Genomic DNA, 144,179 nt, shown 5'->3' with positions numbered 1-144,179 from the left:
TATCCTGGCATTGTCAGACACCTCGCATCGTTATGTTACGTGCCAGGAGAGCGGAAAATTACAACTCAGTTATTCAAGGCTGTAGTAAATCTAGTTAATACCTCATACCTCTGACACATCTGTCAGTGTGGTATCGTAATTATTTACCTTGGCACTGTCAGCTCCAGGCAGGAAGTCCAGCTGGTGAGCACTGCATCCCCAAGGTGCCGGCGTGTGCTTGCGGGCCCTGCTGCCACCGGCACAGCTGGCAGCCCTGCTTACCAAACCAGGGAGTTTGTGTGAGCAGAGGTTTGCGGGATCAGGACATCAGTTTGCAACAGGAAATTGCTCTTCCAAAGGTGAGTGTGTGAAAGGGATCAGCGAGTCCTGACAGCTTGTACCAAAGTTGGAGGTTATTGCCTGCCAAGTTGAGTGTTTTGATTTTATTTTAAAACAAGAGGCTGCAGCAGTAAGTCTGGTGTTCTTATTACCCCAAGCTCCTTTCACACACTTTTTAGCTTTGTCTGGGAATAAGTAAACACCTAAAATAATCTCTGGTTTTGTCATCTCTTTGGTAGCGTGGTTGCTTCCTGTATTATGAAAGTTATCATTAGATTAGCTGTATTTAAGCTTCCTGTCTCACCAGGGTTTTTTCCAATATTTTTACAATCTCTTTCAGGAGGTACCAGTATCATGTTTCTATAATAAAGGTTTCACTTAAATTATGTGTTGAGTGGGGTTTTTTCCTGTTGTGTTTTTTAATTTTTTCTCTGTCCACTTTCCTTACTTTGTCTGAAGTATCTTTTCAACTCTGATACTTAACTAGGTTTTCTTTTTTTTTAAAAAAAATAATGGCAGATGATATTGTAATAACATGCAGGCCAAGAAAGCATAATGACAACTTCTGTCTGCAATTGGTATGCTTATATAAATGGCAAAAAAAGCTCAACAACCTGTTTAGCTGTATTGCTACTTAGTCTTGGTCTTGTGGGGAAAGTGCTGCTGTTAAACAGGTAACCCTGCAATTGTGAACTCTGGCTGAGAAAATAAATGGCTGAGAAAATAAATGACTGAAATGCACAGTGTCATGTTTGGCTCATCTAGGGTAGAAATTGAATACGTAAGTCTGGAAATACATAATCTTTAGTATATTCTCTTACCATTAAGCATGAAAATTGTGGCTACTGAAAATAATAGAGTTTCGGGATTTTACATGTGCTCATTTATTTATCAAACCAAAAGGTAAACCTAGACCTGAGGTTTTAAAGCAAAAAGTGGAGCTGAATTTTCAGAACAGTGAGGTGGAACTCCTTCAGGTCTGTCCAACGTTAGTTAAATCATGGGCAGACTTTTACCATTGCTGTGTATTCTGCTCGACCTTCTGCGTGTCCCTTATGTTTAAGTCTCATTTCCCACTAATAGATGTCATTTGTTTGCTAGAGTGTATGTTTATGTTGGAGATTGCCCTTCTGAGTGTAAGTGAAGACTGGATGTGAAGGTCTTGAGGCTTCTCTTTAGGTTTTACCCTTTTGATTAACCTTTCTTTGGCTTCACAAATGCAGGTACTGTCTTGCCAATTGATGTTTCTTTGTGGATTTCATATCAAGTCTTGTGTTACTGCTATAGAATATACACTAGATCCTTTTGTGTTCTTTTATTTTCTGTTGTATTATTGATTTGAGAAGTTACCAGGATAATATTTAGATTTTATGTCATATTTAATTTTGGGGATGTCAACTACTTTCTTGATTCATTGCAAGTTAATTGATACCTAAAATGTTCTGTGGCAGTTTCTTTCTATGTTCATTGATTCATTTATTGTATCCTCTAAGCTGTTGCCAAATATGTACCTGTAGTGCATTTGGGAGAGTTTTGCCCAATTTGATACCAGCATTCACATTAATCCTCTAACTAAAGTCTCTTTTTTGCTACGTTTAGCAGCAGTGCTGTGGTATAAAATCTTGATCTTGCTTCATAATGATGCTTCTTTAGATACTGCAGATAGTACCTATCTGTAATTTAATTTATTTACTTCTAAAAGCTATGTATTATTGTAGTAAATAACATGCTTATATTCTGAATTTCTAGCCTATGACCGCAGTAATGAGTAGCACTTTCCTTTCTCCTGAAAGATAATTTCAGGCTCATCCTAATTGATTGCCTTCACTCATTTGCTGATGTTGTGCTCTTCATTTGAGCATCATTGTCTTGGTGGCAATTAAACAAAAGCCCAATTAAGTCTCCCGCTCTACTGGGGAGCAGCTTGCCAGAATTTGACAGTACAACAAAGGACATTTCACTGACCAGTTTCTTCAGAAGGAAATGTCTCAGTGGAGGTCTGTAAAGCAGCTCATGTGATTTCAGACACTTTCCAGCTATCATTTTTAAATTATTTTAAATCTGTGACTGAGCCTTCTGCTCTGTTCCAAAGATGCGACTCAGAACACTACTTGTGTTGGAGAGCTAATTTCCATCCACTGACAGTGTGAAAGCCCTCTTGAAACATCGTATTTCCAAAGCTAGCAAAGTGAGAGTAAGTAACCTCTTAGCTTCTTGCAGTATTTTTCAACACAGGGCTTATGCTAAAAAAAGACAGGATTAAAAATTTTCTTTGTTTATCCAAAATATAAGCCTGTAAATCCCACTTAACTGAAGCCATTGTAGTTATTACTCTTCATATTTTTGCTTCAGAAGCTGTAAATTGGAAGAGCCACTTCAGAACTGGAAAAAGAAGAATGAATTAGAACAATGTTTTTTCCAAACTGAGCCATGCATGGCTGTTGGCATTAATTCTGCTGAGTAAAGTGGCTTGAAAAAGGGGAGGGAACACACAAGATGAAGAGAAAAATGACCCAGAAGAGCCTGCTTTGACAGGACTCTTTCAAGATAGTCACAGGACCACTGCCTTACTGCATGAAAACTTGAAAAATGTATGAAATGAGAATTTCCATTGGGTCCCCAGGTCTCCCTCTCTCTTTTACCGTTAATTTTTATTTGAATGCCACAGCTCTGTATCACTGTATATCAAGACCAAGACAATAATTGTCAACAGTTCCAAGTACGTGTGTACATTATTATGTTTGATTTCAACCGAGCCATAAACACTCTTTGTCCTTTGCCTTTTACTAGCTGTTGGCTTGGCTATTCCTTGTGGACAGGAAAGCTGTGTTTAATGCTTTTTAAAGTGGCCATCAGTTCCTTGCTTTTATCTCTATTCAGCATAAATTATTTTCAGCAAGGCCACAGAAACATTCTGGCCAAGATTTTGCAGGTGCCCCTTGTGGAGAGCTATTTCAGGATAAAGGCTTAATCTTGCTGTGTCTTTCCTCCCCTTCCCTCATTTTTTCTCTCCTTGAAGAATAGTAATCCTGAATGATAGGAGCCCATGGCTGGTCTCCTCCCTCCTCCATGGCTCACTTCTGTTGTTGGGTTTTGTTTGTCATTTTCAGAATTAACCCTCAACTGGATAGGCTGAAGCATATTCTTTTACCCTTAAGCTTGAAAACTTTGTGTGCTTTGCCATTGCAATATTTCTAAGGGGAAATTCACCCCCTAATTATCAAATTAGATGCACATTCTGGTTCTTTGGCATGACTTTACTTCTGCCCATCTGTTAGGTTGGCACTTTGCCTTCTCAGAAAGTAGCTGACCAGTTTCAGCTGAGCAGAGGAGCCAACCAAAGATGGGTTAAGAGAGACAGCCCGCAGAACACTTTATGTTCGAGTCCTCTTGCCAAAAGCTCTTCCTGTTTGCAAACAATGTCAGCTTAAGCCCATATGCTCCATTACATGGGATGACATCTGTGGAGACAGATGCAGGGATGGCAATACAAATGACATTTGATAAGGAAGGGCATATGTTATGAAACCAGACACCACTATGAGTTTAAGACCCTGTCTGTACTGCACGTGCATACAGAAAAATGGATTGCTTCTCTATTTCGGTGTGTGAGTGCATTCATCAGCCCCAGGGTTGGGCTTTTGAAGTGCATCATTGTTCAAGATTTGTGCTAGGTGTACTGCAGTTTTGTGATTTGGTTGTTGCACATTATTAGCTGAGGTTAACATTTTGCTTCAGTACTCTTTGAATGGTGATGTGCATTAAGGGTCCAGTAGTTTGCACCATGTAAAGAAACTGGATAATGCCAGTGTAAGAGGAGTCTATTGGAGCAGAGGGTTCTGCTGTGAAGTGTCTTTTTGAAGGATTTCAGTCTTACCTTCCAAAAATTTAGTTCAGCATTTAAAATGAATTATTTGTGTGAGACTTTTACGCGTCTGGGTAGAAGAGATGTAAAAACCTCTTCCTTTGGCACAGTGTCTTTGCCTCTGCTAGATTTTGCTTTCTCACTAAAGGTCACCTTTGTATCTAAAGCTACTCTTCCTCAAGCATCTCTGCTTTTAACACCTTTTTCTTGTTCTTCATATTGCTAAGGCTGATGGAAAAAGTAGCAATTTTTATTAAATCTACTTTGCATATAATCCATTTTAACAATTTGAAGATATACATTGAGGAAATAAATCCTATTGGTTCAGAGCACAAGCAAAAATAAAAGAGTGCAGTATTTGAAATATATGCCTTATCAGCCATAATTGAAGACCATATTTTAGTATTGGGGTGAATGGAAAACACACTTTTCAAAGAAGATGAATGGATACTGGTAAAGGTAACTCTTCCATTAAAAAAAAAAAAGTAACTTGTGCATAAGTGTGTTTTTCATATCCTTTTAATGGAGTTAATATTGTTGTTTACAAACATGAGAAGGTTTTTTGGTGCCTTGTCTGGCTTTTTGTTGAAAAACACTTATCCAAGTGACATAATGTAATTGATTATTCAGATAATGTAGGACTGTAATAAATAGTTGTAGGTTACTTCTAATTTTTCATTCATTGAGATTTATTTTTGGAGCATTTCCTGGAATGGTGACACTCTTTCCTTGGTAGCTTAAGGGCAATGTTATATTTGCTGGCTGAAAGACCTCCTAAAACATATATAGCTGTTAAAGAATTGGACCAAATGTGGCTTGTTGAATTTGTAGTGTTGTGGTGGGGAAACCCATCTGGAGGAAGAGGATTTCCTTAATCATAGTTATACAGTCACTTTCTCTGCACAGCTTTTTTCCTGCACTTCCAAAAGGATAATTTCACTTCTAGATTGTATTAAACAAAGGAATTCTCCAAAGCATTGAGGAGTGTTGGTTTCTCTGGTTGGGCTCATTAAGAAACTTAAGCAGCTATTTTCTTATACCTCTTGGTTGTTTTATCTGTAATAGAGGGTTAATAATAATGATGATGATTATATCTGGTTTTTATTCTGTCCCCTGAATTCTGCAAAGTATTTTTTTCTCCAAGGTATTACTCAAATGACACTTGTTAAGTCTTTCCTTGAAGTGTCGCTCCCCAAAAGATGAAAACTAATGATTCCCTTTTTCCTTTCTAAATTGGTTTAGTAGCTGCAAAATGTGATTCCTAATAACTGTACATAGCAGATGAAGATTCAGTGCAAATAAAAAGGATAAATTGTACAAACTGAGATGTGTACTGGCATTTCTTTCTCTCTGTATTAAACTGCTAAAAATGTAGCTTTTTTTTGTAAAAGGAGCATTTTTATATTAAATTGCCTGGATTTTGCAGAAACACAATGCTTCTGGTGCATTCAGTGTCAGTGTTTTTTATATAATTTGCAGAAAAATTGGTGTTACTTTCCAAGAGGTTGAGGATATCCTTATAATTCCCTTGTAAAATGTTTTTTGGCACAAAAAGTCTGACTTTAGTCTGCAGCACTTCGTTATGAATGAACCTCTCCACAAGTACATCTACATGTACTTTTTCTTATCGAAGGATCGAAAAAACTGTTTTATTTATTTGCTTACATGATGAATTGCATTAACTTATTGCCTATGCAGAGAAGCCAGTGGAAATGGCCTCAGGCTGGACCAGGGAAAGCTCAGGTTGAACATCATGAAAAATTTCTTCACTGAAAGGTTGGGTAAGCATTGGGATGGGCAGGCCAGGGAAGTGGTGGAGTCACGATCCCTGGAAGTGGAAAACATCTTGATATGGCACTTCCTTACCTGACATGGTAGTGTACAGTCAAAGATTGTATTTGATGATCCTGGAGGTCTTTTCCAACCTTAATGATTCTGTGGCTCTCAGAGGTCTGCTGGGCACATGAGGCAGTGCACAAGCTGCTCTAGTAATCAGAATCTTCTCTTCTAATAGGAATTGCTCTTCCTCCCTCCTTGTGTTGCTTGCAAGTGTTTTCAGTGTGTTGATTTTTTCATGCAAGCTCTGACATTTTGCTAGCCATAGGATCAGCCTCTCCAGTCCAGGCCAACCCTGACGGCTGTTTGTTGCAGTTTTAGGATCAGCAGTCAGAGATTTATGGGGAAATCTGGTCACCTGGTGCTACCAGCCCAGCACCTGCATGAGACTTCAAAGCTCTAGCCTGCCACATGGAGAAAGAGTTTTGATTTACAGAAACTCTCCTGTTGGTGCTTATCAGAGAGTTTAGATGTTGTGAACTTTGTTAGATAGACCATCTCCAGTAGTGGTGGCTTGCTTTGAAAAGCCTGTTTGCTTGGCCCTCTGGAACAATAGTGGCAGCTATCTTGAAAGGAGGAGTTGGACAATTCTGAGATACCAGCTAGGCCAACTTGGGGATCAAAACAATTCTCTTTTAGAGAAACACTGAAAGGAATTCCAAAACTTGAAGGCAGCAACATCTTGCTAACCAGATGCTCTATAGGTGCTGAATACATTGACACCTGCCAGTAAGGGAAAAACGAGGTGTATGACTTGGTACTGTTTTGAAATGTGCTAAATTAAAATGCCAGGTCTACTCCAAACAAGTAGCACCATTAAATTTATGTTTATTTAAAGGAATAAAGTAACAATGGCGCCTGCATTGTAGTGGCTGAAGATTTGGGAAGTAGAGCACTATCAGAAAAAAGCAGTTTTCAGAGAATCTTGGAAATTCTATTCCCTTAATTACTTTCTTTACAGAGACAACTTGCAGCTTATCTCATTTGTTACAAGATTCAGAGTGGTCATGGCATTGCATATCTCTCCTAATGATATTAATCCTAACCTTGATAACTAATGATATTAATCCTGTGATGCAAGTTTCCCACTACTGTGATCATTTGTGCACAGTGCTTTGGGGGCAAGGGAGAATAAAAATATCAGCAGCTGTATGTTACTTGGGGAACATGCAAGTTAAACACCTGACATCTGGTGAGTCACCTTCCAAGTATGTGTGATTGAACGATGGTTAACTGATTGCCGCAGTTAACCAAGACCAAATGTGTCTGAAACGTGAAACACTTTATTTTTGAAGGTAGTAAGAAGTGCACTGTAAACACCCAGAGTTTACAGACCTTGCTACGATATAACTGTCTGCAACCCACTCCCCAGTTGTCCTCAGGAACAGGTTTGAGCGTTGTTTGTTGTTGCCAAGCAAGTATTTCTAATGTTTTTAATGCCCTTTGTAAACGTTGTTGTTAATTGTTTTCTAAGGCTCGAGGGGAATTGCTACACCTGGTTGTTTTCTGCTTGATTCTTTTCTAATGAAGTGACTTGCCCATTTAGAAGTTTCTGTGCTATCTTGACATAAAACTGTGTCCAGGAGCAAAATGCAAACGTTGAACCAAAATTTTTTTGTGGTCCACATGCTCACCATGACAAAGAAAGATTCAGTCTTCCAGTGCAGGCAGTAAGCAAGTACAGACCATTTATGCTCTGTAAAATACAAGTGTTGGGAGCACACAGGGTAGGGAATGGAGAAGCTTTGACCATCTGATGCAATAGCTAAAGGCACAGGTTGTTGTTCATCACAAAGATTCATTTAGCTCTATTGGATTCTCAGGGAGAACAGAATATCATCTAGCAAGCTTCAAACAACATTGTAAATAATGAATCATTTCAAAATGTGATTATGGTTGTAATGATGCAGGATGCAGGTTGGGCCTGAGCACTGACAAACAGGCTTGCTGGAGGGGCAGGGTGCCACCTCGCCTTCTGCAGATGTGTGGTCACTGGCCATTAGTTGTACAAGCAGCTGGTTATTCAAGTGCTTAAATATAGATTGAGGAGCTTAATAGTAAATAGCTATTTGAATGGTTGGAGTTCCTAGTTCAATACTTAAGCCATGATTTACTGTTGCAGAAGTTGTCTGGGCAAGCAGTAATGATACTATGGCTTAGAAAAAAAAAATCAGTGAAAATATAAATAGTGAAATTTTGTGTTGGATCGACTGGCAGAAACTCATTGCTGGAATGCAAAACAGGAGTCCAAAATTAGTTAAATGTTTATAGACGGATTATTGAAATGATGAAGCTGTTTGGAATGTCGGGTTTTGAAACAACTAATCCAGGGCAGTGCTTATGTTTTGATAGTTTTGTGGATGCTTTTGTATCTTTGGAAGGAGTTATGACCATTGTTTCTGGTATTGTACATACTTAGTGCACAAGCTTTTAGTAAATTACCATTGTTAAACTTGCATCTTGTTAAACAAACATAGATTGAAACAGATTCCGTGCTGTAAAAACAACCACTTGCAAGCCAACTTCTTGGTGCATGTGGGTTATGTATCATTTCCCCTCAGGAATTAACAGCATACCTTGAACTTCACTTTTTAAATTGATTGAAAGCGAGAGCCTTGCACAGAGAAGTATAAAAACTCTTGGACTCTAATCTCTTAATCTCCATAAAATGCTTGAATGTTTAGCTTTGATAATATATGAAATAAATCTGGTGGTCTGTAAGATTTGTGATGTGCATTTCTTTTTTTGCAGAAAAAAAAAAAAGAAATCAAAGCAGATATAAAACAATGTATGACAGATGGGTTAGTGTTGGTGAGAGTTAGCCCTCAAGCATGAAGAAATTCCATACCCCTAACTCTCCCTAGCTCTCCCATGTAATATGCTAGTGCAAACTCATTATGATGGCCTAGTAATTCCTTTGCCAATGTTAGTTTTCTTGCCAGTGGGATCACCACACAATCTTTGAACTTGAGTATTAGGCTTTTTGGTGCTAGAGAAGAAACTGTTGAGGAGTAATATCAAGGAATGGAACTTTTTAGCTCACAACTTTTTGTACCTGGAGGCTGCTGAAAAATATATGAAGCCTTTCTCATGCTTGGGATCAGGTTGAAATTCAAAATGGGATAACTGTGATGAGAAGGTGCACATAGCAGGCCCAGCTCTAGCGCAGCTTTTCCAGCCAAAGAAACAGCTTTACAGAATTAGTATATGCAAGGGAGAGGAAGCTTTTTCAATCTGTTTTCTTATATACATTTTTTTTTTCAAGGGGAGATAGTTCTTGTATCTTGGTCTTGCAGTATCCCAATTGGAACTTACTTCCCTCCCACCTTTCTCCAGGGGAGCAGGAGAGAACTGAGCCCTGGTTTTGGCACATACACACAGGTGAGGTGATCTCCAAACATGTTGTAACTATTCTGCTATAATTAGTCCTAATGCAAGGAGGTTCATCTTCTGGTTTTTAAGTCTCTAGGGCTGGAAGAATGTTTTGTTGTTGTTGTTGTTGATGATTGGGGTTTTTTCAGTAGGTGCAGTGGTTTCATCTTTCCATTGTATCTCATACAACTAGCATGTTGTGGTTGTCTAAATGTAGGCAAAATATACATGTTTTAGAAGTGCTTATAGGTCTTAAAGTAGACATCTGCCCTTTGTATTGAACCACTTGGCCCTTGAGTTTTTCCCACCTTTGGGATCTTACACTGGGATTTTAAAAAACCCTCATGCTTCAGAGGAGTATTATCTGTCTGAAAAGTCTGCTCCAGAAATGCTTGCAGGACCTAATCAGAATAAGAAACAAAGAAAACACTGGCACTACACGATGTGTGGATTAGATTGGCAGGAAACTGGACCATAGTTAACTTCACTCATGTGTACTGAAAACACACCAAACCCCACACCCACGTTGTTGGTCTTAGTCTTTAAAGTTTTGTTGGCAAAGCTCTTCCTTTTATGAGTGGGAAAACAACTCATACCCACAGCAGACACAGTTATGCTGGCAAAAAGCTCAGTGCAGTCTCTGCCAGTTGAATGAAATCCTCTGACGTATGTATTTTATTCCATTCGAGGAAGAGTCTTGGCTACCTCTTCCCTACCCCCTCATTCTTTTTTTTTTCCCAGCCCAGAAGAAGCTGCTTCTCATCTAGTGGGAATTGCAGAGATAACACTGCCTGGTGCAGTCCCTTTAAGTGTTGGTAAGCCATTAGAAGCAGCTGCTGTCATCTTGGATCTTAATTTGTTTCAGTAGGTAAACAGGAGAATGCTATCAGAGGAGACAGAGAGATCACTTGGAGGCAGAAATTGCATGAGAAAAGTACTATCAGGAGTGCCAGAGCATCTGATGAGGTTCTTTGGGACTTGTCAACCTTAGTGCACCATCTTCACTTTCTCAGTGATGTGGTTTTGCCTGGAGGCAGCAGTAAACCATCAGTATCCTGGTGTGACGGGAAAACATCTTGGGGATCTAGGTCTCCAAGGCTGTCAACTGGCTGTTGCAAGCTATCACCAAGTGGAAGCTACAGTTTTGGAGTGATTTTTTAATTGTTAGTTTGTTTTCTTTTTCTGAGAAGGAAAAGTTGCACTTTTTTTTTTTTTTTTTTTTTTTTTTTTTTTTTTTTTTTTTTTTTTTTTTTTTGCACACCACCAGCTGCTCGTGGAAGATAAGAAATTGCAGCAGCCAAAGCTTTAGATTTATTGCTGTGGCCAATTTCCTGTTATTTTTAATAGGATACGGCCCCTCCACTTCTAAACTCATGAGCTGTATCAAAGGGACTGTATCGTGTTTCAAACCACTCTGTCAGGTCCTGAACACACCAACAGGGTTCTGGCTTCCTATGCAATGTCATAGCTGGCTTAGGTATTGTTTGTCTGTGTGTGCATCCATGGACAAGTTTCAACTCCCTGTTATGGGGGATTTTTAGGAACCTTTGCTTGGTTTGTTTTCAAGTCATATTGTTTGAAAAGAAGGATTTGTGTTGAGGTTTGCTCAGCACAGGGAGTGGGAAGCAAGGAGTACCTGGTTGTCAGGGCACCTCTGGCTCAGCATGGGTCACTGCTTGGGTCGGAAATTAGGGAATTCCTGGCTGGCTGCTGTGAGAGAGATTCAGCCTCTTCACAGTGCCTGAGTGGCTGGAGCAGGGGGGAGGAAGTCTGGCTGGTAAACCTTTAGCAGATAAAGTTTGGGGTAAAAAACAAGGTTTTAAAAGAGGGAAATATGTTGTGTATCACTGTTTTCTCTTGATTAATTTTATTTGGATTTTTTTGGTATTTTTAATTCAAAAACATTTTGAACACTGTAAGTAGTCTAAATATCCCAGTGTTCTCATGTGTGATAAAAATAAAGAAACAGAAAATTGAGTCAGGCACTAACAAAGAACCACACAGGGAGTTAAAGGAGGGAGATCAGTTGGTCTGTATTTTAAAAGGACTTTAGTAGGGCTTTGAGATGGGAGTGCTAGTGCCCTGCGTGGGATCCAGCATAACTTACTGGATTTATGCAATGCAATGGTAATTTGGCAAGCTAAATTTGTAACTGTAATTGTTCACTGTCTATTTCTAGACTTTATAGTAAATTTCAAAACTGCCCTTTAAAAAATGCCTTGGGATTTTTTTTCTGGCCTTTTGTTTTTCTGTTGGCCTTGGGTGGTTACTTTGTTGTCCTTAGACCATCTACGTAAAGTTTAGTATTAATGAACAATGAGGTTAATTTTAGTTGTGTGTATTTTAATGTTTGTTTTTTTAAACCAAGATAATTGAATTGCAAATTGCATTAAACAGGAGGTGCATTTCTGGACAATATTTTATTGAGTTTAAGGCCACAGAGATATATTTCTTAGGATTTAGCATTATCAATGTCTCAATTTGAGCAATGAATTTTTTGTTTTCATCTTTAGAAAGTCACAAGCCCTGTCATACTTTTTGACATCATGATAATTCAATTATTTTTTCCTTCTCTGTCCTTCCGGATAGTATTCTTTTTTATTCTGTTAATGATATTGTTAACAAACAAAACCAAGCATTTAGGATCATCCCAAGGTTTGCAAATTTGATTTCTGATTGGTACAATCATGCAGGGAGTTTCTACGGGCAAGAGCTGGGGAGAGAAAACAAATGCAATTTTTAAGCTCAGATGACCTGGAAAGTTTAAATAGGATTTAGTATGCCTTGAGGACTGGTAAACTCCTGTCCAATAATTCTCGACAAAAAATCAGAAATGGAAGGCCAGCTTCAATTCTGAAGGTGAAATAGCAATATTTATTTTCATGGATCCTAGTTAACAGTATATTTAAAGAATGAAAGTGTTTTATAAATTGCATAACACAACCTGAAGGTATATCTGAATTACAGTGCTTGTTCATAATTGAAACTAGCTAGCTAACTCAGTTGCTAATTAGACAGTTTATAATTCTGAGGAATAAATTTTTCTGGTACTGGAAACTAGTGAGTTTTATCTTGGAGACTGCTGCTACCTTTAGCAGCTACCTAAGGTAAATACTTTGCCATATCTCAGTTTTAGCATGAATTTTCCAGCACTGGCACCTCATTTTTAAGATTAGTCTGGCCTTTTGCTCCAGAACCCATAACATCTAGGGGGGTTACCCATTTTCTCTTTTTAGATGCTTGCCTTTGTTGTTTTGCCTCCTCATTAAGGCACACTGATTCTGTTTGAAAAGAAATATCTTTATTTATATTTCTTTACATTTCACATACTGGCTTTTACTGTTTTGTAGTAGCACAAACTATAGTATGTGATGAATATGTGCTTGCCTGCAACAGAACTATCTATGTCTCCGTCTCTATCTACTTCAGATTGTAGGAAGAAAAATTGCCCTGTTGAGTTTCTGAAGAGTGCTAATTCTGAAGAGGCTAAATTCTGTAAGCCAAAACCACTTTGGAAAAAAAAGTGTACAAATTGCAAGCAGATATTAGAGTTGCTTTTATGGAACCATCATAATGCCAATCTCTGTGCTTGCTAACGTGACACAGGGCTTGACAATGGCCACAAAACTCTAAAGGCATCAACCTTCCCAAAGCTTTTCCACTGGAGAAAAAGTAGTATATCAAGCTGGCAGTAAGATGTGATAACTGTGGCCTGTCCATTTTAGATGCAGAACCCACAAAAGCTTTGTTTTCCTCATGGGCACTTGCCCAACTCAGTCCTTACTCTGTTCTGTGTACGTCATGTATTGTCGTAGCTCCTTTCTGTAAGACTTGTAATAGCTATTTCTTTCTTACCATTTTTCCCCCCTGGTGCTGGAGCAGGAGAATTGTTTGTCTTTCTAAAATTAGATATCCATGGATACATATAATATTTTTCTCTGTTTAAACTTGCCAGTTTGAATTGCACATGGAAAAGAAAAGTGTGTTCCACTACAGGAAGTTTGCAGGTTGTATCCTTCATTTACAGGAGAATAAAATGTCATATGGGGTATTTCATTCTTAGTTCTGTAGAAGGAAAACAATACTTATAAAAGCACTTTTATACTGATGTCTGTACCCAGACTTTTCCTCTGTTTTCCTTGTGTGGTATTCAGGGTACCACTCTGTGAAGGGAAGCTAACTATATATGGGATACAGCTAAGGCACATCATTTTTATATCACTTGAGAGCTTTTATATAGTTCCTGCCTTCTTTCTCCAGCTGAAAGAAGGTGTTGAAACCTCCTCAGCTGTGTGGACCATTATTCAATTTAGGTGTTCTTGCTTCAACATCTCCCTTCTTTTCTCAAGATCACAGATAAACTTGTCTCATTGGCAAGTTCTTCAGATTCCACAGGTAGCTTAGTAGTGGAAGAAAATAATGTAGTACATTATTACTTTTCTTTTCTATGAAAATAGTTAATTTTGTTTTTTAAAACCCCTTAAGATGCTCAAAGACTGTTCTGAGGAAAAGCAAGGTGAGAAACTGGGAGGCTATTTGATGTCTAGAGTGCAGGCAGGCTTGATTCTAGAATGGGATAATTCGTCTTTCTGACTTTTTGAAACTGCTGTAATACTTGTGTACAGATGAGAAAAATGCATAATTCTCACATCTCTGAGGTACAAGATGATAGCAATATGCAAATGTGAACTTATTTTCATGGAATGGTTTAATTGCTTTCATCTGTTGTCTTGACTAATAATGCACATAAAAGGATGAACCTGACGCTTGAGAATGGGTGGTGAGTAGTTGTGTTGGACCTCTCTACTGAAGGAGTTAAAACATAAATTAGGATTGAGGTGGTTTCTAGGTTTCTTTTTGATCAGTTATATGAAACCCAGATTTTTGTGCATTTTTTTATGTTTAGAACACAAGTTAGATGAGTTAGAGTTGCTTTTTACTGGCTCTCTGAAAAAATAAAAAAATTATGAACTTTGCAGTGGGAAAAAGTGCAGCCTGAATAGGCAGAGGAGTTTAGAAGAATGGTCTTCTGAATAATGTATGTTATATGAAATTCATGCCACTCAGTTTTACTTCTTCAGAACACTTTTAAAAATTACATAATTTGGCCAACAGCTAGAAAGTTTTTTTCCCTTTTCTATCTGCACTGAAAAAATGTTTTCTCTATGTTCTTTACTTATCTTTGCTAATCTTTTTTCTTTTTCTCCCTTCTCTCTCCACTTTATGCCAAAGTTTTTTCCCCTCCTCTGCAAATGAAATTCTCACTAAATAGTGTCTGGTTTTTTTCCTAGTGTCAGGCTGAATATTTTCATAAGTCATAGTAGTGAGGGGGTGCTATTTGAGTCTTACTTCTATAGCCCAGTGACCTAAAGAAGGTTCCAGCAATATGAACTTGGTCTTTTGGCTCTACTGGTTTATTTTTTGAATTTCCCTTGTGAAAACATGGTAGTAGATCTGGTGCTGTCCTTGTCACTGTCAGAAGACATATATCTGCCAGTACATACATCCTACTGCCAGTTAAAATGTTTGGTTTACTGGAGTGTTTAGAGATAGAAACAAAGGATTTTGAAATTTGTCCATCACGAGTAGTAGGTTAGCTTTTCTTCAAAATGACACTTTTTTTGCTTACTCTTTCTTGATATAATGCTTATGCTTAGATATTTTGCAGCGTTCATTTTCTAATTGAATTCTAGCCTTTGTGATTCTAATAGCTTCATATTATTTTTGGCATGAACTGTAATATTAAGGGTCAGCTATTTTTTACTTTGACAAGTTTATACATTAAAGCTTAGGAAAAACATTGAAAAAATCTAGCAGCTTCATTTAGGGTATGTAATTAATGGTTGCCAATGAAAACTGATGTTATGAAATACCATAAGGATAGGATCATATTCCATCAAATCTTCTTGGCTTGTGTCCAAAGAAAAACATGAAGGTGTATGAGAATTAATTAAGCACAGTTAATGTTCCTTGTTTCCAGAAACTTTATAAAAATAGCCAGGTATAATAAAAATAAATTCATTTTTCTTTGGAGGATATCCGGAATTTGACATGCCAGTATATGACTTTGAACTCTAGCCCTGCTGAAAAATGGAGATTGTTTTGAAGACAGCTCTTCAGAAGGATTCTCCTATTTATGCTCTGTGAATGCCTGTGTTATATTTAGGCACTGAAAATGCTTCTGGACTGAGTGTCCTGTATTCTGCAGTGGGGGAGTGGCTGGGTAAGATATGAGCTGTTCTGTCTTCCGCAAGGATTCTTAAAACTCTTTTCCAGTGATCCTGTTCCCTCTTAGAGAGTCATGGCTGAACTGTGCTGCCTCCAGTCACCCTACCAGAAGAGCAGGTTGTAAACCCTCGTTATGCTGAAGGCAGTGGTTTGTACTGCAACCACAGCTTTTATTTAGCTGAAAGGGAACATTTCATTTCTGTCACAATTGGGCTGGTTACCTTCCAAACCAAAGCAAGGCAACATCACTTCTTCATGATGTCTATCTGCTCTGTAGTGGGCTTGATTTCATTTTTTTTTTACCTTCTTGAATAGATCCAGTATGAAGTTGGAAATGGAGAATTAAAGGTCTTGAGTCAGTACAGTCTATCACTATAAAGAGGAAAGAGCAGAGCTGGTGCTATCTCTGAATCACACTTCACAGTGATAGACAATAAATTGCAGGAATTTCTCATCCTTACTCTGCATGATCTTTGTAATGTCTTTATCTGTCACTTCATCCCTGGCATTCGTTCTGTAAATAATTACCCTGTGACCCTTTGGTCTTAGTAATTCTTTCAAAAGCACAGCTAATCATTTTATAAAAAAGGCAGGCCAGTTAGTTCTTGGCAAGTTTGACCCAGAACTTCACATCTGCAAATGGGAACGCTGAACTTTAGCAGCAATAAATAAATAGCTTGGGTGGAATTGCAGAGCTGTGGCCACTTGGTGGGGAGCACTTCCCTTTCCCTTTCCACTGACAGTGGTGTCTCTTGTGCAGTAGCTGTTGCTGTGAGACAGCATCTGACGTGCTTTGGTCTGCTCCGTTTTTTTTTGAAACTGCATGAAAATTTCTATTCCATGGTTATAGGAACTTGTGTTAGCATGGGCTTGTCTTTGTGGTAAATAGTTGAATGAAACACACACTGGTGTCACATTTGCTATTTAATTTCTGTTCAGCCTGTTGCCATTCTGCACTGGTTTTAGAAGGGCTGAAGTTGGAGACTTGTCTCACTCCCACACTGTGTTGGTACAGGTTGTTTGATTTCCCAGGAAGGGTGGCCACACTTAACAGCACTTCAGGAGGTTTCAGTGTCTTCACAACTGCCAAGGACAGATTTTACTCACTTTTGGTAAAGGCAATCACTACATCCACACAGCATTGCCTACTTTGCAACAGAACTAGGAATTAAGAAATGTAATTTCCTTTTTCTTCAAAGTGGATGGGAATATAAGATTTCTTGCTGTCCCTCTTGCAGTTTGTGGGCTTGCTGTGCTAAATCATTTAGCTCCTTTAAGACATGAGTGCAATCTGTAGTCCATGTCCACATTAAGCCACAGAGGAATGTGAATATCAGGCTTCAAGTCAGAGAAATGAAATGCTTCCAACTTGCTAACCAGGGACGGGATTACAGGGAGGGCTGTACCATGTGGGCTTTCTCCACTTTTTATTTTTGTTCCTTCTCTTTCTTCTCTTGTTCCTTCTCTGTGTTGCACTTAAACTGAGTGTAAGTCTTAGGGATACCTCATCATCTTAGACTTCTGCAAGTCCGGTTATGTGGTAACAAATAAGATAACCTGATGCATACAGAGAAGTTATTTTACTCCACCTTCTTCTCCTTTAGTGTTTAGGTTTTGGGCTTAGAAGAAAACAAACTTACATAACCTATATATGGTATTTTTCTTCGCCTGCAGAACTTCAGTGGCCACTGCAGTGGATCCAGTGGATCAAAGGCCTATTTGTGCCACTTTGATATGAACATGCAATAAATACACCCACCTGTGGTTGCATAGAAGGTGTTTTGATTTTGTGCAAGTTGTGCTTAGATCCAGGCTATTTTAATAAATTGTGCAATTTAAATTTCAAGTAACCTTGCTGCTTTTCATTTGAGAAATAAAAGTCAGACAAACTCCTGTGTTTCAAAGCTGAGTTGCTTGTAAAGAACAGCAAAAAATGTTAATGTTCTGTTTTGATGGATTTTGTCTCTCCCCATTTTAATATACAAAGTCTTCATTTTAATATATGAAGTCTACTACAGGAGCTACAAAGGGTCACAAGCTTATGCAAGTCAATTTTGACCTTTATTGCTCCAATCATATGCTAAAATGTTAACACAAAAATGGATTAATCTGAGGAAAATTATAGAGATGGTTCATTTTAAAGAAGAATTTCTTTTCAGCTCATGACAAAGTAAAATTTTCTGCAAAGAAGTTTTTCACTCTGAAGTGTTACAAAGCAACTACTTTCTCTAACAGGGTTGGTTAACAAGAATCAGGCTATAATCTCATTAAAAGCTGATAACCTCAGATATGATTCCAAATAAAGCTATCACCATATGTTAAAGGGTGAGTATTTTGTGCAGACTTAAGGTGAAAGGTTGTAAAGTGATTATCAAAATACTCTTTAGAAAAGTGAGCAAAGAATGGCATGCCACAATTTTCAGAATTTATTACAGTGGCTTTGTGTATAAAGCTGCAGCGTGTATTTTGCATTCCAAAACTAATGCAGTTTTACTAGCCTTCAGCACAAAGCTGTTCTCTTGAGTAGAATTAATGACAAATGATACGTTAGAGAAAATAAGCAGCCAGTCTAAACCAATCTATTATAGCACTGCTGCAACTAAAAAAGGAAAATTTTACTTTTGTGCAATGAAAGAATATGGGGTTCCAGTTGGTACAATTTCTTCCTCTATCAGTGTGATTAGCAACACTTTTTGGAATGCTGTGGAATTAAACTCCTAACTTCTTCTCAAGCTCATTTGAAACCTTTTGAAAAACATAGTAGTGCTGAAGGATTGATGTTGATGGCTGAAGTAGTGTTTGAGGTATATGAGTTTTTCTGTTAAAAACTATTAGAAAATAAAAAGACATTTGTTGTTCATAGCATCTCAGTTACTAGGTGCTATCCAGTGCTGTGATTCCCAGGTAATTGTTTTCAAATCTTGTTTATCAATGTGATCTGCCACAGAGATGAAGGAAGAATGCAGGGGGCTGCTCACAGAGAGGGGTTCTTTTGTAGCCTTGTAGTTCTGAGACACCGGTCAAAGAAGTCAATCACTTCAAAGAAGGTTCCCCCCTAGCCTCCCCCTTTTTAGCCATAAATCTTACTTCTAAGTATTTTGACTGTTTCAGTCTAGTGTTTAAGCCCACACAGTGGGCACTGGAAAATAATCCTTTAATACAGAAAGAAAAGTACCATTAGCTCATTTCCGGGAGCTATTCTCTTCAGATGAGGTGTTTTGCTGTTGAAACAAATGCAGTTATTCACAGGCTGTGGCTGTGTGATTTACATCAGGGCCTATATTCAGTAAAGATAACAGATTTGCCTTCTTCATGCATGTGCCCACAATATAATTCTCCTTTGAAACAACTTGAAGGAATTTTTTCAGCATTTTGTAGTGTCGCTGTTTTAATGCATTAAGTAGCGGAGAAGCTTTTTTCTGTGCAAGTTCAAAAGTTCATGTTATGATCTTGTGTGAAGTATCTATTTGTGCAACCAAATGTGCCTGGTTGTGGTTTGGGATTGACAGCGTGCATGCCTTTTTAACTTTATTTTTCTTCTCTCTTTGCCCCCCCCCTTTTTTTTTTTTTTTTTTTCCTTCACCCTGTCACTCTTGGCTCTCATTGCTTACCTGCAGCCGCTTCTCCATTGTAGTATCTCCATTCTTTATCTAATACTGAATGGGACTAATTGAGCTTCTCCAGGAGAGTAGAGCATTGCTCTAAACTTCAGGAAACTGAACAAAGTTTTATTGTTACAGCAAGTCTGCAGGCATGGGTCTTGCTTCACTTGGTGCCAGTCTTGTTACTGACATCAGTGGGAGCAGGACAGGAGTTTGTTCCTGTAGGGAGAAGGGCAGGTTGGCAGTTTAGAGTGGCCACCACATTGTTAACATTTGAGATGTTGCAAATTCAGTGCTTCTTGTTGATCTTTTCCCTCTCCCCCAGTTGTACATAATAAGAAAACACTTTCTTTCCTCTTGGGCCAAGAAATCCACGTATGTTGCAAACTCCTTATGTGAAACAAATACCTTTTTGACTTTTGCAAGAGTTGGAGGTAATGTGATACATATTGGAAATCCATAATGTATCCATAATGTAATCCATAATCTGTGTTATAACCTAGGTTTTCCCAGTTTCTGTTTATTTGAAAGACTTTGCAATCTTCCATATATAGACAGAGATTTTTAAAAATGAAGAATGGAAGGTACACAAGCATTACCACTAATCAGAAAATATAAAAATTCACTTGTATAAGCCATTTTAAAATCAGAAGAAAGGCAGGAGCAGAAATATCATACCTTAAATAAATGCATAAGACCATATTTTGCTGCAGTAACACATCTTAGCAGGATCTCAGCTGAGAGCAGCATTGTGTGAGTCCAGGTAGGCAGCTTTCAGTCTCCATCTGACACCAGAGCCGTGTAATGAGCTGCAGGTAGATCTTTCAGTCTCATGAGCAGTATGGCTATTTGCTTCCTAATCTCCAAGTGCTCTCTTGTAACTGTTCCATTGCAAAATCCCAGTACAGAAGTGAAACTGCAGCCACCTCTTGAGGATAGATATTTTTCCATTAAAGCAGGATAGGTGATGTTTGAACTTTTGTATCTTTCTTTTTAATTAAGTTTTTATTGCATTATTTAAAATTATACACCAACTGGCACCAGTTTGTGTAGTGGATGTTTAACTAGTGAGAATGCTCTGGGGTATATAATTTTACCCCTTGTCTAATACTTGGATCTGTTGGAGCTATTGATTCTGCTCTTCACGTTATCCTGTGTTTAGAACTTCTTAGTTCTACTTATGTCTTTCTTTGTAACATGAGAAAATAATGAAACATGCTGTAAGAAGTTTTTCTGTGGTTTTTACTAAGCATATCATTCATTGTTTTTATAATGTTTTTGCATGCCCATCAATCACATTTAGCAGGAAATGTAACCTCTTAATAATCACTGTAGTTCCAGTAAGTCTGAAGGAGTCAAAAACCTTTAGAAAGCTGACTGACTAGGAGGAAAAGTAAATGGCACCAATACTGTGTTGCTACTGCTTGTAGCCAGTAGGGGTAAAATAGGGACAAAAAGTGAAGAATCCTGTCAAATATTCTCAGACATTTTTAAGTCACCTGATTATAATGGATTTTAAATAGTTGACCCTTACAATAATAGTTAGGCTTCCCTGATCTTTGATTGCTAGGAACTGCTCAGTGAAAATTTAGGCTGTAGGATCTTGTGCCTTTTCTGAAGGGTGGCACTTACAGACCAGTTGTTGTGCCAGGTCTAAAAGAAAGGTGTGCTAAAATACCAGAATGCTGGTCTTGGTCTTGCTTCTCCTCTTCTGAGTGGCTTTTCCCATGCAGAAAACATAACACATAGAGATGTTGCAATATTAACTCCTCTTACAGGCATTCAATTACAGAATGCTGTATTTTGGAGGAGAGGGGGACAAAAAAAAAATGCAATTTCAATCAACTAGTTATTTCAGGTAAAGCAACTTTGATTCCAATATAGCTTTGTAATACAGGAATACTGGGGATGTGTTCTGGGGAGCCCTGCTGCTTCTGAGACCAGGAGTGTTCCTTGGGCTGTGATTTCACAAACTGCTCTCCAAACCTGACCAACTGCTGTCAATTAAGGTAGAATTCCTCTTATTTTTCCTTCTCTGAGCTGTGTAGTTCTTTTATTCCCTTGAAGATGAGCTATTTTCTTCCCTTGCCAGAGGAGCTATTCACTCTGAGTTCTGCTGTGAGCTATCTAAACTCACTAACCATGCTGAAAAGGATCATATTTTCTTACTAAGTTAGGGAGGTGAAGTGGCTAAACCAGGAGGAGGTTCCAGCAGATTCTCAGAGCTGGCACAAGGCAAGTTGTAATGTGCTCTGGAATTAAGGGAGGGAGAAGAGATCAGGACCTCTCTCCATTCCTGGCAGAAGTGAGCTCTTAAATGAGATTGCCTCAGGTACAAAACTGCATCCTTGGACAGGTGCCATCCAGGCTCTTGGCTATGTCTAATTTGAGGTCTTGCAATAACATAGCCAAGGTGTGAGAGGGTTGTAAATGGTTACCTGCTGTACCCTGCAGACCTAAACCCTGCCATGACAGAGAGGTGGAGCTGCTGCAGACACCTGGCTTGGACAGGCAGTACTTTCCCTTTTTGGAAGGGAAAAGTACTGGAGTCTGGCATTTTGATTTGGTAGGTTGTTTTTGTTTTATTTTTTAACTTTAGAACACAAAGTTCTACAAAGGGAGTGGTAACTCCACCTTCATTACTGATATGATGTGAATTAAAACTGATCACAATGGCAATGCAAGCATCATGTAGGTAATTCACTTTATGCAGATGTTATTCCTAACTTGAATGCTTAGACTACCTCAAAAAGAGCTCTCCATCAATAGTTGCTTAGAAGGACCTGGGTTGAATTGCTCTGGGTATTCTGGAGTGATAAGTAATGGATAAAGGGCTAATTTGCAGTTTGGGCAGTTCACATCTCATCTGGGATGGAAACTTTGTTGGACACAGACTTACTAGAACCTATAGAAATACTTGGTGCCTGTGGACCTTGTCACAGAGGAGGAACTAGGTGCTGCCTGACAGATTTGTACCCACAAAACTGCAGAGTTCTGTGGATGCACGAAAAAGGGTGTGTTTACATTAAGTGTGGTACTTTAGCAGGGGAGACAAGGAGGGAATAACAAGTGGTGCATGTACTAATCTCTATGTGCCTCAGAACTATTGAGTATGCATTCTCTTGGGTACTGCCACAAAGTAGAGAAAAGGGCAGAATTAATTAAAGTTGTTATTTTGACTTTATTTAAACCTCTCTAGATGTTTTATTTGGACTGCTGAAACCAGAAGCTGACCCAAGTTGGATACAGTGAACACACACAACAATTTAGATCAAAAAAGATCTGTTACAGCAGAGGTGGATCTGATGGAGAATGCAAGTTTTCCTGGAAAAGGAAAAGCTGTGACTGGACTGGGAAAGCAGAAATGCTAACTGGGATGGTTTTTTGATGTTTGGCCGCTGAGTATTGTCTGATGACTCACAGTAGTAGTAACAGTAGCAGTTCTCTTGAGTTCAGTGTCCTAGAGAAGCCTTGGCATCTGTTCGTGCACATAGGTATGGGATCTCCAGATGCTTACAGACTCTAAAAGTTCTGCATAGAGTATTAGTTACAAAAATTAAATCAAATTGTAATTTGACTCCTTTTCCAGAATGTAGAGGTGAGAGTGTTAATAGTTTTATTACTGTTTGAATTAGGGAAATATTTAAATTCCTGCCTGCAAGAATTTTTAAGGAGATTTAAATGCCTGAAGATGAGGACTCTTGTCTCACTAGAGACTGTATAAACGAGTAGTTGAAGACAGTGGCCTTGCAGCAGATTTGTTATTATGTAAGTGTTAAAAATCTGCTTTCATATATCCAGAGATGAATTTGACTCCTGAGAGTTTATCAGGTTTTATGAGCCTTCCACCCATGACTGGGCGGGATACAGACACCTTGTCAGGCACAGAAATGTTCCTTGCTGTGCTCTACCTGCATGAAACTCTCCCATGAGAGCACTCAAGGGAGAGAAAGCTGTTTCACAGGGAGAGAGATCTCCTCCTCTGGACACAGCTAGATGGAGATGGAATGTTTCAGACCTTGTCTCCCCTGCACTGTTATTTTTACTCTTCCCTAAAACTGCAGGCCAGCACACACTTGCAGCTGCCGTGCCGTGCTGCGGTCCCTGCCCAGCCCAGGGTTACATACTTCCCTTAGGTGTGCTGCTGCTCCTGCAGTGCCAGGAATGCTGGAGTGCTGCCAGGTGCTGTTGGTAAACACAGGCTGCAGTTTGACATAATTGCTTTCTTCCTGGAGTTTCAGAAATTGCACAAAAAAGCAAGTGAAGTGAAGGAAACCGTTCTGCTTTAAGTGCATTTCGGATCGGATGATATTTATTCTTTTTTTGTGCTCCTTTGAATGTGGTACACTCTGTACCTGTTGTCTGTAATAGAGAAGAGAGTCACCTTCTTGAAAATGTCCTGAGTTATATCAGCCTTAATTATTTATAGGCTTTTCTTCACTTCTGGCCTTCAAATAAATTTAAGAAAGTGAAGGAATGCCCAGTGAGCAGTGCCCTTCACCTCACAAAGCAGCTTCTGCTCTATGGCCTTTTCCTCATGAAATACCAAGAAGCTCGGCTTCCCTTGATCCCTTCAGTCCATCTTTTAAAATTACTAACAAACAAAAATCAGCTGATTTTGGGAGAACTAAGGAAGAATTTTTTTTGTATTTCCAGCTTCTTTTGGTTTTAGGATTGGAAAATGTGTAAAGCATTACTTCATTTGCTTTTTGTGTAGTAGTGGTTTGACCTGGTTTCACTGTAATGGCTCATAAAAACCCCAAAATGACAAGAAGAAAATTACTGTTTTGGAAAAGCACAATTTTCTATCTGCATCAGGTAATTTAAACTCACAGGGAGAGTTTCTATTTTATGCAGAAACTAACAAAGTTTTCTTAAAATAAGAAACAATTCTATGCTGCATATCACAGTGTGAATCTGATCTAGTTCTTCATGCAGGACTGGCCCGTGCAGAAGGATAGTTGCTAATGTCACTAAGAGGTAGCACTAATGGATTAACCTTTGCCTCCCTAAATCATTATAACTCTATCATCATGAAGATGTTTGTTTGGTCCCCAGCATATTTCAAACAAGAATATCTTGTTTGAAAGATATTCTTGGTTGTATGAGCTATGCCTTTTTTTTTTCCCCTCCCTCCCTTTTGGTATATGAACAGCAGTATCCTATGATTCAACAGTGGGGGAAGGTTTTTTTGCAAGAATAACCAAGGACTCCTTCTCACCCCCCTTGCAAGATGCAGTGGTGCTGTGGAGGAATCAAATACTGTTAGAGAGATGCATACCTCTGTGTTTGCTGCCTTTGCACCGACTGTGCTGGTGAGGCTTGCAGGCAAATAGAGATGTTTCTCTTCAGTCACACAAAGAGAAAGAGATAAGTAAGAGTGTCTTGAGCTGAGACATATATGGTTTTCTTTAAGCTTTTTGCTGGTGAAGGCTCTTAGGAGAACTTGTGTTGTGCTTAGCATGAGATCGTGGATTAAAGGTTTAATTTTATTCTGTGTGAAATTTGTTTTCATTCTTTATTCCGATTTCCCATTTTTGGTCTTCCCCATTCCACATTATCCTTATGTTTTTTTTAAGTAAATACCATAAAAAGTCTGATTCCAATGTCTGTAATAGCAAAGGAGCTGTCTTGTTCAGTTTCACTTGGTCTGATGAAGTAAGGAAATACCAAGTTTTACCAAGAATCCACAGATATTGTATCTCTGTGTCTTCCTACTGATGAAACTGCATTTAGGATACATTTTTTTTTTTTTTTTGGTAGCTGTTTTCTGAGAAATGGTTGAAGGACTTTAAGATTTTGTGTGTTTTGTAGACCTACAGAGAATGTACTTTAAACATAAGGAATTTCCAGTCAGTAGAATGTTTAAATTCCAAAGCTTACACTTTAATTAAGAACCCTGTTTAATTCAGCATACTTCTTAGAATGAGCATAATTTGCAGAGAGTCACTGATAAACAGAAAAGAAAAAAGTACCCAAAGGAGCCCAGTGTAATTTCTCTTCAGAAAAATAAATTCTTAAAAGAAAATATCAGAAAACATCAGTTTATAAGATGATATATCTCCCTTTCACACCTGAAATACTCTCAACAGAAATCCTTTGTTAACATTAGAACAAGTTCATGGTTATCTGATAAGCTGTTTATAGGCTTGCATTAGTTTCACTGGTTTGGTTGTGTTTTAAGTGGAAGTGTGGGTTTGAGGAGGGGAATGTTGTGAATGCCTGCACAGTTGGGATTACTTTGTTAGGGACATTGCTTTTCCCAGGCAACCTCTAAATGGGGAAAGGAGATCCTGTAATGGAATAATCCTTCATTTGGAAGACCAAAACATTTCTGTCTCCCAATGGCATCTTTTTTTTTCAGTCATCTACAAAATAAGCATGAGGAAAAATGAATGCTCCTGATGGTTTGAAGATGATGGAAACCTTGAAGAACCTAGTTTACATTTAGGTGCCTGGTCTTTCAGATTTTACTTAGTAACCTTAACAGAAAACCCAATGAAAAGTTGGTCAGATATCCAGAGTATGTGTAAACAAAAAACTGAGACACCTGCATTGATTTGAGAATTAATGGTTTTTACAAGCTGGGCCAATCTGAGCTGGTTTTAAGTGTTTCCAGCATTGCCATCCCATTTAATTCTTTAACTGGAAACTACTTTAGGTGTGACCTTTCATGTGAGAGAGATGTCATTGGGCATTCATATATATATTTAAGTTAAAAAGTAAACCAAGTCGGTATGATACAAAATGCATCCATTAACCCATTTGTACATCTGCACCTTGAGAACATGGTGCTGGCTGATTTGCCCTCAGCAGAATTAAGGGAAAACTGTTCCTTTTCTGCCTTTCTAAAGGGCAGGAAATACTGGCCTTGTTTACCTGAGTGTGTGATACAACTTAGAGCGATTGATGTCCAATCCATGTTGACATTTCTGGTATACAGGAGCTGATGTGTTCATTCCAAATAGTGTGTTTGCACACACACCTTCTGGGGTGGCTTGTCCAGCTGTAGGTGTACCTGGACAGCAAGGCAAAACACTTGGGAGTTTTTAACTAACGTTGATTTCATCCTTAGGCTACTGCTAACTGTACAATTACTGTACAGAGAATGGCTCATGCTCTGCAAGGAAATGTATGCAACTAACAGTAATGAAAATAAATGTCATTTTTGAAATTGAACTGGCTAGCTAAAATTCAGCATGTGTCCAGCTTAAAATAATCTGCAAAGCCAGAGACTGAACAAAAATGCTGCTTTTGATAAGATGTAGTCCTCCACACCCTTCCCTCTCTGTAATTTCCTTTCATTCTCCCCACTTTTCAGATTCAGGCAGCAGTTCCAGATAGGTTGGTCAGCAAGGTAGTTGGCAAGTAGTTGGCCAGGGGTTAAAGCAGTAGCCTGTCCTGCATGGTTTAGTATGAGCTCTGCAGCCATTCTCCTGAGCACTGTTGGACAAGCTGGTGAATGTTTGTTCCAATTCCTTTTCTGTGTCTTGGGTAACCTGTCCCTGCCTCATCAGATTGTTGTGAGGATGTGTTTATATGTCTTTGATGGCTTCTGATGTTAGAGCGATGTAAGGTACAACAGTTCTCTCTTGCAATTATGTGAAAACAATACATTATGTCTGTACCCATGAAAGCTAAAAATGGGAGATTAAACCACAGCAGCTAATTTGATAGGTTTGTTTGCATTTCAGTCAAGTAGAAGTGCTCCTTCTCAGTCTCTAGGCTTTTCTCTGGTGATACTGGTAGACTACTAGGCTAGTCATGCACACCTAACCAGTGGTTTTCTCTTTGTATGGGTTTTTTTTGTTTGTTTGTTTTGTTTGTGTTGCTCTAACTCCTTAATAAATGTCAATTTATACTGGCTTTGGAAAATAAAAATATGATAGTTATATTTCTAGTGTAATGATAACCACTGTAGTCAATTGGGCAGCTTTTAATAATCTCTATAGCAACTAAATTCAGTAAAAAGTAAAAATAACTGATTCATGCAGTTCTGTGCCAAGGGATATGTGTGGGCAATGTACTGTCTGTTTGAAATGTCACACTCAGCTGATGCATTCAAGTGATGCATACTCTGCTGGCACTGTATGTTGCTTCACTTGAGAAGTAAGGAACTGGGATCTAATTTTTAATTCGCAGTTCTATTGGTTGAGAGGAATGGACTTTTAAATGCCACCATTACTGTTCCTCTATTTTTTTGCTCCAGAACATTCAAACAAAACCAGAAAGATCTGGTAGCAAGTCATTTGTGATTTGCCTCATTCCTCTCAGCACACAGAAAGGTGGCATTTTAGAGCTGGTTATGTCAATGCAAATGCTTTGTTTTAGTTTACCTTGAACCTGCTCTTAACTAAACTTTTTTGGTTTGTTTCACTTTAAAAGAAATGGTTCTTGCAGGTGAGGATCATAACTTCTTAAATATCATTACTTCTGTATCTCTAGTTCTTCTATCTACTTTGTGATTTGGTTCAGCAGTTGCATATGTCATGATAAATTTTAGGAGTACTAGTTAGAAACAGTATCTAGAATGTGTGTTCTCTTCCTCCCACTCGGTGTTGCCCTGGTCTCTGGCAGCCACCACGTTCCTGCCATTACTCACTCCCCCCAGAAGGGCGAATTGCAGACTGGCTTTGGAGCTGGGAGCCAGCAAAACGCGAGGGGTTGCCTCAGAGGAGGCTCCTCTCAAATGGCTCGGATGCTTCTTGCTTTTCACATGCATATTTTAGGTTTGATTTTTTTTTTTTTTTCCGGAGGTGCTGAGTGCCTGCATTTCCTGCGGACTGCAGCCAGCCTTTCTTCTTTCAAGATCGCACCTCTTTTCAGTGCCTCTATTCCTTAGCTTTTTAAACTTTTTCAAACTTGGCCCGAGGGCATGAAAACTGGGAGATTATGTTATAGACCCCTGTGGTGGAGGTAATGGTGGGAGAGTTAGCACCTCTGGAGGAGTGCCCTGTAGAGTTGCTGTTTGTGCTGAGCCTCTCAAAGAACGGCTTTGCAATTAAATCCGCGCTTTAAATTCAGCGCCTAAACAGTATTTTGGAAGATTTGTTGTATAAGGTATTCATTTGGGATAGGTACTAAGTGCCTGGCAGTCCTGCCTGTGGAGGTGTTTATTTTATAGTTTTAAATGTGACGTTTAAACTTTTTTTCTTTCCCGCTGAACTTCAGCAACACCTTGTTTGGCACTTCAGCCTACTTACCCACCTGTGTTTTGCAGGAATCCCTCGGAGCTTGCCCCAGGAATGGACAGGTACCTCCATTTCTGGAGGAGAGTAGTGCCAGCCGGAGGAGCCCCGGAGGCGAGCGGACAGGCGTGCTGATCTCGGCGGGGAGAGCCCGGGGAAGGGGCTGCAGAGCCCCTGCAGCCTCCAGCCTCCAGCCATGCCTTTCGGGCTCAAACTGCGGCGGACCCGGCGCTACAACGTCCTCAGCAAGAACTGCTTCGTGACCAGGATCCGTCTGCTGGACAGCAACGTGATCGAGTGCACCCTGTCCGTGGAGAGCACGGGGCAGGAGTGCCTGGAGGCTGTGGCTCAGAGGCTGGAGTTACGCGAGGTAAGGGTAGCCCGGGACAGGCCATCTGTCACTGGGTAATTGGGCACGTTTTTAGCTCAGGCCGTCTGTGCCTTTGAGTCGTGTTGTTCTCGGGGCTGGCCAGATATGATCAGCAGCTGGAGCTTGGACAAACACACTGTGATTGCATGAGAAGTGACGGCGGAGCGGCGCTCGGGGCTTTGGGCGGCCGCTCATCCATCACAGCTTTGAGAGCTCTTTGTAACGTGAAGTTCCTTTTCTTAGAAAGCCGTGAGTGGTAATTTTTTTGCCAAAGGACAAGTTACAGTAACTTTTTTCTGACTGTAACCCTGGTTTCACCCGCACTGATGGGCTGAATTATGCAAGCGGGAAGGCGACTACCGGCTTTTAAACATCCTCCTTCATATAAATACTCTTCTTAATATAAAACTGAAGTAGGCAACGGTAGCAACCAATAGTTGTGTTTTACTAGGAACAGCTGGAGGATGGTGGCTTTTTTCTTCCCTTTTTTTGTTTAATATTTCACATCTCAAATCCTGAAAGGCTTCTTTTACATTGCCAATGCTTCTGGAAAGGTTGAAGAAACCAGTCTTTATTCAAGATTGAAATCCATTATTGTCTATTTCTCGCTGTAGAGTTTGGTGTTTAAGTGTTGAATCCTTTAAAGAAATACCTCTCCAATATGCATCGCACAAATGAACTGACTTTTCTTACCTCCTGTGTGTTCCCTATGTGTATCCTACATGCTTCTAGACTTTTGCAAATCCTAAGTGGAAAACCATTGGCAGGAAGTTGCTGTGTTATCATCTGGCTGTCCTGGCTGATACTTTCTGTAAGCACAACTGGGAAATTAAAATTTTTGCAGTGTCTTGTCCCATGGTAGTAGGGGGCAGCTGGAGAGTAGCATACAAATAACTAAAATATCTGAAAACTAAACAAAAATTCTTTTTTTTTTTATAATGAGAAAGAATGGGAAAATAATCCCACTCTATGTGTGTGTGTCCAGAATAGGCTGGAGACTGTGCAGGCAGAGGGAATATTGTGTAGTGTTTTTCATACTTGGGTGGGGTTGGGTTTTTTTGGTTGTTTTTGTTTTGTGGTTTTGATGCTGGGGTGTTTTTTTTTTTTGAATATGAATTTTAGTAGAATCATATCCCCCTGTTTCTTATAGAGATGAAGATTTATCAATAAATAATTTTCCCTTCTTTTTCCATTCTATTGGTGATGCCTTAGGGTGTCCTTAGGGAAGAACCTAACTTCTCTATTTCCTTCCAATGCAGGAAGTAGTGAAATGAATGAAGTGATTCTCCTCATGTTCCTTGTGAGCTTATCTAGTTGGTGCAGCAAAAGTCTGGGGCCTCCTGATTCTCTCTGGAGGTCCACCTGCATTTGCAAACAATAGCTCTGTCAGTGGGTTAGTGTTCTTGTCCACAAAGCATTTTGTGATTTCAGAATGTGTTTTGTTCCACTTGGGAACAAAGCTTGAAGTTCCAAAATTTTCCAGAGAAATTAAATTAGACAGTAGAGTAGCAAAGGAAGCTATTTTGGTCAGTGTTCAGTTCTATGGGGATTTTCTATTGCTTTGGGTTTTTTAATTTTCAAAATTGTTTCTGTCATGCAAAAAGAAATATGTCAGCACAAAAAGTTTGTATTTCAAGATAAAAAAATATTTTAACAACATAGAAGAGAATGCTTTGATGTTGTTGGAACGCATTCCCCTTCTTTCATCACCCTCCCTGCTTTTTTTTTCTAAACAAGGTTTTGGCAACATTGAACTGGTTTTGTAAAGTTCAGATTTCAACAGTGCAGCATTTTTTGACAGAAGTGGGTGTTTTGGGTTTTTTTAAGGAGAGAATTACCTACCTCTTTCAACTCTGAGAGGGTCTCCCTGTATCCTCTTTTGCTCCTTGGATGAGGAATAATTGGAGCTAGCAAGCTTGGAGGTACCTGGTGCTGTTCTTTCTTTCAGACCCCAAGTGCAATTCTTCTTCTGCCTCTGTAGTCTTCCCACCACTGTTTGTGAGGATTATGAAGTAAATTGATGACTGTCCCCTGTCCTCTTTAGGTTTACCATAGTTTTTGAACTCACTGTCCAGACAAATTCTACAGAAGGGTCAAAAATATTTTGACAAAGCTGAAATTTCTACAAGATTTGTGCAACTTGGATAGCTGAGTAGAGAAGCCTGTTAAGTATACTGAGACAAAAATCCTTGCAAGCATTCATATCAGAGAGAGACTTTTAAAATTCCCTGAATGCAGCAAAAACTGCAGATGGCATGTGTGTTTTCTTAGAAATCCTGATTTACAAACTGTGATGTACAAGTAAGGATAAGCCAACCTTAATTAAATCCCATGCTAGCAAAACAGTGCTGAAATCCTGTTTGTCTCCTCCATGCAGTCTCAGGTAATACCTGTTTGGCCTTATGTTCAGATAAATCCCAGGTGTACCACAACTTTTACCTTCAAGTTAGGAATGCATCCACGTCTCACTCAATCCAAATTCTTAGAAATAAATAAATAAATAACTGTCCAAACCCTTCCTGCTAAAAAGCAAAACTCTTTGAGATTATGCCTTGTTGTGAGGGACTGTCGATCATACCACACATGACTGAAAAACAGTATCTAATGGATTATGCATATTTCTATTTGATCTCTGGGGAATGCAACTCCCTGCCTGACTGACTCAGGGTTCAGGAATAGGTCAGTAGAAAGTGGAGCCATGTAACTACTGTAAAATCTGGTTTTATCCTTTTCAGCAAAGCTCTTGACAAAGCATCAGGTCTTCTACTTGAACAGTTACCGGTTCCAGTAAAATGAGCTCTTTTTCCAGCATTATGTAAAAGGTAAAGGTGAGAAGAGGGGAGGAAGGGAGAAGAAAGACAAGGTCAAAAAAAGCCATTTTGCAATCTTGTGTGTATGTGCACAGATTGTAAAAAGAATTTCTTCCCCAATATAATGGCATTTTTCCATTCCACTTCTAGACTAAGTGAACCTGCTTGAAGTAGCAGAGTAATCTGTACAAATCTCTTGAGAGTTTTCATGTTTCCTTCTCCTTTTAAATTCACTTTCTAAAATGCTAAAACGCATAGAGGTGGTATGCTCTGATGTATTGTAAGTGGGGGAGAGGGCAAGAAGGTTCCTTCCAACCAAAACTATTCTTGTGAGCTAAATTTCACAATGGTATGTCCATCACTGTGGTCCTATAAGCCCCAAACCAAAGCAGGAAGTTGGTGAGCTGAGCACCACAGGCAGATGCCTGTGCAGAGGTGGCCTTTTACTGCAGTTCTGACCTTTACTTTAGTGCCCCAGAAGGTGCCTCTTTCTCTTAGGGCACAGCTGAAACCTGAGGTTTTGCAGCCAGGTTGCCTCCGAGTGTGGCTTGGTTTGCCAGCAAAATCGAGATGGGGTTCAGGCAGTGTTTGGACAAAAGACCTTCTATGAATAATTGGCTGCTGTAAATGGCACCTTCTCCTCTGTTCAGGGATAGCAGGGCTTAATGTTTTTTGCCTGGAGAAGCTGGAACTCTGTCTCTTTCTCAAGGAAAAATATTTAGTTGGCTGCTTAACCAGATGCTCTAACAAACACTGAGCTAGGCTTGATGTATCTTTTAGAAGGACATTTGCTGGTTTAGTAATTTTCTGTCGTCTCCTGAAGTTGGCAATTCTACTTGTTTGGCCCAACGTAAAGGCAGGGGTAGTTCTGGACTTGGGAGGATGGCTAAAGCCAAGTCCAAAACAAATGTGTTGCCTTCTGAACTGGCAGCTATAATGTCACCTATTTGAGGACTTCCCAGTGCGGTTTTGTATGCCCTGTGTCCTGACTCACCGTATTTTGAGACTCACCTTTTCATTAGGGCACCCAAGTGCTCTGGTTCTTGTTTGCTGCTTTAGCAGAGGACCACAGCTCCTGGAGGAGTGTAAACCAATTTCCTTCTACCACGTATGAAGTCATGTGTGATAGGTAAGGCAAATTTTAAGACCTCAGGGGCAATATGTGTTACTTCAGAGGCTGACAGATCTGACAGCAGATATTGATTCCAGGGAAATCAGAGTTAAGTCAGTGGTTCACTTTGTGTAGATGGACAAACAGACCAGTTTTTGGAATCAACCTAGTTTTCAATCAGCTGCTTCTAGATAGAAGATCCTGTGTTTTTATAACCTCAACTAATTTTTTGGGGTGATTTGTGGACTGGAGGGCATGGCATGAGTTGGCTTCTGGAGAGCCAAATGCCTTCTCATAGCCTGCTGAACTTGATGGTCCAGCCATTTCCAGTCCCACATTCTTCTGTCCCTTTTTAGGGATTACTGATATTCCTTGGGGGAGAGTCTCTTCAGGCATGTACGGTAGTGGCTACAGAAGTCCTCCACTGTGGGTTCTTAAAAAACATTATGTTTTCAACAAGTAAAGTTGCTGGTAACAGGGAGCTGATGTTCACATAACTGTGTGGGCTGTCTCTCCAAAGTGCATGAATCTGTGACATGAGCTCTGCTCTGCAATCAGTTCCTGTGCTTCAGCTTGATCCTCTCCAGGCTGCTTTCCAGGAAAATTGTCTTTTAGTTGTGCAAAATGCATGCTGACATGTTTGCTCCACAGTACCTACTGTAATCTAGAAGCTTCAACTCTATATTTCATTTACTTCTTGTTCCTTGGAATTGCTTCTGGATTTGTTACTTGAAGAGCCTTTCTACTGTGGCAAATTTAAACTTGTGCTGTCTCCCAGCTCCCACTCAAAGGGGAGGGACTGTGCTCATTCGAGCTGTTTATTGCAATATCTTAATTCCACAAATAACTGTTTTAGGCTTCAGACTCCGAATCTTCTTTGTTGCTAGATGATTTACAAGTACTTCACACTTCCAATTTGGGTTCTAGGTGTTTTTAATGTTTACTTTTTCAAGTTGTATGGAAGCTCTGTTTTTTGCATCTCCACGCTGTTTCTTGCTGAGACTGAGCTGCTCTGCAGATTTCCAATTGTGTTAAAGGGTTTCCCTTAAGAGGTGGTAAAATCACTGCTTTTTTCTGCCTTCACATTAATTCCTTTTCTCTGCTGCCTCCACTGTCCCTCCCACCTTCATTTTAATCTAATTACTACCATGGTGAACTCATCAGAAAGAACTTTTTATCCACTGGTGACTACAAAGGGAGAGTAGAAATATGTCAGGGACCATGTGTGAGGTTAGTTTTGTTTGAAGTTTATCCTGTGGGAGATGGTGACTTCTTGATTTATTTGTGCCCTAGATAGATTGATTGACTTAGTTATTGAAGATACCTTTAATTTCTATGAGGAAATACAACAAAAGAAAAAGTTTGCTTCACTGTACCAGTCTTAGCAGTGCTCAAGCTGTTTGTCAGGCTTAATTGATGAATCAAGTTGAATTAGTTATCACCTTAGTTAAATGCTAGTCTGGATGTTGTCCCAAGTTGAAAATACGTATGTAATGAGACTCTAAAGTAAGTACACCTGTGCTCCCATTCAAAGTTTTGCATGATTGTCTCTTGCATGCCCTCAGCTATAAAGTAGTTGGAGTGTTTCCCCTGCTGGTTTGTTGCTATTTGTAAACATTTAAAATTTCTGGTATTGTATTACTTGTCCTTGTGTTGTGTGCTAAGTCATGTTGTGTGCAATGGTTTTTATAGAAACATCCGTACCAGCATAAAACAGGCTGTTCATGCTGGATTTTGTGAAGTTTAACATCTGCAACTTGTCTGCTACAATGTTTTTCACTTTTTCTTCAGATCTGTGGTCATAGTACTTGATGTTTAAGTGCTTTTCAATAAAATCCTTCAAGATGGATTGGCTATTCCTTCAGCTGCTTTATTGTCACTTTGTAGCTCTAGTTCTGAGTTCTGTTCTGTCTTAATTCCTCTTCACCAGCAGCAGTCCCATGTGGCTCACACAGTAGCTGCTACAGCCGTCGAGATTTGCACTGGGCCGGAAACAGCTGAGGTTTCCAACCTGGCATTTCTCTAGAGCCTAGAGCAAACAACTTGTGTGTGATATGCATATTCTAAGTGTATACTTGGCCATCATAAAACCTTGTGTGTGCATTAAAAAAAAGAAGAGTAAACAACTCTTTGTTGGGAAAATGGTTCTGGTATTGGTAGATACATTTTGACATATGCATATGGGTTTGCATTCTTTTTTTTTTTTTTAGTTGGAAGAGTCCTTGTCATTTGTGTACAGTGGGTCTGATCCAAAGTCTCATGGAGCTTTTGCACTTTAATTCACACTTAGTGTTTGCTGTCTGTTCACAAAGCGCAGGTGTCACTCAAGGAAACAAAGACTCAGACACTTTCTGTAAATCATTTATGTCACCTGTGCCACCATGTCAGGTAGAGCTCTTCAATATGCATTTGGGAGAGATGGTAGGAGGCAGAAAGTGTTCTGTGAAGTATATTGCAATATTAATTTGTCATTGTCTTCAAAATGTCCTACAGAAAAGGGCAGTAAAAAAGAAATTACTCTGATTTTGCATGTGGGAAAATGTACACAATGCCATCTGTTCTTACCTGCATTTATGACACTGTGTGAGTGATCTAGCTGGCAAAGGTAAACTGACACCTGTGTGTTTCTTTATCTAGACTCACTACTTTGGCCTCTGGTTTCTCACCAAGAGCCAGCAAGACCGCTGGGTTGAACTGGAAAAGCCTCTGAAGAAGCAGCTGGACAAATTTGCCAATGAGCCTTTGCTTTTCTTTGGGGTAATGTTCTATGTGCCCAGCGTTTCCCGACTGCAGCAGGAGGTGACAAGGTATGTGCTTCCCCCTGTTCACAGTACTGTGATAGAGCTGGGAGAGAATGGGGCTGGGATAGAGCATCTCAGATAAACAGTTGCTCTGTTTCTAGCATTCAGTATTTGCTCAGGTTATTTCCTTTCCTGATGATTGCCCAGATGGGAAAAAAAGGGAGAAGTCACCACTCGATTATGTCTGCTTAGGAAGACATAAAGAAGAAAAAGAAGTAAAAAAAAAAAAAAAAAAAAAAAAAAAAAAAAAAAAAAAAGCCGTCTCACTGAATGGTTGTGTATGACCAACTGCAGGGAAAAAATGGGAGTAATTGTTATATGATTAAAAATCTGACATGAATTTTAAAAAGGACCATGGTGACCATGGTTTTTCTTCTGTAACTTTCCACTGATGAAAAAGAAGCCACATACAAAGGAACTCTATGTAAGAGTTTTAGCTTATTATTCTTAAGCCTACGTGTGCTTTAGTGAAAGTGAACTTTGGCATTTTTTTCCCCAGGTCTTGCTCATCCCACTCTTGATTTTCCCTTATGCTTCACAAAAACATTAAAACTGTTAAAGAGGGCATTAGTCCTTTAATTACGATCAGGGCGTACCTTTGCAAACAACTTCAGTGGGAATTACTCTTTTATTCAGAGCCCTGTGCTGCAGTTGTAACAATCCAACTGTTTTGGGGGGCTATTTTTGTAAACCACATCACTGTGTGGTTTTTGCACATCTGTGCTGCATTGAAATTTAATAATACAAAAAAGAGAGTGAGGAGAAAAAAGCCCACCTCACCTAAAAAGGGGTGGAATTGTTTTCTTTTTAACCAAAATAATCTTATTTATCTAGTCTGAGCTAAGTTGTATCAGCACAGCTAAAGGTAAAGCCTGCAATAAGTGGGTGAAGGCTTCAGATGGCAAAAGCTTTGCCACTGAAAAAAACCTGCTGTTGCTGAAAACTTGGAATTCATCACATGGTCATAGGAAAAAAATATATCTATATATAAAAATATATACATTAATATATATATAAATATATATATATAAATAGTGAAGAAAAAATGGCCTGAATTCCAGAAGGCATGCCAGATATCAAGCAATATTTTATATTGCGGATTGTGTATTTTAAAGGATCTTTATTTGACAGTGAACAGGAGAGCTGGTGTTGGTAGAATGTGAAAAAGTTGCATCTTGAAATGGCAGCTGTCAAGCCATCCCTTGACTACTGTGTGTGCTGAATTCTTGCCAAAGAGTGGGATAAAAGCATCGTAAAACTTCAGTTTCTCTGAGAACAGACCAAACACTGATGCTTGTCTGTATCTGTGTGTTCCTGCTTTGTACATGCTGGGAGAGGGAAGCCTCAGCACCTTTTCCTTCAGAATTATTTTAACATGCAGACGGAATGTCTGAAGTGTTGTGTTGCTCAATTTGTCAGCCCAATCCTGGCTGGCTGTGTGCAAGGAAGCATTGTAGCTACTTGGATGCTATAATCTCTTCAAGCTGCAGCCTGCAGTGCTGATTGCTCATTCATAGCTCACCTGCAGAGGTATATTTGCTCATTCTGCCCAGGTTGGTAATAACAAAGCATTTCAGTGACAATTGAACTTCACAGCACTCTCAATTGGAGTGGCTGCTGAATTGTTTTTCTTTCTGAAGTGATTGATAGCATAAGCTGCAGAGTCTTATGAGAGCCTTTTATGTTTCTTTAAAGGTGTGTAGCAAAGCCAGCAGTTTACTAGAGGGTTTCAGACATAGAATAGTCTGCTAATATTTGTTAGCTTGTTTCATGGAGTGGAATTGCTGCACTGTGGATGGTGTGATGGCGGCAAACCTTCAACTGTGCAATAGGTAGATTTGTGTTTCAGGCAACTATGGGGACCTGCAGGATTCTTCTGAAACAACTGGTAGAGAAAGGCTTAGTTTAAAATCTGATTAGACGCACCGATGGATTTGGGCTTATAGGGTTTTTTTTTGGCTCTTGGTAAACTGATTCAACATTTGTTTTCATTTTGATACTGGCTGCTTCTAGGATTAGACTTGATCATGACATGATTACATGTGATGGTGAGGTAGGCACTGGACTCACCCACTCAGTGCCTATGTATTTGACTTATATTTAGGTACAAATGACAAATCTGCCTGAAATGCAGAACTTGTGATGAGACACTTCATCCCCTTCTGGGAGGCTGCAGAACCACCACAAACAAACCCAACCCCAACACCAAAGGCCGAAGATGGAGAGGTGGTGACAGTACTTCCAGCAGTGAACCTGTCACCTTTGTAACCTTCTCTAAATGGAAACACCTCCAGCCCTGAGCTTACCTGGCTGTGTTTGGAGTTGGAGGTGAAACCCATCTCTCAGCAGCAAGCTTTTAGTTAATTGCAGACTCCAGGGTTGATTAATATTCCTTGAAGATGATGAAGTCTTCTGAGAATGCTTCAGCAAACACTGACATAATGTACAAGTATTCAAAAACTGGGGAGTTGGTTTCCTGAGCTGGTTTACTCTGCCTCTGATCTGTAGGATTATGGACTTGATAGCTGGTTTTGAGAAATTTGTCACCCAACTGAATATTCCTTCCTGTTTCCAGTGACTTCAACCTCCTGTGTCTGACATACTGTCATTGCAAAGAGGGAAATGATGCAAGTCTTTTAGGCTCTTAGTTGAGAGGAGCATTACTTAGGGTGTTGGTCACTGGCTCTGAGGTAGTGTTCCTTAATAATTTTATTTGAAAGATCATCTGAAAAATCTCTTCAAAACAACACATGAACCATTTTGTCTTTGGCTGTTGTTTGGTGGTTGGGACCAACAGGAAGAATCCTGATACCAACAGGACAGTATTTATAAGATTATAACTCCTTTACATCTTATCATTACTGCTGGAAGTATAAAATGCTAATTATGTCTCCAGGCCCCTGGATTTTAACTGCCTGCAGGTGTTGGTAGTGGTCAGGAGCTCTTCCTGGTTTCTCTGGTAACTCCTGTATTGACAAGCCAAGTGTGGAGGCAGAAGTGAGGGTGAGTAACACTGCTCTGAGCACTGCGTGTCCCAGTGCTGGACAGACTTGATGGAAACCTGTCCACATGTGATATGCTGGGAGTGGAATAGCAGTGCAGTGAGAAGTCAGTGCTGTCCCTCACAGGGTGCCACAGTGTGGGAAGGTCAGATGATTCACTGAAGTGAAATGCAAGCAGCAGTTGCAGAATGGTTGAGGTTGTAAGGTAGCTCTGGAGATTGTCTGCTCAGAGCAAGGTCAACTAGAGGAGATTGCTCTAGGACCATTTCCCATTGGGTATGGAATATATTAATGGAAGGAGAGATTCCACTCTTACTCTGAGAAATCTGTTCAGTCATCCTTGCAATAAAGAAGGGGGTTTATGTTTAGAAGGCATGACATGTATTTCAGTTTGTGCCCAAATGACCCCATAATTTCAAACTGTGGATTGATGCTGAGTGGGTGAATTGGGCTGGCCATGTAAATGGTTGTTTAGGACCTGTAGAGCTGCAGGCACCTATCATATAAACACAAGTACTGCCATGTCTTCATGTGGGATGCCTGTAGTTAATTTCTAAGAGGTGTTTCTAATAATATGACAGCCCGTGGTAAGGAAAATGAAAAGACAAGACCATCAGAAGAGTTTATTTAAGCTCTTTGAAGCCAACCTCTGAGACCTGCAAGAAAGGATAAGGTGAAGAGTACTCTGGGGAGCACATTAATTGTAGGTCAGATCTGACTCTGACTTGCTGTTCTTTCCTTCTTAGCTACAAAATTAACACTTGCTTAAAAATGAAAATATTAGTGTTTTGGGTTTGTTTTTTTTTGTTTTTTTTTTTTTTTCTCTTTGGATGAAGTTAATCACTGGGACAGGGAAAGAAGCACCTGCAGGACATTGTCAGTTTGTTCAATTCGTGGTTTTGAATGCAAATGCTGGGGCTGCTCAGGGTAGTCAAGTTTCCTGGCCTGTGATGAGTGCTTCTCAAGGATGTCCCAGGGAAACATACAGAAAGCAGGTACCAGTTGTAGAGTACTTTTTTTTTTTTTTTTTTTTTTTTTTTTTTTTTTTTTTTTTTTTTTTCTGGTAGTGGCCATGGCACAAATATTGTTGCTATGCCTTACTTTCAGTGCAATAGCAATGTACTCTTGGCATAAAGCCTTCTCTTAGGAAAGCTATTTCCTACCCTCTAGACCTCTTATTTTCCTACCTCTTCTACTCTGTTTCTTTTCTCTTGAATTGAGGCTCCCACCTGTATATATTCCCTGATCTTAATCCTGTCTCTTCCAAGATCACAGTGACTCCATCATCTCCCTGGCCACTGGTCATGGCATTCTACTGGTCCCCAATCCCACAGATATTTTCCATTTTCACAGATTAATTAGAACCCCATGATAATTCCTTTAAGTTGACAGTAGGAGTTTTCACCATGTCATTATTTCTACAATTTGAAAATTTCTAGAAGAATTTCTGATAAACAGAATTTAAAAACCAAAACAAACAAACAACAACAACAACAAAAATACCCTCTTCAAACTCAATAGCAGTTATAGCAGGAGTAATTTGGGTGGGAGTATGGGGATTGGCACATTTGCAAAAAGCATATTTCATGGAAGGCTACTTAGACAACCTCTTTTTAGTCATCCAGCTGTTCTCAGTGAGCAGCCATTGCAGATGGAGATGCTGTGCTTGCTTTTGGCATATTTAAAGCACCTGGGATCTGCATACTGTCTGATATAAAGCAGTCTTTGTGATGCCCTGTAGAGTAGATATTTGCATAGATTAGACATATAAATCTGCCTTTTATTTTCTGCTAACTCCTCAGAGAAGAGGCATCCTTTCAAGCATTTATTTAAAAAAAAGAAAAGTCTTTGTACAGTGTCTAAAGTAAACAAGCTTTCTTTCACTGTGCTCTTGTTCCAAAAACAGAGAACCCACACACTCTTGTGGCTTTCTGAAAATGTGGGTGCAATGCTGCTTTCTGCACAATTATTAAACAATCCAGGGCCTTTTTCCTTTCTCCCCTTCCCACAGTTCTAAGGGAAAACTGAAGTCACATTTTGCTCCCCACAGTATCTCTTTCTTAGCGTGTGACACTGCTGTGCCTCCTGTGAAGGAATAAAGGTGTGCTTTGGTCTGGTTTTCTTTTTTCTTTCCTGGAAGAAGTTTTCAGTATCTTGCTAGGTGCTCTGTACTCAGCAGTATCCAGTGGCTTTTCTGCTATTGCAGACTGGGATATAATCCTGGGAAGTGAGAGCAGTTCCTAGTATGGGTGTCCCCATGGAGCTGGGTCCCCCTGGTGCTCTGCATGGTGGGTCTGGCATGCACAACTCTGTAGGGGGGGACGTGTTCCAGCATCTGCCGTGTGCTGCACTGGGCTTCTGCCCCAAGTTCAGCTGTCAGCTCTGCATTTCCCCAGAAGAACATGCTGTGCAGCTTTCCTGTGAAAGGAAACAGTGTTTGGAATGGGATGGCTGCACCTGCAAAGTGTGGGAATGAATGTGCTCGCAGGTGGAAAATTAGAGCCTGTGGCTCCCAGGCTTCTTTTCTGGACAGTCTGTGAAAATTCAGCCTCAAACTTACCTTCTTTTAACTAAGGGAATATTTCTTTTCCCTGATATTTTGCTGCCATAACCTTTTCTTCACCATTCTTGTAGCTGTTTTTTTGTTTATCTTTTAAGGAAATATTTCTTCATCACTGTTCCCAGCCTTTCCCTTTCTTTGTTTTTTCTACAAGTGTTAGGTGAAGATCTTTTAAGCAGAAGTTCTTCTAAAGCATAAAGAGGTACAGACTCTTAGGACTATATGATTTTTTTAAATTACGTGAGAATAAAGTAGAGGGGAAAAACTAGTGTTCGGGTGTTTCATATTTACAGGGAAAAAGGTTTTTGCAAATCTGTTTTAACAAATACTGGATTTTTTGCCTTCCCCTCAAAAAAGTCCTTGTTAGATGCCTTGCCTACTTGAGCTTATCTTTGCTTTTAGTCTGCTGTGCTTTTCTTTTTTTTTTTTTTTTTACTTTAAAGCTAAAGTTTCACATCCTCCTGTGTAGCTAGCTTTTAATACAAGTCCAGTCAGCTGCAGATTTCTACCAGCCACTGCTGTCTTTTCTGCTAGTCAGTGCTCCTTACACTGTGCTTTTAATTTCTGTGTTAAGGCTGGATATCACATATCCTCCTGTGCTAGCCTGGTTTTGTGGCAAGCTCAGTGAAGTGGAACTCTTTTGGCTGTTAAGGATGTAACATTTACATGTGACAAGTACATGAAGCTGCTTTGCTTTTCATGGTTGGTCACACCTGCAGCTTGTGGCTGCAGAAGTCTCTGTGTGTACTTTTGAGCTCATGGTAGTTGGTTTGGCTTCATTGTCCAAAATAATTATTTTGAATATCACACTGTGCTGGAAAAAACAGCACGATGTGTACAATCAGATTTGTTCCAGACATCCTGGACTGTGCTTGCCTGAAGCAAGGACTGTGACCGATTATGTGACCGTGCTTGTTACTACAGCACAGATACACCTAGAGGATTTTTTTTAATGCCAATGGTTCTGAAAAATGTACTGACACTAAACAAATTTTCTATGAAATTACAGAAGAATAGCATGCAGGATGGGAGAAGAGAGATGCATGTTTTAGTTGAGTGGGTGGGTAAATGAGAGAGAACTGAGTGATACATGGCAAATGGGAAGGTGGGGTGTTTAAAACAAAAAAAATCTAGAGTTTGGTCTCTTACACTTGGATATTTAAGTCAGAATTTAACTCTTCAGTGCTACTGGCATGTAACAGAGTGGAAAAAAGTTTAGTTTTCAGGCAGCAGAAGTCTCACTGCCTGGTCCGAATTTGTCTCCTCCTAGGAGCCTTTGTCAGTTTGTGTTTACGGTGTACTCACCAGCACATGTTTTAGGAGCATGCCTGCTGTCTTGGAAAGATCTTATCTGGAGGCAGGCTATGTAGTTTCCAGAAAAATGATTGCACTAATTGCCTGCTTTTCTGGGAAATATCATGGCTGCAGTGCTCGTGCTGATCAGCTCTACTCACAGCACACAGGAAAGGCCCTGACACACAGCCCTCCCTCTTGGCACCAGACACAGCTGTGTGGCTTGCCCAGCTGGAAAGATGATGCACCTCCTCTTCACTAAGGAGCAACAGTGTTCTCTCCAACATAAATATGGTACTAATGGTCAGAAGAGTACTGTGCTTTTAACTATTTCCAGTTAAAAAGTTTGTCCGTTCCCTTTATTTCTTAAATTGAGTTGGACCCTTGCATAGCATAAAGCTGTGTAACTTCTTTCTTATTCTAGAATATTTCCAACTTTATAATTATATATATTATATATATATATATATATATAATATTTCTATTTTATGGAGAGCTTTGGGTCAATGGATTGTTAAATGATTAATTAATTAAATGTTAAATGATTCACACGATTTAAAACTATTGCTGCTATACATGGAAGCTGTATCAAGTGTATCAAGTGAACAGAAAAGAACAGGGTGTTGTGTAAGGATGACAGACCTTAGAAATGGAAAGTAATTTAATCCCATGAATCCTATCAAAACTTTTGTTCTCAGCTAAATGATTTGGGTAGTCAAATTACTGGCTAAGTTTTTACTGAGAAATGGTGTGAAACAGCAGGGAAAGGGCATGAGGTGCCAACTGCCCCATATGTGGTGGTACTGTTTCTTTCCTGTTTAATTAGAAGAACTAACAGAGGGTGCTGTAGGTATGTGCTAAGTATTGAAACACAGCAAAAGAAGAGCTGAGAAAGTACTAATATAAGTGTCTTATTTATGAGAGTGTTTGTGGGATATCATGGTGAGATCTCCCAGAGGAAGCAGTAGGAACTCTGGAGCTGAAATTTTGTAAATTGACATGAGACAAATAAATTTCTGCTGGAACAGATTTCCCGTGGTTTTAGATGGCTGTTGACAGCCTGCATGACCATACAGGCCCCAGTCCTGCTCAGGGTCCTCAAGTTCATCACTTTACAACTGGAACTGCACTACATCTCCCAAAGCTGGAAAAAAGGCAAGCTCTGGGATTCTTTGCTAACTGGAGCCAGGGAGTCCTGAGTCCTGAGGGATCCCAGCCCTCTTCTGTTGGACAAGATTGTGGGTGGGTCATTAAGTAACATGGAAATGTTGGCCTTTTATTTTTTCCCCCCTTTTTTTTTCCTTTTCTTTTCCCTTCCTTCTAGCTGCAGGAATTTGGGCTCATGTTGTCCAAGCATGGGAGCAGCTCTGGAACTGCATGCAAGCAGGATGAGTCCTAAGAGCCCTGGGTGGCCACCCAGGCTTAGACAGTCTGGGATATTTGTGTTTTGGTGCTCCTTTGATGGCTTTATTGTTTTGTTTTAATTATTAGATTTTTTAATAGTAGTGGCTACTGCAGCATACAGCACACACATTAGGCTTGTACCTGCCTTGTTGTGAACACCCTGATACTTAATTAACTTTCATGTTGTATTTAGAGGGCAGCAACAACAAATAAAGTGCAGCATTTGTCTGGGTCTTGTTGTGTCCATATTATTGCAGCGTATGTGTTGTTTCGCTTTTCAGTAATATTTTCCAGTTGGTTCTTTTTTGGTTGTGTATTTTAGTGGATGTTTAAACTTTGACTTAAAAGTAAGAACTCCTTCAAGGCAGACCTAAGATTCAACATTAATTCCCTGTTTATAAAATATTTGCTGAGGAGGGCAAACCCTTCTCCCAGCTGACTTTCTTCAGTGAATGGGAAGCTTGTTCTCTGTGTGTTGGTTATTGAAAGCTGAGCTCTTTGTGCCAGATATTTTAAGAAACTGTTGACACTTAGATCTAATCTATTACATTATACTGTGCTTTTAGACCAGAAAGTGAATGTGTTTTCATGTGTGTGGTTGGGCAGTACATATGTAGCAACTCTAAAAAGTAGTGTTGCATAACTATAAATACAGTGTAGGATACTTTCAGCCTACATTCTGGCTTTACTGTGTTTTGAAGGCAGTGGCTGTGATGGTTAGAAATGTTGCAACAGGAATATCTTGGCATTGGGCAGATTCACATTTATATCTGATCGTAAGGAAATAATACTAATTTTATGCTCTGGGGCTTAGTCACGTGGGCTAACATATTGCTTTCCTCATGGGAACTGTTTCTACATTCAATTTTAGTAGAACAAATACTTTTGAAGTTATCAATGCTTTTTTTATTGGGCCCTTTTAAATGGAAGCAAAGATTACATTCTGAGGTTCTGTTCTTCTTGTATAGTAATGATATATCATTTACACAAGGTGAGGGAGCTTCCTCTCTGGTCTTAGATAGTCCAGGTTGAATTCTTCCATGCAGTGGAGGTAGTGGAGGCAATTGCACTTGGGAAAAAATACTTTGAATCTCCTTTTCTTGTTCACCTGGGCATGTGTGCTGTTGGAGACACTGGCAGAGCCTGTATGTTGGATAAGCAATGTGGATGGCTTTTGCCATGAATGACTGCCATAAGTGATTCAGATTTTTAAAAAAACAATTCTGCAGCTGGGTACAATGTAGCAATTTTATTGTCCATGCTTGTTATTTTTAGTATGTTAGGGTTTTCCCTAAAATTTGAAGATCTTGGAATGAGGTAATGATATGAATTTCAGTCTGAGATTTTTTTACACATTCAGAACAAAACTCAGACTGGATTAGTAAAGAGCAAGTAAAGAAGGGCATGAAAGGTATGATTCCAAATATTTATAGCTCTCAAAAATCAGAAGGAAAAAGAATACCTAGCATTACCAAACAAAGAAATATCATTCTTCAATAGTAGTATGGCTTTGAGGGGGTTTGATGTGAGGCCTGTGAAACTTCAATGACAACAGTACATTAATCATGTATCCTTTTCCAAAGTGTATAAGGAACCAGATGGATAGAAAATGTGGATATGTGCAGCAGGACGGAAGGGGATTCACTGAATCTCAAAATCTCTCAAATTGGACCCATAACAATCACTGAGCCCAACCCTCTGCTCCTGGCAGGACTGCCTAAAACTAAATCATAGGATTTAAAGCATCATTCAGATGCTCCTTGAACACCATCAGGCTGGTACTGTAGTCACTTCCCTGCAGAGCTTGTTCTAGTGACTGACCACCCTGTAGGTGAAGAATCTTTTCCTCATATCTAATTTGGACTTGGAATCAAAGGAGAATCATAGAATTCTAGTAGTTTGGGTTAGAAGTGACCTCTAGAGATCATATTTAGTCCAACCCACCTTCAATGAGTAGGGACAAGGTGAGGGTGCCCAGAGCTCCATCCAACATGATCTAAAATGTTTCCAGGGATTGGACAGCCATCATCTCTCTGAGCAACCTCCTCCAGGGCTTCACCACTCTCACTGTAAATAATTTCTTCATTATGTCTAGACTAAACCTACCCTTCTTTACTGTAAAAACATTGCCTCTTGTCTTATCCTAACAGACCCTGCTTTGTCCCTGTTTTACAATCCCACTGCATGTACTTCCCCTAAGGCATCTTCATCCCATTTCCTCATGTCCTATTCCTCATCACCAGAGGAAGTGACTGTTTATGATTAGGACACAGCTGCAAATGACTGTGTTAAAAATGTGTCTTGATTACATAGACTGCCAGGATTGAACCTTAATTCTGGAAAGAAGAGCTGAGGGTCTTTGAGACTGAACCTAGTACTTGAGACATTTTATAATATTAAAGAGAAGGAAATACATTAAGCATTTTGAAACTTGCTTTGAAGGTCTAACCAGCTTCTGTTGCAGGAAAAGAAGTTCTTCTGCCTTTCTGCATGGAAACAAAAATAATTTGAACGGCCTGTGTGTTTATTTTGTGATATCGACAGTAGAAATGGTGCTGAGGCTAGAAATCTGGGCTTCTGCTTTCATCAGTGAAGAGCTTGCTTTGTGTATGGACATGTGTTTGGATGAGTCACACTGACTGCTTTTTGTTTCTCAGCCTCTGAGGAAGCTGTCCTCACTGCTGCTTGGTGATAAGCACTTGTGTTAGGTGGATAACTCTGATAACCTGGAGTTATCTTCTATTTAAATCCAGTTTTTCTTGCTCCTTGGCTTTCTCCTGTTAGATTTCCCAGTGCCACACAGACGTGTGGTTGCATATCTGTGGCTGTACTGCTAGCAGTACCCATTCCCTGTGTGTGTGCATTTATGGAAAATCTGTTGAAGGTCTACTTGTATGATCTGAACATGTCCCTTTTTCTTTTTTTGTGTTAGTAGCCAGTTATCTTAAATAGTGCTGAAAGGGGATTTTAGATCTTGCTGTAACTAGTAGTAGAACCTCATGAAAACTGTGACTTAACCTACTTTTTGGAATGGAGAATTGTGTCCTGCTGTCTTTGAACTGCAATATCTTAAGTCAAGAGGATGAGTGTATGGATAGTAATCCTCCAGCTGATGTGTTGAAAGTTGTATTCAACAAAATGGCCTTTCTAGATCTACTTACACTTGTAAACTCTACAGGAAACCTTCACCTAGGTATTTACTCTTGAGGACTGTGTCAGGCCTAAGACAGGATGCAAAGATACAAAATGCAGACAAAGAACGGACTTTGTTTCATAATAGTTTTATTTTAAAATAGAAATATTATTCTGTAGGCTGGAAATTCAAATCTGATGTTTCCTGGCTGGTGGGAGCATGCTGCCATCACCATGATGGACAGGGAGTTCCCATCCACAAATTGAGAGGTTTCTGTAGAATCAGTCAAAAAGTCCCTGCTGCTGGAATGATTCTCAATAGAATCAGTTATGATAGATTTTGCTCCCTGAAGCTTCTTAGTGCATTGTTGTCTCTTGAAACCTGACAGATGCCACTAAAAGCAAAGAGAGGGATTTAGAAAAAAAAGGAATTTTTCAGTGTTTTGGTTTAAAGGAAAAAGGATTTTAAAAAGCGGAAAAAGAGAGCACACTTGTCATCCCTATCTGCTTGAGTCACAGAAGTGCCCATCAGCATTTTTGCATCTCTTCTAATGAAGATGAAAAGGATTATTCTTCCTCTAGATAAGCAATTGAGCTGCTCACTGCCTCTGTCATTTAGACTGCTGCAAGCTGGCTGCCCCTTTTTTCTCCTCCAGGTGTAGCAGCAGCATGTGTCACTGCAGAGGGAGGTTTCCCACTTCCTAAGGAGTGCTGTGCACAGGGTGGTTGTTCTAGTGCACCTCACACACCAGCATGAGCTTTGGACTTGTCTCCCAGGGTAGTTTAAGGTCCTGGTTTGGACAGATGACTGCATTACCTAGGCTGGGGTTCATACTCTCCTGTTTGTCTTCCCATATGATGCAGTAAGAGGGACTTAGCAGTTTCTCCTCAGGGAAGTGCAGACTGCTAGGGGATGTACTCCTTAAACTCTTCATGGCGCACGCTGATCCTGCCTCAGTCATGTTGCTACTCCTGATGAAGCCCGAAAGAGTGAAGGTTGCTTTAGACTTCCTGTGTAATCAGTGAGAAGAAATGGGCATTTCCACAGCATGATTCAGGGTTCCTCTGTTGTGCATCACTTTCTGCAGGTGATTCATTCTCTCTTTCCTACTGTGTGTTTTGAAAAGGGAACTGTGGGTCATTGGTCTTCTAAATAGAAGTCCCAGATAGATGTCCAAAATTTTTCTACGGCATCAGGAAGAGGGTCAAGCCATTAGCAGCAGCAGCATGTGAGCAAACAGATTTTGACTGATATTTCTATTAGCTTTTTAAATCTTCAGAATGCAATAGGTAGTGGAAATCTTGGTTATGGTAGCACTGCCAGTCTTCAATTAAATTTATTTAATGTTGAAGTTTGTACTACAGGCTGGAGCAAACTTTCCCTTCTCTTATAGCTGAGACACAGATCATGAAAACTTAGTTCTAAACTTACCTTTTTCAGTGACCTGAATACCTTTAATTTTTTTTGCCTTGCTGGCAGAGTATAACACTAAAGGATCTGCAATTGGATGTCAGTACAACCCTGAAGTCTCCAAATGTGTTTAAAAGAAGCATTTGTGTGGAGGCCTTTATGCAGCTGAGAATCTCAACAAGAATTTGGCAGAAATCTCAGTGTCGGAAGATGGCAGATTCCTGTGCAGTGAGATGTTTACTGGTTCACTGTTTTATCTTTGGCAGCTGCTTTTGCACTTGATATCTTCAGCTGTTTTCGAAGCTTTTACAAAGAATAATTATTCATTTCATGAAATGGATCTATTTTACCCACCCAACAGGGCACTGATTCACATATTTCCCTGGCAACATCCCGTCGTTATCAGAGCTGTGTTCACTTTTGCAGGGTTGCATTCATTGGGATGTTACAACTTCCTGGGCTGTGGTTTTGTTGCATGGTTTACTGAGGTGTGGGGTGACTGTTTTCAATTATTCCTTTGGAAACACTGGGGTCACTGGGGTCTCTGGGAGATGGAGGCAACCTGAGTTTTTCTGTTTCCTGCTGGCAGCGATGCTAATGTAGGTGTTCCAACAGTCTTTTCACAGGAATATAAGGTGTTGTACTGACGACCTATAGATAGGCAGCAACTTCATTGTGTCACATTTCAAGCAGTGTTTTCTTATTGCCAGGACAGGTTACTGTAAAAGGCAGTAGCCAATGGACTGGATTTTAACTCCTGGCCAGGTAAAATTCCACTAAATCAATGGAGCTTTCTCAGACATTGATTATGTGAAGTTGGGATAGTACACGAAGGTTTCACTGACAGGGTTTTGTAAATGAGCTCTATAAATTCATGAACAAGGTTTCACTGCAAGCTCACCAGAACTTTTTGTTTTGTTTTGTTTTGTTTTCATAAGTTCAGGCTAAGGAGACATTCTTCTGTAAGTTTGAACGTGTTCACTTGCTCTTTGAATAAAGTAACACCTGAGCACACTTGCATGCTGCTCTGCACCCACAAAGCAATTATTTTATGATGTGCTTCTGGATGCTTACATATGCATGCCAGTTGTTCACTGGTATATGTGCTCACTCAGTTCAGCTTTTGCATCAGTGCACAGCAGAACACACTACAGTTAGCCTGAAAAACATGGTGGACTTGAGTAATTTCAGAGTTTATAGCTGTATGAAAGGAGAATATTTAAAATATATATTGAAAAATGAAATGGGGGCTATGAGGTGCATACATTATATTTTGTTATTATGACTGACACAATGAGGGGAAGAGAATGGAGCAATGAGAACTCTTCATGTTTGTTTTGGGTCCAAAGAATAGTTATATCTGTACTTAAGAGCCATTAAAAAAAGGGGGAAAAAAAGGTTATCTATTTATTTTCAGTATTGCATAGTACGAGCTTGAGTATACATTTGTTCTAGTTAACTCACCACATTTTTTTAGCATGATATTCCAACCTGCTTGGCCATTAACCTGGCTGGCTACCAGGAGAATTTTCAAACTGTTGACTCATATTGCTTCCATATGTAGCTTAAACCACCTTTTCCCACAGTTGATACAGCTTGAAGGTTAGCTGCCTTGTTTTTCAGGGCAGGGAGCAGCATATTTTGAACTGAGTCAACACATATGAATACAGGAAGTAAATATAAGCTATTATTAACTTTTTGGGGTCTAATCTCATTTTTGCTGAAATCTAATTCCAATTCAGGAAAGACTAACTGGGGTTTTTTGTGCTCCTCTTTCCTGGGATGTTAAGCAGTCATCAGCATACATAACCATGGCTTATCTTTGCACTTTTGCATCTTTGTGAGGATGGATCTTTACAGCTGCCATTTCAGGGGATATTTTTTGTTTATTTTATTCCATCTGAAGCTCTGGGGGCATGAGTTGCTCTCTGTGTGTGGGCCCTGCTGTTGTGAGGATGTGACTAACCAAGTGGGCAGTGACACACAGGCTGCATGCCAGGGCACCTTAGTGAGCACCTGTAGATGGGGTCTATATGTGGTTGTAGCTCCTGTTCTTGGTTGGAGCCCATGTTGTGTGTCAGGCACTAAAGGACAGGTGCTGGCTGGGTTTATTATCCAAAATCCTGCATCAGGGCAGTAGCTGCCTCTGGGACACACAGTTCAGGGCAAGGAGAAAGAGCCCTGGGACCCTATATGGGAATGCAGAAGACTGTGTTTGGAGGAAGGTGAAGGTGGAGGCAGCAGTTGTGGGAGATATTGTGGGTTTGCACTCAAAAAACCCCAACCATGTTGTGAAAAGCAATATGTGACATTGCTGTAATTCACCTACCAGACTCAGTCCTACCTTTTTTTTCTTTTTGTGATCAAAATAGAACTTGAAGCTGAAAAGGAAAAATAGTTTCCTCAGCTGTAACCTCTGGATCTCTGTAGCCAAATGCAAGTGTTCTGCTCAGTTCAGGAGATATGAGCGCATAGCTGAGCATGTTTCAAGCCTAGGCTGAACAATAGACTGAACAACAGCACTTTTAGCATGTGTTTAAAACCCAAACCAAATGGATACATGGCTTTTTTCAAAGGTGTGGATAATAAACTCTTTGCTCCCGAAGTTTTTATTCCAGGATTTCTGTATAATATTTATGCTTGCATTGAACATTGTTTTTTCAGTTAGAAATGCTAAAATACAGATTTTTTTTTTTTTTGCATTATATGATTTTGTTTTGCTTTACTTTTGCAATCCTACTCCAGCTTTATAAAGATGAATTCTATGGTGGTGTCACAAGGGTTTGCTGGACTCCATTTGACTCCAATTTGCAAAGACCAAATGTAGCCTTTTCTAAGTGAAAGGGTTCAAAAGACAAGAGAATATGGCTTCCCCCGTTTGTTTTTTTTTTTTACTCTAAAAGGCATGTTGAAGTTTTGTGCTGTATAATTCTTTAGGTATTTGGATTACCTCTGATAAAATTATAGGTGGTAGTAAGGGAGTTTATTGTGCTTATAAATTGTAGTGGGGCTCCCTGTAATTTGTTATAATTAATTCAATAGTTCAAGAGCAGAAAATCAAGATCAGGTTGTGGCATGCCTTCCTTTCTTGCAAAAGCATGCCATTACTGGCCTTTTTATTTAAAGTTTCACTTTGTGCTTGTGGCTTTATTTGAACTTGGAGTATGCAAAATGCTTAATACACTCTTAAAAAAACCCATACAAGTACAGAGGATGGACCTGTTGTGGTTGGGGGGGTTCTGTTTAAATATAGAGAAATTGGTGGATACTGTGGAGCTGCAGCTGGTGGCCAAGCCTTGCGTCGAAGGAGTGCGTGTTTTGGAAGGCTTGTGTCATGTCTGCAGGCTGCAGCAGGGCCTGGGTGCATGTCTGTGCTTGTGGCCCATCAGAAACGGCAGGAAAAGAAAACCACTGGCAGAGCACTTCTTTCCTCTGCAAGCTCCCTCTTTTGCTGCCAGTGAGAATGTCGAGTGTGACGCTCTTGTCTCCCGGCTCATTGCTGAGGGCTTCGCTGGCCATCCTTGGACTCTGGGCAGCAAAGAGCCACAGCACCTGGAGATCAGGCTACACTGGGAGCATGTACTGCTTATATGGGAGAGGTTATAGAGTCTGTGTTACTTTCCTAAACAGTCAATGTCCATCTGTAATACAAACACACTTTTCTTCAAGTGCTCTATTTTTCTGAAGAAATTTGGCATTATTGACTAATTCATGCCAGAATAAAAACTTGATTGCTCTTAAAATACTTTGCATTTACTTCTGAAATCATGTGCCAGCTGTGTAAAGAACTGGAGCAGGTGGAGATCTGGAATTTTAATTGTCTTTTGGGGAATGCACACAAATGAGCAACCTTTCCGTAGTCAACTGTTGAAATGGAGGTGGTAAACAACAACTAAGCGGTGCCCAATTCTCATCATGCTGTCTTTCGCTGTGCAAAGGTTTTCCTATTCTAGTATCCTTAGCCAGGAGCTGACTGTGGAGCTGGCCCTTAACCTTTGGAAGGCATTGGCCTTTGATAGGAACCTCACTGGTCAGCTGTGGTAGCTGGCCTTTCACTGTGTGCCTCACTGCAGCTCACCAAGCAACCCAGGCATCCAGGCTCTGCATCATTTGTCCTTATCTCACAACCTGCACATCAAAATAAATGGAAAGTGACCATCACTGTGAAGTTAGTCTGTTGTAGCCAAATCCCCTCTTTTCCCCTTCGATTTGTTGATTTTAAAGAGAGAGATTGAGTGGTCTGGAAGTAGGTGATAGGAACTGTGTTTTGGACTGTTCTCCTTTTTTTCAGTCAAATGTGGGAATCTGATGTTATCCCAGCATTGTTCTATCTCATTAGGAAGGGCAATGACACAAATCTTTCCATGTATTTATTTTGTTTTTAGTGTCAGTCGTGTTTTCCGTCCAGCTGCCGGAGGAAACCAGGATGTAGGCAGTTGGATGCTGCTTTTGGACAGAGTCATTTCTCAGTTACCTGAAGCTAGCTTTGACCTACCCTCTAAGGTTGTTATGATCAAAGAGCTCTTACCCTGGAAGACGTTATGACTGTGTTTTTACTGTTGGCATTGACAGTTTGAGCTTCTGAAGGAAATTCCTCCTGCATGTGTGACAAAGGCTTTTTCGTCTCCTTCGCTCTTTTTTCTGGCAAGTCTACTGATCTTCCTGAAGGTCTGTGACAGGGTGTGGTAGACTCATTCTCAATAATACCCTTCCAAAAATATTACCCTTCTATTAGTGGAAACACTGTCATTGCTTTTTATATTCTAACGTAAATCCCATATAAATGGCTGTTGTCTAGTACTGTGAAACACCAGACTTTGCTGGGAGAGAAGTTGATGAAATTCCAAAGGAGTGAACTAGAGATGTTCTGTTTATCAACACCATCTAAGTTTTTTAAGTGGCAAAGACGAGGCATTAGCTCTGTGTTACTGACAATGACATCATGGATCTATGTATCTCTCTTTTTTTTTTTTTTTTAAGTTCCTTTAGATTAAGATGTGCTGATTGAATCCTTGCCTCCAAAATGTGTTTCAGCATGTTCAGGCTCAGAAATCATAACACCATCTTTGCCAATATACTGATGTTGCATTTGAAAAGACCAGTCTTGTCTGCCTGTCTACCTTCCTTACCATATAAAATCCAGTCCAAGTTTGCAAGTCAGATTTGTTGCAGTATATAGAGTGATCCACATAAAATAAGCAGCATCCAGTAAGTAGTACTGGATTGAGACTTGGGAACAAAACCTAGATCTCCCAGATCTGCTTTGGATTCCTGCCCAGCTTCACCAACCTCAGGTATTCATGATCATTAATACATTAAAGCATGTTTTTCTCAGAAAAGCTACCAGTGAGAGTTAAGTAGTAATACAATTGTCTTAAATATGTAATAAATAAATAGAAATCACTTTTCAGTCAGTATCAGTGAGTTCCTTTGGTTGCCCTGAATAGCCAAGTCATTGGCTCTTCTACCTCAAAGGCTGAGAAAATATGTTCTCAAAATAAAATATGGGCTTCTATTTCAAATGTAGCATGTAGGTATCTATGTAACCCTGTTGCTAAATTGTATAAAAGCCAAAATTATGGCAGGTTTTAAGGTGTCAGGTGAACAATAGACACATCAATATCAAAGCTGGTGCTTAAAATAATTTTAGTAAATGATAAAAGACCTCTTTTCTGGAGCAACCTCTTCCCCTGTGGGCACATTATTGCATAAATGTACATTGCAGCGTCTCTCCTCAGAAATACATTACCATACTGAGATAATCTCAAATGAGCTGAGTCAACTCGGACTGTTGTTGTGACTCAATGAGACTTTTATTGTGTTCCTAATTTTAGAAGATCATATTATACTCTAATTGCAATTTTTTTTTGAAGTTGGAAGAGTGCTGAAGTTCTTGAGCTGAACCACTGGTGGACCAGTCTGTTTCTCCTTTGAGTCTTAAAGGTTTCTTCTTTTGGAGGTCTGAAATGGTAAAGCCGTTCTCTTTTCCTCCAGAGAAGTTAAATTACATAGCTATGAAGTTATCCAATAGATAGGCTTGGTGCCAAAATGGTACCTAATGAGTTATAAAAAAGTTAGTCATGCCAGTAATTGCATCATTAGAAATGATTGTAAAGGAGTTGTACCTCTTAGGTAACTCATACATGTTTTTTAGTGCTTTGTTTATTTTCAGATACACTAAAGGTAAATATTTATTGGTACTGAAACTGTGATGTATTTATACTGCTGGCTTGAAATTCCTAAATAAAACAAACTGATTAAAACAAAACCAAAAAATCCCAAACTTTTTTTTTTTTTTTTTTTTTTTGCATGGTATTCTAACCTGCTTGGCCATTAACCTGGTTGGCTACCAGGAGAATTTTCAAACCCTTCCTGATGTACAGAGAAGGAAAGTAAAACCAGGGAAAAAATAACAGAAATCCAGACAGGTCACATTGCAGTATTCAAAGAGTATTAGACCTTATTAACTCAATACTGTCACCTTTTTGTATAAAATATACATTTAGATTGTAAATCCCTGGGACAGAAAGAATTTTCTGTTCTGTTCCTTTACATTTCCTCGCAGAGTTTGATTCTGTTTGATTACTAAGGCTAGTGGATCTGATAATACTGAGTACTTATTCAGATAAGAAAGGATTTGCCTTGTGTTTCTTCGTGGAAGTCACTAGTAAGAAAATCCTGAAGATCCTGTGCAATTACTCTGCAAATCTAACCATATTCTTACTTTTGTGCACCATCCTTTAATTTCTCTACAAAAACCTCACTTCTTGTGTTGGTCAGGCTAAGTTTTGTGTGGCTTGTGATATCTGAAACATTGGTTGCTGAAGGGAATGGAAATCAGTGAAATTGAGTTCTTTTCTGTGTGTATCAGATAGCAACAGGGATTTTAGATCAGATAAGCAGTGGTGATGGAAGGGTGCAATGAATTCAGTGACACTATACAAACACCCACACTCTTTTTTGAAGTGACAGGAGAACAAATGTGAACCATGGTCTTAGGGGAGGTCTGTGCAGAATTGTTTGAGCAAATGGAATTTCCCTACATTTATGCAGCTGTAGCAGAGTTTGAATCTGGGTGTTGCAATTAAATTTTAAAATAGTACCCTTATCTTCTGCTTACTAATACTATTGGGTTTTGGTGGACTTTTTTTTCCTTTTATAGTATGGATTGTCAAAATACAGATGTTTGTTCTGAAGTTGAGATGATGTGTCATAATCATCAAGTTGCAGTTTCTTTACTCTATAAAAATGTGTTTTTTGATGCAGTACATACAAATATACTTCCAATGTTTTGTGTGTTGGCTAAATAGAGTTGTGGGAAATGATATCCTTATAATGATGGCTTTGTTCAGACTTGTTGTCCACTCCCATTCCCCTTGGAATTAGCTACAGGCTGGCAAACTGCAGTAGCCTTTATTATATTAAATACACAATGGCTCTGGTCATAATGTTTAACCCAAAGTGAGCAATGAAGATGAGAGATTTCAGCACTAGGCTGACTGCTGTGGTGGTGTCTTTGCTGCCCTGCTCTCCTCTGGTATGCCTGAATGCCTTTGTGATTAAAGCTTTGTAAATCTTAATTTTGAATTTTTTGTCTTTTATTTTTTGGAGGTGCAGATTGCAAACTTCTCTTTCATTCACTTTCCATATGCTTTCCCAACTAAACCACTTAATAGAAGGCTTATGAAATGCATGTTTTTATCTGCTGTCCTGGAACAGCTTTCCTCAGTGAATCTATAGCAAAACATTTTTTGAATGTTTGATTTCCCTCAAATTACAGATCTACTTTTGCAATCCAAGCAAACAAGGAGCAGTCCCAGTTAGCATAGTGGTATAATAACAGCATTTAATTTAATTTCAGATGGAGGAGCCTCAGATCCCTGACAGAATGTGGGCCAGTTGCTCCTCTCCGTTGGCTGGGCAGGGAGCCTGACCACAGTTTTGCAGCATGGCTGAGCCATGAATCTGTGGCTGCTGGAGTTACTAGAGCCTTCTAGCGGAGCTTCCTCCAGGGCATCCTCCTCCTCTGCCTTGAGACTGGAATTGGCCACCCCAGTCCATGCCTGGGGACAAAGGTCCCAGTTCATGCTTTATTTGGACACCATGAAAAGACAATTAGGGGACTCTTTAGGTGGATGTCACTTGTCACTGTCAGTTCAGGGGTAAAGGGGAAGTGCCAGCCACAGGTTTCTGCCTCAATCTTCTTCAGATTATCTTGGTGATTCCACTGAAACAGGTGCCAGAGCCACAGTGGGTGATTACATTTCAGTAAGTTTGCCTGTGGGAAGAGACAGCTTTTTCCATGAGATTTTTTCCTGACAGATACACTAATTAATGTCAGAGCACTAATTATGTGTATCCTTTAAACTCTTACTGCATGTCAATCTACAATATATAATAAATATAAATATAAATTATTATAATAAATAATAAACTCACTAGATCTTTAAGGTCCTTTCCAACCCAACCCATTCTATGATTCCATAATGTTATAAAATGTTCCTAATAAGATTTTTAAATGTGACCCCCTCCTGACGATCAAGTGAAACATCTGTAAATAGACATCTTTCCCAGATTGTGGGTGCTGTCTGCTTTTTGTGAATGTGTAACTGTGTGAGTGTGTGTGTAACTGACTGTGAGTTTGTAACAGTGTGTGTGAGTCTGTGTGCTCTTTATTTGCCCTAAAATTCCTGGGATCTTACCTGGTTTTGTTTTTTTTTTTTTTTAATTTTGCCAGCTATAGTTCAAAGACAGTGTTGGGGGGAAATCGTGGAGACAGCTCTTGAGGATTCCACATTGTCCAAGGCAGACGTTAAGCAATATTTTCTTCCTTGCTTATACTGTATTCTGATAGCAAGTCAAATGGTAACTCAAACCCCACACAATGATTTTTTGAAAACTTAGCTCATAATATTTGATACTTCAGTAACTGCATTGCCATTGTATTTTGTTGATGCTTACCTAAGTAATTCTTCCTGTGATTTGTCTGTAGTTGTGTGGGTACTGTGGTTGAAATCATGGCTCCACTACAGCTGGTTACATTCTTGACTTTTGTATAGCTAGGATGTCACTATAAGATTTGACATTGTTTTTTTGTCTCATGTAGCCTCTGAACACTGTGTTTGTTTTAACGATAGTTTTATTTTTATGGCAGATGTGGATTTTACTCTCCTTGTTAGACTAGAATATGTAACTCGTGTATACGTAGCATGGACCCAAATAGCTGCTTTTGGGATTACAAGTCTTAAAGACCAAATTCATCAAACACTTTCTCACCTGCATAGTTGATAAAGCAGCTTATGCTCAAGCTTCTATGAAAGTATGCATGTTTTCAGTGTTAGGATTTGCTCACTGCAAAGGATTGGAAAGAAGCTGATTTGTCTCTTGGACCAAGCAAGTGTGAAACCTGGGGCTGAGGCACAGGGCTCAGGCTGAGAAGCTGTATGCTTTTCAGCCTGGCTCTCTCAATCAAATTTCAAAATCCCCTCAAGTTTTAATCTTCATTAATTGTTGTGTGAGAGCCAAATCTCAGCATTTTAAATGAGATTATATTTTTCTTATACCTCAACACAAACAGTAACATTTGCAAGCATAGTTAAGGCAGCACAGTTTTGTGTACTGTGGGTGATGTTGCAGTGGTTCTTCCTTCTGCTGGGACTGGGAAGGTGACTTACACTCTAAAACAAGGCCAGAACAGCTTTTTTGTCAAGAGGTTCAAAGGTAAGGTCAGATGTGGTGTGCTGGTTTTAGCTAGGCACAGTTAGGGGTTTGCTGCCCACAGACTTTGACTGCTCTTCACTGTCTGCCTTGCAGAGCTTGCAGTCTCTGGGACTGGCTGGTGTGCTTGTGTACTAATTCTATCCTAGTTTATCTCAAGCAATTATTGCTTAAATCCATGGCATTTTAAGTGGATGCCCTCCACTTTCAGTTTCAGAGGGCAAGCAGGCATGCAGCTGAAGGGCGCAGTAACCTCTGAACCTGTTTCTGCTGCAGCCAGGTTGTTGTGTCTGCTCACAGCCTGCAAAAGCCCATTTGTTGGGTTTTGAGGTTCTTAATTTGGATCATCCAGGTGTACTCAGGGATTGGGAGCATGAGGCTGAGTGCACACAGCCTCATGGTTTGTGTGTCTTAGTCATCCTTACACATGAAAAATGCCAATTAAAAAACCTTTCATAAGGGCCATAGCTTAAGGTAAATCAGCAGACATAAGTGCATAGCTAAAATTCTGTTTTTTCAATCAAAATGGTGACAATGGAGCAAAACAATAGAAGCAATATGGAAAAGCCCCTTTTTGCATTGGGGATTGCACAGTCTTCAGTAACCTCTATAAAATTTGCAAAAGAGGTAGTCTTTGCAGATGCCTTTCTTCTATGTGGTCTGAGGAGTGCAGACTAGAACATTTGTTTTCCCTTTTATCTCTCTGGAGGCACTGCACAGGTAGGGATCATATTGATTTGTTGTGGTAATGTGGAGCTTCTGAAGCCGGGTACTGACCTGCTGTTCAACAGACTGACCTGTTTGGGGTAATTTTTTCCTTCCTTCCTTTCCACAATATTTTTTTCTTTCCTGTAGGAAATGTGGAAGCATATAGATATTATAATTTGTGCTTATTTGTGCTCTTTTTTTTTTTTTTTTTTTTTTTTTTTTTTTTTTTTTTTTAGATATCAGTATTACCTGCAGGTAAAAAAGGATGTTCTTGATGGGCGATTGATATCCTCATTTGAGCAGGGGATTCGACTGGCTGGTCTGGCAGTGCAAGGTAGGATGGCATGACCCCACAGTATTCCTTTGTCCAGGAATGGCTCTTTTGGTTTGTCCTCTCTCTTGGCTGAGCATTGAGGCCTTGTGTGACTCCTGCTCACAGCAGCTGAGTTTCCAGTTGATTCCAAAGTGCATGGGTGGACTGCTGTGGATGAAACACTCAGCCTCAGGCAGGGAATGAGGGACGACAGTGCTCAACTTTCTTATTTCTAAAATTCATGCAAGTGAATCTCAACAAAACTCCAGTTCTTCCAGCCCTGACCACGGAGTACTTTGCAATAATGAATTTGCTTCACGTTCTCTGGTTTGAAATGCAAATTACATCAAAGAGCATGGCAGCAGCTTTAATTTTGCCTTTAATTAAAAACTCATTTTGCTGTATAGTGCTGTGTGAAGTATGAAAGAGCACATGACCATAATTGTTCTGTGAGTTATAAGTTAATAGTAAACTACTTCTTACAATATGGTTTTTATTCTGAGACTCCTAAGGACATCAATAAAAGTAGGATCATATAATGTGTATGTGCAGAGGAAGAAGCCCTGTATTTGGATAAAGTAGGTTTCAGTCTATCCACAACTGATTATGAGAACTTGAGGCAGAGTTTCAGCAATGATGTTCTCTGCATGCTCTCTGATGAGTGGGAAGGGGGAAGTAGATACATAAATAGCAAACATGAGGATCTGATTCTTGGCAATTAAAGGTTCCATGGAGAGAAATGCTTATATGGTCTTTCTTTAGAGCAGTAGAAATGCTGGGTTTGTATCTTATATCTTTGTTAAAAATTAAAGGGAAAATGTTTCTTGTCAAATCTTGAAATGTTTGTCTAATAAAGGGAAATATATGTATAAGATTCCATAATGAATCTTTTAATTTAGGTAAATGAAGATTTTCCAGTGTGTAAGTTAGGTCTGAATAGATACTGAATATGTTTCACTCTGTTTTTGGAGCTTTTTCCTAATTTTGAGAGTGAGTCAGTCCTACTATTCCTGACGTTCTGTTACTTCCTTTGTCCTTTGCATGTGATGCAACCGAAGGTATTTCAAATACTTATTTCTTTCGAACTTGCAGACTCTGTTTCATGCCCATTTTGATTTCTTTCTGTTTATGTTAAAACATAACTCTGAGGTAGAAACAAAATGAAACTGCATTTTTGGCATCCTGCAATACGTGAAATTGTCTAGAAGCTTTGAAAGAATGTTTAGATAAAATGATTTATGGTGGGGATTTCCAGCTCTTATAATATGAGAATCTTGTAGATGGCGTTTGATCCTGTTCAATTAATATAAAATAAAACCTCCTGGCAAGATATTCTTTTGATATAAGCTGTTGTGTATTTAACAGATAGATAAATATAGGGATTGTTTGGGGTTTTTTAAATGTAGCTTAGCCTTTAGGAAGCATTTCCAAAACTCCATAGACTCAAGGACATTTAGACAAGAATCCTCAGCCTGACATATGAGTGAATGTGAGCATAGAGATGAGTTTCTTTCAGAGAGATGTAGAAGAAGCAGAAAAGTGAGTAGAAAGGTGTGGGCCAGTCAGTTAAACCAACACAGTGCCTGCACTGCTAGGTTGGCTGCAGAAGGAAGGACCTTCCCGCATGCTCGTTTTTGACAATTTTTAATATAGTTGACTATTGGTTTTTAACCTTTATAGGGTATAAAACTAGTATTTTGTTCAACTGTGTAGAATTGTAGCAGAGTTAGATTAAATTTTCTTTATTTTTGCCTGGTCAGAGTTAGAAATGGTGGAGAAGCAAAAGTGTGCATGATTTTCAAAGAGGCTGAGCAATCCCAGCATTTTTTTTAATGGGGGTATGAGTTCAAGAAGGCTACAGAAAAACAAACTCTTGCACTCCTGATGGTTAAGCGTTGCAAATGGTCATTATATTAGGGATCAAAAGAAAGAAATTACTTGTTGGCTGTTACTTGATCTCTGGTAATAGCACTATTATTTTCAGACCTTCATGTTAAAAGCTAAAGTATAAGTAAAAGTCTTTGTGCTGAGCTGTGGCTTCAGAGAGAACTCGCCCACTTGAAATTAAGCATCTGTGCAAAGGTTGAGTGTGGCCTTAGCATGGGTGGAAAGTGCCCAAATGAGTAATTGTGTTATTTTTTTTTCCAGCGGATTTTGGAGACTATAATCAGTTTGAATCTCATGACTTCCTCCGAGAATATGTCTTGTTTCCTATGGTGAGTTCCTTATCCCTCTCTTTTGTGGTCTTTTGTGAATAATTTCTCCATGACTCAGAGATGGCTTTGATGATAACAGAGTAAAAGCACCAGCACTGGACTAGTGGAAGCAAAATTTGCTCCCCAAAACTTGATTGCAGCTGAATGATTCTATGCTGTGGAATGTCACCCCGTTTTCAGTTCCCGTTGAGCTTACACTGGGAATAGGTCCCACAGAAGAAACAAGACATCTTTGAATCAAAAAAGAATTTGCAGCTGGTTTAAAAGGTGTATATTAGCAGTACTGTGGTATTAGCAACATGGCATATCAAGGGGATATAAGGACTGCTGCTGTAGAAAATGTTGTGCCACAGGACAAACCATGCAGTCATTCCTGAAGAGAATGTGGATTTACATCAGCTGACTATTGCACTGAAGTGAAGCCAGGTCTTCTCAAAGCATTCTCCAGGGAATATTTGCTGTAAATGTGGTTCACATTGGGAAACCAGAAAATAACTTGAAAGCTTAGGGAAGGAGCTTAGATCAGTAATGATGTTGGAAATTTGGTGACAAATGCCAAGCACTTGCAGTCTGTGACATTGAGACTCTCTGGGAGGATGAATTAGAGAAGAAAAAAACCAAAACAAATAGTCTGTTGAAACTAAGGCTGGCTTTGTCTTAGATGAACAAGTCCATCAGCGTGAGCATTTAGTTTAACGTTCATAAATATAAAAGATCATGGAATTCTTTCTAACTTGAAAAAATATTTGGAAGCAGGGTGGGGTAGCTATGCCCTGAGTGTAGCTGCCTGGAAGTTAAGGCATCTGGTTTCCCTCTGCAATTAGTGGAGTGGTAGAAGGAGAATGATTCATCTTACTGTAATTTGAAGGCTTGAGAAGCATTTCATCCCACTTACCCATGCTGTATATACAGGAACTGCAGTGGACAGTTCATCTTAAGTCCAAAAAGGTGACATCCACATGGTGTCTTGAAGTGAAAATGTGATTTTGAGCCACTAGATAGCTCAATAGGATCTGAAAAAATCAGAAGGAAGAAGGGAAATGTACAGAGATCTGAATATACTTTGTGTGGAATATATACATGTAAAATGTGGCTTTAGTATTAACTTTTCACTAATAAATTTCTGTTATCTTCTCTATGGAGCAGAATTTCTTTGGTTAGCCTTCTTATCTATTGATAAGTAATTTATGATCTTGTGTTTAGTTAGTTGATGGCTTATGAAGTCATGTATGATAGCCTAAATGGGAAAGAAGATAGTTGAAAATAGATATGGAGAAAAGTGTTTTCAGGGTGTCACTTTGCAAATGAACTTCTGCAAAGTTCAGAGTGGTTTTGGTGGGAAAGGACCTTAAGGATCATCTAGTTTCAAGCCTCCTGCTGTGAGGAGAGACACCTCCCACTAGACCAGGTTGCTCAATGCCCCATCCAACCTGGCATTGAACACTTCCAGGGAACTGGTACTATTTTTCTATTCAGAAAAAAAATTAGGGGAGGTTTTAGGTCTCTAGATGAGCTTCCAGGTGGTTAATTTCTCTGCAGTTCAGCAATTTACTCTTTGGGCCCATCTCTTAGAACCTCTGTTTTTGTGTCAGCTTCCTCCATGGTGGTGAGGTCAGCTCTCTTCTGTTTTGCATGTTTGCCATCACTTTGTGGAATTTTGCCTTTCATCCATGCAGCTATTGCTAAATTTAAGAAGATCAGCAGAGTGTCTACTTCCTACACCTTCAGAAGGCTACTCTTAAATCAACTATTTCTCTAGACCTTTCTTTAACTATTTCTCTTCGTTCTTCTGGGGAGGATGGATAACCTAATAGCAAATATTTCACAGCAAGTGCAGTAACAGTGGCTAAGTGCTGCAGATACAAACGAGTCCCTAGGCGAGTTGGAGGATTTGAGTGAATTTGGGGCATAGAAAAAGCCTCCACCGAGAACATTGCTATAAATTCATTAGTGAAGTGAGCTTGTGGATGAGGGAGGGGCAGCTATGTTCGTGCTGTTTGATCTTGTGAGGCTACAATGTGTGTCAAATGGCATTTCTTCAGCAGCGAAAAGAACAAAGTTATGTACACAGTACACCCCACAGGTGTGTGGCTGTGCATAGGCATGTACCATGCCATTTTTCATTAGCACGCTACCACTTTCACATTTTTCTGTGGCAGAAGCAAATATCAGAGGGGAGGGCCCCGTTGAGCAAGAAGCAGTGCATTTAAGTACATTACATGCAGCCTTAAGGCTTTCTTAAATAAAAGTAAGGACCTTGAGGTTTTGGAAGAAAGTTTTTCAGCTTCCTTTTTTTGGCTGTGAATTTATGAGTAGACTTCCTTTATTAACTTGCTCCCAATTATTTAAGAATTGTTTCTAACACATGTTATTAAATTTGGAGAGTATAAAAATTTCTGCTTAGAAATGTGTTTCAAGCATAAAGTATGTTTTAATGCATATTTGAAGAAGTAGCAAAACTTTCAATCCCTTTAAAATGAGGAAGGGAATACCTGTATTTTTCAGGTTAAAAAATACTCATTAATTAATTTTCCATGGTCTGTGTATTATTTTGGATTGTTTTTAAAAGGTATATATTATTTTGTAGATTTCTAAATTTTTAAAGGACTTGTTCAAGTACCAGTTCAGATATCGTTCAGTACAGATACTGTACCAGTTCAATACCAGTTGTATCCAGGAAAAGTTCCTTTATCTGTGTTCTATATTCTGTTCTCTGTTTTGGAATAATAAGGACTTTACTCCTATTTTTAACAGTATCTCTTTACCCTCTCAAAAGAAGGTATAAAAAAATCAGAGTTTTGTGTTCTTCTCATATGTTTTCAGCATCCCGTGCTTTGAATTTTCAGTGCTGTCGTGATAGCATCTCAACTGCAAGTCTTGAAACATCTGCTGTCATAGCTTCTGCCATTTTATCCTCTCTCTCTTTGGTTGACTGATTTTTGATGCTACTTCATGTCCTTGCAGGATTGGACCCAGGATGAAGCTGTCCTGGAGGAGCTGACTCAAAAGGTTGCCCAGGAACACAGAACTCACAGGTGAACTTGACATGATAAAGTTTGTGCTACTTATTTTTTTTTTAAATTATCATTGTTCTAGTACTTCCCTGCCTCCCCATGCATTCCTGGCAGTGTTTAACTAGCTTATCTTCATGTCGCTATTATGCTCTGTGTCACTGGATTTTTAATTAGTCTATCACAGAAGATTATCTGCCTTTTGTAAACACAAAATGGCTGAGGACCTTAATCCCAAATAAACGAGCATTTACACCCTTAGGTTTAATGAGCATGTGTAACACTACTTGTGCTATGCAGTAGACTCCTTTCTCCTTTTGATTTCATTTAAATCCTGACAGTGAAAGACCCTGTGACTCGATCGGTGGCGATCCGAGGGTCTCTTTCAAGAGGAGGGGGATACAAATGCTCTCAGTGTAATGGAAATGAAAATAACAGGAATTGGGCTTGAAGTCTCAAGGAGAAGACACAGTATAGTGTTACTAGTTAATGAGCTAGGAGTGTGTGCATTAGTGCTTCAGTAAAAAAACCTTCTTTGTGGGCAGGCGTCTTTCATGTTGTCCAGGTGTTTCAGTGGTGGAAGTGTTCAACCCTCTAGAGTGCTGTTATGGGAAAAATGGCAGTGCCCACATGTCATATGCAATAGGATTATTATGTGAAGGATGCTGCATTCTCCATTACATGAGAGAAAGTGGTTGTAAAAGGACAAATACCAGTCTCTGAGTCTAAGGCTGTTCTCAGTTTTGAGTTTCAATGCAAACCTGGGCCTTTGATGCAACCAAAGTAATAGCTTCCAAGCTGGCCATGAACAGGCCTGGTTCTGTTCTCTCCCTGCCATGGGCTGCTTGTGTGATCTTGGTTAACTCACAGACTTGAAAGGAAAGATTTCCCACCTGCTGTGCTCTATAGTGCTATTTCTGCAACACAAAGAGCAAATACTTCCCCTCACTTCAGCAGGTACATCGTATTCCACCTCCCTTCTCCCAGGTATTTGTCTGGTTCCTATATTTCTGTTTGTAAGCTGTGGTAAGGAGGAGAAAAGAGGAGAAAAATTAATAGTGGCCTTCTTTTGGAACAACCTGCAATCTATTCTGACTTGCTTTTGAGAATTGAAATCTGTTTGAATTCCTGAGCTGTGACAGCAGCGTGTGTAGACACGTGTGTAAAAGTTTTCAGCTGGTTTGTTCTCTCTTATGAAAGAGAATCTGTTCAACTTTAGGATTTAGTGCCTGTGTTTTTGAACAGCCAACTTGAAAATGTAGGTCTTTCCTTTTAAGTCATTTTAAGAAACTCCAGTGGCCTTGTATAATATTCAGGCAGATTAGCACCCCTATGGTTCAAGTTTTCCACACAAAACTATCCACAACCTGATGGCTTAATAAAGCCTGGAAAGGATTTGATGTGTGTGGAAGAAGCTGAGTAATGTGATCAATTTTGTTTGTTCCTCCTGTCATTTGAACTGTGCTTTATACCTTAGCTTAGTGACATTTAGTAAAATTTTCCTCCTTGCTGATAATGATCCTAATGTTGAAAGTTAGCTTTGTGTTGTGCATTTCTAGGCAGCATTTCCAAAGTGTCCTCTCAAGTGGTTTGTGAAAGTCACATTTTTTTGGCTAGTATTTTTGTATGTGTGTGTGTGTAATATTTCACTATTTGCTGCCTTTTTTTCATCTAATTGCAGTGGCATTACAGCAGCAGAGGCTGAGCTAATGTACATCAATGAAGTGGAACGTCTAGATGGGTTTGGACAGGAGATTTTCCCTGTGAAGGTAAGTTAGTGTGTATTATAAAGAAACCTTGAATCAAACGATGCAGAACTCTGCAGCAACCTTTGGTCTGTGTGCAAGTGATATTTGTCCAAAAGAGACAGGACTTGTTCAAGTGCTCCAGAGGATGAAATGACTGCTGGTAATTTGAATGGACATTGCAGCATGAGGGTTACTTAGGCCTATAGTGCTACTTGTCTTCCATGAAAATCCTTGTTACAGAGGAGGTTGCTGTGTTCTAGGGTGTGCGCTCTTGGGAATGAGAGATGCTCCTTGCTTTTCTTTCATCTGCTGTCTATGGGAGAGTGGTCGGGGCAAATTAATCTCAGCTCTGGTCATCTTTAACACAACAGGAAAATGAGACCTTTTTGTGTCAAAGTTGCTACTTAACAAGCATTAACTTCACTTTTCCTTAGTTTCCTCTGTGTGCACACAGGTCCTCCATGCATTTTTAATAAGGGGCAATTTCAGGGATTATTTTGCATTTGCAGTCACTTCCCCTTCACTGGAAGTCCCATTCTGCCATGGATTGTCTCTGGATGTGTGGCCTTATGGAGCACATGCTGCCAGGACGAAGTTGGCTGAGAAACTGAAAACTGCTGCTCCCAACATGACCCATTTCTTTTTGCTAACCTATCCAGCCACCCTAAGTGGTGGATTGAGAGTGGTTTTCTTGCTTGTTAAGATAACTTGGAATTTAAAAACAAATGCAGGCACACACCAAACAAAACAAGCCTCCTGCTGAAGTCAAAATTGATCCTTTTGTGCCAATCTCAGAATTGGCCTGGAGGGGAGGAGCTGAATGGCCAAAAACTTTCAGCTCACTAAAAAAAAAAAAATTTGGAACGTTTATTGCCAATGAACGAAATGAAAGCTTTCCTCAAATTCATTTGGAATAATGCTGCACACTACTGCAAAAGATTTCTGTGTTGGAAGTGTCATTAGATATTATTGCATGTGTCAGTAAGGTGAGTATAAAGAGTAGACTGGATGCTCTGCAAAATGGCAGGAAGTTGTTAGCCTTGCATCAAAGAGCAGCATATTGGCTGTGAAGACAAACAGAACTGCATTCAAAGGGGAAAATGAAAAGTTTATCTTTTTTTCCTGGTAGAAAATGTTACCAGAATTATGTGTCTTTCTTTCCATGTGAGTATTTGGGTGTATACGTGCACACATGTAGATATATGTATTTGTATGTATAAAAATACGTACATTTTCCCTCAGGCATTCACAATCTTTTTGTCTTGTAAAAGTCCCTCTGGCACAAGGCAGAAGAATGTCTTGTCCTCTAATCAGACTAAACTGCTGACTCTCAACTTGTGGATGAACTGCCATCCATGGTTTGTTTGCAAAAGGCCCAGCACTCAGTAGTTAAACAGGTGCAGAGACTCCATCATTGCCTTCTGAGGATCGAGCACAGCAAGGCCAGGAGAACAGCTCTGATCTGGTCAATTAAAATGCAGGGGCACCTGAAGGTTTCTACAGTGAGTGCAGGCATAGTGCATTAACTTCTCTCACATCCTTTCTTCTAGCCATGCTTTCTAACCACACTTGTGGTGTTAGTGTGATTTCTCTTTACCACTTTAAAGTGTGAATCAATTACTATATATGCAGCTGAGGGGGAACTGTTCTTCCTTGTTGATAAATGTAGAAAAACCTCTTTGTCAACAGTATTAAGCTTTTGTAGCCAAAAGAAGGGAAAAAGTTTAAGAAAACTGATTGCAAAATGGATCAGGAGAACATGGTTTTCAAACAGAAGCCTACAAGGAGACATGGGTAGATGCAAAAGCAATAGGGACTTCTTAGAGTCCACTGTTTTTGCATTGTTTTTATGTGGTGTGTGCAGCTGAATATTTAACCCAACAACTGAAAATCAATGGAGGATGTATTTGCATAGAGATGGAAGTACTTTTTGGGGTGACATGCTGTGAACTTCTACGTGGAGTACTTAAAGGAGGAAATGTCAAGGGCAGAGCTTTTGAGAAGGATTCCATCTCCAGGTGTGGTGTTCTGAAATCTCTACATGTTTTAACAGATGTCTGGAGAAATACCATGGCTGTGAAAGACAACTGTTACTTTTGGTATTCCTACTGGCTCTAGATGGCTGTAGTCACAAAGGTGGGATGTGGGATATTATACAATAAATGCCAATTTGTGGTCTGTGTGGTCTTTGACAGAGGAGAACTTTAAGCTCATTAAGCATTCTTCTCTTCTCACTAATCAGCACAGTGAATCCATTTAAGTGCTAACTGCTCTGAAATAATGAAAATCAGAGTCCAATCAAGCAGCAAAATATAGGTTAGTCCTGCATCCACACTGAAAGGCTTCTCTTTGGTACTTCAGCATGCATTCCAATAAATGTATTGAGCAGTTTCTTTACTAAATTAAATTTATTATTCTTTCTCTGCAGGATAACCATGGAACTGACATACATCTCGGTATTTTCTTCATGGGAATCTTCATAAAAAACAGAATTGGAAGGACAACTGTGATTTATAGGTAAAAACAAGGGTCTTTTGCATTTGAAACTAGTTTCTTTCCAGAGCTCTATGTGTGGGATTTTTTTCCTTGCATATGTGACTGTAATAGTGCCAATCCTCTAACTAAGGAGTAGTAACCTTAGTGTTTTCAGGATTGGTTTCTTGGCCTAGATTAGATAAAGAATAATTTCTGATGTCTGTGGAGGGGTTGGATGGAAGGAAAGTTGTAGTAGCCTGTCATGTATCTTGTTCTAGTTTACAAGGCTTTGATCCCTTTTCTTCTCTTGTCTTTATGTCTTCTTCTTTGATGCTTCTGAATGCAAATCTGTTAAACCTCACAGCTGGCAGCCCAAGAGCTCAACACTGCTGAAAATCTGGTTGCCACATTAACGTGCTCCACTAAAAAAATGTTGAACTTCTCGTTCTGTGATTTTAAAAATCATGGCTGTGTTACTCTATTGTTTCTTCTGCAGTTTATTTTGGTTAATAAGGATGATTTATCCATTAACTTTCTTCTGTATGAAAATGTTGCTAAAAGTCTCCATGATTCTAGGGAGGATAGTTTCACTTTTCTTTGCTACTCTTTGAGTGGGTATTTTTATTACTGCTGCTGTTTACTTGAAGTGGATTTTTACTAATCCCTGTGATTAGAGTAGGAATTTTGTGCAGCCTAAAAGTTGTGTTTTTTGAGGTACACTGATTTTCAGTCAGTAGCTAAGGCTTATATCAGACTTCAACTGGAATTTTGGGGGGAGGATTACCTCAAAAGAGCTTTCATTACTCAGCTTAAAAAATCTTAGTGCTCCCTTTTCCCCATAGCTGATGTTTTGCATATTTAATTTTGAGAAGGAATTAGATAATCCTTTAATTGGGCCAGGTGACAAAAGCAAGAAGTTTCTTTACATGTAGAAATGAGAGTTGGTGCTGAGATTCTTAGTCTTTGGAAATATGTACTACAAGCATCCTGCCATGACATGAAGAGGAATGCATGCTGCAAACAGAACAAACAAGTCCTTTCCATCCCCGTGGATTGCATGCAATGTACGCAAATGTCTGTCAGCTATTTGTAAGAAGATTATAACTCAGATCTTGGGCAACCTGACAATTACTTGGAAAAAAAAAAAAAAAGATTGCAAACATGAAGCCAGAGTATTAACATGCTATGCGTAGCCTACATAACCATGTTGTGAACTTCACCTTCTTTAGCAAAAATTGGCACTGAATGGAAGGTGGAAACAGCATTTGGGGAGGAATGGCACTTAAAACAATATAATTTAATTACATATGGCTAAAATCAATCAGTTCCAAAATGCCACAGTTCAGTAAAATGGTTATTAATGTGTTTTCAATGTTATCTTCTATTGTGAGTCTTCAAATTTGTGTTTTTAATGAGAGCTTTTAACTCTTCTGTTTTGGGTTAAGAGCGCTTTTTTGGGTTACGAGCACTTTTTCTGATTAAAAGCCCTTTTGCTTTTAATCAGAACATGATTTCTTTATTTTCCTGACTGAGTTTCTTCACCAAAAAGTTACTGAAAACCTTTCCCATGAAATGAGACTGATGTTGACTAAGGGATTCTTACTGTGTTTGTGAAATATTTGAATGTATGTGTTGGCAAGCTCCAATGCATTTTTTTACTCTGCAGGTGGAATGACATTGGGAATATTGCTCATAACAAGTCTTCAATTGTTCTAGAGTTGATCAACAAAGAAGAGAATGTACTCTTTCACACAGTAAGAAAAAAGATCTGATCACTGTCATCATAAAAGCTACTTATGTAAAAATAAACCTTTAAAATGTCACTTTCCCAAAGAGGCTCACTTGCATAACACCACCCCCCTCACTGTTCATGTTGTACTTTATGCAGAAAGAGAAATGAACTTCATTTAGGTACTGATTTCTGTATGTTCTTCCAAGCATCCTGAAATATTCTATGCTGGGAAGTCTGCAAAAAAACTAAAGTGCTCTTTGAATAAAAGCAAATTACAAATACAGCAGCATAAGTAGAAACTGGGCATGAGCTACTGTGTGTGCACCTACTGGAACTCAGAGGGCCATGGTGCTGTTCTGTGCTGTTTGAAATCACACCACATCTCTCTGAATCAAGGCCAATATAGAAACTAGACCAGCAAGCTTAAGCCATTTTATTGTTGCAGCCCCCCACCTACTGTGCCTTGGCAGTGAAGTGGCAGTGTGTAAATGCACACCAATGCCTTCAGTGCTCTTAAAACCACTAGATGTGTTCTTGGGAGCCAAATTCTGTATGTGGCAGACCATACCAAGCATTTTTAAAACTTTCATCACTTCTTGATAGTAATAACAAAACAATTTTTTTTCTCTATTTTTTTCTCATTTTTAAAGGATGATCTTGAAAATGCCAAATATATTTCACGTCTGTTTGCATTGAGACACAAGTTTTACAAACAGAACAAAATCTGCACAGAGTAAGTACTATTGCTTCACAGTTGCTTTCTGACACCTTGCTTTGGAATTGGTCTGAGTTTTGGCATGTCTGGTTTTGGGGATTTTTTGGGTTTTTTCCCCCTAGTCATGTATGTCAGCTATTCTTTTCCCCTTTCCTTTTTTTTTTTTTTTTTTTTTTTTTTTTTTTTTTTTTTTTTTTTTTTTTTCTTTTTCTTTCCTGTTTTGTTTTAACCAACAGCAAGAACAGACAGTTGAGAATGAAATTTCATTCTGAGTCTTATGAGCTTTGATGCTCCCCAAGCACCCAAAGGCTCCTATAGGGAGTCTTGAATTGAAGGCTTTGGTGTCTGCCGTTGATAGCCCAGAGGATTAATCTAAACTGGAGTGAAAGGTTGACATATGTTATCATGTCAAAATATGAGCTGTAGCAGCAGATGCACTGCCCATCCAGCAGCTAAGGGCACTGGAAAGTGCAGGTTGTCATCTTCTAGTTTGGGCAGGATAATTTATCTGCCTCCTGTGCGTGCTGAATGAGGGAGGACACCTGGGTGCGTTAATGTGTGTAGCTCTACTGCCACAACACAGCAGAGATTGTAAATCTAAACCTGACATCTCCTTTAGGCTCTGGTTTGAGCACTTTCTAAGAAACTGGCCTTGAGCTTGTCCTCTCACACAGGTGGATTCCTTCTAACTGAAGGAGGAATTCATTAGGCTTGAGCTTTAATTTAAAAGTCTGTTTCTTAGCTGAGATGTTTCATTTACACCAGCACACATTTTCAGATTGAGATGAATTTGGCTTTCAAAACATTACAGTTTTGAGAAATTTTTGTGGTGTGCTGGGCATGTATAGCAGAGAACATTAAATTCTTGCAAAACTTACCATGAAGAAGTCTCATCTCTATCAACAACTCTAGTTAGAGCTGGACATCCCATCTGTTCAGCTGGGTAATGCCATCTGTTGGAAAATAAAGCCAAAATGATGAGGGGAAGATTGGAAGGTCTTTCACGTGTGTACACACTATATTAACATATGGTGAGTTAGAGCATAGGAGAGTCTAGTGAGGTGAACTGCTCTGAGTGATCTTTTCACTTACAGAAACGAGATGTTGGTTATATTTTTCATGTTGGTTACAGTTCCTGGGAGGTGAGTAGAAGACCAGAAAAGACATTTCTTAGCAGTATATAATGGATTTCAATAGTCCAATACTAAATTAAATTTTAATGGTTCCAGAGGGATTGAATTCAAAGGGAAGTCCTGATTGTTCCTCCTGTGACAGTCAAGAGAGAAAACAAAATACCGTAGTCTGTCACCTTGGGATATTTCCCCTTTGAAGCTGTGCATGAGGGTCAACAAGAGTACTTTCTGTTACCAGTCATAATCCAGACTGCAGAAGCCATAGCTTTTGATCATGTTTCTTCCTAAACACTGAACCATAAGTATTTGGGTCCTATGAACGTGTTGTATGTAGCAATTTCATAGGCAACTTGCAAATATTTGGACTAATAAAGGTAGGAAGTGTCATGAAGTCAAAGAGCAAAATAACAAGTTTCAATGTATTTTTGTCATTAAGAACTGCTCTCCTTACCATGGTCTCATGTGGTATAAGCTTGTGTGCTAGAGCTACAGATATTGATGACAGCATATGCTGGTGTGTGTTTTCTAGCCAAATAATTTTCCTGCCCTCTGTGTTAAAATGATAGTTGTTTGTTTTCCTGTGTGCCTTTCCTCTAATCACACATAACATCATCCACCAGATCAGAAACTCTAAGAGGACAAATTCCACCTTTCCTCTCTTCACGTAAGCACTATATTTCTACCTCCTTCAACTTGTTTCCTTCCCTTCCTCGTATTTTTTTCCTCCTACACTCCTTGTTCCTTCCACTGCACCTGGCTACTCTAACATTGTGTGTGGCTCTGCTGGTATTGTTTAACCAATTGGTTTTTTTTCCTTTTCTTCCTGATGTATGTGCATTGCTTTGGAGTGATTGCTATCAATTTCATAAGATTGTCCTTGTTTTAATGTCCCTATTAAGTCACCTGAGACTGTACCTGTGTGCCATGTTCAGTTTTTTTTACTTAAGAGACTTTTAAAATTCATTTTAAACCAGACTTTTTCTTTCTTGTGTTTCCAAATGAGCCAGATAGGATAATGAACAAAAGGCATGTATAGTTTGGAATGGGAGCATATCCTGTATTTAAAGGAGAACCTGAATTATTTTCATTTATTCATATATCTGAAAATCTTAGTAATGAGCAATATGAAAAAATCCTTCACATCTTGTTTTTCCCATTCATTCTTGACTCAGAATTGAGATATTGTGGTTTCTATCATTTCTGTTTTTCTTCCACAGACAATCAAATTCTCCTCCCCCTATCCGACGACGGCCAACCTGGAGTAGGTCATCTTTGGTATGTGCCACTGTGAGGTCTTTAAGAATATCTATATGATTTCCAATGGGATGAGGCATTGTGTAAGATGAACTACTTTCAAAATTTCAAATAAGCCCATTAACTCATTTCTTGTTGGCAGTATGACTGGAATGAGTTTCAAGGGTGTGACTGCCCAGATTGATTAACCGGATAATATCACCACTGAGTAGTAAAAATTGCAGTCTTCAAGGCATTATATTTTTATTTACCCTGCAGAAACTGAGCATGTTCTCAGCTGGATTGAGGTTATTTCAATATGTAGAGAAATAATCCTCTAGAAAGAATTTGAAGCGTCTTGTTCTCTATGCATCAAATCTCGTCCTTACATAATGTTACATTTCACATTTCTTCAATCCTCATGTTTTTGTATAAAGACTACTTACAATTTAACAGCTTCTCGGGTTAAGACCCTATTTTATTGTTAATTTATGTTAAACTATTAGAATCAGTCAGGACTGGGATTCAGGGTTTTTCTTAAATTGTTTTTATTTTCATTTAACTAATCCCCAGAAACACTATCAATCTGACAAAACTGGGTGATTTTTTCCTGAAATAGTTACCAAAAAAAAAAAAAAAAAAAAAAATCATGTGTGAGTCTTTTTTTTTTTTCCCCTCTCATGAGTTCTAAAAAAACTCTTTTTGGATGAAATTTTAACATCTAGCCTGTCAGTATTTTTTTTTTTAATTATTTAGTCTTATTTAACAGATTCTGAATTCCTGTAACAGTAGCACTGCTGGTTCCTTAGACAGAGGTCAATATTCTCTCTATGCAGGTTGCCAGTTTTCATGTGTGGTATAGGTTATACCTACTTCGTAGACCTTTCCAGAGTAAAAGTCCATTGAGCTATTGCTGTGTGGCAGAAAGCTGATGTGGGCAAGTGTTTTCTTGACATTTCCCCACAGCATGATTACAGCCTGTGAAAATGTTCCAAAGTTAAGCTTAAGCAGGTGCTGATTTTTAGGATCACTTTATCCTTGTGGATTTCAACATGGGTTGTTTTCCTGCATGTATGTATACAATCCATTAGATCTAAAAGTTGCACTCTCTGTTTCCCAGGCACTGGCAGGAAAGCTGCTGTAGCTGCCTCCAGATTCCTTTGTCTTTCCATTGTTAAGGTGTTTCTGAGGTGTCATGATGCAATACACAGGCTGTGTATTGCATTCTCTGTGGCATATTTATAGTATTTTGGGTATCTATGAGTTAGGTCCCTGAAAATGACTATGAAAAACTGAAGATGAAAAAATGTTTTTTGCATTTTTATGCTTCGACCTCTGTTATATCACAAGGGAGAAAAGTGAGCTGCTTTCTAAATTACATATGAAAAATGGAAACCTGCTCTTTCAAGAGAAAAAACAAATCCTGCTGCCACTTTGTTTTAAACATAAGCATTCAACAAGCTTCAAATCCCCAAAGTCTCAGGTAGATCAAGAGGAAGAATGCGGGCTCATCAATTGAAGTGAACTGGCCTGCTGACTGCTCACGGTGAACTTTCAGCTGCCTTTTTCATAATTGTTCTGTTAACTTGTTGGAACAGTTCTCTTTGGGAGGAAAAAAAAAGCCCTCCTGACTGTTGTCTGAACTGCACATACCTTCATACACCTACCTATTCATTTGTCTTGTGTAGCAATAAATCAGTAGGCAGAAACGGGAAGTGAAGTGGAATCTTTGGGATGAGGCTCTGCCACTTCACTAGGGATCATGTTCTTTACTTTCAGATCAAGACCCTTTATATGGTTTTGGCATGGTTTCTGCTGTTTCTTTTTCCTGTCAGACCACCCAGCGATGTTGGTTTTCCAGAAAAACCCCCTCAGTGTAGGAGATCTTAATATAATGGTATGTTTAATTACCTGATCTTTTAAAAAATCCAAGTCATCATTAATTTGGATATTATTGTTCTGCAGACCCCAGAGTTCTCTTTTTTCAAAGGAGACAGAAATAAAAATTCCAAATTTCTTGCAGATACCTTTCATAATATCTATCACAAAGAAAACTCTGCTCCACGTATGTACATTCTCAGTAGAAGTCAGCTCTCTTTCCAGCATCTCGGTTAGTTCCAGCCTCAGCTCCTCTACTAAAATTGTCAATAGCAGTCTCCTTGGCCCAGGTTGTTCAGTGAAACTAGGGTTTTATACCTTTGGAAGCAATTCTTGTAGCAAAAATACTTCTTGATGTTTTTCATCTTCGCCTTAACACAGCTATTTTGTATGCAAGAATTCATACTTGAGCTCAATATCTTTGATTCTCATTCCCTCTCACTATTTACATAGAAAATGTAAATCTTACCCCTTCCCCACCCCCTCTTCTCTAGCAGACTTGCATGGTGCTCATTTGGTGCACGCAAAGGCAGATTATGTGGGGTTTTTTGCCTTGGGCATCCACAGTATTCCTTAATAGTTTGAACAACGTGAATCAGCCTAGATGAAAAGCTCTTATTCTGCTGCTAAGGAAGACACGCTCATGAGACAGGAGTGTCTTCCTTGTCTTTCTGCTTACTTCATATATTGAAATATGTTTTCATAAACTTTGCTCAGTGACACCAGACAGGACATTGCAGTGCATGTGGCAAAGTAGGATCGCAAAACATGTTGTTTTACCAAGGGACAAAGCTGTGGAATATGGTGTCAGCTCTGATTTATTTTCTGTTAATGATCCTGCTGATTAAATGCTGAATTGCCCCCTCTGAGATTTGTGTTAAAAATTTGTTTCAGTGCAGATTATTAGTGTATACTCAAGTTCATTATCTAAGGAATTCAATGTTCATGTAATTTACAGGGTTATTTTAGATCCATATGTGGTTCTCTTGCTTGTATAACAGTGTCCTAAGTCCTTGAATTTGTTCCATGTCTGCTTTTGTCCTGATTAAGTGTCTGTTTTGTTTGGGTTTAATTCTTCAAGGGCAAGGGCTTTTAATAAAAATGTGAAGAATTTTAAAAGAGCTGAAATAGTGAATGTTTTTTTTCTGAGGTGGTTGAGCTTAAAGGAGTCTTAAATGGTTAGCTTTGGGCTCTGTTACAAAATTTAGCAAGTAATTTACAAAAAATTATTCTCTGTTCTATAAGGAGCTGCCAAGACGTGTCTGGCTGGGTAAGAAAGGGCAATATTCAGTGGAAAGGGGACAGAACCATTTTTCCTGTTTAGGCTGCAAAAATTGTAGCAAATTAAGTTCTAATGCTTTTTTATTTCCTTGTGCTTTTATTTCAGCCAAGACAACATCCTTATATACTGTCTCCTATGCATGTCCAGTGTGGAGAACACTACACTGAAACACATAATTCACAAGGTACTTAGAGCATATATTTTCCCTTGAATGTACTTCAATTTTATGTGTATGCAAAGAAGCTCCTAAGCCTTATGTCTAGATTTATAACGCCATCATGGTCAAACGGGAGCTGCTGCTGCAGGAGAACTAGCAGTTTTATAGTTAATGTTGCAGTTAGTCTTCTGTTTGAAGTCCAATTTCAGTTTTCAAATTTCCCTAAAATATCTGCCTATGATTATATGGACCTTAAACTTGGTATTCCAGTTCAGTGAGCTGAAAAAATAATTCCTAAAGCAAGTATGATGGCTGTACTCAAAGGCAGTGCCAGCTGGGGCCAGGGAGAGAAACTGAGTGAGGGAAAAGGAGACAGCAAAAAGCTTTTACTGTAGGAGAAATCATAATGTTCTGTCCATGAAACTGTATCTGTAGACGACCTTTTCTGCTGATTTTTCACCACCATCTGCCTGCATTGTTAGCCTTACAGACACAAGGAGGGTTAACTATTTTTACGCCCATGTTTGACAAATAAATTCTTTAAGAGGTTGTGCCAGGTTACTTTGATAAAGCCTGGGAATGGAGCCCAGCCCCTAAACGCTTGAGTCTCACACCCTTAACCACCCCACCTTTTGGAATACACGTAGCCAGGTCTGTTAGTCAGTTAGGACTATTCTTTGCAGTTCATGAGAGGCACAGTTGAAGTGCTCTCACCAACAGAGGAACTCTCAATCATAGCTGTTCGTTTTTTGGCTTGTGGGGTCTGACTATTTTAAGGTAGAATTTGGTGAGTTTGAAAGGAGCCATTTAGTAGAGTTCCTTGCATACAGTAGGCTAAGTGGCTACTACTGTTCTACTGTGAGGGTGAGGCTATGAAGGATATTCTCAATTTTAGAAGAATTGTAAAATTACCTTAGTTTTACGACAGACTTTTCTACATTTTCATAGAACTAGTTTATTTCAGAGTTGAGGAAACTATTTTTTTCTTACAAGATTTTCAACAAGTTACAGTCTTGCAGTAAAGTTGTGATCCAGGATATGATCGCTACTGTCTTGATTTCTTCTCAGGTACACTTTGCTGAAGTGTTTCACATTCTATAGTGCATCTGTAGAGTGGTTTGTTATTTGGAATTTTTTTTTTCTTTTCCTCCTGAGCTTTGATCACCCAAATGTGTCTTCAGATCCTCAAAACCGTTGATTGGTGTAAAGTAGGATTGCCTATTTCACCGTCCTCTGCTACTCTGAATCTCAGGCAGCTGTGTATCAACGGAAGAGATGAGAGAATTTTTCAGGTTAACCATATGTTTGCAGCACTGAAGTTCTAAGGTGTCAGCAGCAGTGAAACCTTTCACAATGCTGAGGGAGGAGATGCCCCTTTATTCTTCCTTGCCACCTCGGGCAAAAACACTTCCTCTCTTTCCCTTTTCATGTTTCCCACAAGGATCTGAACTACTACCATATTTTGCTAAGTCTTGGGAACATTTACATTGGTAGCTTTGCTTTAGTTCTAGTTCAATGACTCAAGAATTCTCCCAAGACCAAACATTCCCTGCACTTGTGCACTAAGCTGTCTCTGTACTCAATGGTGCAGATTGCATTTGAAGTTCTGTTAACAGTGAATAAGTCCTTGTGGGTTAAAATTGTCAACATTTCTCTCTCTACTCTACACAGATAGCATTTTCCATGGAAATGAAGAAACTTTCTACTGTAGGTCTCAGACTAGTTTGGATAGGTGTCCAATGGACTTCAGTTACTTGAATGGTAATGGACCCAATGGGAGTGTATGCAGTGCCCACAGCATGAACTCCCTCAATCGGTCACAGAACTTCATCCAGGCATCTCCAATGTCCTCAAATCTGAGCATCCCGGGAAGCGACATCATGAGAGCAGACTATATCCCCAGCCACAGACACAGTGCAATCATCGTCCCGTCTTACAGGCCAACCCCGGACTATGAAACTGTCATGAGGCAAATGAAGAGAGGGGTGATCCAGATGGATAGCCAAAGTCAGTCTTTGAGGAATCTCAATATTGGAAACACACACGCCTACAACCAGCCAGAAGACCTAGTTTACAGCCAGCCTGAGATTCGAGAGAGGCACCCTTATATGATCACCTACGGGCCCCAGGGCGGTGGCTATAACAAGCCCGTGGCCCCGGCTGACCAAATGAACCCCAACAACACTGCTCAGAACAAGACAGCAGCCAGCGCCATATCCCACACAGTCAGCACCCCAGAGCTGGCCAACATGCAGCTGCAGAGCGGCCAGAGCTACAACACCACCACCCACGTGCTGAAGAACTATCTCTTCAGACCCCCTCCTCCGTACCCGCGCCCGCGCCCCGCCACCAGCACGCCCGACCTGGCCAGCCACCGGCACAAGTACGTCAGCGGCAGCAGCCCCGACCTGGTGACCCGTAAGGTGCAGCTCTCGGTGAAAACCTTCCAGGAGGACAGCTCACCCGTGGTGCGCCAGTCGCTGCAGGAGGTCAGCGAGCCCCTGATGGCCGTGAAGCACCATGCAGCCGTGAACAAGCGCCACAGCCTGGAGGTCATCAGCAATATGGTGCGCGGGATAGAAGCGATGGCCCTAAAAACTTTGAACGCCCCTCTGCCGCGCAGGAACACTTTGAGGGAGCAGGTGCAGCCAGAAGAGTCGGTTCAGATGGGGCACGAAGTTCAGCAGGTCCCTCACTACCACCACAAAAAGACATTTTCTGATGCCACAATGCTGATACACAGCAGTGAAAGCGAAGAGGAAGAAGAAACGCAAGAATCCGTGTCCCGGATAGCAGCCCTCCATGAGAACATGGAGTACAGTGCTCAGCTGCAAGCTGCCTTGGCTAGAATACCAAATAAACCTCCTCCTGAATATCCTGGGCCTCGTAAAAGTGTCAGCAACGGAGCACTGAGGCAGGACCATGTTAGCATTTCCGTGGCTGTAGCCAGGGCCAAGGCCATGAGGCCAGGGCCTTCCAAAGCCATCAGTGTCTCTCGAACTGATCAAGTGGCAATCAATGGGTCTTCACTGGGGCCCTCCATCTCGGAGCCCGACCTCACCAGTGTGAAGGAGAGGGTCAAGAAAGAGCCTGTCAAGGAAAGGCCTGTGTCTGAAATGTTTTCTATTGAAGACAGCATTATAGAAAGAGAGATCATGATGAGGGTAAGTGCCTTCCTCTGTTGCAGTGACTTCATGGAAATTAGTAATCACACAGGTGAACTTCCATACCAGAAGGCTGTTGGGTCAGTAAACTGCAGGGAACGCATGGGTGGGAAGCTGTGGATTTGCTTAAAGTTGGGAAATGTGATATTAAGTGCCACATTGTTGTGGTTTTGAAAGCAAAAAATGAATGAGAGGCTCCAAGTCAGAGATATAATTTAATAAGAAGAAAGGTAAAAAGGTAAAAGTAAAATAAAATAAATACAATAACACAAAGGATCACTGACAGAGTCAGAATACAACCTGAGCAGGATGGTGGAAGCAGTCCAGGTGAGGTGCTCTTCCTGAAGCAGTGATCCTGTAGAGAGGTCTGGGAGCTCTGGTCCTCTGGGAATCCAGTGGATAAATGCCCTTGCACTGTCCCAAATCCCAGCTTATATCCAGGTGAGAATGCTTGGCTCCTCCCCCTGGGCAGAGCACCTCACAATAGCATGAGAAGTGTGAAATGTGTCCTTGATGGCCCATTAACAGAGATAACCCCTGGAGGGAGTTACCTGTGACTCGTGGGCCATTAGCAGGAGACACCCCAGAAGTCATTAGCAGAAAACACCCCAAAGGCGTTAATGGGCCATTAGCAGAAAAGGCAGGGGGCTTGGGAAAACACTAGCCCACCTGGTTTCAACAGTTCATGAAGATGGTGATAGAATAAATACTTTGTGTACATCCTACACTGCAACCCAGGACACACATACAATTTGGCTGTGTGGGCCATCAAGGGGGCTGATCCTATGCGCTGCTTGGGCTTGTCTGTTGCCTCAGTTGTGGCTCTTTGGCTGCTGGCTAGACCTGTGTTTGACCCAGCCAAAGATGCTGACCCACACTGGCAGCAGTGCTGGCTGGAGGTGGGTGGCAGAGCAGGCAGCTGGGGATGAGGAGGCTGATGGCAAAGCCCCCCTTGATGCCTGCTTCCCTTTAGGATTTGAGGGCAGGGCGAGTCTGGAATGCATTTGCCGAGATGGGTGGGAGGTTGTGTTCTTGGCACTGGTGTTTTGTTCTTCCTTTGCAAGGGTGTCGGGTGAAGTATCACAGAACATAATGGCAACTCAGGATTTTTTTCAAATGATCTTTAATTCCCTTCCTGCCACTTTATGTAAGATAGTGATCTGAATAAAACCCTGGTAGCCCTAGAATATGGATTGTCAGTTTTTCCAGTAACTGAGGAACCGGATATCTAAATAGAGAAGCAGCAGATGTAGAGGCTATGTGGTTGAGCATCTGGGTTGTTTATTTTGTTATAAATGCACTCAAGTAGAGAAGTAGGGTTCTGTTAAACTTGCAATGAATTTAAAATAAGAAATATTTAAAGGCAATGACAGGAATATGAGGGGTGCTTATCACTTAGTGAGCTACATATTACCTGGTGTACTGCTGTGAGCAGTGCAACCGCAGTCACAGAAACCCAAGTGTATGCTATAGTTCTTGTTTTCACCACTGAGGTCTGAAACAAAAACAATTCCTGAAACAAATTAATAAAGCACCTAAGTGGTCCAAAGCAGAAAAGAGTTTGCTGTGTACTAGATCAGTAACTTGCTAGATTTTAATATTACTGTGTATTCAAAGAACATTTCTAAATGTGTCTATTGTTGTTCTTGTCCATTGGGCATCCTTATGCTGATGTAGCATAAGGATGTTAGCAGTACAACCTGAGCTACTAAATTGCAACATGGAGACTGAGTTTAGTCCCTGACAGCTCCTAAACTTCAAATGTAAAATAGATATTTGACTATAAAACAGGATTTTTCATTAATGAATAGACATTAGTATAACAACAAGCATGCATATACTCTTTTGATCTTCTGAGGAAAGAAAAATTAGTGAAAAGGAGGAGCCTACAGGATTTTAAGATGGAAATGAAGGTGAGAAGAGATCTTAGATGTTTGAATAATGTTCCTCTGCAATAGCCATTCAGATCACTTTGGTCAAAAGGTCCTTTATTTGTTGCTGTTTTGAAAGTAAAGGGGTAGCCTTAGCATTAAGCTTTTAATGTGGTTTCAGCCTAGATCAGGAATCTTGACATGTGTGGACCTTCCTTTTGTCCCAGGAATCAGGCGTTATATTAATGGTAATTTGGTGTCCTTGATTTGTTAAGCACAGACTTTCTTCTCTTTCACCTCTGAAGTAGTAAAAATAATAAAATTCCCAAACAAAGGAAAAATGCTTGCATTTTCCTGCTTTCTCAAAGTATAAAAAGAAGTGGGTTTGGATGTTTGTTTTTTTGCTTAGTGCTCTGGAGGAACCTGCTAGTGAGGAAAAAGCTCACAAACTTTTGAAAAATCAAGGCATATACATATGTCTGAGGGCATTCAGGTTCAATTGTGTGTTTCTAGGAGCTGAGCTGGGCCCATCTGGTGACCACAGCCTCCATATGTGTGCTGAGAACCAGGCACTCCTTCTGCTTATCCCTCCTTCCAAATCCAGCAGAAAATGCTGTTAAGGAAATGGAATAAAATATTCCTTCTGGAGATGCTCTGTCTTTTTTGATGCTTCAGCTCCCAGTGGCGTAAGGAGGGGGCAGCAGGATGATTTTAAAATTCATGCTCTGGTTCTCCATGTCATACCATAATATGATTCATGAATATGATAAATAATATCCCTCCCTGGCTGCTATTGCATTCAGTCTCTGCGACATGTGAGCTCAGTTTTTAGTGCAGAATATATCATGGGTACTATTTGAATCACCATAAAAGCTGAGCGCATCAGAAGACTTCTCATTTTAAGCATTACCATCACAGAAGAGAAACAATGGCCTGTGTTTCAGTGTTTGTTGTTATAGATTGAAATTATTGCTTTTCAAAAGATGCCCCAGGTATTTTGGCTTTGGTAGTGCTACTTTAACGTAACAGGATGATGCTTTGTGTGTCCTGCATTCAGAATAATGTCTGCAGGAAAATGCTTGAGATTGTATTTGTGTGTCTTTTGATGGCATGTAAACTGTATTACATGCTGGGATTGCTTCTTTGAAATTAAAATGCTGTGCTCATGTAGGAGCAGGCCTTTGAGGAATAGCAGGAAGAATAGAGGTTGTATTTGAATTTACGATGCTAATGGTGATCATCTGCATTCCTTGGCCAGAGAGTTGCAGATTTTGGAGATTAAAAAAACATTCCAGCATTTTACTGGCATTATAAATAATCACACAGAGATGAAAACGTGCCTTTTCTTGCCAAAAGAATCTAGAAAAGCAGAAGATGGCAGGCCTGGAGGCCCAGAAGAGGCCCTTGATGTTGGCAGCACTGAACGGACTCTCAGTTGCTAGGGTTCCAGTGCCGGAGGACAGCCAGGATGAAGTCACCAAGGTGCCAATGGATGAGAGGGTAAGATGGAGCCTCACGAAATGTTGGTTGTTCTGTTTGTTCCCAGCAGCATGAGGTACCTAGAATACTAAAATTTGATTTAAAATGTGAAAAGCAAAATTCTCTTAAAAGTTTTCAGAGCCATTAATGCAAAAGGTCTGTGGCTAACACTGGTATGTCTTTGAATGCAGGCAAAGCATCAAATGTCTTGAACATTTACTGAAGTTAGTGAAAATGGAGTCTGTTCTCTGTTTCACTTGACTGTACAATATCACACAACATCAATTTGCAAATCTAACACTTTGCACATTTTTCACTTGATCGGGTGAAGTGCTCACCCACAGATATTGTCTTTCATGTTCTCATACAGATAAGGAGTTTGGTTAATGTCTCAAATGGGATTAAATAAAAATGATAAAAAAAAATTGTACACACGGGTGTGTGTGCATGTATGTGGAATTTCAGATATTAAAAACAGTTGCTGCTGTTAAGATTTGAGAAGCACATTTGCAAAGAATCTTTCTGGTTTTCTGGCTAGAAATTTGCAGCCTTGTGTTGTTTGGTGCCTAGGGAGTAGCATTTCAGCTCCATCTTGTCTGTATGTAGAGTTGTGTTCAACCACAGACATTGTATCCTTCTGAGTTAGGCAGTATTTGAAAATGTGGGCTGCATCCCACTTGCAATACAATCTTTTTCTTGAAAAAGAAAATTAAAATATCTATTATGTTAAAATCATTCATGCTGAAATTCTTACTGAACCAAGATTATTTAGCACAGGTTCACTTTTTTATGCTATCAGTCTTCAAAAATGTGGAGGTGGAATGTAAAACTAAAATTTGCCAGTGGTTTCACTTGTTAGAAATAAGTGTGTCATATTTCCTCAGATAACTGCAGAAAGGGTGAGTGAGAGAATGCTATGGCTGTGTGTTGGAATTCAAAGAACGCATGGATGGGTCTAGTGGTAAATGGTCTTCCCAGAAGCATTAATGGGTTGATGCTTCTTTCTGTTAAATCCTAGTGCAAAATCTTGAGGAGGAGGCTGGAGGAGGGGATGGTGTTTACAGAATACGAGCAGATTCCAAAGAAAAAGGCAGATGGGATCTTCACCACTGCTGCCCTGCCTGAAAACACGGAGCGCAACCGTGTCAGGGAGGTCGTTCCTTATGAGGAGAACCGAGTGGAGCTGGTGCCGACCAAAGAAAACAATACAGGCTACATCAATGCTTCACACATAAAGGTAAAAGCTTGCTGCAGTTTTGCTTGGCAAACAAAGCTGTGCTAAAGCTTTGATTGCGTTTCTGGCAGCACTGCAGCATCTTCTGTACCTCTGGAGTTTCTGAAAAGGTTTAGGATGCATCATTGTACCTTTGTGTGTCACCATAGGCATCTCTCAAGTCCCCTATCACCTGACAGGCATAAGTTGATTTTACTGCTGGAGACTGGGAAGTCATTTTAAAGAGGCATCCTGGCTTTTATGTGCCCACCTCTGCCAGCTTGTTGTGGAATGACTCTATTGGTTGGTGTATAAAGAGGTGCCATGTTTCTCAAACCTTATGGGAATGCATTAGATCAGCCCCAATACCTGCAGTGTAATAAAGAAATTTTTAAAAGTATGCCCTGAGCTTACCAATAAGATCCCTGCATCTCCGATTGGAAACTGCATTAAACTTCCATGTTTCAAATTGTGCTTTTAACAAGAAACTTCAGATTTCATGTTAATTCAATACAGAAATAACTAAAGATATGACTTGGCTGTATTTACAAGCATGGTCAGTTTTAACAGTGAACTATGCTCCAGTGACTGTAAATGCTTGTTTATCTTTAAGCTTCCAACAGTATTTGCAAAGTCTTCTGTTGGCTTTTACTGTACCCTGAGAGAAGTAACAGAAATCCTCTGCATCAGATGACAGATTGTTGTAAGAGAGGGCTTTCTGCATTTTCTCATTGTCAAAATCCAAATTAAAAAGAAGTAATTCAAAAATCATGAATAAAATAGCCTGTTATATTAATATTTTCCTTGAGTAAAAGCCCTTTAAAAGTTTAGAGACTTGCTGGCCTTGGCTGTGATTTACAGTGTTAAATCCTGGTGGTTTAAAACACTTTCTGAACCAGGATCCTGGCAGTTTGTCACTTTTCTGTATAGCCTGGTAGGAAGCAGATACTGTGGTTTTGCATAATCAGGCCTTGCTATGGTGATGAATTTCCGAGCCCCAAACTTTCTACCTACAAAGTAGGTGGAGAAAAAGATATTCCTAAATGATGCTATTTTTCCTGGCTAGTTTTGAGCTCACTTTTTATCTTTTGTGTGGCTGCTGGACACAGGCACATCTTGTGTCCATGGAGCACCCAGGAGCAGACAGCAGTGTTTTGATGCCTCACAGAGGGCCCTGGCAGGATTTCCCTCCTGCCCTCAGAGCGGCACTTTCAGAAGCCAAGCAGATGTGCTTTTGCTTAGAAGGTGAAATTGCATCTGTGAAATTTACCTCAGCAGCACAGTGTGTGTCTGTGTTTTCAGCCCAATATTTAATTTTTAATTTCCTGCAGTTAGGCCATTAGAATGCAGTAAACATTCCAGGCATCCCATTCCCTTCAGACTATTTATGGGCCTTTCATGTCATGTGCCAGGAGGCTTGGGCCAGAAGTCAGTAGACAAAGAAAACTCCTCTATCATCCTGATAAGATCCATGCCTGGAGGATTCCAGCTCCTACTGTTTGGTCTGCAAGCCCCACAGTTTTACAATAATTCTCTGCTTAGTTACCATCAATCATTGCTGTTAAGATACAAAGTCACAATCATCTATACCCAGGAGAAAAATTGCAATTAAATTTATGGATTAAACACAAATGTTCTTAAGAGCACTTCATCTGGCTGTTTGTGTCAGGCTAGTACTGACTTTAAAGCTCAGTAACATGTACTCGTACTCATGGCTGGTGACCATCAGTCCAAGTACAGGATGCTGCTTAGGGCTGTGCAGTTTGTATTAATTCTTGTCTAGGGTAAGAACTTAAGAAGTCTACCAGCGTTGGGCTTGCAGTTTTCAACTGTCTTTCAAAAAAGAAAATGCTTCGTAGTATGAAATAAAGAAAAGGAGCTGCATTGAACAGTTTTCAGTGAAGGGAGAAACTTATCATATAACAGACAAAACCTGTTATTTACAGGTATAAAACCCCAAGCTTAATAAACAGTTGTTTGACTAAAAATAAATTGATTTTATTTCTGAAAATCTATTCAAAGACTTGTGCCTCAAACACAGTATGTGGTGGAACCTGTCAGAGTTATTGATTGTTCCTCGTAGCATTATCTGCCAGTATGTTGATATTTATGGATGTGTCAGCATTTTTGTTGTAAATCATCTTCTCTGGGATTTATAATCTTGGCTCTGGGCTAATAAACAGAACTAGGAGGCCTTAGCCTCAGAAGGAAAAATATTTCAACTTTCTAAAATAATGAGTTTGTCCAGTTCTTCTGGTAAGCATATTTTTGAAATGATAGGTAGAAATTCTGAATGCACTTTGGTTTTTACCTAAAATGTTAGAAAAAATTTTTTGTAATCCTTTTCTGATGTACAGCAAATTATGTGTCATAAAATTATGATTTTTTTATATGCAAATGATTTTTTTTTAATTGCCTCTGTCAGTTAAACAGTGTTTTATACTGGCTGACTGCAAGGTAATGCTGGCTCTGTTCAGGGCACTACAGAATTTACAGTCTGTAAATCTGTGGATTAATGCTTTGAAAAGAATTTAATTACATGTCATGCAAATACACAAATATTTCTGTGAGATGTGGTTGGTGAACCAGTTGTATATTGGGAAATAGATTTACGTGACTACAGCTTTGGGTAATTTTAAATTTTCATGCTGTTTGAAAGCCATTTGATGTGCTGGATTTACTTTATGGTATGGTAGTTTTCATGTTCTGGACTGAAAAACCCAAGGTGAGTGAGGAAGAGTAACTAGAAATTAAGTCTGTCTTGATCTCATCTCTAGCTGGCAACAGGCCTATTGAGCTCTGTTATCTGCAGAGAGTGGGCAGAGCTGCATCTTCTAGGGATGGCTTGGCCTCATCTTCAGCAGTGACCAGTGTAAGAAAAAGCTGTTTCATAAATCACTTTTGTCTGAATAGAAAATAACTGAGGGAGGTCCTAGCCAGCAGAGGTCTTTAGCTTGTCAGGCATGGGGTCATTTGTGTTCAGGCATTCTGCACTACCCTGTGTTAATTTGCAGCAAGGTGATGCCTTTTTTTAATGCATGTGGGCACTTCCTCTGGTCCTCAGCATTTTTTCATCCTGGGTCTGTCACCAAGCCCAGAGATGTCACTCAGCTGCTTATTTGTACTTAAGCCAAATCAGACACAGGGCCTCAAAAAAATCCCCAGATTTTTTTATTTGGTTGGCTGTTGGGTTTTTTTTGTCTGTGTGATCCAGATGCAATGGCAAGAAAGATAGATGGCATTTAGGCCAAAGCTTTATTGTTATGGGTATCAAGACAGGATGTGGAAGCGCTGAAGGTTATGTTTTGTCAGATTTGCTCTTATCAAAAGGATGATTTTTGGTCATAATTTTGACCAAAAGCAGAAGAACAAAGAAGTAAAGATTTCACTGTAGTTTCTTTTGTTTAAAAGGCAGTTCTGGCACATATGCTGCTGAAAATTCAGGCACTGACTAGTTGTTTCTTTTTCCCTTTCTTCCAGGTGACTGTAGGTGGAGAGGAGTGGCACTACATTGCTACCCAAGGGCCCCTACCACACACATGCCATGACTTTTGGCAGATGGTGTGGGAACAGGGGGTGAATGTTATAGCCATGGTCACAGCTGAAGAGGTACGTGAAATCACAGAATTATTCTTCCTGATGTGAGCCAATCTCCTGTTATCATCACTTCCCACTCCAGTAACGTGTTTTTTCTATCAACATCTCCTTTTCCTCTGGCTCTGTTTGAACATATGCCTGCACTACTCTCATACTATACTTCCTAACTTTCTGACACTCAGTTCAGCGAGTGCTAAAGTGAAACAAGCAGGAGCCCTCCTTCCCCCTGCTTGGGCCAAGCCAAACAAAGATGTTTCCATTGGAATGTGAGAGCGCTGAACTTGCTCCTGGTTAAAATGACAGAGATTTCCGCACTGTCCAAGGACAATTCTGTATATCATTGTTCTTATCAGCTGAAAAGAGACCAGAAGTTGTTGCTTCCACAGAAGTGTCCATGTAAAAAAAAAAAAAAAAAAAAAAAGGGCAAAAAAACCCCAAACAAAAACACCCCACAACTTTTTATTCTTATGCCAAGCAAAACAGTTATTCCTATTGTAATCCAAGAACTATGTGCTATGTTGTAAAAACTGGCACACGTTAACTAACACCACATTCAGCTTCATGCCTGGTTGCTTTCAGCAAACACAGGGAGTAGCAGAGCACATCAAGTCACTGTCCAGTTCCCAAGGCTGATCAAGAACAGACACTTTAAAGCTGCTGAAGAGATTCTCCTTCTATTTAAAGGAGAGTCTTCCCCAGGAGGGGAATATTTACCAAGGTGTTGTAGACAGTAGCTGTCTTTTGTCATGAGACAAGAGTCTTGAAGTAGTTTTACACTTAAAAATAATACGTGGCTGAGAGGTTTAAGTTTTAATGGGTATTTTCTTTACCTTGTGGGATGCTCCTTACTCTTCCAGTGCTTTAAAATAGGAATATTTGGCTTATCCTGAGCTTTATGCACTTTGTTTGTAGAGAATTATAATTGCAGAAACTAATGGCTTTTTGTTTTGTTATCAAGGAGGGAGGAAGAAGTAAGAGCCATCGTTACTGGCCTAAACTGGGCTCTAAGCACAGCTCAGCCACTTACGGGAAGTTCAAGGTGACAACAAAATTCCGCACAGACTCTGGCTGCTTTGCAACTACTGGGCTGAAGGTCAAGCATCTCCTCTCTGGACAGGAGAGGACAGTGTGGCATTTGCAATATACTGACTGGCCAGACCATGGGTGTCCAGAAGAAGTCCAAGGCTTTTTATGTAAGATTTCTTTGTTTTGCATGATACATCAAGAAAAAGGTTGCTCACACTGGATTCAGTTCACTGTACCTAGTTACAGCTGGGATTGATAGCAAGTGGTTGTTGCTGTGGTGTACACAGGCCTCAACTAGGTTAAATTTTGCTGCAATTTGGAGAAAAAAAAAAAAAGTTGGATTCCAGAGATAGGAACTAAGGTGATTAGCAGGAGGAAAAATCCAAGGCAGCAGCGGTGCCAAAAACTCAGGAAATTTTAAATAATAGGATACTTCTGCTGGCTGATCTGTTGGTTTAAGTTATTGCCATTTCCCAACTACCTAATGAAGGAGATAATAGGCTGTACACAAATGTTATTAGAAAGGTCTGGGTGAGAGAGGATCAGTTGCTATTGAAATATGGTACATCTCCTCTGGTTTTTCTTTTTGCAAAAGAGCAAAGGCCTCTATCACACATGCAGGAAGTCTGAACTCGCTGCCACTCTTAACCCACATGTACCCAGGCAATGCTTAAGGGCCTCCCCAATTACATATGGTCCTGGTTCGTGCATTTCTGAAAATACAGCAATTATATTCATCTGTAATGTGTTAATAACACTTCCTGAATCTTACCAAGTAATAAGCAGTCCTATATTAAGTAACAGGAATTCAACCATTATTTAACTTAAGACACATCTCTGGCATACAGTAGGGAATAATGCAGAAATCTTAAAATTACCACTGAAGGAGTCTGTACATGGTGTACTGATGTGTTGGAGATGCCTGCCCTCTTAGTTCCTGAAAGCTTTCCAGCTGCAGTGTAGCTCTGTGGCAACTAAGTCCTCTCACAGGAAGATCCATTAGTTCTATTTCAGTCTTGCCACAGCTACAGTCCTTTAGGAATGATGCATTCTCCTTTGCATGGTACATACTCAATGTAAATAGTGCATTCTCCTTTCCCCAGATCTGTCACCAAGGCAAAAAATAAAAAATGACATTTCAGCTTCAGCAAAGGAGTACCAGGGAATCTGTCTTCAAGGAAAAGCTATTGCCCAATTCCTCGTTTGTTTCATACTTTTTCTCCTACCAACCCCTGTAGCTGCGGTTGGGCATGGCAGTAATTGGAACCTGATTGTCCCCATTTCCTCTCTCCCATTGTTTGCCACCACTTAGCATTCCATTTCCCTGTGTGAACTAAAATGCAGCTTTTCTGATGTTGGTAGGCCTCCAGCCCCATCCTGCCTGTGGGGAGAGGACAGCTGGGGCTGCAGTGCCCTGACACCAAGGGTCAGAGCAGGAGGTCTCATTTCCCACTTAAAGTGCTGGGAAGCCAAGTGAGCTTCCAGCATGTGAGGTTCTCAGTGTGGTCTGACAGCAGGATGCGCTGAATGATGCTGGGACAGACACACAAGGCAGCTGTTCCTGAGTCCCAAGCTTTCTACAGATGGCTTCAGGGAAAACAAAGCAGTGATCTCCCAGAAGGGCTTGTAGCTATTGAGAAACAAACCCTGAGCAGAGAGTGGGGGGGAGATTCTGTCACCATCTAGAAGGGAGAAGGAAGAGAGGAAACAGGGCAGATGGATGCTCGCTTCCCATCTGATACTGGCTTTGACAGGCAGTAGTTTCAATGGGACTTAGCTGTTGTTTTGATCCCAGCCTGTTAATAGCAGGAATTGCTGTAAGTAATGTCTAGAATCATCTGCTTAGGGGACCTGGAGATTTGCAAGGGGGAAAACAGAATTTAATTTTTTAAAAGAACTATTTAATTTAAAGGAGCAGACTCCCAAGTAATAATTGACACCCAGCTGGTACTTGCTGGATGCAGTGCTGTTCAGTGCACGCTGGCCAAGATAATTATTATGTTATAAAAAATGTAAATTATTGCCACTTTGACAGAGAATAACTTCCACATTCTTTCCCCTTCCCCTCCTAATTTTTACATTTAGACATGTAGATGTTTGCAACTTTGCCTGCTTCTTCCTCTTGCAGCTTACTTGGAGGAGATCCAGTCGGTGCGCCGGCACACCAACAGCGTGCTGGACAGCAGCAACACCTGCAACCCTCCCATTGTGGTGCACTGCAGTGCAGGGGTGGGGAGGACTGGAGTGGTGATCCTGACAGAGCTCATGATTGGCTGCTTGGAGCACAATGAAGTAAGTCAGCTTCTTTTTTCAAACCCTGGGCTCGTCCCTTGGCTAGCTGGCTACATTTCTGAGGTTGAAATTAAAAGGCATTGAAGTGCTTTCTTTCTACTACCTTTGTGAGCAAGACAAGGACCTTAAATGTGACAGGCAGAGATTCCCTGTGGCAGGTTACTTGCTATAGTTTTCTGTATAGTTGATAATATGCATTTTTTTATTGGGATAATTTTAATACATCCAAAGTTAGGGCTTTCTTCCCTCTTTTAAGAATTTAGTCTAATTCATACCTGTCTTTAATTAAAAGTCTAGAGACTGTGTTTACAGGCACTAACTGAAAGAGGCTAGAGAATAATGTCCTTGCTCTTTTAACTGAAGTTTTCCACTGTCTAAACTCTCACCTTGGGCTCCTTCCTCTCTCCTGTAATCTCACATGGAATGAAACTTAACTGTGTTTTAAGAATAAGTGTATTTATGTATTCTGGTGGGGAACAGGGCTTTAGGATTTTCAGCCAGCATTACAAGTAACATAGTCTGGAGTTAAGAGCAAGAGCTCCAGTAGAGCAACCATGGGTAGAAACTTAATTTTCATCTGTCACTGGGAAACTGTCTAGGAAGAACATCACATCTTGACTAACAATGTGCCACACAGTTTTCATGACAACTGTGGAAACCAGGGCTTTCTCTTGCCAAAGAAATGCTCAAAGACCAAAACTGCTTGTAGAGATAAGAATGTGGCAAGAGTGACAAATAGACATATATCATCTGCCTCTCCCAATAATCAGCCACTGGGTGATTATTGGGGACTGAGGACTCCAGCAGCTCATCATTCTGGAGTTACAAGACCCCTACAGACCCTGGGCTCAGATCAGCTGGGACAAATCTCCTCCAACTGTACTTGGGCCTCACCGAAGGTGAAGCTGTCCTGTCGATCTGTGTTAGTTGACACTTTGTTCTTTTGCTTTTCATTTGGGGGAGAAAGGGAAAGGAGGGAGCATCCTGGCCAAGAAAGGGCCTACAGGGATGTGCTTTGGGAATCCAGCAGCCTCCCAGTGGTGACTGCTGCTCAGCAGCTGCTCTGGTGTGGGGCAATGGCTCTGACTCTTGACCCTGCTTGCCTTTCCTTATGCACTGAAAGCATGGTAGTGACTGCTTCTGTTGTTCACATAGCAGCCACGAAATTTCTGTGTGCCAGAGGAAAGCTGAAGAGTTGAAAAGCCATCTTGAGTTGCTTGAGAGCATCAGTGTAGCTGTGTCTGCTTTACAGCACCCTCTGTATGTGCACAGAAACAAACTCTAAGGGTTGTGCAATAGGGTCTGGCCACCTCAGTTTTACAGAAGTCAGTCTGTGGTTTACAGAAATCACCCATTGGGCAAAGAGTAGCTTTGGCACCTCAACATCTAAGAACAGGGATGAGCCTTAGCATCATTTATGAGAGTTTTCATGAACTTCACTAGGACCTGAAGATAGTGCTCAATAATAAGGGATTTCTCAGATGTCCCTTAATTAAAGCATTCTATTGTCTTGATTACTAATGAAAATCATCATCATTAATAAATACAATTTTCATTAAGGGCTTTGTTTTCTAGATTGTACCAAGTTAATATTTTTGGTTTGTTAAAACCTGATACAAAAACAAAGATTAAAAATCTTAACAGTATGTTTTCAGTTTGTGACAGATTCTGCACAGAGGGACTCCTTTTCATTTATTTTGTAGTAGAATTGATTGGGATTTTGTCCTGAAATAAAATTACTTATCACTTATCATGTTTTAGTCTTAGAAATCGGTTTTCACAAAAGTGTCCTAGCAAGTAAATATATTAACATTTTAGCAGTGAAGGAAAATCAGGAGGGAGTTTGAAAAATTTTGACACAGACAATTTTGGAAAGCCTGCAGCAATGCTGGAACAAAAACCAGAAGTCTTGAGCCTGAGGTTTCAGGTTTAGGTAAAAAGCCATGTTTAATCTAATTCTATACAGCTTCAGTCACTGTGGCTTCTGGGCAATGGCTGGTTGAGTCTGAAGCTGTATCTCATTGCAGGGATAGAGTTTCAGTAACTGCTGCATGGCAAGTAAATGTCACATCATTACATCCTTACTGCTGTAGACACATAGTATGAGAAAGTAATTGAGAACCTGCTCTATCAGCTTTTAGTCCAGACTTGGCACTGGGACATTACCTCATGATTGCATCTACAGCATGCTTTCACATGGGAGGTCTTTAGTTTGGGAGGCAGAAATATGTAGTATTTTTGTTTGCTCTGTTTGCAAGTGCCAGCTTAGCAAAGCATTAGGTATATTAGGTGTGTATATATATATATATATATATATATATATATATATTGATATGGACATTGTATTGAAGGTGAATTTAAGGATTCTTCTTACCTGGAATCAAATACTAAGCTGGCTATAAATAGCGAGGCTGAATAGGCAGGATGGGTTTTTCTTCCATTGGTGAAGAAACTTCCAAACTGAGGTTTTCTTCCATTTCTGAGATAAGGCAGAGCCATCTCCATTTTGAGGAGGTGCATGAATTGCTGTGTGCCCACTAAAATACAATAAGCTGTCATGCACCAAAAAAACTGAGAGAGGAACATTATGTGCAGGTCAAGACTGACCTACATTTTTGTTATAGTTGTTCAGGTGAGATCAGGTTCCACATGACTCTGCTCAGCAAGGACCATTTCATAAGCATCTGAGTCCACAGGGAGGCTTTCTCCAAGTTAGCCAAGTTAACTGGAAAGAGTTTCCATTTTTCTTTGCACCTGTTTGATAATAATATGACATTACTCATCCCAAATATTTACACTCGTTGACTCTCTAGAGATGTCCTTTTATAACAGCTTGTTGGGGTATGTGGCGGAATATTTGGCCTTGTTTTCAGAAAGTGATAGCCTATGAGTTAATACTTGTTTACGTGGAATGGAGATTCTGAGTTTTATACACATGGACAGAAATGGATATGCAGCGTGACTTTTATTTTAAACTTTCCAGGAAACTTCAGATGTGCCTGGAAGCAGATTCCATACTCAGTTGGGCCTCCAAGAGTTAGCAGCCATCTCAGTCAGAAGACTTGCTAAGCTCCTCTTGGTGTTTCTGCAAGCAGGCATTACAAAGTGCAGTTTATGTTGCCTGATAGGGTAGCTGTTCTCCAGTTTTATATCTTGAGCTGTTTAAGAACTTCCTCAAAACGAGTGTGTATCTTAGTGCTCATGATTACTGCTGCCATAGAAGGTTTGTTTCACAGAACTCATTTGGTTTGGAGTTCAGATCATTATAGGCTGCCTGTGCCTGCTCAGTGGGGTTAGGGCTGTGCCTATCCAGGGGACTTCCTTATCTGTGCCTACTTACTGTACTTTAGTTCCTGCTGCAGAGCATTTTCAGGGCACACAAGTGAATTTCTTTTGAGTGAAACTAAGCTGGAAGATGCCTTCTTGGAGAACCACTAATATGTCCACTGGATATTCAGTAGGTAGCAACGAACTGATGCTGGCCTGGAGTCTGCAAAACACATATTGTGGATACTGAGTCCTTGTTTCACTTTACAGACGTATTTCTCCTGGAGCCTTATTTGCTAACAAACACTTGGCTGTGGCAGATCAGATGTTGGAGTTTCTGGATCTTTTGGTGGCAATGAGTTCCCTTCCCTCTTAGTGAAAGGATCTGTATCTTTGCCTGCACGTTAAATTTTGTCCACAGAACCTTTGTCTTCTATAACTATAGTATAGTTCTCTGTGTCAGATAACTGATATTTGAGATAGTGATTGTTTGATTTCATGAACTCACATCCTTATGATTTTTTCCCCCTTTGCTTTACAGAAAATGGATGTTCCTGTGATGCTGAGACACCTGCGGGAGCAGAGAGTGTTTATGATCCAGACCATAGCCCAGTACAAATTCGTCTACCAAGTGCTCATACAATTCCTGCAAAACTCGAGACTTATTTAATCTTTTCAAACATCCCAGACCCAACATTGTGGATCTGACTGAACCTTACTGGTGAACAAGGGGAACAGCCTTGACAACACCGTGTGCATATATTGCACTTTTTAAAGTTGTCTTGAAAGTAAGGAATGATGGTTCTTTACTAGTCTCCCATGGATTATTTTATACAAAATATAATTTATTTTTCCTGGAATAACTTTTGAATTACCTTAATAACTCATAAAACTTCAAAGTGAACCACATTTGACATGACTGGTCTGCATTGTAACATGTCTGTAAGGAAAGCAATCCTTTGTGAAGGTAGTTTGCTGGCTTTTATTTTGCTACACAGCTTCTGAAACCTACAGTTATCTGGCAGTGGGCTTTTTCTCACATAAGGACATTCTGGACCCAGTATGTGGCTTCCCTGGTAAAAACAAGATCCGCTAGATGTCAGCTACAGCTCTGTGTGAATGGAAGCTGAGGGTGCACAGCATGGAGACCTGAGTTTCTGCACGTGCAGCCGGGCACGTTACAGAGGGCTCAAGCACAGGACATTGTGAGGACAGAGAGTTTTGGGTGCTAAACTGTTCAAATTCCACAAGAATTACGGTTTTAGGTTAGTCCTTGAAAAAATCAATGTTGTATCTTCTTAAGGAGGCCTATTTGCTGCTGTGTGCAACCCTTGAAGGGATTCATAAGAAGCAGAGTAGGGTGAAGTACAGTGACCTACAGCAGGCTGAAGTCAGTGAATGACTCTTTCCAATAACTCTGGTGGTCTGAGAGTGGAACAGCAGGGGATTTTCAACCTAATGTATCTGGAAAAAAAGCCAAATCAAGCACCTTCTCATGAATTACACTGAAATTATTATTGCCTTGAGGCTCACTCTCTGTAGAAAAGGAATCTCATTTCAATTAGGCATCTCCAGTTGCCTTGGTCTTCATGTGTGAACTATTGCTGGATGGTTAGAGAAGGAATCAGGCTAGAGAGCTGCCTTGGAGGTCTCTGGACTCAGCTCCGCTCTCCCCACCGCTGACTTTAAACTTGGATAGGCTTGTCCAGCGTCACATCCAGTTTCAGAATTCTTAAGGGTGAAGATTTCACAGCCTCTCAGGGCAAGTGATGCAATGCAGTCACTTTGTCATGGTGAAATCACCTTTCTCGGTATCCCTTCCGCAGATACTTTTAGTATTTTAATCCTACTGTTGCTTTTCTGTTGCATCCCCACCTCCAAACTTGGTCAATGTACAAAGGTCTAAGCCTACAAGCACTCTTAATTTCAGTAGTAAAGGGACTAAAATTAGGGGGGAGCTTAAGCTAAGGTTCTGTACCAGAATGTTTCTTGAATGTATTTAAAACTGCCCTGTGTTGATTTGGTGCTCTGCAATACAGGCCTAACACGATGCCACAGTTACTGGTGAAGACTTGTAGCCACCAACAAATGGAGAGGAATTACTTTGCTGTAATACCTTGACCATGTCTTTTTAAGGATCGGTTGAGTTTTCAGTCAACTTCAGTTTTCATCTAATTTTTTCTGCCGGTGCCAACATATCTCTTGTTAAATTAGCAGCAACCATTTAAAGTCTTTTCAGCAGCATCTGCATGATAATTGCAGAGAGATGCTTTATATCTGGGAAAGAAGCCAAGGAATAAACCTTGAAGCAAAGTGTATTAAATTAGTTATCTCATTATAACTTTTTGAATAATTTCCTAATGATGAATTAAGTTTGAACTCAGAGCTGTCAAGTCCCATTGCTCCACTTGGATGTGAGAAGTAGAAAATCAGGAGGGAAAAGAATCTGTTCCTATGTCTTATTATTCAGCTGCCCGTGGCTGAAATGTGCATTTCTGCTGCTACAGTGAGCACAGGAAAGTTACTGCATAAGAGAGTGTGAAGAGCTGTGTTTGAAGGGAAGAAAATTAAGGTTTTTTTATGCAAAGATGCATCATAGGTGTCTTAGAAAAACATTAATTAGAAAAAGGCACTAAAATTCCTTTCCAAATTAAGTCAGTGCCTATTAATGAGCCAAATAAGTGGCCATGTGGTAAACAGTCATTTCCAATTAACTCCCAGTGTGGCTGCTATGGTAGATAGAGGCCAATGTGAGTCACTTTTTCCCTTTCATTGTCAAAGAATGGTAATTTTAAACTTTTCCTTTCATCTGACTTCAATGTATTTTTCCCTGCTAGATTTTATCTTGACTAGATCTGGTAATATCATAAGTGAATTGGGCTGGTGCATGTCTTCAGAGGTTCCTTTCCACCCCAGCTTACAAGCAGCCCTCAGCATGCTGATGTTTTATAGTTGAAATGTGATAGTTTTGTAAAGGAAAAAAATGAACCTTCTCACTTTGAACCTGTTAAAGTTTTATCAGGCCAAAATTGCCTGGGCAGTATTTCCTAACCTTTAGGGAGTGACAGGAAAATGCATTTTGCATCCAATTTTCTTAGTCATAGCAGGAATGAACACATGAGTCTTAAAGCAACAGTGCTGTTTAGTTTCTGTCCCGCAGACTTCTAAACAGCAGAATCCTTGAGGAGAAAAGGACAGTTTGGAGCTGCTGTTTGTTGTGTTGCATGTTTTTTAACACCAAAGCATAACAGTAGTTTGAGACCAGTATCATCTATTTGGAGTAAAGTCTGGACAATCTCACAATGATTCATCAATGAATGGAATTTTGACACAAGCAGTCTTCTCCCAGAGCACCCACCTTGCAGTCTGGCATATTCAGCTTACACTCCCTGACGCTTCCCAAGAGAATTTGCAGGAGATGAGTAAGTCTGGCTTGGGCATCCATTGTGTCTCTTTTCCTTTTAGTACACTCTTCATCTGTATTTAACAACCCTTGCCTTTTTCATTTAAACTCTTACCAACTATAGTATTGAGGTGTTGGCATCAGCTTTTTGGTTAAAGTTATGGTCTGAGCATTTCATGCTTCCCATTGTTCAAGCAGGGATTGGAGAAATGACAGCTGAGTTGTGATGCTGCTCAGTGCTGTGGGGATCCAGTTTCTGTCCTCCATCAGTCACACTGGAGGATGGTGGACATCAGCTGCTCAGGTCCTACTTGTTTCAGGTCGTACACAAGCTTGTTTTGGCACCTCTTGTCCTTGACTACCTGAGGAAAGATGGAGCTTGTTCCCACAAACATTTTCCTATACTGGCATCCTAAATGCTCAGCCTTATCAGAAGTTCCCTAAACTAACTTTAGCTGGCAGAAGACACATCTCTGAGAACTTACTCAACTTACTGCCAGGACAGTCCTTGAAGTATATTGAAGTGCATTTCTGTTCTATTTATTTAAATCAGCTGCCTCAACTACAGGTATTATTAAACATTTGCATGATTTCAAAAGCTGGGTTTAAATTACTTTCCTGTAAACAAACAGAAATGCAAATAGAAAAACACAGACTTACTCATTTTTTTCCAACCTACGTGTTTCAATAGCGCTTGTCATTGTCAGCCAGGACATTATTTTTTGATCCAATACCTGCTATGTCTGTGTAGTTCACAAGCAACTCTAAAAGAAATGTCGATGGGCAATCTTGTACTTGGATATAGCACAGAAATCTGTAGGGAAAATTCAGCAGAGCTACTGACAATGCTGCATTTCCAACAGCCGACTTCCCACTGGTCTCCTGGGAGGAGATGATGACTGAATTAGCTGTTGTCAGCCTTGCTAACAGTTTGTGGTCTGTGTGCTCAGAAAGTGGAATCATCAGGCTGATCTCTGCTGTAGCAGCTCTCATGCATCACTGAGGGAGGTCTGAGTTAAATTTTGTTGCTTATCTTGGTGGATAAAAAAATGCTAGGGTGGCAGCCACAGCAGGAAATAAAGGCTGCATCACATTGCAGGAGCAAATTCCTAAGCTGGTCGTGAGAGGAAGGACAGCATGAAAACAGCCTTTGACCACTCTTATACAAAATGAATATGAAGCTGCTGATGTATAGCTCAAGGTATATAGAGTTTGGGATAGGTTTTGATGCCAATAAGAGAAAGGTTTAAAGTCCAGAACCACAAAAGCAATTGTCTTAGTTAAGGCTTACTCTGAGCCTTCTTGAAAGGTTTTCTTGTAGGATCTGGTGCTAAGGGAGCTACAAATGCCATCTAACCCCTTAGAGAGAAGGACATTATACATGCAGCTGCTTGCAGGGATTGGAATTTGAGGAAAGGAACAGATGACTGTGGGGCAAACAAGATGGAGGTATGAACCATAAATAAACTATTGTTGGATTGTGAAACAAAACACAGGTCAAAAATAGCAGTGTTTATATAAATATTTAAAGTAAATAAATTTAGTCAGTGTTTTTGGAGTATCTTAGATTACAGTTCCATTGGTTTCTCTCAGCTGTTTTTTAACTGGCATTTCTTTGAAGTTTTGTTGCCTGTGCTTTATGTGCACTTTTACAGAGAGTTTCCCACATGCTTTAACAACAGGACTTGCTTTAACAACAGGACTTCGCCTTTGGAGAGTGAACTGGAAATCAGTGATAAATAGGAGCTTCCAGTGGAGAATCCCAGCACTGTAGAACAGCAAGGAAAGGACTGCCAGAGATTCACCTGGGTAAGGAGGTTGGACGGTCAGTTCCAGGTATTTCAGGGGTAGTGTTCCTTGATTAGGCAGGAAGGCAGAAAAGAGGAATGCTTCCTACGAACTGTTTTCATGTTGCGTTGAGGGGCACCCCCTGACTTAGACAGTAGCTGGTAGTTGAGGAAGAAATAGGGACGTGTCTAGAAAAGGGTGCTCAGCCCCTCCAGGGCACCTGGCAGCCAGTCCTTTAGGGGCTTCCAAGGCCAAAGCTGTATCCTGCTCTCTGTGTGCAGTACCTACTGATAGGTTCATCTTCCATGACTCACATCACCTTCTCTTTAGAAGCCATTTATTCCTCTGGCCTTCACAATGTCCTGTGCTGGTGAGTTCCACAACTTACAGATGTAATATATAAGAACTTCCTTTTTGTGTATGTTAAATAAAAATATTTTCTTGCTTCTGCTTGGTCTTTAAAAGAAAGGAAATCTGTAGTGCCAGAAACACTGGTAATAGGATGTTTATCCTGTTGAGGTTGCTCCATATGGAAAACACATTTTCCTCACTAGTAAAGTACCTTTCTTTGGTTATTTTACAAAGGAAAAAGTTTACACATGCAGATGACTGTAATATTCCCATATGTTATTGTGTGGAATGTGTTAAATGAGATAACATGTTTAAGTTTTATGTCACTGGATTTTACTGTCCTGTTTTACTTCAGTATTGTGATGCTTCCTGTTGTATTTGTTCTGTAATTCTGTACCTGACAGTTTAGCACAAAACAGTGATCTGAATCTCACCACCTCATTGTATGTACACATTTTGTAGAGAAATGAGACATCGGTTATGTGTCCTTCCTGCCCCCAACCCCTCCTGTTAGGGCTGAATGGCAGAACTATTCTATGCTATTAAAAGCCTTTAAAAAAAATCTATGCATGCTATTTTATATTCTAATGTATTATTCATATCAGTACATAAGCTTATGCTTGTCAGTTTTATCATGTGTATAGAACTGATTACTTTTGACAGTATTTTTGCACTGTTTCTTTTCTTTCTCTTTTTATAATAAAAAGTTCTATCAGCATTAATTGACTGCAATAATTTTTTTACCCCTTTCACTGCCTTTCTGTAAATAGTTTCTTATATGCTTTTGCAAATGTGAGAATGTCTTCAGTCACTAAGTTTTTTTTTTTGGTAAGGCTGTCCCTCATATTCACAATATACAATAAACCATTTTTTTTCAAGGAAAACAATGTTTATGTTCTTTTCTGTATCACCTTAAGGGTTTTGTATTTGCACCTACACCACTTGAGTTGGTTTCCCATGTTAAAATGATAGACACAGCCAGGGCCACAGTCAGCTTTGAAAAACCTTCTTCACAGGGGCAAGGCTCCCACTGGTGCCTCATGTTCACCTAATCCAGTGCTTTGGTGTTGAAGTGTAGTCTGGGCTCTGGACAGACTTGCTGAAGTAAAGGTATTATTTCCCACGACAAGAGTTTATTTGACAAGATAAAGGATAAAAATAGTCAGCTAGTGCCCTCTTCCTAGGCTTGGCTGTAGTTAAATGGCCTTCGCTTTCTGGAATTGTAGATCTGGCACAGTTTTATGTACTCCAGTAACAACTGCTGGCTGGAGAGCAATGAAAGATTTCAGCAAAATGAGCTGACAAACCCTTGTTCTAGCAGTTTTATTTTCAGAGCAGTGCTTACAAGAAAGAAAATACAATGAAGTTCTTAAGGTTGATGTGTTCTTTCTTATCATACTTTATAAGCTGTGAAAACAGTAAGGAATGGGCAGGTAATTTTATTGTGCACCATATTTCAATTTTGATGCTAGAAGTTTATAGCTACACTCTTTTTTCTCTCCCATCCTTAAAAGCAAACTCTTACCACTGAACTAAATGGAGGGGAAAAATCCTCATGTTTTATATATGGGTAGAAAAAGCTAAGTCCTGGACTTTTTCCTCAGAAAGTGTTCCTGTTCCTCTCTTAAAAATAATTGCTAACATATTATTACAATAGTTGTAATCCATTGACGGTGAAGGTATGGCTGTAAGGAAATATGAGCACTCCTCTGCAATAACTCACTTTAACTTGTAAGAGTCTAAAAAGCCCCAAGGGGCATAGTTCATGTCCTGTGCAAGCCTTCAAGCTTCAACATAGGTGTCAGTATTTTATTTACAAGACAAACTGAGCTCTAGGTCTTTGCTGTGATGCATCCTCATGTGCCAGGAGCAGTGATGGACCTGCACATTAACTGGTTGAGGGAACATTGGTGTTGTTGCTGTAAAACGTACAGATTTCATCACCCCATTTCCCCTCTCTCTCAGTTAAGCCACTGCAAATAAAAATGATGCAAGAAAAAAAGGAAACACATACTAAACCATAATGGAAAAAGTAGGGCTTTTGCTAATTTGTCAGATTAAGCAAAACTACTTGGGCAAAAGTACATATTACAAACTTACTGCACCCATTTCACTGTACAAGTGGAATCAAGAGGGGCCAAGACCACTTTATTTACTTTACACAAATAAGATTCACACCAACATCCCTAAAGGAAAAAATAGCCACTTTTGCACATGAGCCATTAAAAGGCATTACCTTTAAGAAACCATGGCTGCTTCCTTAAAAAAAAAAAAAAAAAAGGCAATTGTAGATGTGTGGAAGCTAGGCCTAAGTGTGTTTGTCATTCCAATTATAGGACAGAACTGTGTTCATACTCTACCGCTTTTCAAAGCGCTCCTGAAGGTTTCCATAACAAGGCTTTTTAAATAAAGGTTTGAAGGATTGCATAGATTCAAAGGCTCAGTGGTCCTCTAATTCCTTTTTGATCTCTGAAATGTATGGATGATCTTTCCCATGTGCTACTTCCATGATAGCAATTGCCTATGAAAAGAAAAAAAAATATTCACACAATTGATTCATATATAACACCAGGCTATAAATACTCTCTTTAGAGGTTTGAAGCAGTCTGACACCTCTAGCTACTTTTTGTCCCCTTGTAGTCATAAACCCAGTAGGAAATAAAATGAAATTCAAAACTAAGTAATAAAGGTTTTATATTCAGAGAATACATCTTTGATCTTAAAGGAGCCCAAAGCACCTTTCAAAATTATATTCCTGACAAAACTACTTTGAATGCAACCAGCTCCAGGACAGAAAACTGCAAGTGCGGTGGGTAATATTCCAGCAGAGGACTTAGCCAGAGCTAAGCGAGCTCTGCTCCTACCAATTTATCCTTCAGCTGTCAGAGACATGCAGGCCTACTGCAGGAGTAATGCTGAGGCATTTCAAACTTGAATCTTTAAACCCTCTGCTCCTTCCAGGGGATGCCAATGCTTTAGGAAGGAAGCAAATTCTTAAGCAAAAGTGAGATCTCCTAAGATTCGGACAGATGCTGCTGGGCCCAGCTCCCTGGTGTTTCACCTACAGCCTGCTCCAGGCCTGAGAAGGAACACTGCAGGCAGCCAAACCCCTGACTGGCACCTTTCCTGCCCTGGAGTGTGTGCAGGGGAAAAATTTCCACTTGAGAAAAGATGTGATAAAACATAGCGCTAGACAGAACTAAGAAAAAAGTTTGGTCTAAGTCTGAGAATGTTTAAAGACCAACAGTGCTAAGACGGAGCAAGGAATTGCAGTATCCTGGCCCTCTGAGCATTTAGTTATTTCATCCTTGGGAAACTTTTATGCTCTTGTATTTGTTAAGTCAGTACAACAAAGGCTTTTGGTTCCACCTCAGCAGCGAAAAATGACTCCACCCCTCCTCCTGCCCAAAAAACGAAAGGAGGACCTTCTGGACAAGCTGCTCACAAACTGACAGGGAACAATGGGGCTGCTTTTCCACTAAATCTCAAACATCAAAGGCTGGGGTAACTTTGGGCAGTTCCTGTAGACAGCTTTTGGAAGTGAGTCATTAGAAAATGTTTGTGTTAGGAAACTACCTATGCCAACAAATTCACCTCACAGTTCCCTACCCCCCATCCCATGCTCCTACTGGCACAATTCCCATTTCTACTCAAGGGTTTAACACCACAGAGAAGGAAAACCTATGCCAATTTCAAACTAGGTAACAGTTAAATTTTGAAGTATATATTCTTCTAGCATCTTTCACCATGGTTGGATGGCGCTGTTATTTGCCAGCTAAAAACTTGCCAGCATCGAAAAAGCAAGAAGAAATAAATACATAGTGACATTCCACACTGAATCATTATATGCTACAGTAGTCACTGATGCTTAAGAGACTAAAATAAATTTCTGTCCAACAACAACAGGGTAAAGTAGTCAAGAAACATGGTATAGACTAATAAAAAAATAGCAGAATAAAAAACTTAAGAATAAGGCACAGACTAATAAAAAGGAGTGAAGGAAATCATAAAACCAAAATTCTGTATTTGCCAATTTCAGCAATATCAGATGCATTGAATTCCCTTCAGCTATGTAAAAATTGATCGCAACTGGAATCGATTGGTTCCAGAACAAATAACCACCAAAAGCATGCCTAGTTTAAGTTGGATATAGAAATCACAGACTTCAATGAAACAATATGTGCCTTTTATAAGAGCCAAGCATTTTTCCTGTCCTTACCCAGCAAATGAGGGGAAGATAGAGTTCTGCTTCATTTACACTAGTGGAGCTCTAGCTCAGAGAAGAACTCAGAGCAAATGTTTAAGCATAATTCTCACTCCAGCTGCTGCAGTATGAGCCCACTGTGAAAAGACACCCAAGAGCAGACCCATCCTCCATCTCTAGAAAAACCAAATCTGAGCCAAAAATCCAGTGACCAAATATATTAACACATGGTGCATTTCCCACCATGCCAGGTTCACTAACAGAGAAGCACACAGTCTTTCAACAACCCCATGGCTGAACTAGTGTTATCAATGGAGAAACCAGGCAATAAATACCCTCTTCAGGGCTTTAACTCCAGCCGTCCTGTTCTTCAGTGCCATGTACAGTCTCCCTAATTTCAGCCACATGGAGGCAACATTCAGCGAGTAGGAGGGATAATGTTTACTGCAAGAGAGAAAGAAATGCAGCTTCATCACCTTTGGCAGCTTCATAGCATTTTCCCAGTTCTGTCCCCCTCTCACGGGGCAAGAAGCTGCCTCTTGTTGCCCCTGCCCATTCAGCGCTCATCTCCTCTGCCGTGACTGCCAAGAGCCAGTGCCAATTGTGTCTGGGATGGGGACGCCTGTCAGCTGGGAATTGGACTGAAACTACCATATGCCTCTGAACAGCTGTCAGATGGCAAGGACTTTCTGCCACTAGTTTTAATCTAGCCAGCTACAGAGAGAGCCTGCATTGTTATGAGTTTTTTGGAGCCACCCTGCACCCGCAGCAGCAGCAGCTCTGTGTGTTCCACAATGGTTGGTGGGCTGGAAAGCGAGGGGCCCTCTGCAGTGTGCGGGGCACACATGGCAGCCTGCGCTCGCACACGCTGAGCGGCCACGGCGCGCCTCGGCAGAGCTGACCTGGAATGCCAGGCTCAGAGCCAGAGGAGCTGGGCAAGTCCCAGGGAAGATAAATAGTACTGAGCCCTCAGGGGGGGAATGTTGGCTCCTTCTTTGTATCGCTGCTCTCTGCCAAGTGATCTGTGACTTTATGTTGGCATCTATTCCAAAGGGAGAGCTTTTCTTGCGCTCCCCCCAGCTGGCAATAAAGTCACGTCTCAAGACGAGAATCTGTTTGGGAGATTCACGGCAGGACCAGACACAGCCAGCGCAACTGGCTGGCTCTAACCAGAGGGCTCACTACTGCAAAACCAGAGAATTTTATCAGAAACAGTACTCCTATCTCCTGCAGAGGCCGTGCGCTGCCTTTCCCCACGCAGGGCTTCAGCCTGGGCGTTCTTCCATGCCTCCAGCTCTAGGGCAGCAGGATCAGGGACGTAGGGTACCCCTGGCTCTGAACACAGGAGCTGAGCTCGGCTCCAGCTCCCTCTGCTGCTCGGCCCCAGCCCTGGGACATGGCTCCACTCTCCTGCAGCCGTGCCCACTGTGCTGCTGCAGAGAGAGAACTGTGGGAGACTGCGGGAGGCTGACAGCAACACAGGCTTCACCTCCATTACCTTGTACAAAATACTGGCTGCAAATGCAGTTTGAAGCCCTTCTTTAGTAAAAAATTACAGTATTTTGGAAACCAGTATTTATCCAGCTAAACAGAATTAGCACAGCACCCAAGGTGGCACAAAATTATTTTGAGAACCCGAAGCAAGGATTTCAAAGTCAGTCCTGCTATATATTGCAGACCACATTCTAATAGTAACAAACACCATCTCGGCATTTAAATATTCCTTCTTAAGTAGTGGTATCATGGGTAGAATGTTTATACCACATAAACTGAGAGAAGTGATCTCTGCCCAAATTTGTATTAATTGTTCAGAGCACGATTTTAATTAGCATTAAAAAAAAAAGTCTCATATTCACCTGTAGGGTCTGATAATTTTTTGTCCATAACACAGCGCACCTTCCCAGTCCTGCACATAGAGACAGACACCCATGGCCTGGTACATCATATGTAACATATAAACATTACTGTCTTCAAACACTGCACCCATCTTCTCCAGGCTGAGTTCACAGATCTCCAGTAATTCACTAGGGGGTAGGAAGAAGTCAAGGAACACAATAAATCGATGTCTTCTCATTATATGACTACCTGATAATGCCTTCAGACACGAAGAGGACAGAGAAAAGTTTAATTTCTACTGTTCACAGTATTTCTCCTGCATGTACTTCTGAAGTCCAGCAGGCAAGATTTTTAGGACACACACCAGTGGAGTCAGGGTAAGACAAAGGATATATTTGTAGTGTTTGGCTCGCCTGAATTCCTCAATCACGTTCCTGGCATATTTGATCATGTCCTTTACTGTCTCTGCTGACGGAGGATCATTCAGCTTGCAGATTTCCAGTTTCTCTTTATCCTGAAGGAAACACAATGGACCTTACAAAGGAGGGTTTCAAGCCCTACAAATAAAAGTGCACCTGCTATACAAAATTTCTCTAACAAAAAGACACAGATGTGAACTTAAGCTCTTCAAAGAACGAAAAAACAAAGGTAGAATGTGCACCTGCAATTTTTCTCTAAAGCCTTGGCTAGAAATCCTAAGATCCCCTGGCCCTCCAGTTCATCTGCCATTCTCTACTTCCATGAAGTCCCTTTCTTTTGAAAGACTGAAGATTTTCGATTTTGTGTTGCAAGCAGTTTTACATAAGAAATTTCACTGCTTCCAAGAGATCAGGATTTAAAACAAATTTAGCCTTAGTTTTAAGGCTCTAACAGCTCAAGTACCTTAGACTGACTATCAAGTGATGTCTCTGTGGAAAATTACATGATCTTAAATACAGAAAAGGATCCTTCAGATCTACAGACAAAACCACATTTCCATATATTTTGTTATTTCTGCTGGACAGCTCCACTTACTCTTATCTCTATATCTAACATACCATTTCAGGAAGTCAGCTACAATCTAGAGACAATCTTTTGCTGTTTAAGCTTCACATTGTTGCTACATTTCTTTTTCTTTTATTATTTAATCTGCCAGCTGAGAGAGCTACAGGGAGTCTTTCCAGAACTGAAGGAAGCTGAGTGACAGGTGACTCCCAGAGTAGCACATTGTTGAAAATCACACATGAAATCCTGGATTCATTAAACTCAATGGCAAAATTATCAAGGTAACTGAGGGGAGAAACACAACTGATATGGTATCAACAGAATAGTCTCAAGCAACAATACTAGGTACTATTTGGAAAAAAAAATCACAAAAAATGACACCATTTAAAGGAAGGAAATGGTTGTCTGGTCAACATGGGAAGCAGCTCATAAAAGGATGCCTGGTGAAAATGAGAGGAAAAATGATTTGGAACTTTGGGATTGAATTATGCCAAACACACTGATCTTGGCTAAAATGTCAGATAAGCTACACAGAGCTCAACTCTTGTAGGACCTTCAGTGGAGAAGGTCCAAAATGATTGCACAGGCACAGCTGCCTCAGTATCTGTTGGGTTTGGGTACCTTTTCCCTCCAAGAAGTGCATTTCTTTAAAACACCTAACACCTTGTTGCCAGGAACACTGTTTAGACCTTCATTTGTCCCTTGAGGGGCACCAGCTAATGTTTAATGAACATAATTCTGGCCCACACATCACAAGGGGCTATGACCCAGGACCACGTTGTCCCTGAGCAGACCAATATGAGGCTATGGTAGAAGAGACCATTCCTCAGGTTTTGCTGGGTCTCCAAACCATCCAGATGCCCCCTAAATGTCAAATGTCCCCTATATGTCACCAAAAAAGGTCCCCTAGAATCGACTGAAATGTCCCAACCAGGAAATGCAGCAGCACTCTATCACAGAAATGTCCCAAGCAAGATTTACTTGCTGGGAGTAGGTAGAAAACATGAAATTACAAAAAAAACCAACCAACCAAACAAACAAAAAAACCCAAACCAAACCAAACCAAACCAAACCAACCAAACAAACAAACAAACAAAAAAGTTCTGAGCTAAATTTGTTTGACCAGGTAGCACAGACACAGTATAATTATCTACTTTTAGCAGTGTTTTCATCTTTGCTTTGTAGCTCAACTTTAAATAGGCCTCTACCAGGAAACTTCCTGATGTGTCACGATTACAGTGGAAAGAATGAGTATCAGAAAGCATTCTGGACAGAAAGACAGAAAAACGCAACCACCTCCCCCCATTCCTATTATCCTACTTTCCAAAATGCAATTAAGCCAGACAGGATATTACATCTAAGGACAAGGGTAGGTGCCTTGACAGCCAGAAGTATATTTCACACCAATTCCATTACCTTTTCTTTTGTAGTGCACTCCCTGCAATCACAACTAAAGAAATAGGAGTCTCTTAACCGGTCATTTCTGTCTTCTGTGGGATACAGCAGGTCAATATAACTGCTAAAAATCTACATGGTAAAAAAACCAACAACAAACAGTTAGTGAAAAGCAGCATCACTAAACATATTTATTATACCAGTACTGATATATGTAGTATGACAAGTACATATTCATGCAGTCTGTGGACCCCTGCAGCCACATCACCTGCCTGTTCCCTCACATTCCAAGCCCTTTGGCACCATCAGGAGCTGTCCCTTGTGAATGCAACCTGACAGAGAAGTGTTCCTTTCCCATTTGTTATGGAATTTCCCTCAAATATTAAGTCTGGCTTGCACCCAGGACAGCAAGATTCAGGTGTGGATAAGGAAACTATCACAGCATAAATCTCAGGCTCCTGTCAGACTACAAAGAGATGCCTACTTTTCAGAAGTAAAATAATGATTTCAGGTATCCAACCTAGGATAAATTACAGTGGCCTGGTTTTTTGGAGGCTGGAATCTCAAATTTTTCTTCCTGAAAACCTACAAAAATTGGGGCAACAGCAGTCACTGGTAGCTTTAGAAACTTGGGACAAGACCTTTAGATCTCTGAAAAGAAGAGAGGCCCAGTGCTCCAGTTCAAGGAGAATGAATATCAGATTTACTTCAGCAGCAATATTTTAAAGCAAAGAAAACCTGCTTTTGAACATTTTAAAGGCCCTTCATATACACTATTCTTAAGTTTTTCTCTATTTCAATGGTCTTCAGAAAAGAACCCCTGCAACTAGCTTTAATGCGGTGCTTTTAAAATGAGATCTCCCCCAAGAAACACGTCCTGTGCACAGTGCAGTTGATCATTCTGCAGACTAAGGAACAGCTTTAGCTCCATTTCCTCATTTATAGTTATTTGAAATGCTTTGCTCAGTCTTTATACTGAAGTTTCTCTTTTCTTTAAAAGTAAAATAACATGCAATTTCATAGAGTGCACCTTCTTAAGTGTAAGTGTGTCATCTCACACTTTCTGTCACACTCCTCTCCTCCCTTCGATATTTTTAAAGCATGTGGAATGCAGGAACCACATTTACAGCAAAAAAAACCCTTTAAAATGTTGCCCTGCAATGGCTACACAGAGCCTGAAGATGGAGACACAGGCTGGGAGACTGCACAGCGACCACACACAGCCACAGCTCAAGTTCAGAAAATTCTGAAGTGTCAAAAAAGCAAATGTGTAAAACCTGTGAGGTCCTGGAGAGCTGATGCAGCTCCTAAGGCAGAATTTAACCCGAAGAAGATGCTGAACAAGGTAAATACTCCACATCTCTACCTGTAATGATACACCTTCCCCCAAAATGCTGAAAATGTCTGAGATTCCACAACAAAATTCTGAAGCCAGAATCAGTCCTTGTCTGTTACCACAATGCATCTGCAGTGTCTGCCAACATCACAGAAAAATCATCACTGGCAAATGGCATCAAAAGAAGTTGCTCACCTGAGTCATTCACCCTTGGCTACAGCAACTAAACTCACTTTGTTCTCAAGGGGGAACAGCTATAATCCACAAAAATAACCTCTCTACCTTTCTTCCACGCTGCTATCACACACCTCAGAAAACAGTAGATATTATCAAAAATCAAATCTGAGCTTATCAGATAGCATTAACTTTGCCCATTAAATTAACATTTACAAATGAGCCATTGAAATTCTGTGCAAACTCCATCCCCAGAGAAGATGTTCAGTATCTTCATTCCCTGCAGGTATTTGAACAACCTCCCCAAATCTGTTTAACATATTTTTCTTTTTTTTTTTAATGAAGTGCAGCTCTACTGTTTAAAACTCCCTGCCAAATTCATTATTTAATGGAGAAAGTTTCAAGGTAAACCCAGAGCCTTACTCAATTTCACAGATTTTTATTCCTCTCTGTTCAGTTTCACTCCACCTAAAACCACACATTTGCTCTTCTGTGATTTCCCAGCAAATGCCACTGAGGTGATATGACCAAGTCCCATGTTTTGTGGATGCTCTGTCCAAACAGTAGTCAGAGGATTTATCTGTACCCATTTACCTTGTTTATTCTGGCTTCAATTTCAACACATTACTATTATACTGGGAACTATTATAGCAGTAATAATTTGCTTTGATCTTGGAATTTCAAAGCACCAGCCAAACATCAGTAAACTCAGCCTCATTTTACAGATGGGTAAACTGAGAGAGAGGCTGGCAGATACACAGTGACTGCTGCAGGTGCCCTTCCCATGTTTTAGCAAAAAATAGGGTACTGCCTCCAAAAATCCCTTCAGTCCTCCAGAGCCACCCTAATTTTTCCGAAGCATTTCTTCTGCATTTTTTCTGAGAAACAAGAGATCCTTCCTTCTGTTATCAAATTGCCATCTAATTGAAGTGATTCCTGTGAAGAAGACCGAATCCTGTCAGGCTGCATGAGAACAGAGCACATTCAAACACTGCATTTACCTCCTCTCCAGGCTCAATCTCTCTAACAGCTCTGACTTCAGCCAAGGTTCCCTTGTAAGTCACAATCACATTTGGGCAACAGCTATGGTTCATCAATGCAACACTGTAAAAGTAGAAAAGTAAATGTTTTCCCCAACCACCACCACAAGCAACAGGCGAAAAGTTAAGCACCACTTCACAAAATAAATAAGTCTGAATAATTGAGTCAGTCTGTCTCTCTAAGCTGTTTTTATTCTGAGGCTTAACATGAAGGTAACCTTGGGAAAATCTGTGGTACTGTTATTTATTCTAATGATATGGAGAATGGCTGTGCTAATGAATCATTACAATTTTTAAATCCTATTATTGCAGAACTAGGCAAGTTATTATTTTCCCCTTCTTACAGTGCTATAGGGGACCTGACAGGTATGTTCATAAGGCTTTACTATCAGCATGATAGACAGACTATTTTCCTCAGAGAAGAAAGAAAAACATGTTTAACCTAAAAGGAAACAAGTAAATAGAGGAAAACAAAAGTCTTCACTGCATTCATTGCAAGTTAAGATGGGTGTTAAAATTTTAGCTGGCTTCTATTCAAATGTAAACAGCCTCCATGTTTGAAGTGGGAGGCAGGAGATCTCTGTCTGTTATACAAGCACTTGATTTGGAGAAAAACCTAGATGGATAGAGGAAAGTAAACCCCCTTACTACCAAGCCTGGAGAAAGTGCAGTTCACTGCTTATCTGAAATAAAATTTGTAATTTTAACTTTTTCTCTTCCAATCTAGCAAAATAACAACTGTCTCCAGTATTTTTAGCTCATAGGCATAACTGCTAAGTAGGAAAGATCTGACTCTCATATCCTGAGCATTAGGATGGTGTTGGACATTTTTCCAGAACATCCCGGTTTAAGTCTCCTCTACCCACAATGACTCTGATCCTGGGCATTTCAAGGTATTAATTTTTAATCTGTAGATGAGGGATATGAACTTCAGACAGACCTGCCTGAAGAAGAATAATCATCTGTGAAGCAAGGACTAGCTACTACTGCTTGTCTGTAGCACTTGGCAAAATCACATCCAGCTTTGAGTGGGCATCCCTAAGTTTCAGGTTACTCTGACACAGATAAGCTATGAGTAATCCAAGCCTCACCAGGAAGTCAAACTAAGCCTCAGTGCTAATACCTTCATACAGGCTGTGCAAAGATCAGGGGCAGAAAATACCCTCCTCTGCTACAATATTAAGTGGGAAGGACAGATTTAAAAATGCAAGAAATGTTTCTTGGCCCTAAATAAAGCTGTAGTACCCTGTTCACCAACTGCAGTTAACACTTAACATCTGCAGTTTATTTGTAAAGCTAAGAAGCTTATACATATTTTTTTCCACTGCCATAGCAAGGAGGCTCAAAGAAGCTATGAAAGGGATTTACTATTTGCCAAGGAACAAACGTAGAAGGGATATTGTTCAGAGAGCCCCAGGTGAAGGATTATACCCAGCCAAAACAGGAAGTTGTGAATAGAGCAAGTCACCTAGAATCCTTTTCAGTTGGCTTTGATTATTACTTGATGTCCCTCTCTAGAACCTGCTCCCCAAGTAAATGTTTTTAACCAACCTGAATATAGTTCACAATCTAAGTTTCAAAACAAATTACATGTGCAATTTTACCAAAATTACTGGGTGTTTAAGAAAAAACTGCTGCAAATAATTTGCCACATTTTATTTGCCACTGAAAGATATTTAAAACAAAATAAACTAATTCTTTTGGTAGATATCTACTTCCTCTATTTGTTTTTAAATAAGATAATTTTATCTTCCAAAATATGAAAATCAACCTACTCAGGAAATATGGCTGATCCCAAATGAGAGAGTTCTTCATCTTCAATTGTGAAGCCATTACAGTTCACCTAAGAAAAAAGAGAAAGGGGCTGGGTCAGCTTCTGGCCAGCTGAGTACTCCACATGTACTCACATGTCACATTCTCATACATCAAACACAACTGCAGAAATTTGCTTACAATTTTCTATCCACCTCTCCAGGACTCACAAGGAGCTCCATGACATCTCAACAAAGTGAGGACAAAATCCCACTCCAAAGGAATGCACAGGACACTAAAGAACCGACAGTCCAACACTTGCACCTACCTGCTCAGGACACATCAAATTACACATCTGCTCCTTGGAGGGCCAACCAAGAGAAATGGGGCTCAAAAGGAGCACACAAAACCTCATCCCAACTTGGGGCAAAGAGACTTCATTGGGCCATGACAAGAAACAGGCCAAAGCAGAACTACACATGCAAGGAGCAATGTGGGAATTAAGGGCAGCAAACTCAGTCAGGCTGGGGCAGTGCAGAGCTTTGATGGAGCATATGTCACAAAGACCTGCCACAATGGCACCTGCCATCAAAGACTGCACATATCAGCTACAGCTAAAGCACATGTGAAAACAACAAAAGCACTGAGGAAGACTTGAACCTCATAAAGACATAGAATAGGAGGGGACAGAAAAAGGACAAAGTATGAGAGGAAGTGTATTCCTAATTTAAACAGACACAGGATCGAAAGAACTCGTTCACAAAACTCTCTTATAGAATAGATTCAAGCAGATTTGAAAACCTTCTCACTTTTGTTCTCATCCAAATCAAAGGAATCTTACAGAAGTTTAAGCTTTTTTCATGTGGTTTGTACGACTTTAAGTGCCAAAATGCACCTCAGTCAAGTACTTTATTCCACTTCCACTTCAAATCACACACATACCAACACAAAGAGAACCCTCTCCACATTCACCATTATCTCCCTACAAACATGAAAAAAGCACCAGTAACTCACTAAAACAACATAGCCAAGTCCAGTTAAAGCTGGAAAGGGCACAGTCAATCAAATACAGTGCATTATTTGTCTTGGAAACGGTAAGAGCTGACAACAAATACTACCAACAATAATCACAGAACCATTGAATGGTTTGGATTGGAAGGGACTGTAAAGACTGAGTTCCAATCTCTTGTCTTTTCTCCAATCCCCAGAGGCAAGGACACTTCCTATTGACCAGGTTGCTCACCAAGCAAAGTGATATGCCCCACAAACTAGAATGCAGCCCAGACTGGCCGTTAGAAATACACAAAACCCAAAGCCACTCCTCGGGTATGAAATGTTCAGGGTGAGCTGACAATTAAGGCAAGTATCCTGATTAACTCATCAGTATCTCTGCTATCTTTGCTTGATCTTTATCCTGTTATTTTTAGCAATATGGCACCCGAAGGTTCCCAATCTCTCAAAATGGGCATGCTACTACACTGGCCAATTTAAGAACATACCTGAACCAAAACCAAAATGTAATTAGTGAATGCAAAAACAATAGAAAGGAAAGATAATATCAACAGCGAGTAAGAACATAAGGCTACAAAGGCTGACAAAGAACTTGATGGTTCTGAATCACAGGGAAATATTTAAAAATATGTAGTGAGTTATCATCAACTCTCTTCCACTAGGCCAGAGACAACACTCTTCATGAAAGTATTAGAGTATTTCATATACGTGAAAGTATTCATATTAGAAATGGCACAAGAGGAGGGATTAGAAGGGATGAGATATCACTGGTTTCACCAAATGAATGGATGATGAAAAACAGGCAAAGTGGAGGGAGTAAAGAGACAACAGCAATAAAACTGGAGTTCAAGGTTGTTCCCAAAGGTGGAAAAGAGAACATGCAAAGGGAGGCATGAAATCCAAGGTCTTCAAGGAAAGGGTGAGATGCTGGAACATGAGGCAAGAGAGAAACTGTTCAAAGAGTATGACATGGTGAGACTGAAGAAGAAAAGCTCCAGCCTCAAGAGCTATATTCCACAGGAACAGAAGACAGTAGAATGATGCCAGTAGCTGGAGAAGAGAGTAGTGAAAGGCAAGCACTTGGGACAAAAGAACTCTATTCCACTCAAAAGGACCACTTACACTTCAGCTGTGTAAGGAAGAGCATCAGGCAAAGTTCATTAAAAGCAGTTGAGAAGCAGTCAGAGGTATTCAAGTCCCAAATGACTGCCCTGAACCACAGGGAGAAACAATGGGGAATGGAGGTGCAAAACACAGCACATGAAGCCACAGTAAGTGTTGAATGAAAACAAAGGAGCAGCAGTATATCCATACTACTGGTTTTAGGTCAAGTTAACTAATTATTAGGAACCATGTTTGTACAGCTCAAGTACCAGCATTCCTTTCTTTCTTCTGGAAAGATTTATCGTGGGACTAACACCTCAGAAGGTTGAATCCTGTAAAACACTTCTGAGAAGCATCCCGATGACTTCTGGAGATTTTAGTTCAAAAAATTCTATTGTCCACAGTGGCAGAGAGTTACCCAATGATCAGGATGAGTTTAAGGTAACACCTGTGGGTGACATCCATAGAGAAGACTGGATGGAATATCAGATCTAGGAGTCAGCAGCTCACAGAAGTCAGCTGAAGTACCACAGTCTGGTGGAGCTGCTCTTGGACATGAAACAGAAGTCACTACAGCCAAAATAATGAAATCTTTGGGGAATTCTGGCTACATTCTAACAAAAGTATTCAGAAATACCACAAGAAACTGGTTGTACTAACATCTTCAAAGTATCCCTTTGACAAATATAAATTTTAAAGTCTTCAAAGAAAAAAAACCCTTGTCATTGAAAGGAAATGTGTAATTAGAAACAACACAAGGGATGATAAGCAGATGCTAAACATCCTAAAGAAACATTCCCCTACAGAATAAGAGTACCTCTGTATTAAGGAAATAGTAACTGTGCCTCCTTGTTGTTAGATGCCCAGCTCTACCAAATAGGGTATTTCCATGTTAGCTTTCATCACAGAAGTCAACATTTGCCCCCATCTCAAGATATTATTTTACGCAGAAACTTAAGTACAAAACTAGCTTATATTGAAGCAAAAAAGGAAAAAGAAGAAAATGAATCTTTCAGTATTCCACTGGTGTATTATTCCATCCACTACAATACACTCAATTCAGATGCATATGAAAAGTAGGTGAGAAAAAAAGAAGTGACATATCAGAAGTTATCTAACAAGACATCCTGTCTTTCCTTCATCTCTCCAGATGGCCAAACCACCTGACTACAGTTAAAAGCCACACACCAGATAAAAGTTTTAGACTGCGCTTTCTGCTGCTCTTTCTCTGTCTCTGAAGTTTACTGTCTGTGAAGGTCAAACACAATGATGACCTGACCAGCAAGGATTTCTACAAGTCTGAAGCCTGAATGAAGGATTTGCCTCTGTGAGCTCTCAGGCCATCAGCCTTCCATGTTAGTTCAACAACAGCCACACTATGTTTGGCCCACAAGAAGCTTAATTTTGACAGGGTTTATTAAAGGTTGTTTTCCCTTTTCTTCAGTGGGAAAGTCTGCAGACAAGAGTCTCTTCCCTCAGGATGGAAGTGGGGCACATCCAGCCACTATTGCTCAATGAAGCAGATCTCCATCAAGTATAGTCACCTGTCCCTAAGATAAGCAGAGAGCTATCCTTTCCATTGCCATTAACATTCTCCCCATTTCAGAAAGATTCAACTCCTACAGCACCATCCACCTAAGCAGGCTGTGTTCTAGCCAACTTACTTGTGCAAAGAGAACTACAAGGGCAGCATTGTCAGGGTAGTCCAAGTGCTTTGAGTAAAAGTGATGAAGAGCAGCAATGTCGTTCTGAATCAGCTCTCTCTTTTCATTGTCTAGTTTGTCAAGGTCTGTGGACAAAAAATATATTCCATTTCAGTAACAGGAAAACCCCTCCAGGCAGACTTAGGTTAGAAGAGGCCTAGACTTTAACAGAAGCCCCTGAGGAAAAAGCCACTTGGAAAGTACTGCAAGAAGTGCCTGCTCTTCCACAAACATAACGTTGCCTCTGCTAAAGCCACACGTGCGCTACAAGAACATAGAAACACAGAATCACAAGGTTGGAAGAGACCTTCAAGATCATTGAGTCTAGCCCGTGCCCAACATTAAGGATTAAAAAAGCATTTTTCTGACATCTTTAGGTTAGCAGATACTTGGACACAGACTTTACTTTCTTGGGAGAAGGGCTGTAGTCTTTAGAGAGTGTTTGTTAACTCTAGCAAACAGCCCAGCCAGCCCTGGCCCTCTGGAAGCCTATCAACTGGGGATGGCTGCTCTCAGCTGTCTGACACAATCTTAGGAGCTACATGGTCCCACCTATCCTGACATGAACTCACACCAAACATCATTCACCTGAAAGCATTCTTTATATAATGAAACTTTCTCATACAGACCTACTCCTTATGAGCACAACCCAGCCCAAACTGCTGCTAAGGCTGCTTATCTCTACTGCATTTAAAAGATATGGTCTTTCTTGGCACAGAAGCTCTAACTGTTTGTGGCCACATGCGACAGGGATCTAGCAACAACTCTGGGGCTGGTTACAGGGATTCCCTTTACAGCAAGAGAAGATAAAGTGAGGGTGCCCAGGAATGCAATCCACCTGACATACTGCAGGTACCTGCTTCAGGAGGTAGCAAAAAGTGCCCACATCTCCATGGGCTGGGGGGTGACCACCAACAGAGATGTGCTTAGACTACAGACATCTACTAATAGGAGACAGCAGGAACATCAGTGGAAATGTCCTGGCACACCTGCCAACTGTATTCCATTATGGATTTCTTCAGAGATTTACTCTCAGGCCCACGACAAATTCTAGCCAAAGCCATGGCCACTGAACCTTTCCCTGCCTGGGCAATGCAGAGTAAGCTAGATGATCAACCACATACTCCTGGTCCCCTCTCTCTCCCCTCCAGAGCAGAGTGGAAGTTTTTTCCTAATCCACTCTCTCACAGTGGCAGTGTTACTAGTTCTCTCCTGCTCTCTCCAACTCAAAACAATAACGGAGAGAAAAGGCTGCACAACAGTGGAAGAAGGAAATTATCTGTAAGAGGAGATGTGAACGATGGGGGAGTCACAAAAAACACCGACGAAAATGAAATGGGACCATTTGATGAGATTTAAGACAAATCAGAAATAAGAAATTCTGAGCTTCCAACTGACAGCCAGGTGCCTTTTCCTGTCCTGTGCATGGTGTTGCAAAGCATAAGACAACTGATAAAGGTGTGCTAAGCAGTGAGGTGAGTCAAAAAGGCAGCAAGAACAAGGGTGCCTGCTAACAAAACAAAGGCTTCTAGAGGACAAGTGTGACACTGCAACAGAAAAAAACATTTCAGCCTTTTATCTCCCAAATTAATAAATTATTGAAGACAAGCTGCAACACAGAAGAATACACAGAAATTACATCAAGCGCTTACCCACTCTCCTCAACCTCAATCCTGCCAACTCACCTGTAGAACTATCCTTGCCCTAGACAAAGTTAAATGTTGGCATTTTCCCCCTTGTTCCTCCAGTTGTCCCAGAAGTAATGACAGGAGCTTTTGCTCAGGAAGGAAGTAAGACTACTGTGCTTGGTTACTCTGCTACCTCAAGTTCTAGCAATGAGTACATTTATTCAGCATTTTGTAAAAGGTTTTGGAAGCCATCAAAGCGAGTAATGTGAATATACAACCCATTGCCTCTGTATATATTATGCTCAGCACAAAGAAAGAAAACAAGAGACTGGTGAAAACTCTGCCAGGATGGTTACTAATGGTCAGTTTCTAAATCAGTCTTACTGGATGTAAACAGCAGCTTTCCAGTTAAAAGCAAGCCATTGCCTTATCTCCTTCTTTGGATTATTTTAGAGCATTTAGGACATGGAATCATATATAACATGTCAGATTTGACTGGCAGTGACAGATACTGAAGCACAGTCCAGAGGGTTCTGCAATTAGCCCCTTAGTCACTGTCACCATCAAGCAACTGTGCTGCCTCTGATTTTATGCCTCCTGGTAACAAATACCAGCTATTTTAATTTTACAATATTACAATTCTCAAAAGACACCAAAGAAGGAAGAGATGGATGTATGCTACATAATTAACTCTGTCTAGGTTTTCATCCTTGTTTCACAGCTCCCACAAACAGCTGAGAAAAAAAAAAAAAAAAAAAAAAAAGAAAGAAGAGTACTGCACTTTCAAAAAAATGAGGAACCACAATTCTCTTTGTTTACTCCTTTCCTCCAGCAGGAGTGGGATGTTCTAAAAGGTGTCGATGAAGGGGAGCCATGGGGAAACAAATCATTAATATAGTTAAGTCAAAACCTCTGTTTACCTGCAAACCTTTTTTACTTACGTGATTCAAACTCTTTTACAGCAAGAAGCTTCTCTGACTGTGTTCTTTCAGGGTGAGTTTTCTAACAAGGGGAAAAGAAAAAGAAAATATTTTAATGTTTCACTTCAGCAGTTTTGTATACTCGTTCAGAATTTGGGAACTCCTACCTGTAAGGCAAATCCAAATCCACAGCCTATGGAATTTATAAGAATTAATGAACAGCAATGAGTGAAATTGACTGCCCTAAGTAAAGGCATTGAAATATTCTCTCCACACTGAATTAGGCAGCCAAAGATAACTCCTATCAAATTTATACACATAAACTGAACAGTATTTTAAATATGTCATTTGCTTTGTTCTAGACACCCAGAAAGCTGCTAACAATAGCAAGCAGGCAGAAGACAGGCTTTGCTTTGAGGAAAGTGAATAAACTGACTGTTGACAGAGTTCAAAAGCAATGCTCCACTGTTGGCCTAAGGCCACTTCTTTGTAATCTTGGCCATTAAATATGGCTTTGCAGGTGGCCCAGCAGCTGAGGTTCAGGGACTATGGTTTGCATATTTAGCTTTTATATGACATGTAGGGTTCTCCCCCCTCCCTGCAAGCGATAAAAGCAGGAATTTTCTCCAACGACTTTTTGTCATTAAACATTCCATTTTGTTTGTGGATCACCACCAAACCGCGCTTTAATTAAGTCACACGCATGTAAATTCACGCACACACATCTACACACACAGCAAGGATGCAGCTACCTTCCCAGCAGGCCACCAAAATCCTCCCCACACACAGTATCCAGGTTGCCCTTGTCACATAAGCAGACCTCAATCAGGAAAATATGCTTCAAAGAGGATTTGTTTTTGCAGAGAGAGTTTAGAGCTCTACAAAGATACACAGCACAATAACCTTGAAACTCATGAATCCCATCCCCTCCATGTAAGCACTTGTGTTATTCTCAGTATCCATATAGTTAAAGAACACTGAAATGGAGGTTGACATTGCAATCTTCTTTCCTTACTCACAACATTCTTTTCTCCAAAGACCAAAGGTCTGAGATTTTTCTCTCAAATTCTGTTTTTCACAAGCTAGATTATAATAATAAATGTTTATACCTGAATACCTCAGATGTGTTTTTGACTGACACTTGTACTGGGAGTTATAGGCTACACAATGCTATGCAACTGTAGCTGAAAAACACAACAGGCTTCATAAAGGTATCAGCGCAGCCAGATAACTCTAGAAGCATTCCTTGGAATTTAAGCCCCAATACCAAATCTTATTCTTCTTTCTCTTCATCAGTGTGGTCTTGGTGCTTGCCCACACATATCACCAAGACCTCAAATCTACCAGAACAGAGGCTGAAACACCAATGTTTACTGAAACTATCAGTAAACATTTCCAGGCTCTGTTCAGCAGCAACTTGACCACAGGTTACAGCTGAAGACCTCACCAGCCTTTTTCTAGCTTCCTACAAAAGTCTCCAGCCAGACTATGCTGGCCCTGACCCTGCTGCAGTGTTCTGATGGTCAGCTCATTCAGCTGCTGGAGCTCTGTGTTACACCTGTCTGTACACAGGAAACCTGTGTGTTGTGTGTGTGTGTGTTTGTGCTTTGCAGGGACAGTTACTGACGGTTAATTTTCATTTGCCTGCCTTCCCTGGCACCCGGAGCAGGAGCAAACCTCCCAAGCCTCGCCTTCTGCTCACCTGTTTGGCAAGGATCCTTGCTGTAAGCCTCACAGTCTCTGAGGGTTGCCAGTTCTGCCCAAAAGTGCACATGGAGGCACATTCCAGCTTGTGCATTGGCCAGTCTTCCTTCTGAAAACATAGAAAAAAATAATTAAAAAAAAAAAAAAAAAAAAAAAAAAAAAAAAAAAAAAAAAAAAAAAAAAAAGTGCCATGGAGATAAACTTATGAAAAAGGGGATGAAGCAAGTCCTGCCAGATCCGAGAGGTCAAGTGAAATGTGTTTCCTTTAAAAAATAAGGTGGTGCTCACTAAATCTGAACAAAAGCTTGAGTCACATTTAAGGGGCACAGCTATCCTGCTTTTGTCAAACAAATTCAGGAGGGATGAGCTGAGGTCAGAACATCTTCATCTATTCAATGGAAAAAAAGTATTAAATTATGAAAAAGCAAACAGACAACATGTTTTATAAATCACCAGTTCTTACTGTTTAGATCAAGCATGTAGGAGGCAGTAGGTCTGAGCTTGATGACTTTATTGGGTTCATTTCCATTTAATACCTTGGCCCCTCATTATGAGGTGACCCTGGTGTAATCAGGAGTAATGTGTCTGAAGTCAATGGATTCACAATCACTACGAATCATTTGACTGTAAGGTCAACCCCAAACATTCTGATGGAATTATCAGATTTTTTATTTCCTTAAATGTTGAAGAATAAAAGCTAGACAATGAAAACACACAAATATAGACGGACATTTGAATTAAATGTATGAAATATAGTTGAGGCAATGTATAGCACATTTCTAGCTCAACAGACAGTAACAACATACAGGCATGATGGCACAAGGCACCCACTGACTTTTGTCAGTCTACAAAGTGTACCAAGGCCACAGAATCTTCCAAAGAATAGCACAGAATCACGTATTAACAATCTGCACTTGCACAGGGTGTCCTCAGACTGCATCAAAGTTAATTTTATTGATTAATTTAAACATGGAAATATTCAAGCAATGAAGTTATTTATTGCTATATCTCATCCCAAAAACACATTTATAGCACTATGTTAGAACAGACCTATAGTGTTCTGTCTGCATAGGGAGTATCAAATGTTTTCATATCAGATTCAAAACTGGTGGAAAACACAAGCAGAGAAAAAAAACTCACAACAAATTCCACAACTCTGCAAGTGAAAACTTGAAAACCTTTTAGCACCTTCCAGAATGTTCTTAAATCCCATTACTGTGATTCACTCAGTATGGCAAACCCTGTGTTGACCCACTTACCTCCAGTTTTTAAAAATCATTCTAAATATCAATCAATATGGCCCATCATGGCGACTGAGAGGCACAGAAGGAACAATTTCCCTCAGCTGCCTAACCACTAAAGGCAAGAGCCATTTGAAGCACTAGGGAGACACTCAGGAGGCTGCCTGAAGCATCTACACAGGAGTGGTAGATACGCTACAGATGTACTGGGAGATGGATTCCTTGTGGGAACTACAGCTGTAGGCTACACAGAACAATCTAAAGCAATAAACATTCAGGGGAATCAGGACCCTCAGAGCCTCCTGCCTTGGCTGGTCAGATTATCTGCACGTTTTGCAGATCAAAACAAAAGCTGAGATTACCAATTTCAGAGTTACTGCGCCAAAAAATTCTTCCACTGAAAACAGTTATTTTCAACTGTCCTGGGCATGGACAGCTTTAGGAGGTTATTTTATTAGGAAAAGAAAGGTTAACACGTGCCCCAGCCTTGGGTAGGATTTGAAGCAGTGCAACACTGCAAGGGTATTCAACCCTGCACAATGTCAACTTTGCTGTCTGCGATATCTCAGTACGGTACGTCCAAAAAAACTTACATACAGGCTGCTTGAAATAAGCTCCAGTGTAAATATTCTAAGAGGATGTGGCAATACAGACTAGAACCAAAATAGTATATTACACTGTAATCATGTCATGTGAAATTACACTCTCCACTCTCCTACAGCTGTCACACTACAAAATGCATCCCCAGAGAGACCCACTTCCTACGTATGCCCCAAAACCTTTTCTGGAAAATTCCTGACAGCCTTTGCTTAGGAATCTACAGGCTAAAGGCTAAAAAGAGACAGGGAAATCTTGTCTCTCACCTCTTCTTGCTCACCCAGGACATCCACTAATGCTAGCATGATTGTTCAAAAAGCGAAGGCACTGAACCTCAAGCTTTGCAGAACTCTCATCCAGAAACACCCAGTAAATAAACAGGAGAAATTACCTGATAAAAAAATCAAAATGCAAAACCACGTGCCTTTCTCAAAACAGTGTTTTTAAAAAAATCCAGTTGTCCTTTTATTCTTTACACATCGTTAATTAAAATCTTTCCCCAGGCAGAATCATACTGAGTTATATGAACTGGTAGGGAGGTTAAAGGGACAAGATACGGCTGAATTGTGCAAAATGAGATAAAAGCCTGAAACACCACAAAAAAAAAAAAAAAAGAAAAAAAAGAGAGAGTTCTGATGACTGAGTAATACCTGGGATAGAAACACCATGACAGCAGCTTTCCCTGCGATCACAGCAGGACTGTATTTTGCATTCTTTTCCACATTTTCCTCCAAGTAGTTTGAATTATAACAAGTAGCATTGTTCTAGCTGAATCCCTAATGCTACATTAATGATATTTTCTTCCTATTTTCCACAATATTTTTCCCTTCATTTAGGAGTGACAACATTTTTGGAAAGGAAGTTCTTTAAAGCTTATGCCTTTTACATCAAAGTATGGGAACACTCCTCTTCACCAAGTTCTTCAAAAAGATTCTGCCATCCAGGACTACTGGATTGATTTCCAGAACACAGTCTTATATCTCACTGTAGGAGAAAAACAACCAGTAACAAAATATAATATTAAAAAAAGTAAGAGCCGAGTCCAAACAAATGTCCCATACCTCCTTTTTCACATGGACTTTTTCAATACTAAATAAAAACTCTGTTCTATTTCACTCAATTAAAAAGAAGCACACACAAATACCAGAGAGAAATGATGGGCAAGCCAGTCCAGGGGTTAAGGTCACTTCTTCAAAATCTTAAGGCCCAATTGTGATCAAATGGCATCCAACTCTTTAACTGAATTTCAGTGGGGCAATTTCTGATGCCTGATATTAATTGACAAAGTTCTCTGATACAGCCTTTCAACAAGCAGTGAAGGTAGAAGTTTTATATATCTTCCCAGCCACCCTTCCCTATCATCATTTACCAAATGCTGGGCTACAGAGGATATTTGACCTCCGTGGGTTAACATTTACCATGTTCACAGGAGACATTTACCAAAGAAAAATACATTGGGAAAGTTTTGTGTATGGGGACAGACACCCAATGCAATCTTGCAGTGTCAAAATCCTTTTGTGCACAATCATTATAGCAAAAAAAATTTGTATTTTTTTTCTACACAGCTCAAAAAAGAGCAGCGGGCAACTTGTACAAGGTCCCACTTAAAACACACCTGCTTAATACTAATTACAGGTGAGCATCTACATTTTGAGGCTTACTAGCTGGTTAAAAATACCTTTTTCACTTATGCCAGCAATACAAACTACAGCAGCCTTTAACATGACATGTTAAGAAAACCCCATAAAACAAACAATTGTTTGTTAAAAATGTATTTCAAATGCTGAAAATCACCACAGAAACATCTCCTTTTGCACACTGGCTAGCTGCTCTCCATTCTGTCTGGGATAAATGACAGCCGTGTGTAATAACAACAAGAGGAGTTCCAATAGCTGGTTCAAGTTCACCAGTTCCAAAATTGCAACCACATAATCAACCTTTTTAAAATATTTATCTTCAGGGTGTTTCATCAGCTAATTTCTAAAGAGAAAAAAAAAGCTCAGGTCTCCTCCGGCTTGACTAAAATTATTATAGAAGTCAAGACCTGAACAGCTGCAGATGGGGGCTGAAAGCCACTACTATAATAACAGGCCTGTGCTCCAAGGAGGTGAAACTGGAGAGTGGGACGGTGTGAATCTGCTGGAAATCACAATCCCTTTAAAAAGGGCACCTGGATTAGGGCTTGGGAAAAGAAAGACTCAGCAAACTCAGGCTAGATTCAACCCACCACACATTAAAAGCAGCAAGAACAGGCAGTGAAGGCAACTTCCACTCTCAAACACACACCTTAATACAGCCCAAAGATGTGGTTATCTACCTTAAAAGCAAAATAAGAGACTAAAACATGAACATTAAGGAGCTGTGGCAAAGCCTGTGTGTGCATGTGTGTGCGTGTACAGATTCACATCTCATAGATCCACCTCACCCCAGTGAGCAAGTATTCCTATAAATTGTGGTATAGGACATCTTTAAGAAAAGAGCAAGTTCAAAAGCTTTGGGTTTTCACCCCAGCATGCCTCATATGGTAAACATCTGTCTAACTGAATTGTAATGACTAACAACATACTAACCAACATATGAAATCATACCATGCCCTTGTTGGATACATACAATTTTTAGCTGAACTGAGCAAAAAAGTATGGATTTACATTTTTATAAAATAAAAATGAAATTAACAATACCATGAGAGTTCTCAAGTACAGCCCTGGCCTTTTATCACTGTCACATGATGTCTCACACCCATGGAGGCAAAAGGGACATGCTTCCTGTACATTTCAGTGTTACATATTCAGTATCAAGGCAAAGATATCCTTTTTGGCTTTGACAAAGAATTGCTGAACTACTGAAAAGTGCCTTTGAACAAGACAGGGATGAAGATGCAGTGCAGATTGTCTGTGTAGCACGTACAGTCAGTGGAGACCGGTTTCTAGAGAATATTGTGCTTGAGGGAAATTTTGAAAGAATGTCAAAGAATTCAATCTCAGTAATGTTCATAAATTCCATTAGACTGACTCAGAAGGGCCCAAAAAATGCAAGACAGTGTTGTATCAATTAGGGAATCAAAAGCCATATCACCAGCAAGAGTGGGGTTCTAGCAGCTGTGCATGTCATACTATAGTCTAGACATCAACAAAATCTAACAAAGGCCTTTATATCTAGAGCATCATACCACACACCATCAGGGAGGAAAGACTCTAATTCACTGACTTATCAGACAGACAAGCTTTTGTTGAGCATCAGCTTTAGCAGACTTAAGGACACTCAGTTTGAGCAGTTCAGGTTTTTACTCTAGGAACATGTCCCGCTGGAGAGCGAGAATTCTGACCACCAAAAAAACAATTATTTTTTTAAAAATCAATCTAAAAAGCAGCAATACATGTACAAAACTTTACTGGGAAAAAAAATAAAAAGGAAAATAAATCAATCCCTCCTTGTTCATAAATACGAAAGTACAAACTTCGTCAAGTCTGGAAGTCAGGATACTGAGGGAGGGCCACTTGGTGATGAAAGCAAATGACCACAGATGAGAAGAAATAAGTTCTTCTACTTCCAATGTGACATTCACTTGCTGCTCTTCCCAGCAAGCACAAATTACTGAGCTTTCCTACTTCAGAAAATCTTACAGAGCTGTTTCATAAACGATTACACATTTTATATAGTAAGAGATGAAACTCACAGTCTCAGATAAAAGTTGCTAAACAGCTGCTTTGTTCAAGGATTTCCTTCCCTCATCTAGTTAAAAGCTTGTAAGAAATAATGACATGAGGAAACATTTCTTAGAAACAAGCATTTCTCATGAATGAATCATAGGCTTTCTCTACACTTTCTTTAAAGCTCATCCAGATTCCTCTCAAGACCCTTAAGGATGCTCATACAGTAAGCTTTCACTTTAAGAAATTGTATGAACTACTGCAATTTCGTTAAAAAACTCATTTCTGTTAAGTCTTTTGAGTTCTCCTGGTGCCTTAAACCCAAAAGGCTATTTGATTCACCCACAACTCACTAGGATTCTGTGGGAAAGCAGGAAGTAGGGGAGGTAATAGAAGGAAAACTGATGGGAGGTCAGGCTTCTTTTGAAACTTGTGCAACAGGAGAGTAAGATATATCCTCGAAATAAAAGCAACAGCCATGTCCAAAATGCCTGGGAACTGAACAGCACAAACCATAACATCTCTGTCCAGGTAATGACAAGAGACTACTTGGCATGTACCCATGCACCCAACAGCACGTTAACATGTAGGAGAAGGTTTGGATTATTTATAGCCAACACACTGTTGCATGCCAGACGTTGGGTGACTCAAATCCTTTATAAGCATTGTTCCACACTCTGTGCCCAGCACCACAGACCTTGCATAGCTCACGTTATTCAAGCAGCAACCCAGCTGAGTCTTTCCACGCAGATGCTGAGGGCCCAAAAAGCTGAGGGCCCAAAAAGCTGAGGGCCCAAAAAGGCTAGATTCTAATTCTGTCTTCTCTCTTCTTTTTTTTTTTTTTTTTTTTTTTTTCTTTTCAAGGTGCCTATTCTAATTTGAATTAAAAACAGTTAAAACCACATGCAAATTTTTTGGACGTCTTTGTATGGCTCTACTTCAATATGCATTTTTATTCTACATTCAAGGGGGCCTTTAAAAAACGAAGTATCTAAAAAGAATAAAAGATGCCACTGTGAGTAAGTTAGGTTGCGTGTTAGGTTTCAAATGGTTATGACTACCATCAGCTGTGGTAGTCTCAATATTCAAAATATTTGCAAATATTCTAAACAAAACAAAACAAAAAATTCCTAAAAAAACTCGCTCTCTAATGGTTATTTAGGGATTTGATTTTTTTCTGTTAAACACAGGATCTCTTACCAGTTTAGTGAGCTAATGCTAAATGATATGGTTTGTCCTCAAAGGAAGAAGTAATACAGACACAATTAGTGGGTTGACAGGCAGCTCTAATCAAAGTCTCAGTGGTACCAAGCCCTAAAGCTACTGATCTTGAAAGACTCATGCAGACCATGTCGAAATCCTGTAATTGTCCAATGCACAACTCCATGGTCAGCATCTGTGGGATGCTGGAACTGACTGGACTGCTCTTAGCCACAGCTACAATTAGAACATATCAATGCCACACAAATAAAAACTGGAGTTCTGCAGCCCCCACCCTCCTCCCTTCCCACCCTCACAAATTGCATGACTGTACCTGACATTCCACATTGCAGTAAAAGGCCTGTTTGCATCTTCCACACTTGGACAATCCTTCTTTCCTTAAAAAGAAAACAGAAGTTATTCTGTTCTAAAAACCTGAATGAAATAAAACTGTATGTTGGATCACTTTTTGCACAGTATTTTGTATTTCACAATGAAAACTGTATTAGACTTTCAAAAGCATGTTTTTCCAAGCAACTCTCATTATGCATAAGCACTCTGCTCTCTTGATAAATTGCCGGGTTTGGAAACATGTTACTCTATGCTACTTGACAGACAGCATCATTTTTTTGCCACTATATGATGCAAAATGAGCTAAACTTATTGTGTTTTGCAAACTTTAAAACTGCTCTGTGTACTTGTTCACAATATTAACCCTTTGGTTCTGCTATGACCAGTCTACTGCTTCTTTGGTTATAGAATGCATGACCTTTTTTGAGTAAGTGCCTCCTAAAGCCCAGAAAAAAACCTGCGTTATTAAATATACTGTTGATCTCCTATCACTTGAGAGCCTCTCACTGTCCCATCCTGTCTGCTCTGATATCTGTGTGTTCTGAGCAGACCTAAGGCTCACAGTCTCCTTTTTTATATTTGTATATACCCCAACAGAGGGAACTGCCATGAGGAAGGTCCTTTTCTGCTTTAAAGTGCATGTGTTCCAACAGATCCCACCAAAAATAGAACATGTGTTACCCAACAAGTGACATTTTGGTATGACAGCAGTAGGGATCTCTCAGCAGTACTGAATACTTTTAAAATGTCTGCACACCCTCCCTGGTGTAAGTAGCAAAAAGAAAAAGAAAAAAAAAAAAAAAGTCCTAAACTGATGTAAGCTCACTGGAGTAAATCATGGGAGAGGGTCCTCATATGATGCGATAGTGTACAACATTTTGGTGGTCACTGGCATTTGGAGCCCATAAAACCCAGCAAGTCTGGCATCCTCTGATTGTATCTGCAAAGCACACAAGGTGCAACATGAGTGAGCTGGGCTAACATCATGACTCCTCTTGCTGACATTACAACCGGCGTATTTAAAGTAACAACCACTATCTCATGCAAATACAATATTACAGCCTCATTTTGCCCATGTTGCCACCAAAGTTTTCACGAGGACTTTCCCAAGTTTCCCTTCCCAGGGCTGGTGCTGAGCCCCCAGCCTTCCTATTAGGGCTCTTTGCAAGTTCAACAAGCACAAGTTCAGAATCCAGTACGTGCTAGTTCAGTGCTAATGCAACAGTCACAGACACAGAACACATGTCTGAGCACTGGCAGATCACCTTACATCACCGAGACATCGTTCCTTAGTGGCACTTCATCACCCTGGTGTGAAACAAGTTTCAGGTTACCCCACTAAGTGCTGTCCTGCTGCAGTCAGTATGTTCCTTGATCCCTGTGCTCCTCCAGAGCTCCAAAGGAGAAGCTTGCATGGATAACAAGCAGCTGCTCCCGAAGATAACTAAAAGCTATTCCGTGAGATAACTATTATCCTTACGGTATTACTTCACATCAGTGAAGTATGGAAGTATTCCCCGGTCCTTGGGCAGACAAATCTGAGTATGATAAACAAAACCAGGTAGTTTCTTTGGTACAAGGGAATTTGTGGTTAGGTACAAGAGTTAAAAAACCCTAAACCAAAAAACAACACCTCAATGCAAACCTTAGAGGCTGGGAAAAGGTGTAAAGGAGGTGAGGAAAATCACCTCAGCTGTACTCTTCCTCAAATTGATGGAACTCCCTTCACTAGGAACTCTACCAGGCGCTCATATGCAAAGAGAGGGGTGAATCAAGTGAACAAGTCATAAACAGATACGGTAATGAGGAAAGAAAAAGGATGAATGGATAAAAATAGCACAATTACAAGAGTTGTTTTTCTCTACTGAGGCAATTTCTAATACTTGCTCCGAGTTATAACCAGGTAAGCACTTAATTCTTCAGTAAGCTGTCAGAAGCCCTGAAAGTACTACACCTTCTAAAAATATGGTGTGGTGTGACATGCCAGAGTGTCATATCCATGCTGAATTTGCTAACCTTAATATGCACTTTTTCTTTTCTTTTTTTTTTCTTTTTCCCCTGCAGCAGCTCATATTGAGAGGCCTGAGGCACACACTTGAATGCCTCCCCTCCACACAGGTGAGGAAGCAGCTGCAGAGTCCCCGGCAAAGCTGCAGATCCCCCTGCATCCCTCCAGCTCCAGGAATCCCAAAGCATGCAGGAGCAGGCAGCTCTCCAGTCCCAATGTTTCCAGCCATGAGACAAACAAGTTCTTGCCTTGCCTGCGCTCCGCCCCAGTAAAAGTAATTTGCAGACTAAGGTTTCAGACAGAGGTAACACACAGATATTTCTGTATATTTCACTACAGAGATATACACATTTCATTCACAGGTATCCACCCGCACTATGGGATGTAAAATGTGAATTAGGCGACTGCAGACCCTTTATCCCTTATCTAACCTTCATTAAACCCAGACCACACGAAGTTATTACAAAACCAGACGGATCAATGAAACTTCCTGCCAGAGGATGGTTACGCACGTGTCTACGTGACCGCCAGAGCACGGAAAGAGCGGAACTTTTCTCTTCCCTTTCTCTTTCCTGAGCTTTGAGTTCAAACTTCCACCAGGAGCCGAGCAGGGGGGAGGTTCAGCCGCCCTACCTGGCGAAGCAGCCGTCGCAGTGGCTGCCGCGCTCGCTGACGGTCAGCACGGCCACATAGGCCGGGCAGCTCAGCAGCAGCTCTCCCACGGCGAAGCGCCGCCGCGCCCGCAGCCCCCGGCCCTTCCCGGCGCTGGCGAACCTCTCCAGGCCGCTCAGCTGCGGCCTCGCCTCCGAGCGCATCCCGGCCTCGGGCAGGGCCGGGCAGGGCAGGCCGGGGTGCCGGGCGGGCTGGCGGCGCTGCGCTCCCGGTCCTGCACGCCGGCACTCCAGAGCCCGGAGCCGCCCGCCCGCCGCGGGAAGCGCCTCCTCCGGGCGGCGCGGGCCCCGCCGGCGGCTGCGCACCGGGAGCCGCTGCCCGCAGAGGCCTGGCTGTGCCTCCGGCCCTGAGCCCGGCCTCGTACAGCCCCGAGCCCGGCCTGGCTGTACCTACAGCCCCGGCCCCAAGCCCGGCCCGCCGATCCGGGCTGGACCAGGCCGGCAGGGGCTGCCCACGCCAGCCCGTGTGCGGTGGAAGCAGCATCCCCCAGGCCCAGCGGGAGCACCGGGGAAAGGCCTCCCCCGCCGGCCTCACAGCCCTCTCGTTAATATTAGCGCCTGATGCAGCTCCCGGTGAAGTCAGTGAAGCGAGTCCCTGTTCACTTGAAGGAAGGTACAGCTGAGGTGATTTTGCTCTCCTCCTTGACACCACTGGCTTTTTCCAGGCTCTAAGATATGCGTTGAGCTGTTGGTTTTGCTTTTTAGTTTTGTTAGTTTGTTTTGGGGTTTGGAGGGCTTTCTTTCTTTCCTTTCTTTCTTTCTTTCTTTCTTTCTTTCTTTCTTTCTTTCTTTCTTTCTTTCTTTCTTTCTTTCTTTCTTTCTTTCTTTCTTTCTCTCTTTCTCTCTTTCTCTCTTTCTCTCTTTCTCTCTTTCTCTCTTTCTCTCTCTCTTTCTCTCTTTCTCTCTCTCTCTCTTTCTTTCTCTCTTTCTCTCTTTCTTTCCAACCATAAATTTTCTTGTGCCAGAGATAGTGGCTGTTTTATCACATTCGGAAGATTTCTGTCTGCCAAAGGACCAAGAAATATTCTATGCTCCATCTCTGTGCAGTAATATTGTGAAGATCATAGTTATCCCAGGGAATAGCTTTTAAATATCTTCTGGAGCAGCTGCTTGTTATCCCATGCAAGCTTCTCCTTTGGAACTCTAGAGGCACACAGTGAGCAAGGAACACACTGACTGCAGTGGCAGAACAGTTAGTGGGGTAACCTGAAACTTATTTCGCACCAGGGTGATGAAGTGAGTGCCACCGAGAGGAGCAGTGCAGCCTCCCAGCCCAAGGCACCTCAGTCCTGAACAGGTTTGCAGTTCAGGTCACTGGGAGCTCAGGTGCTGTGGCCTCCGGGATAGATAACCGGGGCAGGGAGAGAACATGGCAAACCCAGCCTCTCCTGCAGTTCCATTGACAGCCCCAGGCACGGCCAGGAGTGAGCCACGTCCCAGGGGCAGCAGGAGACAAGGTGGGTGGGAGTCCCCAGGGAAGCTGGACAGGAAGATTAAGGTGTAGTTGTGCCCTCAGGGCCCTAACAATACACTATTCCATATAACTAATTTGTATCCAGTTGCATGTCTTTTAACTTCTCTGATACTCTCATCCATCCTAACATGATGAAATTAGTGGGTCCGCTGCAAAAATAATGTATCTTTCTGGACCAGTATTATTTGAATTAGTTAAAACATCACTGTTTTCACAAGGAAAGACTGAGCAATGAAAATAGGTCCTTAAAAAGTATCCTGTCACCCTCAACAACTGAGGTAGATGTTGATCATGACCAACTGTATACCTGCAGGGATGGAATTAGGGGATCCAGTTAAAGTAGTAAGAGCAGTATCTAACCAAATACCTCATCTAGTGTGTCAGCACTGCCATTTACATCCCAGTTCAGTCTAGATTGAGGATGTCAAGCTCAAAGGTTTGGACTCTTAATTATAGACTATTCTGTATCTAAGTGTATTTAAAAATAGTGGTTGATAATGTATTCACTTTAAGAATGAATTAACATTAACTGGGAAACTGCTCTTCTGGTCAATCTAGTTTGATTCATTTATAGATCCATTATAGTTAGACAAATAGAGTCACAGCTCCTAAACCCATCTACTCTGACTTCTTACTGCACAAGCTAGTAAATTCCTTGAACTTATTACTGCTTAAAGTAGAGCAAAACCTCTAGGAAATAGCTAGTCTTGATTTAAAACTGCTCTTAATAAGTGGGTTTACAAAAAAACCCTAGTAAACAGATATACTTTTTTTTCACCCTTAAAATGCCCAGTTGTCCCTTCAGCTGCTGTATCTTGTTATAGCATTATAAACTATTTTGAAATATTCTCAGCTTTTTTCTCTTTACATCAGTAAAATGAAATGATTGAGCATTTGCTTCTGAAATCTGAAAATGGCATGATATACTCCAGTAGCAAAATCCTAGTCACACTGACAGTGTGAAATCAGTGACAAATTCCTACATTTTTTCCTGAAGTCAGCATTTAATTTGTGTTTCAAATGACACTGTGTCCAAATAAAACAATTTTTTTAACAATTCATATCTATCAACTCAATTAACTTGGAAGTCTTTCCCAACCTTAATGATTCTATGATGTTTGTTATCATATCACTTCTAAACAATAACTTGTGTTTCTCTTAAGTTCTTGTGGGTTCACTGATGAGGAGGTTGTGAGAAGGTGTCTTTTGGAGGGAACCAGCTGGAATGATGGCAAATGTCATCATACTTCTGTTCCACATTATCACCCTTGTAAAACAGCTGACAACTTGATTATGCCTCAGGTAATGAGGAAAAATTCAAATTTCAGTAGGTCTCTTTTTTAATGAAGAGTCATTTAGTTTTAAAAACAAAAATAATAATTTACTAAATAGGCTTTATTCCACCCTGAAAAATATTACTTTCCAAAAGATAATGCATGGATTTATTCACAAGGGTGAAATTCAGCAGCGGCCTGCAGTCCCATTTAAACCCTCAAGGAGAAATTCAACCAGCTGCCTGCATAGCTTGTAGCTTCCTTTGGATGTTTTCAAAAATAAAACTGGTCTGATAAGTTATTAATGAAAACAGTTTGGTGACTACTTTGTTAGAGTATTTATATCTCGTCCCCTGTTCCTGTATTTATACAAAACCTGTAAATAAAACATATTCTTTTGGATCTCCCTATTTTATCTGTGTTTTCATGCCATGTTCATCAGAAAACCTGAGCGTGGGTTTTTATGAATCAGTATGAATGCCTAAATAAATAATGGTTTATTGCAAAGCACAGACCTAGTAATCAATTCATGAAGACTCTCAAGGCTTTAGCCATATAAATATGCATGCAAAAGCTGAATGAACAGTAAACACCAGGGAGTTTCCTGCAACCAGAAAAAGACTGGAGTGCTCTCTCTCCCCACTGTTCACAAGATGAGTGGAGGAGTCTGTGCCTGCAGAATGTGTTGAGGACCTGGCAGGATTGGGTGATAAAATACTTTGCTAAATTATACCTTTACATCTGCAGAGACTTGTACTTCTCATCTCCTGTGTCTTTTTTTAACTTCCATTGTGTCTGCTTTAAATAAGAAAGATGATGGCTCATGAAAGGGATGCGAAGTAGGGTATAGGTTTAAGAAAGTCACAGAACAAAGTGTCGTGCCGGCTCTTTGAATTTCTTGAAATTAAGGAGTCTTTAGAAGCAGTGTTGTTCACCTTCACTCACAGCCTTGGAGCTGCTCTATGGAAAACCTTGTGTGTTTGACAGGAAGAGATCCATCCCAGTTAGTCACTTTTAGTTAGGCTTAATCACTTAATCTTCCAGAAACGGTGCCGCCGAACTGCAGCCTGCACTCTCAGGAAGGGCTGCATGCCCTGTGCCCAGAGCTGTCTTGTTGTGTTACGTGTCACTGCAGACTTTAGCCAGAAAGGTTCTGAACTTGGAAAGGGAGCACGGAGTCACTCGCTAAGACACAGGGCCCCGAGCAAACTGGAGGGGGAGCTAGGAATAAACAATAAAATCAGCTACAGGGTAGGTACAAGAAACAATCATAGGCCAGCAGCCTATGGGGAGAGAAAGGACAAAGGAAACGGTATATAACCTTTTCTATATTTGATGCAATTATTTCCAGAGAGATCTGGTGTAGTAACCTTGTCTTTTTTATCCTCTTTTTTTGGGTTGGGTTTTTTTTTCCCCTGAACCTTTTGGTACCATCAGCTACTTTCAGCTCACTAGAACAGGTACTCACAGCAGGGTCAGCTGGAAGCACATCCCACAGTGCAGTGTAAATAACAACTCAGCGTAAGCTGGCTTAATAGGTTCTGTGGGTAGATTTCATAGCTTGTCCTGAATTCTGTCCTGCTGTAGCTAGGCAGCTGATTTTGGTATCTTCATAATTTATGGGTAGTTTGGGTTCAGATTTGCACCTTTTCAGCAAATGAGCGCATTATTTGTTATGACCTAGAAATTAAGTGTGAGTGTAAAAATTCAGCAGGAGCTGGGAAACGCTGCCTTTCAAAGAAGAACAGTGCAGTTAATCACTTTTAGGAAATAACCTGCAAGGTGGGAGGGAGTTCAGGGATGGCAGTGTGCTCAGAATTCAGCGGGGGCTGCAAGGATGGTGTGTGACCAATGCATCTCTAGGCAGATGTGCTCCCAGCTCCCAGCCCTGGAGGGACCTGGGCATGACATTCAGAATCTGTCCTCATGTTATCTTCTACATCTGTGCCACTAATTGTTGACATGTTGACAGTGTTGACATTGCCCACTACTGCAACACAGATAAAAATACTCTAGAGATGCCGTGGTTCTGTTGATAGTTAGAACTTTGTTCCCAGTCAAAGAGGACTGGTGGAAGTGGTTAAGATGGGCAACCCTGTAGAGATGTCTGACTCTTCTCTTTAGAGACACTGTGGTGTGAAAGACCCAGAGAACTAGAAAGAAGTTCCTAATTTTTTTTTTTTTTTCATGAAAGGAACAAACTCCTCACTGCCCTCACCTATCAGGTGCCTTCTACAGTTTTATCAGTATTAATGTCCCTACCACTACCAAGTGCAGAACTAGAAGAAGTAAAAACTCGAGTTTCTGCCTAATACATGGAAATTATTTGCCTGGGTTAAACATACTGTAATCCACTAATTTGAAGTTTACAAGCATTTTTATTATGTCATTGTAGAAAGCCTGTACACAAATTTCCGAAGACAAAAAGTGACAGCAGCACAAATGCGGTTTCAGGAACATATCATGATGACAGAGCTGGATAACTGTGGGGAACAGGCAAGGGCAGCAGTTAGGTGTGAATGTGACACTCAACACTCAGATGCTTGCAGTTCACAATTTGCTTTTATCAGAATCAGCAACCTCACAACTGCCTTTCTGTGTTAACTCCAGCCTGCCCCTGGCAGACCTGCATTAACCTTTGCTTATGGAGCCACGGCAGGACTCAAGCAAATAAAAAAACATATTATGTCAGATTCTCCATTGGTGTAAATTAGCATCTCTCCGCTGACTTTGAAGGAGTGGCACCTGCTTGCTCAAGTTGAGGATCTTTCCCGGTGCTACTGTATCATCATTAAGTTGTCACATTCTTCCCCTGCCTCTCCTTTTGTTGTCTAGCTGCAACTTTTCTGAGTTGAAGACTAGAGAAGAGTCTTTGATCCTCTGATAACTCCTTGAGGCTCCCTAGGATAATTGGCCAGGACACTTTCTGAGTTATCCAGGGTCATTTTATCTGCCCTTTTGCTTGGAGAGGAATTACAAGCAAGAGAAAAACCTTGGAGCCTTCACAGATGCAGACGACCTACACGAGTGCTGCCGTGTGTAGTAGGTCAGGCACCCCTCCTGACATGAGGGACACCCCATTGCCATCAGGCTGTATTTAACCTATCCTGCTACTGATGTGGAAACAGAAACCCTTCAGGGTGACCTGGGCCCTAAGAATGCCTAACTCTTTTTTCCAAGCACACTGGGGGTGCTGAAAAAGGAAAGTATGTCAGCTGCTTTTCTGCTGATGGAGGTATTTACTCACTGTAACCAAGCAATCTCTCCATATTCTCCAAAGTTCTCATGGTAAGGCATTTTCTTCAGTTCTAACAATGAGGTTTTCAGCTATTCTTTAAACCTCTGGGTTTTTTTTCGGCATTGTGAAACATATGATCACTGAAACTGTGAATTATTTCAGTAGCCACACCAATCCTGTATAAAGGTGTAACATCACATCTATATACATATTGGTTGCTTTTCTATTTGTTTCTGCAAAGATTGCATTAGCAGTATGATCAAGAGTAATTTATATTTAACTCAGCTGCAAAAATGCTCAAATGCCATGCCTAAGACTGACCCTTTCCCAGCCACAGTAAAAATATCTATATTCAGTGATGACTTCCCAGAGAGAGAACATTTTCGAGATTTGCTGCTTAATAAAAGCATTTTTCTGCTAGGGGGTATTTCACCGAGGCTGTACAATATTTTTTTTAAAATCAGAATGTTTTGCAAAATTAAATCAAATGTCTCAGTATATCACACTGAGGCAGTTACCTTTTTAACCAAATTTGTAATCTAATCAGGCTTGTCTGACAAGACCTATTTTCCATAAAACCATGCTGACTGGCATTAATTACTTGCTGTCCTTTCATTCTTTATCAGTTGAATCCCATATTCTATTATTTTGCTCCCCCCTCACCTCCTCTCCAGTTTGAAGTTCGGTTCGCTGGCGTGTATTTACCAAGGTCGTCATGTTCGTCCTTGCTGAATACTGGGAAAGCATCAGTCTTCTTCCAGTCTTCTGGAATTTCTGCGTTATTTCAAGATCCATTAAAAATTAACATGTGGAAGGAAGAATCTCCTCCACCAACTATTTGAGACTCCTCAGGTGCAAGTTATCTGGGCCTGATGAATTACAGGTTTTTATCACAAGTAGATATTTAACGTCCTATTTGGTTACTAATGGACTGAAAAAGGCTTTGGCTGCCCGATATGATACTGCTGTTATCCTGCTTTTTCCAAATCAAGGAGAGACATATTTATTGAATATGGCTTTCTTCATTATTAATGATTTTACCACCTTCATCTAGTTCCTGGCAAATTCCATTGCTGGGGTTTCTTCCATGTATAATGAACTTCACATAGTCTTTTATTTTTGTCTTTTTTTTTTTTTTTCCTTGCTGTATATACTACTATGTTAATCTTCAATTTCTTGTGTGTTATATTTTTCCTTTTTCTTCCTTTTTGCTGCAGACCACTACTCCTCCTTTAAATCTCTTCTCCAACTAAATGAAGTAATAGCAGGAAAGAGGGAAAACAGTAACTAATATTGTTCTTACCTTCTTCCCTTACTGTCCTGGTTTAATTTCATGGATGAAAAGAAAAATAAAAAGGCATTGAGTGGTTGGATTCTGGAAACCAAATAGCCTTCTTTAAGTATACCAGCTTCCTCTTACAGAGTATGATTCCCTGTTGAGGAGCCCATCTTTTGGCAGGCTAATTCATGTCCACATTCTCAGTGTTTTCTCTGTTAGCCACCTCTTCTGGTTTTTCTTCTGTACCTGCTTTTCTTCCTGGACAGAAGCAGACAACACACAGATTTTGCTGAGACAAAGAGCCACCATCCATCATCAGATGACAGGTACTTCTACTTCTTGCAAGGTGAAACCTGGTCCAGCAGAGTACAAAATATTTGTAGAGGGACACTGTGGTGAGAAGTATCAGCTGGAAGGCCTCCAGATGTGTTTATACAGAAATGTGGTGCTCTCCCACCTCTGCATTAGGTATCAGAATGCATTTGAAAATTAAGTCAAATATAGAGTATTTTTGTTACAATCAATGGCTTTGGGAATTCTCATTACTTGAAACAATTTTTTCTTCTGGTGGTTGTTTAGCTTGTGTGGCATCCACTAAGCAGGTGGGAGAAAAAAAAAAAAGTATAGTCAAGGCTTGGGAGTTTGGCTTTGAGCCTGGTCTGGTGAGCCTTTGGCCATGGAGAGCATTCTTAGTTTGTGGTGTTTGCTCAATGTGTATGGAATAACGTGTCCCTGAAGCTGCAGCCCCTGTGGTGCTGGTTACATGGAGCAGAGTTCTGTGAGCTCAGGGATGTGGCACAGGGAGTACTTGAAGGGCTGGATGTTGTGAGATAATACAGTGCAGTCTTGTCCGTGTTGCCTTTGGGAATACTTTCTAGAGGAAGCCATCTGCCACACGGCCATTGCACTCTTTTGGGGATGCTCTTGGAATGATCCAGAATGGAGACAAAATAAGTGTGAACTGATCAGGGATTTCAGTTATTCAGCATTGTGGAGAATTGTGCTGTGAAAGTGTTTTAAATGCAGAAAAGTACATTTTAGATAAATACTCATGTCTCCCTTGTCCATTATCAGTGCTATTAGCTTTAAGGGTTAAGAGAATGGCAATAATAATACTACTACTAATAATGGTGATAAAACTACAAGAACTTTTAAGTGTGATGGCCTTGCAGGTTTATATCACTGAGAAGCCTCTCAGTGGGGTGAGAAAGAAAGGCTGTGTTGGAGTTGTCAGAATCCATACCTGGACTGCAGAGGGTAAATGAATTTCAGGGCCCAAGTGCATAAAGGGACCAGTATGGCAGATATGATTGACCAGATGGAAAAGCAAATGTTCTTTAAGACAACAATTTGGAAAATCCCAATCTATTAGAGAGAAAATGAGGTTATTCAGCAACTGATCTGGGTAATACAGATGGGTTTAGATCTACTAAAGGTTTGGTGCAAATTTTAAATGAAAATAAAAAATACATTGTTTTGTTTACATAGAATCATAGAATGGTTTGGGTTGTAAGCAACCTTAAAGACCACCTAGTTCCAAACCTCTGCTATGGAAAAGGACACCTCCCACTAGACCAGGTTGCTCAGAGCTCCATCCAGCCTGGCCTTGGACACTGCCAGGGACATGACATCCACATCTTCTCTGGGCAACCTGTTGCAGTGTCTTACTGCCTTCACAGTAAAGAATTTCTTCCCAATATTTAATCTAAAGCTACTCTCTTGCAGTTTAAAGACATTACCCCTTGTCCTATCTCTACCTGCCCTTATACAAAGTTGTTCTCCAGGTCTCTTATAGGTCCCTTGAGATCCATAAGGCTTCCTATAAGAGAAGTAAGGTCTCCCTGGAGCCTTCTTTTCTTCAGGATGAACAACCCCAATTGTCTCAGACTGTCTTCATATAACAGAGGTACTCCAGCCCTGAGATCATTGTTGTGGCCTCCTGTGGACTCATTACAGCAGATCAATGTCCTTCCTCTGTTGGGGGCCCTGGAGCTGGACACAACAGCTGAGGTGGGTGAGGTGAGGTGGGGTCTCACCAGAGCAGAATAGAGGGGGACAATCACCTCCCTGGACCTGCTGCTTTGATGCAGTCCAGTACACAATTGGCTTTCTGGGCTGCCAGGCTGCATTCTCAGTTCGTGTTGAGCTTCTCACGCATCAACATCCCCATGTCCTTCTCTTCTTCTCGATCCCTCAATCCACCAGCCTGAATTTGTGCTTGGGATCACCCTGACCCACGTACAGGATCTTGGCCTCACTGAACTTTGTGGATGTATTTACAAGTTATTTTACTCTGTTTCATCAAAATAATAAAATATAAAAACAGGAATTAATGGAATTAATAAATACATCAATCATAAATTCTGTCCCAGAAAAACGACTGTGTCAACAAAGTCGGGATTTTTTCAAACACTAGAAAACTGGGAACAGAAATCTGCATTCCCAAAGATTAGTATGACACTTTTCCTCCAGCGTTAGAAGGGGAGTAGGGATTCTCCATGCTTCAGGAAATATCTTAAGGAACAAAAGAAAGACAGAGAACAGAAGATGCATTGGGATTACAGTATTGAGAGTTGAAAACTGTGTTCAGCTAGACCACAGTACCAACTTCAGCAAACACGCTCACAAAGAGAATGAGACTCCACTGCTCAGTCAGTCTGGGAAACAGTGTTGAACTCACAGCTTATCAGTTAAAACATCTTCAGAGAAAATCCACAGAGACAAAACTTTCTTGAAGAGGGAAAAGAAAGAAAATGAGTCAATGCAAAACTGCCTCTCAAGGGAGTTATGTAAAAAGGGAAAAGTCCTGAAATGTATGCAGAAACTAGATGAATTGAAACAGTCATGAAAGCAGTAAGACACAATATTGTTGTCTCAGGAATGAAATAAAGATTTGATAATAAGTGGATACACAATCCAGGTGAACACTTAGGGAATTTGAACTTAACCCTTTTTATGACATCTGACAATACTTTGGATGGTATTGAATAGTGATTCATGTATTCATGAATCACTTTTACACCATCTTTTTTACACCATCAAAGGCATTCTTATGAACAAAACAAGCTCTGAATGAGTCAAAACTGACACAAAATTGTTGTTTAATAAATGAAGTTAATGAACACAAGGAGGATTGTTCTTACTTTTTTATTTTCTATGGGTCCTTTTAAAAGACATTCTCATTTTGTCAAACCTTTCTGGAGTCCCTTCAAGCCATAAAAACTGGCAAGGATATCCTTGTTTCAAGAGTCAGTGACTAAAAATAGTTGTCTCAAATTGATAAGTTAACTCTTGCCACTTTGCTTTGAGCTTCCATCTCCTGCTTCTCTGAGATCAAAACATGGTTACTCTATGAAATTTATGAAACATAAAAAATATATAGACCATGAGACCTTCAGTGGTTCAATTATCTTAATTTTAGTTGTCTATACATATCTTAATATACCCAGCATTTGCCTTCATGGATGTGGAATTACTTATTTTGATCACAAACTCTGTAAATGCAAATAGTGAGTAATGAAACTTATTTCTTTAGTCTTTAGTCACTGTAATTTTTATTGCTTGTCATAAGGCCATACAGAATATCTTGTGTTCCTTTTCCCTCTGAACAATGTATGTGAAGACAATTCTGTGTCTGGAGCCATGGTCATGCCAAATAGGGACTAGTGATGTTATAACACAGTTAACTTTTCAATGAAGAGTTCTATTTATATTGCTCTTATTTCTCCAGTCCATTTTGGAATAATCTGGTCTCTAATTATTACCTCAAACAATAGTCTGAGCTATCTTTCCACAGTGGATCAGCACCTTCAGATTATATAGGCATCAGATCACCCTTGAAGTTCCTGCTGTCTTTGTCCACTGACAAATATTAAGCAGCCCAAAATCATGGAAATTATTTTGGAAATGGAAATGAACACCCAAGACAAAACCACTGTATTCCAGAAAGACAGGTATGTAAGTATTACATCATAATTTTAGGTCTGTGATGTGCCAAACACTTCCTGAAGATTTTTCTCAGTCAGCTAAATTAACCCTTGCGCTACTTACTTCACTTTTTAACATAAAGTCCTGAGAGGACATTTGCCAAGAAGGGTTTCTATAAGTGTTTATAGTTTTGGGGTCTGCTTCAGAATTATGAGAAAAAAAGATTGAAAGCTCATTTTTTTTCTCCCTCTTCCACACTAGTGTTGTTTCATTGGCCTAATCAAGACAAGAAGACAGTTGTAAATTTACATTTGTCTGACTTTGAAGTTTTCTCACTAATTTACTAAGCTTCCTAGCCAAAAGATAAATAATGCTTTTGCAATATATGGAATTTAATATGCCAAAAATCATGGAGTTGTAAGAAACACACCTTGTGATGTAGATCTCTCTACACATTTTGTTAAATGAAAACAGAAAGAAAGGGAAAGGGTCTGTTATAAGGTAGGCCTTTTATGAAAAGTTCTGGATAACATAATTGGAATAGAAACAAGGGGGTCCTATAGAAATGTAACAGAACAGTATAAAATTACTCTAAAACCTATGGAGCATTATATCTTTTATATGAAGTTTTTTTAGCCATTGTATAGAACTTAATAGAAGAGGTATCTGAGCTATAGGATGGTAGGGAGAAAAAAAAAAAAGCTGTAGAAAGCGTATCGTTTTGTGTTAAATTCCACAGGAGTTTTCCATAAGGGCTGGGCTGTTTCTGAGTGTATCCTGTGCGTGTTTCTTCTCTCTCCACTCCTGTGGCGAGCTGAACTTTGGTTTTAGTCTGCAGCACATTCTGAATGCACGAGTAGCCTTTTGTGGGGAAAAAAGAAGATAGTTCTCTGTCTCATTAATCTGCAGATTCATGTGGAAGTCTATGCTGTCTTAAACTTTATTGGCAGGTCACCATGCAGCTGCATGAGCCATTGTGTTTGAGTTCTAAATGGGGACGTACAATAGGCACTGTACCTTCTGGTGTAAAATGTACACAGGAAATCACATACCACTACCATCAGCAACTGAGGTTTTGTATTATTTCAATGGACTGAGGGCCCTTTTTTAGTGCACCAGGGAGCTAAGAAAGTGTACATAAAGGACAGCATAACGGCATCCTTGCCTGAGTTGGTAGAAATGAGAGAAACTACTCTGGTTTTTTTTTTGGTGGTGTTGATGATATCCGGGGCAGGTTGATTATGTATGAGCCACAAACACAAGATTAGTGGTATTAGGTTAAAAAGTATTACTTTTAGAAAGCTAAACAGGTCAGATATTTAGAATTTTCAATTGTTCCTACCACAGTATTCAAAATAGAGTTTGGGAAGATTGCTGCTGAAGCCAATATGACAGGAATTGGAAATGACAAAAGGGTCTAAGTTCTTCCAAATCTAGGAAGGAGAAAAAAGTGTCAAAACAGGAATAAACCACAACCAGGTCAACAGGTCCATCCACATGAGAAAACCAGCATTTAACAGAAAGGTCTCTGAAACTTCTGAAGAACAGAAGACTGGTAGGAAAGCATTTTTGTGAGAAATAAAATATGCCTTCCTGTCAGGGAGGAAGGGTGTTGCAGGGTGCTTGAGAAATGGAAAAAAAAGTACCATTAAACCTCAATATGAATAAAGATCAGGTGAGAGAGGATGTCACCCTGTGGCCTTTGGAACTGTATTTCTGCTGCCTCCTGAAATTATGTTTTCCTGAAACAAAGGAACAGTGTTATGGAAAAGTGGGTGCCAGATACTTTAGGAAAATGAGACACAGTGAAGCGGATAAAAGAGACAAAGACAATAGCAATCATATGCAATAAAGTGAAGGCAGCTGAGGTCTGAGACAAAGGTGAATATTCCGAGCCAGCAAGATGACTGAAGCAGGGGAAGGAAGGAGGGAAAGGTGATTCACAATAACATTTGAAAGACATTGGCTTGAATATTTATCAGTGTCACAGCAAACTTAGCTTGGCAGCCTTGGTGGCTGACTTTGTTCTTTCGGCGGTTTCCCACCCTTGAGATGACAAACAGGAGCGTGGTTCCAAGTACAGCTCTTAATGTGAGCCGAATGCATCAGTTCTTAGGCCCACATGCCAATAACACAGGCACTACTGTACCATTTTATAGCTTTCCTATAGACATAACTGAGGTTTTTACTCGTATCAGCTCCTGGATTCTGGAATGCTGCACATTTGCAGAGGTGGGGAGGCAAACATACAGCAGGACATGCAGAAAACTCTGTGCAGCTTCTTCGAGCGCCTCACTTGCTCTGAGTCTATTCAAATTACAGTGTTGATCGTATCCCCTGGTCAATGACTGCTACATCTTTAGTTGAGAAATAACTAAAGTAATTCTGAAGTGATTAATCCACCTG

The 144,179-nt window shown here is 40.2% G+C and overlaps 2 protein-coding genes across 2 annotated transcripts; one reads left to right on the top strand and one right to left on the bottom strand.

Annotated features, from left to right (window-relative positions):
* Window positions 1-28,567: 28,567 nt before the first annotated feature.
* Window positions 28,568-100,945, top strand: PTPN14 (protein tyrosine phosphatase non-receptor type 14). The gene is made up of 18 exons (XM_083858095.1): window positions 28,568-28,779; window positions 35,338-35,507; window positions 58,965-59,062; window positions 61,190-61,257; window positions 64,222-64,292; window positions 65,950-66,037; window positions 68,445-68,533; window positions 70,158-70,245; window positions 70,874-70,956; window positions 73,289-73,346; window positions 76,570-76,648; window positions 78,293-79,785; window positions 83,013-83,156; window positions 84,154-84,372; window positions 87,829-87,957; window positions 88,904-89,138; window positions 91,100-91,263; window positions 95,072-100,945. The coding sequence occupies exons 1-18, from the start codon at window positions 28,606-28,608 to the stop codon at window positions 95,198-95,200; spliced, it is 3,579 nt and encodes a 1,192-aa protein (XP_083714221.1). The 5' UTR covers window positions 28,568-28,605; the 3' UTR covers window positions 95,201-100,945.
* Window positions 100,946-101,389: 444 nt separating this feature from the next.
* On the bottom strand, window positions 101,390-130,725 carry SMYD2 (SET and MYND domain containing 2; the record flags this gene model as incomplete). Its single annotated transcript, XM_083858103.1, has 12 exons — window positions 101,390-102,593; window positions 104,612-104,720; window positions 106,133-106,307; window positions 106,506-106,626; window positions 108,513-108,623; window positions 111,003-111,105; window positions 112,817-112,884; window positions 116,573-116,697; window positions 119,181-119,241; window positions 120,862-120,972; window positions 127,886-127,949; window positions 130,544-130,725. The coding sequence occupies 12 exons, from the start codon at window positions 130,723-130,725 to the stop codon at window positions 102,513-102,515; spliced, it is 1,311 nt and encodes a 436-aa protein (XP_083714229.1). The 3' UTR covers window positions 101,390-102,512.
* Window positions 130,726-144,179: the final 13,454 nt, after the last annotated feature.

The sequence above is a fragment of the Zosterops lateralis genome, assembly GCF_965231275.1.
Source record: "Zosterops lateralis genome assembly, chromosome: 3".
Taxonomy (NCBI): Eukaryota; Metazoa; Chordata; class Aves; order Passeriformes; family Zosteropidae; genus Zosterops; species Zosterops lateralis.
The sequence above is the reverse complement of the archived record's forward strand: the minus strand, read 5'-3'. Positions and strand labels throughout refer to the sequence as shown.

Coding starts and splice junctions, on each gene's coding strand:
- PTPN14 (XM_083858095.1), top strand. CDS start 28,606: ATGCCTTTCGGGCTCAAACTGCGGCGGACCCGGCGCTACAACGTCCTC. Junction 83,157..84,153: donor AGGTGCCAATGGATGAGAGG/GTAAGATGGAGC, acceptor GTTAAATCCTAG/TGCAAAATCTTGAGGAGGAG. Junction 87,958..88,903: donor CCATGGTCACAGCTGAAGAG/GTACGTGAAATC, acceptor TTTGTTATCAAG/GAGGGAGGAAGAAGTAAGAG.